We start from the raw sequence: 135280 nt of genomic DNA, 5'->3' as shown, positions 1-135280 counted from the left end.
AGGAATTCCAGCTCAGCCAGGGGATCAGGAGGTGCCGCCCTGCCGGCCCCAGTCCTGGGCGCTCCGCATGGACACGCTGCCCTCGGCTGGGCACGGCGGGAGCCCTTGGCTGCATTCCAGCAGCTCCCAGATCTCTGGGGAGCTGCTCCGGCCTTGTCTGCATCTCTGTGTTCATCCCCATTCCCTGTGCTCATCCCCATTCCCTGTGTTCATCCCATTCCCTGTGCTCATCCCATTCCCTGTGTCCATCCCCATTCCCTGTGTTCATCCCATTCCCTGCGTTCATCCCCATCCCTGTGCTCATCCCATTCCCTGTGTTCATCCCCATCCCTGTGCTCATCCCATTCCCTGTGTTCATCCCATTCCCTGTGTTCATCCCCATCCCTGTGCTCATCCCATTTCCTGTGCCCATGCCTGCATTCATCACATTCCATTCTCCTTCTTACCCCATTCCCTGTGCCCATCCCATTTCCTGTGCCTATCCCTCTGCTCATCCCCATTCCCTGTGCCCACCTCTGGAGCCTCCCCTGGCTCTCCATTCCCAAGGTTTTCCATGTTTTTTGGGTGGAATGAAGCCCATCACTCCTGGATTCCCACAGCGCTCGCCTTTGGCTGCCAGGAGGTGTTCGGCTGGGGGGAATGTGGGGGAATTCCTGGGGATCCAGAGGTTTGGAATATCCCGGATTGTGCGGGGCAGCCCCGAGGCCTCCACTCCTGTCTGATTTCTGGGCTGTTCCCGTGGAAGGAGAGGAAAACACTCCTCCAGAGGAGCCGAGCTGGGATTTTTTTAAATTTTTTTGGGAGCATCTGCCTGCCACGATGAGCTCCATCCTTGAAATTCCAGCGGGGAATTTCCCCCCTCCTGCCGCCCTCCACCTCCGCAGGGCCCGGCCGGGGCGGAGTGGCCGCCGCAGATGCGAGCGATCGGGGCATTAAATTTAAAGAGCTGATTAAGTGCCATGAAAACCGTGTCAGCTCCTTGTCGGCGAGGAGAATGCGCCAGGGCTGCGGATTAGAGGCTGAGTGACGGCCGGGGATGGCAGCATGGGGGATCAGAGGGAGGCATTCCCAGTCCTGGCATTCCCAATCCTGGCATTCCCAATCCTGGCATTCCCAATCCTGGCATTCCCGGCTGTTCCCTGGTCTCTGTCTCTCCACGGTGGTGCCGGGCTGAGCTGGGAGCACGGATGGAAAGAGGGAAGAGCCAGAGGCTCTCCAAAGTGTCATCCATGAGCCCAAAAATGCCCCAAAGAACCTTTGATGGGATTCACCTGCCCGTGTTCCCCCAGCCCCTGACCCACAGGGGACAAACGTGACAATGGGGACACGTGGTGACAACGGAGGCGAGGCGGATCCGCAGCATTCCCACCTCTCCAGCTGGGTGCTCCTTCCCCCACTGCCTCCAGCCCCAAATTTATCCCAGATTCCCTGGGAAGGCTCCAAGGACGCCCAGCTCGGGGTGACAGCAGACGAGCCGGGGTTTGGATTTGGTGGCAAACCCGCCGGGATCGGCCCACGCCGAGCTCTCCCCTCCAATCCAGGGGCTCATCCAGAGCCTGCGGCTGCTCCCGCTGGCGCCTGCAGCTCCTGGCAGCGCTCCTGGATCGTCACCGCTTCACACCCTCCCTGCCCGCCCCTGGAATTCTCAGCCGGGAAAACAGGGATGGGTGTGGGGTTCAGCACCGCCCTCCCTCCCTGCCAGCCACGGATCCAGCGTGGAAATGCAGATTCCCGGCGCCTCCTGCCTCATTCCCCACCTGGAACACCAGGTCGGGATGGCGGCTCCTGGATCTGCTCCTCGTGGCCGGAGCGAGCTGGGCCGGCAGCCCCCGGTGCTGACCTGCCTTGAATCGGGGTGTAAATAAACCTCGAAAACGCTCCCCTGCTCTTCTCCAGCCCTTTCCCCTTCTCTTTCCCTCGGTTAATTAATTTAATGGCTTTACGATTGCGGAGGGATTAGCTGGGAGCTATAGGATCTATATATAGAGGTATAGAGGGGGCTATAGATAGCGCAGGAAAGCGAGAACAGCCCCCACTCCCCTGGAACTGGGAAGTTTGGAAGCGGAGGGGAGGCCGTGGATGGAGCTCCCGGGGGAGGCCGGCTCACGGCAGAGCCCGGGAGAGGCTCGCTGGGGTTTGGGAGAGCCGGCAGGAAGGTGAGTGAGGGGATCCCGGGGGTCGCGGAGGAATCGGAGCTGGATGGAGCTGAGGGAGGGGACGGCGGCGTGTCCCGCCCTGAGGGGACGGGGACAGCGGGGTCACAGCGCCCTGGGGGTCACAGCGCCTTCTGCCCCCGCTTTGGGCTCCTCCGGCTGTGCCACGGAGCCTGCAGGGTCCTGGGAGAGCTGGAAAAGCTCTGGCTGCACCCCACCGGGGCTGTGGCAGCGCCGTCACCACCCCCACGTGTCCCCACTGTCACACCTGTCCCCTCATCTCTCACGGTCAGGGATCTGCCGGAACATGGGCGGGCACACCCCATAGAGGGATTTTGGGGCGTTTTTGGGCTCAGGGGGATCAGTGAGGAGCAGGGATGATGCTGAGCCCCTTTGGAAGACCCCTGGCTCTTCCGTCCGGTGCCACCGCAGCTGGCAGGGCTGTGACCGACGCCGTCCTCCCCCCGGCTGGCAGCCAGGGCCGGTCCCTCCGTGCCGGGGCTGTCACCGCTCCCTGGCAGCTCCCGTTGTGCGGGGAACAAAGCCAGGCTCCCGGGGAGCACGGGGCGACGGCAGGATCCACGGCTGTCACCCGGGGAACACCCGGAGCGGGCGCTGGCCCCTTCCCACGGTGACAGGGACGGGGACGAGGCGGGGCTGAGCCCCCCCAGCCGCTGACAGCAGCCTGGGCTGAGGCTGCAGCCTGGGCTGACGCTCCTGCGCTGGTGTTTGATCCCTTCGGAGCACCGTGGCTCCTCCCAGGGATGTCCCCAAGGGACACCTTTGTCCTGGTGTCACCCACAAGCCAGGGGCTCCTTCCTTTCTGCTTCCCAAGAACTGGGATCTCTGGGTGAAAAGAGATGGGGGCTGAGGGTGGAATTTGGGGCGATGATCCTGTGTTGGTGTTTGATCTCTTTGGAGCACTGTGGCTCATCCCAGGGATGTCCCCAAGGGGCACCTCTGTCCTGGTGTCACCCACAAGCCGGTGGCTCTTTCCTGCCTTTTTCCCAAGGATTTCCATCCCTGGGAATCAGGGAGATGTGAGCTGATGCTGGAATTGGAGGTGATGCTCCTGCGCTGGTGCTCAATCCCCTTGGAGCACCTCAGCTCGTCCCAGGGATGAGGGGACACAGTGACACCTTGTCCCGGTGTCACCCACAAGCCGGTGGCTCCTTCCTTCACCGGCTCCTTCCCTCCTGCCTCCCAAGAACTGGAATCTCAGGGTGGAGCGAAATGGGGGCTGACGCTGGAATCTGGGGTGATGCTGCTGCACTGGTGTTTGATCCCTTTGGAGCACCGTGGCTCATCCCAGCGACGAGGGGACACAGTGACACCTTGTCCTGGCGTCACCCACAAGCCGGTGGCTCTTTCCCCGCTGCTTCCCAAGATTTTCCAGCCCCGGGGGAAGGTTCCAGGGCCACCCCGGCTGTGCCCGCGGGGCTCCCTGGGCACCTCCCTGAGCTCAAGCTGAGCCAAGGCGGAGAACAAAGCGGAGAGCCCTCTGCCTGTTTATTTCTTACTTTTTATCCATTTGTGGGTCTGGCTGTGGATTGGCTTCTGGAGTTTTCACCCCTTAGCCTCAGTGGCCAGACCAGCCATCAGTTACAATTGTTTTCAGGTTAGAAACACGCAAACAAAGGACAGAGAATGAAAAACAAAGGATTTGTTTATGTTACATCTGTGGGAAAAAAGGTAGAAACTGCTCCTAATATTGTGCAGTAGCTAAGAGGTCTGACTCCATTTTTATGAACAATCAAAAGGCTTTAAAAAAACTCAGAAGAACCAGGGTGACAGGCCGACTTTGACAAACGCGGCCCAGAAGCTGCGTGGCCGCGGATGAGAAGGATGCAGCAGCTCCCGGGGAAAAGGCGCGGTGACAGCGCGTGCCGCGGGGAGGGAAGGGGCACGGACACCCTGTCACACCCTGCGCTGTCCCTCCCGGCACAAAGAGAGGTGGGGACAGGCCCGGGGGTCCCCAGAGGCGAGGCTGGGAGGTGACAAAAGGGGGTTTGGCCAAAGGATGGAGCGGCCGGGGCTGTGGGAGGCGACGGCAGATCCGTGGATGACGCGTGCGCTGAGCTCGTGTGGCAGGATGGGGGGAGGTCCAGAGCGTCCCAGTTCATCCCAGTTCATCCCAGCTCATCCCAGCTCATCCCAGCTCATCCAGGTCCATCCCAGGATTGCATTTTGCCCCACAGGGCTGGGCTGAGTGTGGGGTTGAGCTCAGGGCTGTTCCGGAATTGGCCGGGAGCTGATAACAGATAGAAGGATCTGGAAGGTGTCTCCAGGGGTCATTTTCCTGATCTGATTCCTGGGATCGTTTTCCTGATCTGATTCCCGGGATCACTTTCCCCAGCTGATTCACCCACCCAGCTGCTGGGTGGGTGGATCTGGCAGCAGAATCAGTTCCCAGCTGGGATTCAGTTCACACTCGGAACATAAATCACCCCTGGCCTGCAGCAGGACCCTCCCCAGGGGTGTCCCCAAGCGGGTGACATCGGGCTCGGACACATCAGCTTTTCCCGGGGCTGTCCTGTACCCCAAAATCCGCTGTTTCCACAAAGAAATTCAGGTTTTGAGGCCATCCCCTGCCCCATCCCCAGGCCGACACGCTTCGCCTGTCTCCCAGGGCCCCACAAAATCCGAAGCCCTGGCGAATTCCCGGGATCAAGCACGCGAACCCTGAGGAGGAGAACGGGGAGCTAACGACGAGGGGAGAAGCTGTTTCGAGCCAATCCCTCTCGGAGGTGGCATTTGAGCAGATGGAGGAGTGGAGAGGAGCTGTCTGAGGAGGATGTGATGGAAATGTGAATATGGAGAGGAGGCTCCGGCTGCCTGCTGGGAGCCGGGATCGCCGTGGAACAACATCCCGCTGCCCCCGCCAGCTCCGTGTGCCTGCCCTTTGGAACGGCAGGAGCTGGTTTTAGGGATCGTTGAACTCTCTGGGGGGGGGTTCCCTTCACTTTTTGGGGAGCCTTGGAATGGCTCTCGCTGTGTTTGCTCGGCTCTGGTGATCCCTGGGAGCAGGCAGGGAATGCGGCACGGGGATGGCGCCGATTCCGTGCCAGGAATCGCCGGGACAGCAGAGCCGCTGCGCCACGCTCGGGACGGGCTCCAGTGCCAAACCCTCCCAGCTCCAAGCTGGATCCTCAACCCTCAGGGTTTGGAATTAATATTTAACTATCAGTGGCTGCTAATTAGGCCTCTCAGCGATGCTCCTGCTCGGCGTTGGAGCAGAGAAAAGGCGGGTGATGCGCGAGAGGAGCCACGGGCTGGCTCGGGGATGTGCTTCGCCTCCAGATCAATACCAGGGCTCGGGTAAAATTTTCCATGATGTTTTTCCCAAGTTCTTCTTCTCCCGCCGCCGCCCCGGGGGTGGGGACACGTGGTGGGGGTTGGGATTTCCCCTTCCAGGTGTTTCCCTATGTTTCTGTGGCTCGGGGTCCCGGCGCTGTGGCGGGGCCAGGGATGAGGAGGGCAGGAGGGAGGATTCCTCTCGGATCCCTCTCCACGCTGCTTCCCATCTGCTGGATTATTTCAGCGTTTAATTATTTACCGCAGGCTGTGTGGGCAGCTGTACAGAGGCAGTTATTGCTTAATTGAGCTACTCGACTCCAGCGCTGCCAAAATAGGAACAGGAGTGGGGAAAAAAATAAAGGGATCCCCTCCCTGGTCGGGCAGCCCGGGAGGCAGGGACAGCACGATCCCCTGGGAAAGATCCGGCTTTCCAGGGGAAATCTGGGGGTGCTGCCACCTTCATCCCACATCAGCCCTTGCTCCCGACTCCGAAGCGGCCCTGAGGGAGAGGGAAGCCCCAGGGAGCGGTGGGAGCAGGGATTCTCCAGCCAGGTGACACGCGGTGACAATGCCCTGCCGAGGAGGTGCCAGCCTCCATCCACCAGCTATCCCGAGCCTGGAGCCGGGATGTCCCCAGGAATCTCTGCTCTTCCCAGAGCTCAGCTCCAGCTGAGGCTGCAAAGGAGTTTCGCAGCGTTTTCCCAGTTCCCGAAGGGAATCCAGCCCTGGGCCCTCCCTGCCCTTTTCCACCACGGTGACATCCCCATCTGTCCCCAAGGCCCGTGTCCCCAGGACCGTTCCGGCTGGCCCCCATCTGTCCCCAAGGCCCGTGTCCCCAGGACCGCTCCAGCTGGCGGCAAAGCGGCTCCATCCATCTCTATTTCCCAGGGAACACAGAGCTCCGTGGATGAAAGCTTGGGATAATTGATATTATTATGGAATCCAGCAGGATGCAGATTGGCACCGAGCAAACATCTGCCTGCTGCTCCTCAGGGAGCCCGGGGGAGACAGGAGGGAGAGGGGCCGATCCCGTTTTCCTCCGGAGCGCTGATGGGAAGGAGGATGAAGCAAGGAAAACCCGGGGCTGTGTTTTGGGATGCTCACGTGAGGGTGCGCAGCCCCTGGGGGACGGGATTTGGGATGGGCCGAGGGGGGCTGTCACATCCAGAGGCTCGGGGTGGGGTTTGGGATGGCCAAATCCAGTGCCCACCACCAATCCCGTGGGAATTGGGGGTTTATTGCCCTCCAAAAGCTGTGTGAGGCTGCAGGGAACGCTTTGGGGCGTGTAAGGGAGGGATGGGAGCCATGAATGTGCTCAGGGATGCTCCTGGCGCTGGCACAGGGACAAGGCCGGGAGCTTCGGCTTCCCTCAGCCCATGGATCACCGGATCCCGGCCCTGCAGCCTCCTGCTGGCGCTCCCGGGACGGGAACAGGGGGTGGAGGTGGCAGGGACAGCGGGGAGAGAAGGGACAGTGGGGACAGAGGGGACACTGGGGACATTGGGGACATTGAGAACAGTGGGGACAGTGAGGGTTGAGGGGACACTGGGGACATTGATGATAGAGGGGACAGTGAGAACAGCGGGGACAGTGGGGACAGCAGGGAGAGAGGGGACAGTGGGGAAAGAGGGGACAGTGATGGTAGAGGGGACAGTAAGAACAGCAGGGACAGTGGGGACAGTGACGATCGAGGGGAGAGTGACGATCGAGGGGACAGTGATGATAGCGGGGACAGTGATGGTCAAGGGGACAGTGAGAACAGTGGGGACAGCAGGGACAGAGGGGAGAGAGGGGACAGTGAGTGGGGGACAGGGACAGCTTGGGGTCACCCCTGGGCTCCCAAGAGGTCCCAGGAGCCCCGGGCACACACGTGGGCGGAGCACCGAGCTGTGAGCGCAGCGATAAATTAATTAAAGCCATCGAATAAAGCCCCACAACAGCCCCAGTGGGATCCTCGCTAATGCCGGCGCTGGTTGCGTTTAGGGATTAATGCCCTGCCGGGATGGGCTCTCATTCCCAGCCTTTAATCCCGGTTTTCTCCTCCCCGGCGCGGGTGCCCGCATCCCTCGGGAGCCGCGCTGTCAGCTCGCATCGCTCTCCGGGAGCATCCCGGCGGCATTCCCAGCCTGTCTCCGGCAGCCCCAGCTCCGCCGGGACCCCGGCGAGCCGGGATCAAACCGAATTAGCGTGAGGCTCTGGCGGGAAGATCCAAGGAAAGCCGAGCGATTCCCGCCCGATCCAGCGGCGCTGCTGGAACCCGCCAGAGCGCGGCGGGGGAAAGGGCTCGGCGAGTTGCGGGTTTTGGCAAATTGTTGGTAATCGTGGCGGCTCAAGGAGCTGAGGCAGGGAAAGGAGGAATCCCGAATCCCAGAGCTTCGGCGAGCGTTTTGTCGGGATTGGGGGTGGGAATGGCGGCATGGTGCTGCTGGAGGAGGTGCTGGGGCGAGGTCCAACGCGTCCAGAGCCATCCTCAATCCCGGTTTGTGTCCCAATCCATCCCCAAGCTTAAATCCGTCTCTGGAAAAGTGGATTTCCCAGGAAATCTGGGCTCCCTCTCGTCCGCCACCACCCTGGCACCATGTCACCGAGCCCGGCTGGCCCTGGATGGCATCCAGAGGAAGGACATGGACAATTTACCGGGATATTGCAGGCCTAACAACTCGCTCATTGGGAATTCAGGAATTAAGAGTGGAAAAACAAACAGGGGTTGGGCGTGAAGGGAGGGGTGGAGAGTGGGATTGGGTGAAGTTCAGAGGGAAGGGAAGGGAAGGGAAGGGAAGGGAAGGGAAGGGAAGGGAAGGGAAGGGAAGGGAAGGGAAGGGAAGGGAAGGGAAGGGAAGGGAAGGGAAGGGAAGGGAAGGGAAGGGAAGGGAAGGGAAGGGAAGGGAAGGGAAGGGAAGGGAAGGGAAGGGAAGGGAAGGGAAGGGAAGGGAAGGGAAGAGAAAAAGAAAGGGAAAGGAAGATCAAAAAAGGAAAGAAATGAAAGAGAATGGAAGGAATGGAGAAAAAAAGGAAGGGAAGGGGAAAAAAGGAAGAAGGGAAGGATGTGGTGGAGCAGTTCCAGCTCTGTTTTGGTGCCGGGAGAGCAGCTGGAATTTCCCAGCCCAAGGATCTCCAGAGCCCCATCGGGAGCAGCCATCCCGCCGGGAAGGAACAGGGAGTTTGTCTCGCTGCCAGCTCGTGCTTGTCGCTCCGCACGCCAGCTTGTGCTGCTAATTGTCTGTTAATTGTAATGGAGCTGTAGTCAGGGGTGCCTCAATTAGCGCTGTGCCTCATCCGGGGAGCGGCTCACCGGAGCTCCCGGGATCCGTGCGGGGCACGCGAGGCGCTCGGGGATGGAGACGGGATCATGTGGGGCGGAGCTGGCACTCCTCAGGGATGGAGAGTGCAAGGAATTCTCACGGGAAAGCCTTGGAATGAGCAAGGGGGAGAGAGGTTCTTCTGCTGGGTCTCGACTGTGGAGAGGGTTAATCCTGGGATTGCTGTGAGACGTTGATCCCATTCCCAAAATGATGGCAGCAGGGGAGGAACCCGAGGGGATCCCTTTGCTCTGCTCAGCTCCATGGAGCTGCCTGGCGGCTCGGAATTTATTGGGTTTTTATCCTGAATACCCTTGGAATTGCTGCTCTGCGCCGAGCCCATCCCGGCGTTTTCTCTCCATTTCCCACTTCCATGAAATGCCGTGTTTATAGATCAGGCTCCCACCCCTCCCATTCCTCTTTTCCCTCTCTTGCCACCCTCTGGGCTATTCCTGACTCGTGGGATATAGATTTATTATCAGTGGTGAGCCTTGGGAAAGCCAAAATCCTTCTGCCCTGGAGCGGGGTGATCCCAGCGGGCGGCGTTTTCCCTGGGATGCTCCAGCCATGACCTTGGGACCAAGGACATCCGTCAGTGTCAGAAGAGCCCAAAAGGCTCCTTCCCTCAAAATCCCACTTTCACCCTTTCTCCTCCACAATTTCCACCCCAAATAATGGGGATGGAGAGCTTGATCTTCTTCATCCAAAGTTTTTCCAGCCCAAAAGGCTCCTTCCCTCAAAATCCCACTTCGACCCTTTCTCCTTCTCAATTTCCACCCCAAGCAGTGGGAATGGGGAGGCTGATCCACCTTATCCAAAGTTTTTCCACCCCGAATGCCTTCTTTCCTGAAAATCGAGCTTTCACCCCTTTTCCTCCACAATTTCCACCCTAAATATTGGGAATGGAGGGGCTGAGCCTCTCCGTCCAAAGTTTTTCCAGCCCAAATATCAGGAATGGAGGGGCTGCTCCCCCTTTCTGGAAGTTTTTCCAGCCCAGATTCTTCTCTCAGTGTTTTTTTGGCCGCTCTCAGGGTGCTCTGAATGCCCCTCTCTCATCCAAGACCTCCCAATATTCCAGAACTGATGCCTCCACGGGATCTGGGAGCTTTGGCAGGAGCTGGGATGGCTGGATCCATGCAGGAGACCCTCTCCCAGCATCCCCAAAAAACAGTTGTCAGGGCTGCTTCGTGCTTCCTGGTATTTTCCCACCGATAAAACTCCCGCCGCAATTATCCCATTTTTTATCTTTACGGCCTTGGCCGCTGCGGGAGATGTTGGATCCATATCGGAGCGAAGGAGGACATGAAAAAAGCTCCTAAAAGCACAGAGGAGATCACTCACGCTGAAATACGGGCCTTTGATTAAGCGTCCGCAGGTAACCCAGACGGAATTTATGGCCCTTAAAATGTGTTTCACCCGGAGCCGGGAGCTGGATCCTTTGGAGAGCCCGGGATTGGCGTCATGGAGAGCGGGGACACCCCCGGGGATCCCTAAAAACCCCTCACAACCTCAGGATTGGGGTTCTGGGAGGGCGAGAAACGATTTGGTCGTGCTGGGATGGAAGGTGACAACGGAGAGCAAAGAGAGGCAGCGACAGAGGAGAATTCCAGGAGCTGGGATTTGATTCCTGGAAGTCCCACTGAGGGCAGGATCCGTGTCCTGTCACTGTGGGGGTGCTGTCACCCCCCTGAGCCCCACCTGGGCATGTTTTGGGGTGCCCAGGGTGGCTTTAGGGCTGCTGTCCAAGATTGCTGGAACCCTCAGCATCCCTTTTCCGAGGGGCCGTTTATCCCGGGGGTGTTTTATGCTCCTCATCCATCCCCCGTGCTGATCCAGGTGTTTGCCATCCTGCGGGAGAAGCCGCTGCGCCGGGGTTATGATGTGTATTAAAAATTAAAAAAAAAAAAAAAAAGTCAATAGGAAAGGGCCAGCGGGGATGGCAGCGCCCATCCATCACCCAGGATTATCCCGGGAAAAGGACCCTGGAGCGCCATCCTCCTGGGAAAGGGGGGGTTTGGTCACCCCCCGGCCGCCCTGGCCATTTGTCACCCGGCCGAGGGGGCGGCGGCAGGGCCGGGGGTGAGCAGACAGAGATTTATGGGAAGGACGGAGCGCGGCCTTGGGAGGGACGCGGGAGGGGAGGATGGAGATTTGGGATTGGCGGGAATGGCGCGGGACAGGCTCCCAGGCAGCTGCAGTCCTGCCGCTCGGGACGGGGCGTGCGGGGCGGGGCGGGGTGTGTGATTCCCGGGTATCGGTGGATATCGATGGATATCTATGGATATTGATGGATGTCGATGGATATCGATGGATGTTCATGGATATCAATGGATATCAATGGACGTTGATGGATGTCAATGGATATCAATGGATGTTGATGGATGTCGATGGATGTCAATGGATATTGATTGATATCGGTGGATATTGATGGATATCTATGGATATTGATAGATGTCGATGGATATCGATGGATGTTCATGGATATCAAAGGATATCGATGGATATTCGTGGATATCAATGGATATCAATGGACGCTGATGGATGTCAATGGCTGTCAATGGATATCAATGGACGTTGATGGATGTCAATGGATATCAATGGATGTTGATGGGTGTCGATGGATGTCAATGGATATTGATTGATATTGGTGGATATTGATGGATATCTATGGATATTGATGGATGTTGATGGATATCGACGGATGTTCATGGATATCAATGGATATCAATGGACGTTGATGGATGTCAATGGCTGTCAATGGATATCAATGGATGTTGATGGATGTCGATGAATGTCAATGAATATTGATTGATATTGGTGGATATTGATGGATATCGATGGACCTTGATGGATATCGATGGATGTTCATAGATATCGTTGGATATCAATGGATGTTCATGGATATGGATGGATATCGATGGATATCCATGGATATTGATGCATGTCAATGGATAATGATGGATATTGATGGATATCCATCGATATTGATGCATGTCAATGGATATTGATGGATATCGATGAGTATCAATGGATATCAATGGATGTCAATGGATATCAATGGATGCCAATGGATACTGATGGATATCAGTGGATATCAATGGATACTGATGGATACCTGTTACCCTGGTTTTTTTGAGTTTCTTTATTAGCCTTTTGATTTTCATAAATGGAGTCAGATCTTTTAGTTACTGTAGAATATCAGAGCAGTTTTTCTACCTTTCTTACAGAAGTGATATAAACAAATCTTTTGTTTTTCATTCTTTGTCCTTTGTTTGCATATTTCTAACCTGAAAACAATTGTAACTGACAATTGGTCTGGCCACTGAGGCTGAGGGGTGGAAACCCCAAAAAGCCAATCTTCTGCTGGACCCACAGATGTATAAAAAGTAAAAGAATAAACAAAGGGGTCTCTTCTCTCCGCTCTTTCAGTTGAGAGCTGGATCAGAGGAACCTCTGCGAAAATCTCTTGTCTGCGTGTGATTTCTTTGTGTGTCTCGGTGACAGATATCAATGGATATTGATGGATATCAATGGATGGAGGCCACTGGGAATCTGGGACAGGTGACCCCCAGGACCCCACCAGCCCCTGGGAGCTGAGGGTGGGGCGCTGCTGGCTCCGCTCCTGGGTGCCCAGGGAGGGGGATTCAGGGATTCCCCTGAATTATCCAGCAGAAAGGCGGCACTGCAAGAGCTCTGATGCCACTCGGGATGTCCCCCAGAGCTTGGTGGCTCCGACTTTGTCCCTCCCCTCCTGTTTTTGGGGAGTTCTGGGGCTCTTTGCTTCACCTGCGGTAGGGTGAGCAGGGAGGGAGGACGAGGAAAATCAGCTGGGAACGGTGCAGGGATTGTCCCCAAATCGGTGCCGGGATTGTCCCCAAGTCGCGCTGGCAGCCTGGCACCTCGGGTTTATCCCAAATCCCACCCCGGAGAGCCTGGGATGTGCATTCCTGGTGGGGAAAGAGCCACCCCTGCGGCGCTCCGGGGGTGGGGACTGTCATTAACAGCGCTTAATGAGCGCTTCCAGCGCTATGGAAATTCGCTCTTCACTCTTCACCCCCAGGAAAAGGAACAAGAGCGGGAGCCTTTATTTTTTTTTTTTGTTCCTTTTCCCTTTAATCTCGCCACGGATCTCTCTTTTCTTTTCTCCTCCCTGCTCCCTTTCATTTAGCAGCAAAGCAGGCGGGAGATCACAATTCCAGCGGGGATCTGCACATTCCAGAGGCAGGCACCACCTGGATACCTGAGACCCCCCCCCACGCCAGGCCTTTTCCTCGGTCCTGATCCCCTAAATCCCTCCCCAAACCCCTCAGCACCCGGGCACGAGCATCAGGAAACGCTGGAGAAGCTTCTGGACCCTCAGTATTGGCAGCTCCAGGAAAAATCCCGGATGTTCCATCCTTGGAAGTGCCCAAGGCCGGGTTGGATGGGGCTTGGAGCAATCTGGGATATCGGGAGCTGAAACCGGATGGGTTTTAAGGCTCCTCCCAGCCCAAAATTATCCCTGAAGAGCCCCCCAAAATCCCATCCTGTTGATCCGAGCACACACGTGCTGGATCATCCCCTTGGAAAAACACTTGGCTTCGCGCACACCCGCCTCCTGGAAGTACTTTTAGCTCCTTCCCTTTGTAATTATTCCCGGGATGAGCAGGCAGCTCGAAGACCTGGGAGGAAATGTGTCAGTCACACGATGATTTCCTTGTGATATTTCTTTTTTTTTCCCCCCCCTCTCTCCCCCTGGCCCCGCTTCGAATGAAAGTTGGCTAATGGCTCATCGCGAAAAAAAAATATATATAATTGCCACTGATTTCTCCAAATTGCAGAAAATGTATTAATGACGCTTTATTTTAATTTTTTTTTTTTTTTTTCTCCCGAGACAGAAATAACGCTATTTGCATTTAAATGCGCCCCATCTTTGCAAACTCCGCATGAAAATACGGAGCGGTTCCAGCCGCAGGTGCCGGGGGTGGGGACAGCGGGTGGCACTGCCAGCCCCGGGTGCCACCGGGAGTTGGAATTCCAGCAGGAATTCAGCTGGGAATCTCCGAACCCATTCCCTGCAAGGGAAGCCGCGCTGCTTCTCTTCATTAATAATTTTACCCTTTGTTTTATCGCTGCCTCGTTAGCCGGACCCCACAGGGAAGGGTAAAACCCATGGATTTATGGAGTGGGACAAGGATCCCCTGGGATGGGGAAGCTCTGGGAATGGTCCCATAATGAGGGGTGAGGATTTTGGGGCGTCCTCTGCTGCTTCCTGGTGTCTGTGGGTGAGCAGATGAGGGGGTTTGGGGTCACGGGGCCCCTCTCCTGCCTTTCTATCCCACTGGAATCCCAACGGAGGGATGATGTGGGAGCGCTGCAGGGATTTGGGATCATCCCCTGGCCCTGGACCCCCGTCCTCTCCTCCATGGCGGCTGCCGTGATTTAATTCCCGATCAGGCAGAAAATCGCTCGGTTTTAGGAGATCAGGAAGGGCTCAGAACTGTGGAAATTGGACTTTTCCCCGGATTTGGCAGAGCTGAGGAGCTGAGAGCGGAATTCCCTGCCGGTGGTTTCCGTGGGAAATGAAGAGGAGCAATGAGGATGAATCCTCGCTCTGATCTTCCTCTTCCTCAGGATCACTCCCAGCTCCTCGTGCCCAGCTGGGTGGGGAAACTGAGGCACGGGCCAGTGGGAAGGATTTGGGGCTTTGAGGGAATATTTCCCGGGGGTTCAGGCTCTCCCTGACCCCTTGGATTCCTCCCTTCCACCCCTCCTTGCGGGATAAGTGTTTCCATCGGGAGAAGGGAAATATCTGCTTTATCCATGGAACAGTAACCCGGTTTCTCCCATCCTGGGGCTCTCCCACAGCGGGCAGGGCCCTTCCCGAGGGCTGATTTCCTGGGAATTCACGGCTCTGCTGCAAAAAGGAAAACTGGGAAGGAGAAATTCCAGGAGGGATTTTCCCGGCTGGGAGTTTGTGAACCCCTTCCATCCAGGGGGGGTTTCCAGGGATCTGTCCCATCCCAGAAGGAGCAGTTTTGGGGTGCAGGATGCTGGGAAGTGCTGGGAATTCCGGCTGCATCCCCGGCACGGCTGCGCTCGGGGCTGTGGGGAGGTTTAATTTACCCGGTTGTGTTTTATGCGCGGCTCCCTCGGCTCCTCCGGCTCCATAAAAAGCAAACGGCTGCCCTAAAAGCTAAAAGGAGGAAAAGCATTCCTCGGTTTATTCCCTGCCCTCTCCTCCTGCCTGGATCTTTCCAACAGCTTTTTACAGCTTCTTCTCTTCTCTCTCCTCCTCCCGGGGTTGAAAAACCTACAGAGAGGTAAAAAAGAAGAAGAAAAATAAATTAAAAAATTATATATATAAGATCCCTCTTGGAGTTGGTTTTTGTGGGGTTTTTTGGGGATCATTCCTGAGGTTCCCAACATCCTGGGGTCAGGGCTCACCCCGGGTGTTCCCGTTCCTTGGGGACAGAGGAGGCACAGGATGCGCCAATCCGTGGTGTGTTCCCATGGTGCGCACGATATTCCCTGGAAAAGGGGAGGTCAGGATGCAATTCCAGGGGTTTCTTTGGAGCCCCAGTGCCCTCGGCGCGTCCCCAGCGAGGCCGTGGCAGGGGAGGGACATCTCCAGCCTCTCTCTCCTCCCCAGGTTCTCCCTCCCTTCTCTCCCCTTGTGTTTTCCTTGCAAACAGCCTCGCCTTTGAAATTCAAATGTTGCCGTGGCCCTTTCCTCACCCTCCGCAGGAATATCTCCCTTTTCATCTGAAAATAATTAACAAATGAACAAAACTCCTGTGTGAAATTAAAATTCATGCCCAGAGGTGACCTTTGAAACCCAGCGCTGCTGCTGGCTTGGGCTGGGTTTTTATGTTTTCCCTTCTCTCTCTCTCTCTCTCTCCTTTTTCTTCTCACGCTCTCCTCAGCTCCAGAGGGTTCCTTTCCACCTCCTTTCCCTCTCTCTCCTTTATTTTTTTTTTTAATTGCCATAAATTGCATTCCTCCAGGGATTCTCTGCCTCCCGCAGCCGTCGCCTTTCCAGTCCCGGATGTCCCCAGCCCCGAATCTGCCGCTGGAGAGGGAGCTGGGCCGGCTGCTCCACAGGGCTGGGATTTCTCCGGGATCAATGAGGTCATTAAATCCCCACCAGCCCGCGGGGGCCCGGCTCCATCTGCCCGCTCGGGGTCAGGGTCGGCTGCGGCGGGAGGATAATTGTTTGTGATTAATTACAGAGAGATTCGCCCGGCCCCGAGCGGGGAACTTCCCGTGGCATCCCCGTGGGGATGTCTCATCCCTGCGCCTTTGGTACTCACGGAGCTGATGGGATTCGCTCTGGGATCCTCGTGCCTGGCGGGATGGAGTTTTCCCGTGTCCCCCCCCCCTCATGGAGAATCCAGCCCCAAACGGGTTTCCTCTGGGAAGAGGGAGGAGATGTTGAGCTGGGAAGGGATCCAGGTGCAGGCAGCGCTGGCTGAGCCGGGGGAATCCCGGTTCCTTGTGAATCCTTGCTTTGAATTCCAGTTGGGATGGAGGGATGGAGGGATGGAGGGATGGAGGGATGGAGGGATGGAGGGATGGAGGGATGGATGGATGGATAGATGTATGTGGGATGGAGGGATGTGGGATGGAGGGATGGATGGATGTGGGATGAATGGATGGATGGATGTGGGATGGAGGGAAGGAGGGATGTGGGATGGAGGGATGGATGGATGGATGGATGTGGGATGGATGGATGGATGGATGGATGGATGGATGGATGGAGGGAGGGAAGGATGGATGTGGGATGAATGGATGGATGGATGTGGGATGGATGGATGGATGGATGGATGGATGGATGGATGGATAGATGGATGGATGGAGGGAAGGATGGATGTGGGATGAATGGATGGATGAATGCAGGAATGGGACACCCCAGTGCCGAGGGCAGGGTGTGAGGAGCAGCAAGGGCAGGAAATCTAGGGCATGAGGAGGAGGACAAGGGCAGGAAAGAGTCAGGACACGAGGTGGAAAAGGTCCTTCCCACCAAGGAACCAGCGCCGCTGGCTTTGTCCTGGCATCCAGGTGGATCCCAGCAGGGGCAGCATTCCAGGATTGCTCCATGAGGATGCTCCTTTGGGGCTGGGCAAGGACTCTCCTCCCACGGGAGTTTGTGGATTCCGCCTCCTGTCCTTTATCCCTGAGTCTGGGGACCAGGGAGGGATCAGGGAAGGAGCAGGGATGGAACAGGGATGGATTTAGGGATGGAGCAGAGGAGCAGAAAAGGAGTAGGGAGGGAGCAGGGGTGGGATCAGGCAGGGAGCAGGGATGGGATAAGGGATGGGATCAGGGATGGAGCACGGATGGCATCAGAGATGGAGCAGGGATGGGATCAGGAGGGAGCAGGGATGGGATCAGGGAGGGAGCACGGATGGCATCAGGGATGGAGCAGGAATGGGATCAGGAGGGAGCAGACCCCCGGCCCCCCCGCGGAGGCACAGCCGGCTCTGTAATTAAGCCAAGTGGGAAAGGTTGCCATGGCACCAACAGCAAAGCGAGGAAGCTGCACCTTTCCGGCTGCTCCCGAGCCCCCGGGCGCTCCCAGCCCCCTGCCCGTGGGGCACAGGGGACCGTGACAGCCCCTGGGCCCTGCCCCGTGTCCGTGGAGCCTCAGAAGCACTGGGATGCGGCGGCAGGGCCCCGGGGCCGTGCCTTGTCTGATCCACTGGGATCTGAGGTTGTCCCAGTGGGTTCCATCCCGTTTTTCCCGCTGTGCCTCGTGGCCGCATCCCTGCCCGTGCCCGCTGGCTGTGGGTGGCTCTGGGGGTTCTCCCATGGGCTCGAGATTTGCGGGAGCTCCCCCAGCACCACAAACTTGCCCCCTCATCCCAACATCCTGGAGCCAGCCTCCATCGCATCCCGTTGTCCTGGCAACGAGGGAGGATGCTGCGGAGCAGGGCCGGGCCTGTCCCCTCCAGCTCCGGGAATGTCCCCCCACCCCTGCTCCGGGATCTTTCCCGCTGCTTTTCCCAGCCGGGCAGCGAGGGGAAGCTGGGGTGCGGTGACGTGGTGACTGTCCCCTCCTCGCTCCCGCGCTGTACACGGGACCGGGGCGTTTGGTGGCATTTGTGTCCCTTTGTGCTGCCCAGCCTGAGGAGCAAACCAAGGCACAGAGGCTGTGACGAGCGGGACAGGTCTCAGCCGTTCCAGCTACGCCCAGGATTTATTTTCTCTCCCTCTGTCCCACATTCCGAGCCCCGTTCCTTGCCCTTTCTCTGGCCTTTCTCTCCTGGTGTGTTTCTGCCGCGACAAAAATAGCCCGAGAGGTGCTAAAATAGAATTAAGGATATGTAAATGCTGTTTGTGCTCGCCCTGTTGCCTCCTTCTTTTCAGCAGGAATGATGATTTTCCTGCCAACCCCAGCCCGGGGAGGCGTTCTGGGATCGGGGAACGCTGGGACACGCGGCTTCGCCGGGGGCTGAGGACGGATTTGTGAACTCCCCTTGGCACCCATGACCCTTTTCCCAGAAGCTCCTCTAAATCCTGGGGGTTTCCACCCAAATTTGGCCAAGCGCCGTCACCAGCTCCCGGCGGGGATCTCAGCGTCCCAGGCTGGGGGGAGGCTTTGCACTCAGCGTGTTCCCGGCAGGAATTTGGGGAGGATCAGGCAGGGGTTGGATTCTGGCGGAGGCAGAAGCTCCGCGTCTCCCTTGATCCCTCCTGACGCGGCGAGGGAGGGATAACGCGGGAGCGCTGCCATGAATCTCGGCTGCTCCCGCGGCTGCCGAGGGGAAGGAATTAAACACTTTGAGAAAGCTGGCAAAAATCCCTCTGGGAGCCCTGCGGCGGCTTCTTCAAACCCATCCCTTCCCTCCTTCCCCTCGGAAGTTACAGCGCGCTGCCAGCTCCCATCCCAGCTCCGCTCCTGCCCCGCATCCCCCGGCCCCATGGGGATTTATCCCATCCCTGCGCCCATCGGGGAGATCTGGGACACCCCTAAATTCCCGCTGACGCCTCTTGCCCCCCTTTCCCCGGCCTGGTTTGAGGCCGTGGGTCGTGCTGGGCAGGCTGGGAGCGCTCGGGGGCCGCGGGCTCTGCCAGCCGGCGCAGATGCTGGATTCGCTCACCCCGCAGCTCCGCTTCCCCTCTCCAGATTTTGCCCTGGAAAAGTAGGGCGCAGCCACGGCTGCCCACGTTCTCCTCACGCCCCTCCCCGTCCCTGGCATCTGCTGCTCCTCGTGCTGGGGACGGGGGCGCAGCCAAGGCCCACCGGAGGGATGGGATTAGGGGAGTTGGATTTGGGACCGGACCCAAGAGCGGCTCCGTTCCCGGGAAAACGCGGCGCTCCCTGGCACTGCCACCGCTCTGTGTCACCTCCCAGCTCTGGAAAGAGCAATCAGGGCGCCGCTGGGACCTCTCTGGCTGCCCCGGGGATGGGGTGGAGCAGCAGGATGAGGTCCCGGCACGGCCGCGAAGCCGCCCACGGGGCTCGGCACCAGGCAGGCGGTGCAGGGAGGCAGCGCAATCCGCATGTAAATGGGGATATTTAAAGCCGGAGCCGGGTGGGAAGTGAAGGAATCGATTTCCCAAGTGGGAGGGCGGGGTGTTATTTTTATATCGCGCTGGATACGCAGCTTAAATCTGGCCCTGGAAGATGGAGGGGGAACGGGGCGGGTGGGGAAGGAGAACCGGGTCCCTTCTGCATCTGGGCTCTGCAATCCCTGCATCCCGCAGCGCTGCCATCGCTGCCAGCCCCACGCCGCGTCCCTGCGCTGCCCGGGCCTGCATGAGGCGGCGGGAGGGGACAGGGAGCTGCTCCTGCTCCTCTTCGTGTCCCCACCGCCTCTGCGCCCTCGGCTCTGATCGTTCCCCGCTCTCCAGCTCTTTTCGCGTCGCTGCCGGGCACGGCCTGGATCCGTGGGCGTCCTCACGGAGCTGTGGCTGCTCTTCCAGCAGCGCCCGGCGGGTTCGGAGGTGGGCAGGGGCTCCTTTTGTGCGCGGCGTTAATTAAGAGGATCATTCAGAGCCACTCGTAGTGTAGTGTTGTTGTCTTCTAATAGTTGCGATTCTGTCCCTGTGCCAGCTTCCATTAGCAACAAAACCCACTTATCTTGTTCTTCCCCTATCTCTTCCCTTTATATTTTTATCCTCCCCTCTCCCTTCGAGTCTCTCTCTCTCTCTCTCTCTCTCCTCTTTTTTCCCCAGCCCCGGCACCGCAGTAATAATTCCGCCAGTCGTCATCTCGCTTGACAAAACACTGGTGATGTGACAGCTCCGAGCTATGAAATCTCCGTTACCGCTCGATAATTAATTTACTAATTGCGCGCGCCGCTTCGCCGCGCCGCTCTCCGGGCCAGCTCGGCGGCCGGCGGTGCCAAACCCCGGAAAAAAAAAAAAAGAGAAAATTCCCAAATCCTTCCCTGGGCAGGGATGGAGCCCTGGGTTGTTCCCTGAGGAGGCCGCGGCTCTCCTGGGAGTGGGGAATTGGGGTGGAGGGAAGGGGATGGGATGCAGGGGGTGGTGGGCGAGGCTGGGTGCCCCCAGCGCCACCCGTCTCTCCGCCAGCTGACCGAACGTGTCACCTCCATCCTCCGTCTCACCACAGAGGTTTCAAAGCTGGTCCGTCATTTTAGGGGGAAAAAAAAAAAACCCCAAACCAAAAAAACAACCTTTTTCTGCCTTTATCCCGGTGGATAAATGAGTTTTTCCTGGTGCCAGCGCGGGGTTTGCCGCTGCATTCCCGTGCCCCCAAACCCGCTCTGAACTGGATCCTCATCCCTCCTGCAGGCTGGGAATGTCGATGGAGGGAGGACAGAGGTTTTTCCCCTCCCTCCCCAAACCCATCCAGACCCCTCCCGTGTCCAGCTCATGGAAGGCAGAGCTCCCACGCCGGGATTTCGGCGGGATTTCTGCGGAATGTTTGGGTTTGCCCTGACGGCGGGAGTGGAAATGAACAGAAATCCTCCGGAGCCGCCGGGGCCGAGTGACATCCCTCATTCCGACACCGCCGCTCGCCGCGCTCCGGGAGGGAAATGTTGGCTTTTGCCTTGTTCTGCTGGTTTTCCTCGCCTTTGTTTTTGGTTTTGTTTTTGGTTTTTTTTCCCCCGCTTCGCCACCCTCTCAAACCCCAGCTGGTGTTTTGTCACCGGCAGGAAAACTTCAGGAGAAGTGCTTGGGCTTAAATCACTCTGTCAGGGGTTAGACCACCTCTACTTGGGGTTAAACCCCCCTGTTTGGGGTTAACCCAAGGGTTACACCCCTTATTTGGGGTTAAAATTTCCCTCTTTTGGGTAACCCAAGGGTTAAAGCCCATATTTGAGGTACAACCCGATATTTGGGATTAACCTAAGGGTAAACCCCCATATTTGGGGTTATCCCCTCTGTTTAGGGTTAAGCCTGGGGTTAAAAGTCCATATTTGGGTTAAACCTCCCCTAGCTGGGGGTAATCCAAGGGTTAGTCCCCCATTTTTGGGGTTATCCTCTCTTGTTTGGGGTCGAGTGAGGAGGACAGACCCCACTGCTGTCCCAAATCCATGGAAAAATCTCCCACGGGATGGCCTCAGGAATGGGTGGAACTTCTTTCCCCTTGAACTTCGCATCCAGGGAGGCGACACGAGCTGGGATCGTCGCGAGGAGAGGGAAACTGAGGCACGGGCAGCGGAATTTGATGTCCCTGCCCTCGGGCCCGGTGTCACCGTCACGGCCACTCGATGGAGGCGGCATTCAGCGCCCTGTCCCCAGTGCCAGCGGCATCCCGGGGCTGTCACCTCGTCGCCGGGTGAATGAATAACGCGTCGCCTCCGCCGCCGCGGGGCCGCCGGCGTCGGTAATTGCTTTTTTGGGAAACGCAATTACCGGGCAATGTTGTGGAACGCGTGGCGCCCGCGGGGCTGGAGCGCGCTCCCGCCGGGATCCGGCCCCGGCAGAGCCCGGTGACAACACTGACACCCCTGTGACACCCCTGTGACACCCCTGTGACACCCCGGTGACACCCCGGTGACACCCTATGACACCCTGTGACACCCCTGTGACACCCCTGTGACACCCCTGAGGGCGCCGGGCCGAGCTGAGCTGAGCTGGCTGTGTCACACCTTGTCACCCCCGAGGCCAAACCCAGCTTTTCCCATCCTCTCCCCGCATCCAGACCCCCCAAATCCTCAGTTTTGGGGAGGGGGTTTGGGGCAGGGGGTGGCACCATCCCGTGTCACCCCTTTGCCGTGGGGGTTCTCCCCGTGCTGATCCCGCTCACCAGGAGCCCTGGAAGAGCCGGATTTGGGATTTGGGATGGCACAGGAGGGCAGCAGAGGCTGTGGGGCTCTGTCAGGGATGGTTTGGGGGCACAGGCAGAGCCCCCAGGGCATGGGGGGACACGAGGAGGAGCCGCCCGTGTCCCAAATCACCCCTAAAAGAGCAGGAAAAGCAGAGGATTTATGGCACAGAGGGTTCGGGGGTTCCGGCTGCAGGGGAGGTGACACCACCCCGTGCCCCTCTGTGTCCCCAAACCATCCCTGACGGAGCCCCACGGCCTCGGCTGCCCCCCTGTGCCATCCCAAATTCGGGCAGGATTTGAAGTTTGGGGGTTCTGCTGCTGGAGGTGGCACCGCCCCGTGTCACCCCTTTGCCACGGGGGTCCTCCCCGCGCTGATCCCGCTCACCAGGAGCCCCGGAAAAGCTCGGGCAAACAGCAGAACCCCCGGCGGTTCGGTGCCGAAAAGGAACGGGAGCAAATCGGGGGGAAGCCGGTGACAAACGCGGCGCTTTTCTCGTCCTCACCCGGTGACAAACGCGGCGCTTTTCGCGTCCTCACCCGGTGACAAAAGGACGCTTTTCGCGTCCTCACCCGGTGACAAAAGGACGCTTTTCGCGTCCTCACAAAAGCCCCGCGTGCGAGCGGGACCGTGCATGAGTAATTCCGCGCAATTTTAACGGCGGGCCCTGGGGGAAAATCCATCACGGCGTCGAGTTTCCCTCATGCCCGGGAGCACAGAGAGATTTGGGTGGAGAAGGCAGAGCTCCAGAGGTTCCTTTTCCTCTCCCGAGCTCCCTTCCCCTTGGCAAAGCCCTGGAGGCCCTGGCTGGGTCCGGGAAGGTTTTTTGGGCTGTTTTTGGGGTGGTTTTGGGCACGGAAAGAAACGTGCTCAGCTCGGTGTTGTCCTCTCTGGAGTTGGGGCTGTGGCTCTTGATGGGATCACGCCTGGGATTCGCACTTCCCTGCGGGTTTTTGGGATCATCCAGCTCCTCAAGACTCATGGAGAATCCAGCTCAGCCAGGCAGAGGGAGAGACACAGGTCCTGCCGAGAATGGGGTTTTTTTGGGGGGTAGGGGGAAAATGCCTTTATTGTTATTCCAGACCATCCCAGCTCCATTCATCTCCCGTGGCAGGACACTTAACATGGATCAGCAGAGCTTCCCTACGGATGCAGCCCCCCTGGGTGCAGCAGGATGGCGGCACCTGGGGACCTGGGAAAACTGGGGAGCGCCTCACCCATCCCCTGCCACTCCCCGGGAGAGGTGGCAGGAGCCTGGGAAAGCCGCGGGAAGTGGGGATTTTTGGGATGGAGCTGCGTCCCTGCAGCAGCCAGGGGCTGTTGCGCTCCAGGGAGCCGCTCCAAGCCGTGCCGGGGATATGGAACACCTCATTTATCGGGATATTTCTTCTGCCGGAACGGGAGGAAGCAGCTGCTATCTGTACAAACAAAATTAGGCCAAAGGAGGAAAGTAATTTTGTCAAAGAAATAGGGAGATGCAGGGGGAGATGGAGAGGAGACAGATGAATAAACACAATCTACATAGGAACCGATAAAAATTCAATTTCTGCTCACACACGTCCCGGTCTCGCTCACACCCTTCCTCTCCTCCTCTCCACGCGCTCCCCGGCGTTGTCTGCAGCCCTCGTGCATCCATCTGGGATGTGGGAGGCAAACACAATGATCCTCTTCTGCCTTCGGCGTGCTGGAAAATTTTCCCTTTAATTACGGCGCTTTAATTCCCGTCGCTCCAGCGCTTCGGATTCCGCGCTTTTCCCTGGCGAGCGGAGGCAGCCTGGGAGAGCGGGATGGCCCCGGGGTGGGGGGGGTCCTGTGGGTTAAAACCCCTCCATTTGGGGTTAATCCAAGGGTTAAAACCCCATTTTGGGGGTTATCCTCTCCTGTTTGTGGTTAACCCAAGGGTTAAATCCTCATTTTTGGGGTTATCCCCTCCTGTTTGGGGCTAACCCAAGGGTTAAATCCTCATTTTTGGGGTTATCCCATCTTATTTGTGGTTAACCCAAGGGTTAAATCCTCATTTTTGGGGTTATCCCATCTTATTTGTGGTTAACCCAAGGGTTAAATCCCCATTTTGGGGGTTATGCCCTCCCATTTGGGGTTGAGTGAGGAGGACAGGCCGCACTGCTGTCCCCAGCCCATGGAAAGATCTCCCACGGGATGGCCTCAGGAATGGGTGGAACTTTTTTTTTCCCTTGGGCTTTGCATCCCGTTCCCCATCCCATTCCCAGGATGGAGTGCCTGGATGGAGATCTGGGATTGTAGCACGTGGATGAGAGAGTTGGAAGGAACTGGCGATTCCTGGGAGTTATCCCAATTCCCCCATGTGGACTCCTGGAGCTTTGGGAGCACAAAAACCTGGATTTATTTTATTTTATTTTATTTTATTTTATTTTATTTTATTTTATTTTATTTTATTTTATTTTATTTTATTTTATTTTATTTTATTTTTTTTAAAGGCATTTACAGAAAACCCCAACACTCTTGAAGTCTTCATGGTGTCACTTGTGTCTGCGAGCAGGAATGAGGTTCAGAGGGAAGGACCTTGGGTCCACCAGGGAAATCCTGGCAGGAAAACTCATCCCTGTCAGCTCCAGGCCTGAGCCCAGGCCGGCCTGGGAGCTGCTCTTGAGCCACTCCGGTGTCCCTGTGCCCATCCCGGTGTCCTGTCCCTGTGCCCATCCCGGTGTCCTGTCCCTGCCTCCTCCTCCTCCAGGCCCATGGGAGCCCAGCCTGGGCCCATGGAGACTTTTCCTGGCTGTTCCTCCGTCCTCTGGGCACAGAGGGAGATCTGGCTGCTGACAGGACCCTGAGGGGCAGAGTTTGGCCAGGCTGCCCTGACTGCTCGGTGCTGATGGCGGTGGCACCTCAGCCCTTCCCAAACCCAGGGCTGTGAGCTCACCCGAAGAGCAGGAGGCTTTTCCAGATGGGAATGGGGCTGTCCTGGAGCTGTGAGCTCACCTGGAGGGCAGGAGGCTTTTCCAGACAGGAATGGGGCTGTCCTGGGGCTGTGAGCTCACCCGAAGAGCAGGAGGCTTTTCCAGATGGGAATGGGGCTGTCCTGGGGCTGTGAGCTCACCCGAAGAGCAGGAGGCTTTTCCAGATGGGAATGGGGCTGTCCTGGGGCTGTGAGCTCACCCGAAGAGCAGGAGGCTTTTCCAGATGGGAATGGGGCTGTCCTGGAGCTGTGAGCTCCCGTGAAGAGCAGGAGGCTTTTCCAGATGGGAATGGGGCTGTCCTGGGGCTGTGAGCTCACCCGAAGAGCAGGAGGCTTTTCCAGATGGGAATGGGGCTGTTCCAGGGCTGTGAGCTCACCCGAAGAGCAGGAGGCTTTTCCAGATGGGAATGGGGCTGTCCTGGGGCTGTGAGCTCCCGTGAAGAGCAGGAGGCTTTTCCAGGTGGGAATGGGGCTGTTCCATGGCTGTGAGCTCCCGTGAAGAGCAGGAGGCTTTTCCAGACAGGAATGGGGCTGTCCTGGGGCTGTGAGCTCCCGTGAAGAGCAGGAGGCTTTTCCAGGTGGGAATGGGGCTGTCCTGGGGCTGTGAGCTCACCTGGAAGAGCAGGAGGCTTTTCCAGATGGGAATGGGGCTGCTCCAAGGCTGTGCAGGGCTGACCTTTCTCCCTTTTCCCCTGACCCCTACCCCGCGTTCCTCTCTTCCTGAGCCATCCTGAGCCCTCATCGCGGCGCTCGGAGGTGTTGCAGGTCCTGGCACTGGGGACGTGTCCCGGTGTCCCCTGCAGCTGGTGACACGGGACAGCGCCACCCGCGTCCCCAGGGAGCGAGCGCTGGCGCGGGGCCAGAGGGGACGGATCGATGGGAGCAAAGCGGAGGCACTTTCCCATCTGCTCCAAGGGAAATGGAGCATGGAAACGGCCGTGCCGGCGGGGCCAGCCCGGGCTCAGCCCCCTCCTCCCTCCCTCCGAGCCCCGGCAAGGCCGGGCCCGCTTCTGAGCACCCTTGGGTGACACCGGAGCGTCCCCAGGGACGCGGGACCCGGTCAGTCCCAGGGATCCCGGCTCAGGGCACAGCCAGGAGCGGGGACTCTGCTCCGGTCCCTTCCCGGGAGGTTTGGGATGCTCCGAGGAGAGCTGGGAGAAGGAGACAGAGGGTGCGGGGCGCCCACGTTTCCCCTGCACACCCACGTCCCTCCCTGCACACCCACGCGCGCGGAGGCTGAGCTGAGCTGCAGCTTGGTTTCCCTAGGAAACCGAGCGGAGCCCAAAATCCCGCCGGGAAGCGCTGGAGGGGCTCCAGGAGGCGGCTGGAGGAGCTCCGCGCCCGCGGCAGCCTCGCTGGCCCAGCCGTGCGCTCACCTCCTGGCGGCACTCCGGTGGCCGGGGAGGTGCTGGTGGCAGCTGCGGGGCGCAGAGGGGGGATTCGGGAGCGAAACATTCCTGGAGCTCCCAGGGGACCGAGCCGGGGTGCGGCGGGGCTGTGCGGGTGTCACCGGTGGGTGCTGGCGTGTCCCTGCCGTCACCGGCATCGCCCAGAGCACCCCCTCCTGAACCACGGGGATTTTGGGGGGGCTGCTCCTGCCGCGCCGAGCACGAAATCCTGCTGCCACGGGGGCGATTTCCTGGGAATACCCTTGGATGAGGGGGAGGAAGGAGTGCCTCGTTCCGGGAGTGATCCTTGGGGACCAGAGAGGGAAGAACTGGCAGGTGGCAGGGTCACATCCTCACCCCGTTCCTCCTCTTCCTCCTCCTCCTCCTCCTCCTTTTCCTCCTCCTCCTCCTCCCTGGGCCTTTCGCACGCTGCCAAGCAAAGATGCATTTCCCGGGCTGCGCCGCTCCCGAAGTCGCTCCGCTGCCCTCCAGGCAATTAAAGGGAAGCCATTTCTCCTCAATCAGGCGTATTTGAATATGGAAATGATTTTTAATTACTCAGAGTCAATATCATTTTATCACCGAAATGTGTTTGAATGAGCTTCGCCCGTGTTTGCCGGGCGTCTAATAAGCGGAATGCAAATCCACCCCGATCCGCGGGGTTTTTTTCCAGGGTAAGCGCGAGGAAGGCGCTGCCCTTTGGAGGTTTCATTCCCAGCCTCCTGACGGGGCAGGGAATCCCGCTTAACCCCTGCCCCGCCGGGAAAATCCCAGGGAAGGGGACACGGGGACAACAACTAGTGGCCGTCCCCGAACACGCCTGGGGTCAGCTCCGCGCGGAGCCGGTGACAGCTCGGCAGCCTCGGGTCCCCGGCTATTGCCTCCTGATTAATTTGCTAATTATGTTCTGCTTTAATCCGAGGGCCTGGCGGCGGTGTGGAAATGTCAGGCGCTTGTTTATGCCCCGGGTTGCTGGCGGAGTGACAAAGGCAGCGTCCCGCAGGTGCCACCGCTCGTCACCTTGGCCCCGCCGGCTCCGAGCCGCCGCCGCCTCCCTCCCGCAGGCCTGGCGCTGTTCCTTTGCCTCAGTTTGCCCCACAGGAGCTGGGAATACCTGGATCCACCCCCCTGCCAGCTGTCCCCGGCGCTGGGCACGTCGCTGTCCCCGCCGCCGTGGCTTTGTGCAGGGCTGGCACTGCTCGAGGAGCCACGGCGGGGTTTGGGGTTATTCCAGAGCCCCCATCCCGCTGCAGCCACACCCAAAGGGGACACTGGGACTGGCTGCTGTCCCCGTGCCTCCGTGGGGTTGTCACAGGCGGTGCAAAAGTGACCAGAGCAGCTTCCCCTGCCTCCCACTCTGTCCCAGTTTAGGTCTAACTGGGAAGCACCGGGGCTCCAGCCCCCTGGGGAGATCTCAGCCCGGCCAACAAGGGGACAAAGGACGCGGCTGAGCGCTTTCCCAACATCCAACCTCCGGGATTTCCTGCTGAGCAAAACCCGTCAGGTGTCGGGGTTGAGCTCCTTCCCGCAAGGCTGAGCAGGCGCTGACACCCCGCCGCCTGCCGCTGCAGCCGGGCTTTCTGCAGCCCTCATGTTTATTAATCGAGATGAATATTTATGCCAAGTTCCTCGCTTCTGGAGCGGCTGCTCGAGTGCAGGCGTGATCTGGCCACTGCTGCCGGGCTGGGCAGCGAGATGGCTCCGGGGGATGGAGCTGGAAAAGCGGCTGAGGGCGGGATTGCTCCTTGCCAGGCCGCTCTGGATCAGCGAGGATCTCCCAGGAAGCACCCGGAGGTGAAAATCCCGCGGTTGTCCCACTGGTGCCGTGCTCTTCCCTCAGTTCCACGGGCCCAGCACCTCACCCGGCAGAAATTCCTCCAGTTTTCCCCCAAAAGCTCTCCCCAGCGTGCCTGGCTTGGCACCTGTGGTCCTTCGTGCTGCCCTGCCCTCTGCCCTGGCACAGATGGACGAGGATCAGCCCCGACCCATCCCTGGCTGCACAGAGAGCCTGGCAATACCAAAACGGGGATGTTGGACTGAAATCCATCCTCCAGGACCGCATCCAGAGGCCCGGGAGCCTCTTGGGATGGGCTTTTGGCTGTGCCCTCAATCCAGAACAAACCGCAGAGTGAAATTTATTCCATGGCTCGCTCACGTCCCTCCTGCGCTTCCCTCACTCCTTTTATCCTGGGATTTCTCCCTGCCACCAGCGGGAGGAATCTCCACGTGGAGCTCCCTGGAAGGGAGCGGTGGTGGCCTCGGGCAGGGCAGATCCCTGGGATTTATCCTGGGATTTCTCCCTGCCACCAGCGGGAGGAATCTCCACGTGGAGGTCCCTGGGAGGGAGCGGTGGTGGCCTCGGGCAGGGCAGATCCCTGGGATTTATCCTGGGATTTCTCCCTGCCACCAGCGGGAGGAATCTCCACGTGGAGGTCCCTGGGAGGGAGCGGTGGTGGCCTCGGGCAGGGCAGATCCCTCCATCCCGGCGGAGGCTCTCCCATCAGAGCCGATTATCCCCAAACTCCCCTGTTTTCGGCCAGTTTTTGGCAATTCTCCGCCAAGTTTACAGCAAAGTGACTCAGACAAGCGGCTGCCGTCCCTTCTTCCAGCCGAGGTGCCCCTGAACAAACCTTCCTGAGAATCCTGCCCTGCTCGGCAGAGACGATCCCTGGGGCTGCGTGAGCATCCCCACACCGCCGGCCAGGAGCTGGACTCAACCCTTCCCCGAATCCTCGGTGGGCGCAGAGCAGCTGCCGCCTCGGTGACTCTGCCCGTGGCTGATTTCTGTGCCAGACCAAGGGGAAACCAGAGCTCCGCGCTGGGAGCGGCGGCGCCGGCTGCCCGGGGAGCCCTCGGCCGGCCCGCTGTGCCCGGTCCCCGCGGCGCTGGAGGCCGGTAACGACGGTGGTGGCACCGGGGACCCGGTGTCAGCCCGGCGGGTTGTTCCGGCCCTGATGGACGGCTCTCATTCCCAGCGAGGCCCCGGTGTCACCACCCCCGCGCGCTGCTCTAATTGCGCCCTGCGAGGAGCTCCGCTCCCGCCCAGCCCCCGAACCCCCGGCAGGCCCCGAGCGGTGTTCTCCCGTGAGGAGGAGGAGGATGGGGGCTCAGAGCCCTCGCCCGGGACAGCCGATGACACCCCGGGGGGGGGTCTCCGGTGCTTTTCCAAGCTGTGCCTAGGGGGGCTCGGGGGGATGAGCTCCCCCCCGGTTGAGGATTTGGCGGCAGCGGTGTCGGGGGAGGTTTGCAGGGATGCGGCAGCAGCAACAAGCGGCTCCGGAGAGCACCCAGTTGTCCTGGTAACAGTGGGTGCCTCCCGCTCCCACAGCTCAGCCCCCCCAGAGCCGGAGCCCCCCCAGCTCCTCCCTGCCCGCCTGGGGCAGCGGGGGCTCGGCAGGGAGGGGACGCGGAGGACGGGGGTGGCTCCCGGGATGGACGGGCAGCAGCAGGAGGATGGTGGCCTTGTGGGACACAGTGACAGGAGCCAGGATGTGCCACAGCTTCAGGGAAGAGCCTGCAGGAATCGCATCCCGCACTGCATCCCGCACCACAACGTGTGTTGCATCCCCTGTTGCATCCTGCATCCCACATCAATCCCACTTTGAATCCTGCATCAATCCCACTTTGCATCCTGCATCCCGCATCAATCCCACTTTGAATCCTGCATCAATCCCACTTTGCATCCTGCATCCCACATCAATCCCACTTTGCATCCTGCATCCCGCATCAATCCCACTTTGCATCCTGCATCCCGCATCAATCCCACATTGCATCCCGCATCAATCCCACTTTGCATCCTACATCAATCCCACATTGCATCCTGCATCCCACATCAATCCCATGCTGCATGCTGCATCAATCCCAGGTTGCATCCCGCATCAATCCCACATTGCATCCCACATCAATCCCACATTGCATCCTGCATCCCACATCAATCCCACGTTGCATCCTGCATCCCGCATCAATCCCACTTTGCATCCTGCATCCCGCATCAATCCCACTTTGCATCCTGCATCCCGCATCAATCCCACGTTGCATCCTGCATCAATTCCACTTTGCATCCCGCATCAATCCCACGTTGCATCCTGCATCCCACACCACATCCCACGTTCCTCGCAGGGCGGGAGCAGCCGGCGTGAGAGATCCCTCTGGAAATTCCCAACCCCCTCGACCTTGCCGGGCTGCTCGGCTGAAGGAGCAAACACCTCGTGGGAGGCCGGGAATGACCCAGGGAGCTGTGGTTGTTTTTGGGGTTGCTCATCCACGGAGCTGCTCTGAGCTGTATTTACAGAGCCGGGCTCGGGAATATCCTCCAGCTCCGGCGGAGCTAATGCTGCTTTTCTCCTCGGGATAAAGACCAGCCTGAAAAGCCGGTTTGCTTTCTCCCAGTCTTGACCCGCAGGGGATGAGTGTCTGTCTGGGGACGCCGGGTCAGGCAGGACTGCAGGGAAGCGCTGGGAAAAGGGAATGCCAGGAAGGGAAGGAGCTGAGCTGCGGGAAGGTCTGGGGTGGACGCGATCCTGCGCTTCCAGCGGCTGGATCAGAGCTGGTGCTGAGCCACAGATCCCCAGGGTGCGGAGCGCTTGTCCTAGAGCTGCCCCCTGCCCTCTCCATCCCTCGCATCCAGCCCGGATGGAGGGGACAAGGGACAGCCCTGAGCACCCCCCAGGCCCAGCGCAGCGCTGGGCAGGATGTGTCCGGCAGAGGTGGACGGGCAGCAGCGGGAACGTGCTGCATTTCCAGCTGCGCTGCTCCCGCAGCGTGGCAGCCAGGCCGTGCCGCATCCTGCTGAGCTCCTCCTGCACGCCCGGGGCTCGGTGGCCCTGACACCCCATCCCCTGCGAGCCAGGGCTCCCGGAGAGCAGCACGAGCCTCGGTGCCAGCGGCTCGGTGGCCCACGGACCGCCAGGATCCTGGAGTTTACCCTGTCTGTGCTTCCCCTCCCGGTGCGAAACCGCGGCTCTGCAGCCCCCCGAGGTGCTGGGGGGGTCCGGCAGGCTCCGTGTCCCCCCGACTCGTGCCGCGCCCGTGCGTGTGACACCCGCGTCCCTCAGCGCCCCCGCGCTCCTCTGCAGGACCCACCGAGGCCTGCACGCGCGTGGGGGCACACACGGGGCTCACACGCGTGTGCAAACCCGCACCGCCCCCCGCACCACATCCACCCTCCACACCCCCCCCCCGCAGCCGTGAACACGAACCCAAAACCCCCCTAAATCCCCGAAACGCCCCCCGTGCCCCTGCGCGCCCCACTCCACGCGTGTGACACGGGCGGGGAGCGGGGGTGGGGGACACATGCACACACCCCCACACACACCCCGGAGCGCGACCCCCCCCACCCCGTGTGCGTGTGCACCGCTCGCCCCCCGCCCCCCGCCGCCCCCCCAGCGCTGCAGCAGCGGCCCGGGGGTCACCTCCTCCCCGCACACACGGCGGGGGCGGGAGCGGAGGAGCGGGGAGAGGGGAGGAGGAGGAGGAGGAGGAGGAGGAGGAGTGTGCGTGTGTGTGTGTGTGTGTGTGGGGCGGGGGGGGTGTCCCCCCTCCGTGCCCGGTGCTGTCACACCGCCCCGTGCCCGGCGCTGTCACACCGCCCCGCTCCCGGCGCATGCAGCAAGTGCCCGAGCGGCGCGCGCCGCCGCCGCCCCCGCGCCCCCCGCTCCCCCAGCCCCCCCCTTCTCCCTTCCCTTCCCTTCCCCTCCCCACCGCATCCGCCGCCGCCGCCGCCACCGGGGCCCGGCGCGCTGCGCGCCCGCTCCCGGCCCCGCGCCCGCTCCCGGCCCCGAGCGCTGCCGCCGCCGCCGCTGCCGAGCTCCCCCGGGCGCGCCCGGGCACCGGCTGCCGCCGCCGCCGCCGCTCGGGGATGGCCAGCCCGCTGCTCGCCGCGCCGCGCCGGGGCTACACGCGCTGCTAACGGAGCGCAGGTAAGGGCGGCCGCGACCCCCTTGGCCCGCGGGCCGGTATCTCCCCGCTCCCCGGTGCACCGGCACTCCCCCGTTACCGGTGAACCCCCCCCCCCCAGCTCATTCCCGGTGCGGCGGCTCCGCTTCCCCCCCCCCGGGCGCGGCGCAGCGGGGGCGGCAGCTCGCCGCCGATGCGGGCTGCGGCGGCCGGTGCTGCCGGTTGGCAGAGCCCCGGTTCCACCGGGGAACCCTCCCCGCCAGCAGCACCGGCTCCCCCACCCCAACCGCGGCCAACTTTCCTGCTCCGGCGGCGGGGCTGCGGGAACGGGAGTTGCAGCCGCGCCGCGGCACCGCGGGCGCCCCGCTCCCGGTGCTCGGGGCCGGCAGCGGCGTCTCCGGGGCGGCCCCGGCCCTGCCGGGAAGTTGCGCGGGGCTGCGGCGGCGCGGAGAGCTCGGCTCCGGGGCTGGCTTGGAGCCGCGGCGTGCCCGGAGCTGCCGGTGCCCCCTCCCGCTCCTCCGGTGCTCCCTCCCCGCTGCTTTGCCGGTTCTTCCCCCCTCTGCCGGTTCCCCCGGGGGTCCCGGTCCCCCCTCACCCGCCGCTCCCTCCCGCGGGGCGCCGATCCCTCCCTCGAAAGCCGCGCCAGGCTCCGGCAGCCCCACGGCGGAGGGGCCGCACGCGTGTCGGCGGGCACACGCGTGTTCCCGGGCGCGCGTGTGGCACCGCGGTGCGCCGCGCAGCCAGGCCACGGGCGGGTGCGGGGCTCCCCGCTGCGGGCACACGCGTGGATCGCGCCAGCCCGGCCAGCGTGGGCTCGGTCACCGCGCGTTGTCACCTCGGGGGGTGACACCCTGGGGACTCTGGCACGCACCGGGGGCGGTGGCTTGTGCGGCGGGTGGGTTCGTGGGTGGCTTTGCCGCCCTCCCCTGCGTGCTGGGGCTTTGTTCGGTGCCGGCGCGGGGAGAGGGGGGGGGACCCTCCGTGCCACGGCACCCCGGGGCCCGTGGGCGTGCGGGAGGGCACACGTGGGCGCCCGGCGTGTGCCACCGCGGGCACGTGCGGCAGGCAGGTGGCAGCCGGGGCTCGGGGGGACCTGCAAGGGGGGGACCCCGCCAGCCTTGGGGTTGGTGGCACTGACGGTGCCAGCTGTGCCCCAGGCGTGCGGCCGCGCCGGTCACTTGTTGAGGATGGGGATGGTTTTTTTTTTTCCCCGCGGGCGGGGGCAGCGCGGGGGGCTCTCGGCGTGCGAACAACCCTTGGCTTTTCTAGGTCATGGCACTGCGAGCTGCGCTGGCTGGCGCCCGGGGCCGCCGGTGAGGCGGGGAGGTGGCCCCGGGGTGACAGAGCGCCTGGCCCGGGGTTCTGTCCGGGGCGCACGTGGCGCTGGGCTGGCTCTGGAGCTGCGGCACTGGGATTGTTCCCAGTGGTGGGGGACAGAACTGTCACTGCCTCCAAGGCCGTGGCTCAGCTCAGGGGGGTCGTGGGGAGGCACCCGGCTCCGTGGGCTCACGCGGGGAGGAGCGGGGTGGCGCAGCTGCTGTCACTGTCACCGTCACCGTCACCTGGCCGCCCTCGGCGGGGAGGGCGCGCTCCCCACTGCCGGCAGGGCTCCTCGGCCGTGGCGCGGTGGCGGTGGATGTGGAGCTGGCAGCGTGGCAGCGCCAGCCCCGCCGTGCCAGAGCTCAGGTCCTGGCAGCGGCTCCTCTCCCTGGCCTGCCCGGTGGCTTGTCAAGCCTTGTCACCGGCCCCTGCTTTGATCCAAGGAGCCAGGATCCCACAAATTCTGGCTGTGCTGGAGAGAAAATGGACACGGAGCCGGCACAGCGGGCGCTCGCGCTCCGACCGGGAGAACCAGCAGAACCAGCTGGCAGAACCAGCTCCCCTCTGGTTCTTCTCAACCCCTCCGAGGATCTTTGGCAATGGAATCTTCTGCCTGGAGTCTCTCCCTGCCGTGCTGGAGGTGGCACCGGGGGTGCCCGGCTCTTCCCGGGGCGCTCACGGCTGGTGGAGAGCTCTGCCCCGGTGCCAAGCTCCCGCTCGCCGCCGTGGGAATGGACGGGACTTCCACGGCCAGGGTGTCCCCATTGCTGCCAAACCCCACATCCCGTGCTTTCCAGATGGGATGGGGGCTGCAGGATGGATTCCCCACTTCCCGGTGCCTGGAGGAAGATGATGCTCCAGCCCCGCTCCAGCCCTGGGCTGCTGCGATGCCTCAAGGCTTCTCCATGGGAATTTGGACCGAGGCCCTGCAAGCTCATTTCCTACCACGGGCCCGTCCCCTAATGGGGACAGGGCTGGCTCGGGGCCACCTGGCTGGGCTGCCGAACGTCAGAAGCTCTGTAGCTCCTCGGCGCTCGCCAGGGCCATCGTGTCCCCCCTGCGCTGCTCCGGCCTGCTCCTTCTCGCTGTCTTCCAGGAGCAGGATGGAGCCGGGCCCCTGCTCCCCCCCGGAGCACCTCGGAGGCTGGGTCTGGATGCGACGGTGGGTACAAGAAAAAAGAAATCCCCTTTTGGGTTGAGCACAGATCCTGCTGCCGGCACCGGCACTCAGAACCCCCCTTTGGAGCCTTCCTGTGTTTCCCAGCCCTCCAGAACGGAGCTGACGGAAAAGAAGGACCCGCATCCCAAGGATGTGGATGGAATTCCTCGGAAGAGGCCGTGAGAGCGCCGTGGCTGCTGCAGCCCCTACAGCCCGAGTGGGGGGCTTTTCCCCCAGGGACCCCCGAGCCGTGCAGGGCCGGGGGGAGGCGGCACGCGCCGTTCCCTGGCGGAGCAAATCCCTAATCCCGGCCGAGGTTTTCTCTGCGCCGTCTCCCGGCCTTGCTTTTGGAGTGGAGTTTTACCAACAGCAGTTAAGTAAAATAAATAAAGAGGCCTGCGCTTGCCAGTGCTCGCGAGGCCGCGCCAGGGATTGGCAAAGCGGCACCATTAATTACAGCTCGGCACCGCTGCCAGCCTGCCGGCTCCAGGAGAGGCCGTGGCAGCACGCCGGGGAGCCAGAGGGAGAAGGGAGAGACGTGGAGTCACGGAAGGGAGGGAAAACGTGGTGCTGGACGCTGGGGGAATCGTGCCAGAGCGGGTGGGAGCCGCTCGGATTTCACCGTCCCCGCGTGTGCCCTGCGGGGATCCGCGTCCTCGGGCTGGAGGCTGGGATTGCGGGGAGTTTTTCCCAGGAGTGGCGCTGATCTGTCGGTGGAGGGGCTGGGAAGGGCTCAGGACGCCGCGGCTCAGTGCTGGGGGAACCCACGGGGGTGCTCTGGAGCCCCCGGGTGCCGCTGAAGAGCCGGGGAAGATCCTGGGGGTTGCAGGGTGGGAGGTTCTCGCAGGGACGGAGCCCCAGGGCTCTGCCTGTTCCTTTTGGCAGGGAAACGAGGCTGTTCCACCCAGGACGCCCCAGCCCTTCCTGACTTTTTATTCCTTTATCCTAAGCCGTGTTCATGTTAGGAATTTTCATGCATCAGTTGTTTTTTTTTTTTTTTTCCTCTACGGATTTCGTGTTTTCTACAGGCTGTTAAAAGAACAGTTGGGTTAAAACCCACATCCCTCCACCCCCAAATCTCCTTTGCTCTGCCGTTAATCGTTTCTCAGATTACTGATGCCGAGGGGTTTAGCGCTGCCCATTTATCGCTTCTTTTGGGGGGTTGGTTGGTTGTCCCCGGCTTTTCCTGGCTGGAGACGGTCGCGATCTGGGCTCCTGCCGTGCCGGGATGATGGAGCTGGAGCGGGATCCGGCCAAAATCCGGGCAAAACACCCTCAGGGAAACAACCTGTTTGTGCGTCGGGAGCAGTGCCGTGCCGCGGCCAGGGGGAGCCGAGCCCGGGCCGGATCCTGCTCTTCCCGGAGCGATATTCCAGCAGGGATGGGAGAGCGACGGCGCTCCGAGGACGGGGGAAACCCGGGCCGCCGCTTCCTCCCGCCCGGCCTCTTCCCGGCTCTGTGATGGCTCTTTAAAAGCTTTAATTAAAGCTTTAAACCCACCCCCTTCCCCGCTCCCGGGCGGGAACAAAGGCGGATGGAAGGGGCTGGAGCGGGCGCCAGGCTGTGCCCGCCGTGCCCCGGGTGACATCGCCGTCCCCGGGGAGCACCAGCCGCCCCCGCAGCGGGGTTCGGGGTCCCTGGGTGGTCTCCAGCTGCCCCCAGGGACCCGGCGGCGCTGCCGGGTGGTTCGGGAGGCGGCGGGGGCGATGCCAGCGCGGCCGTGCCCCGGCACCGAGGCCGGGCCGGGCTCCCCCGAGCCGGAGAACGCAAGCGGTGACGCTGCAGGGCTCCGGGTCCCCGCCGCGCTGCCGGGGGCGGGTGACGGTGACCCCCTCGTGGTGCCACCGCCGGGTGACGGGGTGGCCCAGATGTTAAATATCTCCTCGGCCCGGCTCGCGGCTCGGTGAAATATTTTCACTGCAGCAGCAGCGGCGGCGGCGGCGGCGGCGGCGGCGGCTGGAGCGCTGCGGGGAGCGGGGCTGGTGCCGGGGGAGCTCTGGCAGCTTCGGTTCAGCTCCGAGCAGCCGCAGCCCCGGCGGGTTTTGGGGCTGGGAGGAAGCTCCCCGTTTTATCCCAGAACACCTGGATCATGCGTGCCTGGAGAGGTGAGGCGTGGGCTGTGTCCAGCCCCGAGCCTTCCAGCGGCCGGCTGGGCAGCGGGTGGGATGGATGGATGGATGGATGGATGGATGGATGGATGGATGGGTGGATGGATGGATGGGTGGATGGACGGACGGACGGACTGATGGTGGTGCCGGAGCGTCCCTGCTCGCTGCTCCTGGGCGAGGGAAGCAAGCACCATCTTGTGTCCCTGCCAGGCTGCGGGAGCCCCAGGAGCTCGCTGCAGAGCAGCAGCGTGTCCCTGCCTGACCTCCTCCTCCTCTCCCTCCTCCTCCTCCTCTTCTCCCTCCTCCTCCGTCCCCCCAGCCCCGGCTCTCCCGGAGCAGCGGAGGGAGCTGCGACTCTCTGGGGGACCGCAGCTCCTTGGTGGCCGCTGGAGCAGCGCCCGTGCGGGGATGCCCGCGGTGCTCCCCGCTCCGGCTGCGCTTGGAATTCGGCGCTTTCGGGTCTCTCCTGTTGCGTTTCCCGGGGTCTCCGGCTGGACGGAGTTACTCCCGGGAATTGGGGGTTTCTTCTTCCCCAGACCCCCCTGCTTGCGCTGGGGAGCTCCAGCCCGGTCTGCTCCCTCTGGCTCCATCCCATCCCCTCTCCCCCGTGCCCTGGAGGGGGGCAACGCCAGCACCGAGCCCCCGCCCCGCGCTGCCCGGGCGGCGGGAGCCAGCGCCAGCCTGTTGCGTGAGAATCGGGATATTTTTAGCTCTCTAATGTCCCCGGAGCGGCTCCAGCTCAGGCTCGGCCGAGGCTCCGTGTCCCTCCCGATGAGCCGCGGGATGCCCCGGTGTCCCCAGCCGGGCCGGGGGTGGTTGGGGAGCAGGATTTGCTCTCTGGGGTTGGGGAGGAGCATCCCCGGCACACGGCTGGGCGGAGGCGAGCGGCGACCTCAGCGATTTCGGAATCCACCTCTGCCACGGCACCTGGCCCCGTGGCCACCTCCTGAATGTCCCCCGCTGTCCCCAGGGCTCTCCCCTTGCCGCCGCTGCCCCCGGGCACGGGCTGAGCGATGCTGACACGTGCGCGGTGGCCTCGGCCTCTGTAGAGCCGTGCTCCGGGCTCACTTAATAAGGCCACCGCGTGCATTATTTTATTAATGAGGTATTAAAAAGCTTTTCGCGGCCATGCTCTGCATTCCCGGAGAGGTATCCAAGAAATCTGTACCGAGCTGTGGCTGCTCACGCTGTGCCCGGCTCTTAGGACAGCTGTGGGGGCACCACGCTGCTGGGGCGTCACCGTGCACCCCCAGCACGTCACCCCCGAGCTGCCAGCCTGTCCCCACCAAGCTCCAGGGCACCAGGATCAGCTCCAAGGGGTTTTGGAGCCCTGTCTGATGTTGTGTGGTGGCTCCTTGCCCAGGCTGTGCTTGGGGCGGTGAGCCGAAGGTGAGTGGGGGGTCACTGCAGTGGGGACCTGTGGGGCTGGGTCTCTGTTGGGGTGGTTTTGGGGTGAAGTCCTCGCTCTGTGCTGCTCTGTCCCCAGCCTGGGGTCTCACTGGCGCAGCAGGGAGGGTCCTGTAGACCCCAAAAGGTGGCAGATGGGCACACGGACCAGGAGGGGACACGGACCGGGAGGGGACGTGGGGTAAACCGGGGTGCTGCTCCCACAGCAGCCGGGCTCAGGGCGGGGTGCCGACCCCCAGCCAGGCCTCTGTCCATGCGTCCGTCTGTCTGTCCGCAGGGCAAATGCCATAGGATGACCGCTGCTGGTCCCCTCTTACTGGCTGTGATTTCGTCTGTCCTGTGGCTCACGCGGGGCTTCGACCCGGCTCCCAGCGCCTGCTCCGCCCTGGCCTCCGGCGTCCTCTACGGCTCCTTCTCCCTCAAGGACCTGTTCCCCACCATCTCCTCCGGCTGCTCCTGGACCCTGGAGAACCCCGACCCCACCAAGTACTCGCTCTACCTCCGCTTCAACCGGGAGGAGCAGGTCTGCACGCACTTCTCGCCCATGGTGCTGCCGCTCGACCACTACCTGGCCAACTACACCTGCGACCCCCGGGGCGAGGCCAGCCCCGCGCCGCCCCGCCAGCGCCCGCAGCAGCAGCAGCAGCAGCAGGAGGAGGAGGAGGACGAGGAAGCCGAGCTGGAGCTGTGCGAGGACGCGGGGCCCTTCACCTTCCTGCACTTCGACAAGAACTTCGTGCAGCTGTGCCTGGCGGCCGAGCCCGAGGCGGCCCCGCGGCTGCTGGAGCCGCAGGCGCTGGAATTCCGCTTCGTGGAGGTGCTGCTCATCAACAACAACAACTCCAGCCAGTTCACCTGCAGCGTGCTGTGCCGCTGGCTGGAGGAGTGCCTGCAGGCTCCCGGCGCCCGCCGCTGCGGCTTCACCCACGCCGGCTGCAGCTGCCAGGCCGAGAGCCCTCCGGCCCCACGGCGCAACGGCACCCGGCCCCCGGCCCCCGCGCCCACCCCGGCGCCCGCCGAGCCCGGCTGCTGCCCCACCGAGCTGCATTCTGCGAGTGCCAACGGGCTGGACCTGCCCGAGGTGCCGCACGGTGAGCGGGGATGGAGCCCCGGGGGCCGCCCGTGGTGGTGGGGAGGGTGGGTTCTGCCTGCGTGTGGGGAGTGGGGGTGTTGGGAGTTGTGCGCGGGGTAGGGAATTGCGTAGGGGATGGGTTGTGGGGCTGGAGGGTGCGAATGGGGCACTGGGAATGGAGCAGGGAATTGTGCAGTGGATGGATCCTGGGGCAGGAGAGTGCCAATGGAGCACTGGGCACGGAGCAGGGAATTGTGCAATGGATGAGTCCCGGGGCTGGAGAGTGCCAATGGAGCACTGGGCATGGAGCAGGGAATTGTGCAGTGGATGAGTCCTGGGGCTGGAGAGTGCCAGTGGGGCACTGGGCATGGAGCAGGGAATGTGCAGCGGATGGATCCTGGGGCTGGAGAGTGACAAGGGAGCACTGGGCACGGAGCAGGGAATGTGCAGTGGATGGATCCTGGGGCTGGAGAGTGACAAGGGAGCACTGGGCACGGAGCAGGGAATGTGCAGTGGATGGATCCCAGGGCAGGAGAGTGCCAATGGGGCACTGGGAATGGAGCAGGGAATTGTGCAGTGGATAGATCCTGGGGCAGGAGAGTGCCAAGGGAGCACTGGGAATGGAGCAGGGAATGTGCAGTGGATGGATCCCGGGGCAGGAGAGTGCCAATGGAGCACTGGGCATGGAGCAGGGAATGTGCAGTGGATGGATCCCGGGGCAGGAGAGTGCCAATGGAACGCTGGGAATGGAGCAGGGAATTGTGCAATGGATGAGTCCCGGGGCAGGAGAGTGCCAATGGAGCACTGGGAATGGAGTAGGGAATGTGCAGTGGATGGATCCTGGGGCTGGAGAGTGCCAAGGGAGCACTGGGAATGGAGTAGGGAATGTGCAGTGGATGGATCCTGGGGCTGGAGAGTGCCAAGGGAGCACTGGGAATGGAGCAGGGAATGTGCAGTGGATGGATCCTGGGGCAGGAGAGCGCCAATGGAGCACTGGGAATGGAGCAGGGAATTGTGCAGTGGATGGATCCTGGGGCTGGAGAGTGCCAAGGGGGCACTGGGAATGGAGCAGGGAATTGTGCAGCAGATGGATCCTGGGGCTGGAGAGTGCCAAGGGGGTACTGGGAATGGAGCAGGGAATTGTGCAGTGGATGGAACCTGCTTGTGTAAGCTCTGTGGAACTGGAAAGTGCCAAATGGGAATTGTGCATGGAGCAGGACACTGAGAAATGGATGGATCCTGGGGCTGGAGGGTGTTAATAGAGCACTGGGCATGGAGCAGGGAATATGTGCCAAAAAAAATCTGATGGATCCTGTGTGCACTCCTGGGGTAGGATTGGTGCCAGCTGAGTGCTGGGCAGGGAGCAGAGACTCATGCCGTGGATGAATCCTTCCCAGCTCATTCCACAGGGCTGGAGGGCTCCACACTCCTGCTCTGCATGGAGCAGGATGGTGCTGTGCATGGAGCAGGGAATCCATGGGATGGGAGAATCCTGCCTGTGCTCACTCCTCAGGGCAGGATGGTGCCAACTGAGCACTGGGCATGGAGCAGGGAATCCATGGGATGGGTGAATCCTGCCTGAGCACGCTCCCTCAGGGCAGGATGGTGCCAACTGAGCACTGGGCATGGAGCAGGGAATCCATGGGATGAGTGAATCCTGCCTGAGCACGCTCCCTCAGGGCTGGAAGTTTCCGATGGGGCTCTGTGCATGGAGCAGGGAATCCATACAAAGTTCAAATCCGCGGAGCCGCAGCTCGGGCGGCTCAGCCGTGCCTGGGGATGCCAGAGTGACCCCACGGCTGCCAAGGGCCGAGTCCACGGCTGCTCTGGCACATCCCACGTGGCTCCCAGGCATGGAGCAGGAGCAGGAGCCGACGCGCTCTGCCTCGGCGGAGAGGCGGAAAACAATTTGCAGGTAAAATGACCCTTTCCCGTGGCAAATTACCCTTGACTGCTGCAGCCCCGGCGCTTGTTATTCCAGGCAGGATGTCACGGCACGGCGGCCGGGCTATTAACCAGGCGGAATGAGGCCATTTGCTCGTTCCGGGATTGTAGGAACGGCCGGGGATAAAAAGCAGCCGGCACCGGGATCGGGCTGCCGGCGGCGGGGCCGCCTCGCCCCGGTGCTGCCCGGCGAGGCGATACGGGGATTTTGGGATGCAGCTGGCCAGATGTTCCCGTCAGCAGCCTCGGGGTGATGCGCGGGCAGGAGCAATCCCCAGCTGGGCTGCGCGGGGTTTTTATCCGGCAGATTGGGTGGAGAGGCCGGGCCGGGGGTGTGGAGATAATTTCATTGGGCTTCGGCATTTATTTCAGGAGCTAAATGTCATTACGGGCAGATCCCCCACTAAATCCGCGGTCCGTTACGGCTCTAAATCGCCTCATCCCGAGGGGAGCTGCTGGAGCTGATTTCATCTCACGGGGGCTTTTTTCCCGGTTTTTTCCCCCCCTTTAAACCCCACTCCCCGGGGGTGATGAAGAGCCCAGCACCGGGGGCAGGCGCCAGCCCCAGGGTCCCCGAGGGGTGACACCTGCCATGGCCACGGGGACTCGGGGGGGAAACGGGATCCAGGATGGAGAAACGGGATCTGGGATGGGATGGAGAAACAGGATCCAGGATGGGATGGAAAACTGGGATACAGGATGGGATGGAAAACTGGGATACAGGATGGGATGGAAAACTGGGATACAGGATGGGATGGAAAACCGAGATATAGGATGGGATGGAGAAGCAGGATCCAGGATGGAATGGAGAAGGAGATCCAGGATGGGCTGGAGAAATGAGATCCAGGATGGGCTGGAGAAGGGAGATCCAGGATGGGATGGAGAAGGGAGATCTAGGATGGGCTGGAGAAGCAGGATCCAGGATGGGCTGGAGAAGGGAGATCCAGGATGGGATGGAGAAATGAGATCCAGGATGGGATGGAGGAGCAGGATCCAGGATGGGATGGAGAAGGGAGATCCAGGACGGGATGGAGAAATGAGATCCAGGATGGGATGGAGAAATGAGATCCAGGATGGGCTGGAGGAGCAGGATCCAGGATGGGATGGAGAAGCAGGATGCTCCTCCAGGGGATCCAGCACATCCCCAGGGGTGGCTCAGTGGGATTATTCCCCCCGAGCCCGGCACAGGGCGCTGGCCAGGGTGGTCCCTGCGGAGCTGGCCTGCGGGCTCCGCGCCACATTCCTCCCCTCGGGCTGCGACGGCCGCAGCGCAAACTCCGGCTCCTTCTCCAAATTACATTTGACATTCGATTAAAGGCCGGAGCGCCCGGAGGCTCGGCGTTACCGCGGCGCCGGAGCCACGGGGGGCTCTGCTCTGCCGCCGTCCCCCCCGGGTGTCGCCGCGCCGAGCCGCGGCACAGAGCGCCCTTCATGCGGCGAGGGGGGGGTCCCAGGCTCCCACCTGGCCTCCCCCCGGCCCCCCGGGGTGGAGAATGGCCCCCTTTCAGGGGGACGGCGGCGCGCGGGGCCGGGGGGCTGAATGGCGCCTGTGAGCCGAGGCTTGGCGGGCGCCCAGCGCTGATCTCAGCGGCTCCTCCGCCGCAGCGACGTGGGGCTGGCGCCCGCCCAGAGCCTCCCCACCGCGCTGACCCCGGGGTCCCCGGCGCCCGCGTCATCCCCGCCGCGGGAGGCTCTCCCGGGGGGACCCGCGGGCGCGCTGGGAGGCGCGTGGGAGCAGAGCGCGGCGGGGTTGGGGCTTTGCGGGGTGGCTTTGGGCGCGTTCAGCCCCTCTAAAGACCCCCCCCCCCCAAAGGGGTGACGCCCCTCTTTCCGACGGCCTCTGGGTGTGACCCCGCTGCGCCGAGGCCAAGCGGATCCAATTTTGGGTTTCCCTCGCCCCAAATCCATCCCTGTGAGGTGCTGCTTGGAAGAGGCCACCGCCAGCCTTGGGATCCCCAAAGGAACGCCCCTGGCGTCCCCAAAATCGCCTCCTGGCCTTGCACCCGCCGGCTGCGCCGTGCTGGGGTGCTGGGGGACCCCCGGGCGGGGCCGGGTGCGGTGCCGGGGTTGGCCGCAGCCTCCCGGCGGTGACAGCCGAGGATTTAGTGCTCTCCCAAAGAAATTGAATTTGGTGTCTCTGTCGAACACAGCCGGAGAGAACGCCCTCGTATATCCTCGGGATTTATGGCTCTCCCCGGGCTCTCGCCGTGCCGTGCGTAACTCTGCCGTGGCGCTCCCGGGGCGGGGGTGGCCCTGTGGGGAATTCAGCCCCACGGACCCCCTCCGGGGTGTCCCCGCAGTGTCCCCGGCTCCCCTCTGTGTCTCCCGTGCCACCGGGAATTCCGTGCCCCGGAGTGGGATGGATCTGAGGGTGCCAGCGGGGAGCTGTGAAGGGTTACCCTGACTTAAGGCAAAACTCGGGAGATTTGGGGCTTTTTGACAGCAGGGCCAGTGCCAGCGCAGGCTGTGCTCCCTGCCTGGGGCTGGGTGTCCCCAGTGGGAGCCGCCGTGTGCCCCAAGCACCCTGCCAGTGCCAGGTGTCCCCGTGCCACCTCCCCTCCATCCCTTGGGGACATGGCTGTGCCTGTGCCATCCCCGGCTGCTCTCCTGGCTGTCACAGCAGCGGCGACACCACGGCATTTTCGGGGGTGACACCCCCGGGGTGGCACCGATGGTGCCGTGTGTCCTCTAAGGCGCATCCGGCAGGGACAGCGGGGACGGATCCACGGGAACTCCGGGGCACAGATTTGGGGACGAGAGGACAGGGAGGTGGCGGAGGGAGGCGTCCCCCCGCGCCTGCGTCCCCCGCCGAGCCCCGCACGTGCCGGTTAATTTCACGCCAAGTGCTCTTGATGGATCACTTGTTATTTTTGGTGAGCCGAGCCATAAATTCGTGCCACCTCGCTGCGGCGAGCTGATAAGTGGGGACGGGAGAGCACCTCTGCCCGGCACACTGGGGACACCCCGGGCTGGGCTCCAGCTGCCACCCCTGTGATGCTTTTTGGGGGAGCTGTGACACCTTTGGGGGGGTGTGCTCAGTGATGCTCGACCGGGTCTTGCTCTCAGGGCTGCCGTGGGTGCTCAGCATGGGGCCAGACATCCCAGTATCCCCATGAAACGTCCTGGACTGGCCTGTCCCCATCGCTGTCCCCATCCCTGTCCCCTGCCCGCTCTCATTTGGGCATTTCTCTCTCCCAGGCAATGCGGTCGAGGAGAACCAGAAGGTGAAGACCCAGTGGCCACGGTCAGCGGATGAACCCGGGGTCTACATGGCCCAGACAGGTACCAGGAACGGGCAGGGGGACACTGGTGACACCGGGCTTGTGCACCTGAGCAGGGGTGACGGAGATGGAGCGGCTCCCTTCATCTTCCTGCTCGACGGACTGCCCTAATTTGCTCCATTTATATATTTTTTTTTCCCCTCTGCACTTTCCTCCGAGGGTTGTAAAGCAAAAAAAAAAAAAAAAAAAAAAGGAAAAAAAAAATCCATTAATTGTTTCGTTCAAATGTATTTATTTGGCAAATCCATCTGGGTAATTTGAGCGTGCTGTTCCCCCCCCTCTCCAGCCTCCCTGATTTATGGTCGGAGGGCTCGGAGGCGAGCGGGAGATGGATGGGCCCCGGCTCCGCTCCGTGTGCCTGGCGTGCAGAATTCCCGGCCACACTCGGCTGCTCACGGGGGTTCTGCCCCACTGGGAGCTCCTGGGTGACCCCAGGGGTGCCCCTGTCCTGTCTCGGGGTCCCTGCGTGACACAGAGCAACCCCAGCGCGTTGTCACCGCCGCAGGTGACACGGGGCCCGTGCCCTGCCTGTCTCCAGGACAAATGGTCCCCTTTGGAGCGCTCCCCCATATATCCCTGTTTAATTTAAACAGATGGGCTCTGCTGCTGGGCTGTCCAAGAGCCTCAGAGACATCATCAACCTTAATAAGAGCCGGTTGTTGTAAATGTCACAGTGTGACGGCGTGGGGAGAGGGAGCCGTGGGAGGGGCTGCCCGTGCTGCCCGTGCTGCCCGTGCTGCCCGTGATGCTCACCCTGCCCGTGCTGCTCACCCTGCCCGTGCTGCCTGTGCTGCCCACTGCCCACCCTGTCTGTGCTGCCCGTGCTGCTCACCCAGTCCGTGCTGCCTGTGCTGCTCACCCAGCTCGTGCTGCCCACTCTGTCCACTGTCCATCCTGCCCACCCTGTCCGTGCTGCCCACTGTCCACCCTGTCCCTGCTGCCCACTGTCCACCCTGTCCATGCTGCCTGTTCTGCCCACCCTGTCCGTGCTGACCACCCTGCCCAATGTCCACCCTGTCCACACTGTCCACGCTGCTCACTGCCCACCCTACTCACCCTGCCCACCCTGCCCACCCTGCCTGTGCTGCTCACCCTGCCCACCCTGTCCCTGCTGCCCGCTGTCCACCCTGTCCCTGCTGCCCACAGCCCACCCTGTCTGTGATGCCCACCCTGTCCACTGTCCATCCCGACTACACTGTCCATGCTGCTCATTGCCCACCCTGCTCACCCCACTCACCCTGGCCACCCTGCCTGTGCTTCCTGTGCTGCCCACCTTGCTCATCCTGCACACCCTGCCCGTGCTGCTCACCCTGCCCACCCTGCCTGTGCTGCCCACTGCCCACTCTGTCCGTGCTGCTCACCCTGTCCAGAGTCCATCCTGACCACACTGTCCACGCTGCTCACTGCCCACCCTACTCACCCCGCACACCCTGCCTGTGCTGCCCACTGCCAATACCGCTCACCCTGACCACCCTGTCCCTGCTGCCCGCTGTCCACCCTGTCCGTGATGCCCACCCTGTCCACTGTCCATCCCGACTACACTGTCCATGCTGTTCACTGTCTACCCTGCTCACCCTGCTCACCCTGGCCACCCTGCCTGTGCTGCCCGTGCTGCTCACCCAGCTCGTGCTGCCCGCTGTCCACCCTGTCCGTGCTGCCCACCCTGTCCACTGTCCATCCTGACCACACTGTCCATGCTGCTCACTGCCCACCCTGCTCACCCTACCCACCCTGCCCGTGCTGCCCGTGCTGCTCACCCAGCTCGTGCTGCCCGCTGTCCACCCTGTCCGTGCTGCCCGTGCTGCCCACTGCCAATCCTGCCCACCCTGTCCCTGCTGTTCACTGCCCACCCTACTCACCCCGCACACCCTGCCTGTGCTGCCCGTGCTGCCCGCCTTGCTCGTCTGCCCACCCTGCTCACCCAGCCCGTGCTGCTCACCCTACCCACCGTGTCTGTGCTGCTCACCCTGCCCGCGCTGCCAGCACCTCCCGGGATGGATCCTGTCCCTCACCCCAGCTGCCATCCCATGCCCCAATCCCTTCTCCATCTCCATCTGGTGCCCAGCCCAGTGAGGTCTCACCTCCCTGCCACCCTCCGTGCCTCCCCTGCCACCCACACCCCCTGATCCTCCCCGGTGTCACCCACCCCCCGCCCTGGTGGCTGTCCCCTGTCCCCCGCCGGCTCTCAGGCTCCGTGTCTCCCGCAGGGGACCCCGCGGCGGAGGAGTGGTCGCAGTGGAGCGTGTGCTCCCTGACGTGCGGCCAGGGCTCCCAGGTGCGGACGCGCTCCTGCGTCTCCTCTCCCTACGGGACGCTGTGCAGCGGGCTGCTCCGGGAGACCCGCGCCTGCAACAACACCGCCACCTGCCCAGGTACGGGGGACACCGGGGACACCGGGGACACCGGGGACACCGCGGGGCTGCGCTGCCGGCCCCCGCAGGGCTGAGCGGGAGCGGGGGGACGGAGGGAACGCGTTGCCGAGGCGTCTCTGGGGTCTCCTCGCGGTGCTGTGGTGGATGAGGAGGGTGTCTTGGTGTGGTTGTGGTGGTGCCCGCCCTGCACCGGGATGCTCCGGGTGCTGTTGGAATGCCTCCATCCTCTGGAGCCCATCTTGGAAAACCGCAGGGGAGGTGTTGGAACCCTGGGCGCCGAGAGGTTTAGACTTTGCTGAAGGGCACTGACCCCCAAGAAAACACTGCGTTTGACCCGAGGCCTTGGGAAAGGCTCCCGGAATTGAATGATAGCACTGGCATTGTGCGGGTGTGGGGTCCCAGGTGCCACAGGGGAGAGGTCTGGGATGGGTGCCCAGCACCCTGAGCCCCGTCATCTCTGCTGCTGCTGGGGATTTGCCTCGGGAGCTCCTTTCCATCCTCTCTTCTGGCAAACTGTGAGCTCCTCCTGGATGTCCCCGAGGTTTTGTGCTGGAGCCCGGGGGATTTGGAGCCTGGCATCCCCCTGGCCGAGCTGCTCAGAGCCTCGACAGGCAGGGTGATGAGGATCTGTCTGTCCGCGGTGGTGTCCATGCGTCTCATGTGGGACACGGGAGTCGGAGGGACCTCGGGGTGCCGCAGTGGCAGCCGCTCTGCCCTGTCCAAACCTGGGGCGTTTCGAGGGATTTCCACCTCCAGGGCAGGCAGCGTCCGCTCTCCTCCGTACCGGGGAGCGCAGCCCTGTCCTGGCACTCCGAGGACATCGGAGCTCAAGGAGGAGCATCCCTTGGGATGGTCCCTGACCCTCTCCTGGGAGCGCTGAGTTCCCGCGGATGCGAGGGGCGGATCGTGCTCCGTGTGCTGACGTGGATTGGGGTGACCCGCGTGTGGCTTTGGGGGGGACGTGCGCCGCCAGTGCCGGGACCCCAAAAGGAGAGGCTGGAGCAGCGCGGCGCCGGTGCCAGCTCAGGGATTTGGGGCGATCACAGGGCGGGCAGCGCTGAGAGCCGTGCCCGGCTGAGCCCTGGGCAGGGCACGAGGGGTCTGCCACGCCGGGACCCCTGGGTGCCAGGAGGAGGAGGAGGAGGAGGAGGAGGCAGCTGGAGCCCTGGGCTGTGCTGTGTTGCAGTTCCCGGCGCGTGGGAGGAGTGGTCCCCGTGGAGCCTGTGCTCGGTGACCTGCGGGCGAGGGGCCAGGACCAGGACGCGGCGCTGCGCGGCCTCGCGGCGCGGAGGGAAGGCCTGCGAGGGCCCCGAGCTGCAGGCCAAGCCCTGCAATATCGCGATCTGCCCGGGTCAGTACCTCCCTCTCCCCACGCTTCCTTCTTCCCGCCGGGAATGCCAGGAGAGCGCCAGGGCCACGCTCCTGGCGCTGCCAGGGACGGGTGGCACCTCAACGCAGGGGTGCTGCGGCGCTGGGTGCCCCATCCCGTCCCCGCTGGAAATCCGAGTGGAAAATCGGTGCTGCTGGGGGTCTCGAGACACCAGCACGGGCAGGGGTCCAGCCTGAGACCCTTCCCCACCCAACCGCTGTGTCTGGCACTGGGACATTGTGGGGTTCAGGGAGGGGACAAAGAAGGCCAGCTGCCAGGTCTGTCTGCGCAGAGGTGGCGGTGCCACCTCTGTCCCTTCCTCCTGCGTGCCAGGAGCGGCCGTGGCGGCGGCTGTGGGGTCTCTGTGGTGCAGAGGTGCCGTGTCTTGGACGGTGTCCCCACGGGGACCCCACGTGTGACGTGGGGCAGCTGGCAGCGAGGTCAGAGCAGGGGGGAGCGCGGGAGCTGCTCCTGGCAGGGACGTGGCACCCGTGGCACGCAGCTTTGGCCACGGCAGTCCCGTGGGGATGATGCCAGGGATGCCGGATTTGGTCGGAAATTATGTCAGGGATGCTGGGTTTGTCCAGAATTGATACCAGGGATTCTGGGTTTGATCGGAAGCAGTGCAGAGGTGCTGGGTTTGGTTGGAAGGATTCCAGGGATGCTGGATTTGGCAGGACCGATGCCAGGGATTCTGGATTTGGTCAAAAGCAATCCCAGGGATGCTGGTTTTGGACAGATTTGATACCAGGGATTCTAGGTTTGATTGGAAGCAATGCCAGAGATGCTGGGTTTGGTTGGAAGCGATGCTGGGGATGCTGGATTCGGTCAAAAGCAACGCCAGGCATGCTGGATTTGGCAGGACCGATGACAGGAATTCTTGATTTGATTGGAAGCAATGCCAGGAACACTGAATTTGGACAGAATTGATACCAAGGATGCTGGATTTGTTGGGAAGCGGTATCAGAGATGCTGGATTTGATTGGAAGCAATGCCAGGGATGCTGGATTTGGACAGAATTGATACCAGTGATTCCGGCTTTGGATGGAAGCCGTGCCAGGGATGCTGGATTTGATTGGAAGCAATGCCAGGGATGCTGGATTTGGCCAGAATTGATACCAGTGATTCCGGCTTTGGATGGAAGCCGTGCCAGAGATGCTGGATTTGTTGGGAAGCGGTATCAGTGATGCTGGATTTGATTGGAAGCGATGCCAGGGATGCTGGATTTGCCCAGAATTGATACCAGGGATGCTGGATTTGTTGGGAAGCAATGCCAGCGATGCCGGATTTGACTGGAAGCGATGCCAGGGAGGCCAGAAATGCTCGCTTTGGTGCCAGCACCACCCGGCTCCCCGCCCCGAGCGCATCCCTCGCGTCGCAGCCGGCGCGGCGGCCAGTCCCCACTCCCAGCGCTGCCCGTCCGGCCGGGCGCAGGACGAGCCGGCACACCCGTAGGTGGGACCCGTTGCCCAGCGAGCCCGGGCGGCCGCTGTCCGGCGGGAGCTGACGCCGCTCTCCTTGTCCCCGCAGTGGAAGGGCAGTGGCTGGAGTGGGGCGCCTGGAGCCGCTGCTCCGTCACCTGCGCCAACGGCACCCAGCAGCGGACGCGCAAGTGCAGCGTCTCGGCCCACGGCTGGGCCGAGTGCCGGGGGGGCCCACGCCGACGCCCGGGAGTGCTCCAACCCCGCCTGTCCCAGTAAGGCCCCGCGCGCTGAGGGGGGGAGCGGGGGGACGGCCGCGGTGTCACCGCCGGTGACGCCCGGAGCGCTGGCAGCCCCCTCCGCTGCGGGGCTCCCCGAGGGCGACGCCGGGGGTCACCGGGCGCGTCTCGGCCTGGAGGAGGCTGGCACTGTCCTTGCCGCCCTCGTCCCCGGGTCGCGCTGGGGACCCGTCGGTGCCAGGCGGCGGCGGGTCCCGCCGCGCTTTGGGCGCGAAAGCGCGAGGGAGCCGTCGCGTGCGCACGCGGGGCTGGGGGACGGCACTGGGCGTGGGGGGACGCCGGGCCGAGGATGGACCGCGGGGTCCTCATCCTGTCCCTCGAGCCGCGTGGGAGAGGCCGCGGCATCAGCGGCAGCCGCGGAGGGAGGCGGTGGCCGTGCCGTGGCGCCCGTGGATGGTGACAGGGAATGAGGGGCGTCTGCAGCAGGACGGGCGTCTGCAGCAGGACGGGCATCTGCAGCAGGATGCCCTAAAGAGATTTGAGTGACTGATCCGTGGATTTCACGCCCCGCGGGATTTCGGCTCACGGCGCGTGGGGCGGTGTCGATGGCGCCCCGGCCCTATCCCTGCTCCTGTCCCGGTCCCCGCGGGTGCCACTCTCCGTGAGGGGGGCCGGGCGTCCCACAGCGTCCCCATCCCCACAGCAGACAGCAAGTGGGGTCCTTGGAACCACTGGAGCCTCTGCTCCAAGACCTGCGACACCGGCTGGCAGCGGCGCTTCCGCATGTGCGAGGGCACGGGCATGCAGGGCTACCCCTGCGAGGGCACCGGCGAGGAGGTGAAGACCTGCAACGAGAAGAAGTGCCCAGGTACGGGGTACCCCTCACCCCGGAGCCCCCCACCCCACACCTGGGCAGTGCTGATCCCCCGCTTCCCCCCGCCAGCCTACCACGAGATGTGCAAGGACGAGTACGTGATGCTGATGACCTGGAAGAAGACGGCTGCCGGGGAGATCATCTACAACAAATGTCCCCCCAATGCCACAGGTGACCCCAGGGCTGGAGTAGGGCAGGGGGTGGTGGGGGGTATCGGGGTCCAGCACCCCCAAACCCCGGGAGCAGAGGGTGGCATTGGGGTTGAGCCACCAGGAGCAGGACAGGGGTGAGGGGTGACACCAGGGACAGGCACCCCCAAACCCCATGGGCAGGGGCGGCATTGGGGTCAAGCACCCCCAAACCCCATGGGCAGGGGCGGCATTGGGGTCAAGCACCCCCAAAGCCCCATGGGCAGGGGGTGGCATTGGGGTCAAGCACCCCTAAACTCCATGGGCAGGGGTGGCATTGGGGTCAAGCACCCCTAAACCCCATGGGCAGGGGGTGGCATTGGGGTCGAGCACCGCTAAACCCCATGGGCAGGGGGTGGCATTGGGGTCAAGCACCCCCAAACTCCATGGGCAGGGGTGGCATTGGGGTCGAGCACCCCTAAACCCCATGGGCAGGGGTGGCATTGGGGTCAAGTCAGCTGGAGCAGAACAGAGGGTGGTGGGTGATGTCGCACCCCTAAATCCCCTGGAGCTGCGCAGGGGGCTGTGGGTGGCATCGGGGTGCCAGGACGTCATTCCGGTGCCAGCCCCGATCCCAAATCTCCGTCACAGGGACTGCCAGCCGCCGGTGCCTGCTGAGCCCCCACGGGGTGGCCTATTGGGGTGTGCCCAGCTTCGCCCGCTGCGTCTCCCACGAGTACAGATACTTGCATCTCTCAGTAGGTGCCCGCTCTGGCACGGCCCCTTCTGTCCCCTCTCCCTGTCCCCGGGGCTCTGTCCCATCCCCGGCACCCCAAGAGTCACCTCAGCTCTCTGGAGTGGGGAAACTGAGGCAGGGCTCCCTGGGTGGGCTGGGAAAGGGGATCACATCCAGGCTGTGTCCATGAGAAATGGTTCTGGGGATGGGAAGGTTCCCTTGGACCGCCCCCGTGGGGTGGGAGTAGGGATCCCATCCCGGAGCTGGAGGCGGGTTCTGTTCCTATGTCCTTGGGAAAAGGCTGTTGGGATGGGGAGGATGGCCCCAGACCCCCCTGGATGTCCCCTGACCCCCCTGGATGGCCCCAGACCCCCCTGGATGGCCCCAGACCCCCCTGGATGTCCCCTGACCCCTGTGACCATCCACAGGCCTCTGTGGGCTTGGAATAATATCCCAATCCCAGAGCTGGAGTGCTTGGGTTGTGTTCCCATGTGGTTGGGAAAAGGCTGTTGGGATAGGGAGCTGACCCCCAGACCCCACGGATGTCCCCAAACCCCTGCAAATGCCCCCACACCACCCTGGCTGTCCCCAGACCCCTGTGGACACCCTCATCCTGCTCATCCTGCAGCTGCCTTAATTAACACAATTAACTCAGCAGCGTCCCCCGGGCTCCGGGGACGACAGGGGACACTCAGCACGGCCTGGGGGGTGGCGGCAGCAGGGTGACACCGCTGTCCCCCGCCTGTCCCAGCTGCGGGAGCACCTGGCGAAGGGCCAGCGGGTGCTGGCAGGCGAGGGCATGTCCCAGGTGGTGCGGAGCCTGCTGGAGCTCATGGCCCGCAAGACCTACTACAGCGGGGACCTGCTCTTCTCCGTGGACATCCTGCGCAACGTCACCGACACCTTCAAGAGGGCCACCTACATCCCGTCCTCCGAGGACGTGCAGGTAGCGGGCAGGGGGACAGCGAGGGTCCCCTCCCCGGGGGAGGCGGCGGCCGGCCGGTCGCTCCGTCCCCAGCCCCGCTGAGCCCCGTCCCCGCAGCGCTTCTTCCAGGTGGTGAGCTTCATGGTGGACGCGGAGAACCGCGACAAGTGGGAGGACGCGCAGCAGGTGAGCGGCTCGGGGCGGCCGGGACGTCCCCAGGCCGAGGGCGGTGTCCCCGCGGCGGGGACGCGTCCCCGGCGGTTCCGCAGCCGCTCCCGTCTCCCGCAGGTCTCTCCGGGCTCGGTGCACCTGATGAAGGTGGTGGAGGATTTCATCCACCTGGTGGGGAACGCGCTGAAGGCTTTCCAGAGCTCCCTCATTGTCACCGACAACCTGGGTGAGCGGCGGGGCGGGCGCGGTGTCCCGGTTTTGGGCGGGAAATTTGGGAGAAAACAAAACAGAGGGCCGGGGGTACCGGCCTGAAAAAGAGTCACCCCCGGGACGCTCATGAGGGGACAGAGGAGCGGGAGGTGACCCGCCGTGTCCCCTGACAGTGACCAGCATCCAGCGGGAGCCCGTGTCCGCCGTGTCCAGCGACATCAACTTCCCCATGAAGGGGCGGCGGGGGATGAAGGACTGGGCCCGCAGCTCCGAGGACAAGCTCTTCATCCCCAGGGAGGTGCTGAGCCTGGCCTCGGCAGGTGAGCAGGGGCGCCCAGCTGTGGGCACATCTGGAGGGGGCTGTGTGTGAACGCTCGAGTGTTCCCGCACATCTGGGATTGCATGCACGTGTGGGCCTGCACATCTGGAGGGGTGCATGCCGTGAGTGCGCACATCTGGGTGCGCTGCAGGTGCGCACGCAGGTGTGAGCACGCAGGTGTGAGCATGCAGGTGTGAGCATGCAGGCGCTCCTGCACATCTGGGGTGGTGCACAGGTGTGTAAGCCTGCACATCTGGAGGGGTGCATGCTGTGAGTGCGCACACCTGGGTGCGCTGCAGGTGTGAACACGCACGTGCTCCTGCACATCTGGGAGTGCACGCGTGTGTGAGCCTGCACATCTGGAAGGGTCCATGCCGTGAGTGCGCACACCTGGGCCCGTTGCAGGTGCGCACGCAGGTGTGAGCACACAGGTGTGAGCATGCAGGCGCTCCTGCACATCTGGGAGTGCACGCGTGTGTGAGCCTGCACATCTGGAGGGGTGCACGCCGTGAGTGCGCACACCTGGGCCCGCTGCAGGTGTGCACGCGGGTGTGAGCATGCAGGCGCTCCCGCACACCTGGATGTGCACGCACGTGCGAGCCTGGGCACGCGCGTTCGCGCACATCTGGGAGCGCGCAGGCACGAGCGCGCACATCCGGAGGCGCGCGTGCCCGCACACACGGGCGTGCACGTCTGCTGCAGATGTGGGCTCACATCTGGCTCCCGTTCACACGCGCACACACGTGAGCTGCGTCCCTGGGCGTGCTCTCCGGGGCCGTGCGGGCGTGCCAGCGCACATCTGGGCGCACATCTGGCAGCCCCCGCGCCGTCACCCAGCCCGTGGCTCTCTCTGCAGAAGCCGAGGAGTTGTCGCACTTCGTCATCGGGGCGGTGCTGTACCGCACGCTGGGGCTGATCCTGCCCCCGCCCAGGTGAGTGGCGCCGCCCGCGGTGTCCCCCGCTGTCCCCCGGCCCGTCACAGCCCGTGTCCCTTCCCGCAGGGGTCCCCTGGCCGTCACCTCCAAGGTGCTGACGGTGACGGTGCGCCCGCCGACCCGGCCCGCGGAGCCGCTCGTGCTGGTGGAGCTGTCCCACATCATCAACGTGAGTGTCCCCTCCCAGCGTGAGTGTCCCCTCCCAGCGTGAGTGTCCCCTCCCTGGACATCGGGAATGTCCCCACATCATCAACGTGAGTGTCCCCTCCCAGCGTGAGTGTCCCCTCCCAGTGTGAGTGTCCCCTCCCAGTGTGAGTGTCCCCTCCCAGCGTGAGTGTCCCTTCCCTGGGCATCAGGAATGTCCCCACATCAACGTGAGTGTCCCCTCCTTTGGCATCGGGAATGTCCCCATCTCACCAGTGTGAGTGTCCCCTCCCATGTCACCGTGGATGTCCCTTCCCACACCACCAGTGTGAGTGTCCCTCTCCCATGTCACCTGTGAGTGTCCCTCTCCCATGTCACCATGGATGTCCCTTCCCCTGTCACCAGTGTGAATGTCCCCTCCCATGTCACCATGGATGTCCCTTCTCACACCACCAGTGTGTCTCCTCCCATGACATCAACGTAAGTGTCCCCCTCCCATGTCACCTGTGAGTGTCCCCTCCCATGTCACCATGGATGTCCCTTCCCACACCACCAGTGTGTCTCCTCCCATGACATCAACATGTGTCCCCCTCCCATGTCACCAGTGTGTGTCCCCCTCCCCACGCCATCAGCCTGTGTCCTCCTTTCCACATCAACGCATTCGTGTCCCTCGTCATCACTGAGTGTCCCCTTCCCACGTCACTGCGAGTGTCCCCCTCTGTGTCATCCGCGCAAGTGTCCCTCGTCCCGCGTTGTCATCGTGAGTGTCCCCTCCCACGGCGCTGCCCTTCCTCATCATCAGCGCTCCTGTGCCATCACCGGGTTCCTTCACCGCCACCGTGAGTGTCCCCTTCCCCTCCCACGCCGTCCATGTGCCACCCTCCTGTCCCATCGCTGTGCCACCAGCCCCACGTGGGTCCCTGTCACCCGCAGGCACTGAGAGCCGGGCAGGGACCAGCGCTTCCCAATTTGTGGCACGGTCCCCGTGCCCAGGGTGGGGACATGCCAGCCCTGGGAATGTCCCCAGGGGCCACATGGGGTGGGGACAGGGCTGGGGGGAGCCCTAACCTGTCCCTCTGTCCCGCAGGGCACGTCCCACCCGCAGTGCGTCACCTGGGACTACTCGAGGACGTGAGTGAGGGGCAGGGGCATGGGGACACAGGGACACGCTGGGGACAGGGAGGGGCTGGCAGCGCTGGGAGGGAGGGGAGCAGGGATGGGAACAGGGATGGGAACAGGGATAAGGACAGGGATGAGAGCAGGGGTGGGAGCAGGGATAGGGACAGGGAACAGGGATGGGGGAACAGGGATGAGAGCAAGGGTGGGAAGAGGGGTGAGAACAGGGATGGGAAAAGGGACAGGGAACAGGAATGTGGGAACAAGGATGGGAGAAGGGATGGGAGCAGGGAACAGGGAACAGGGATGGGAACAGGGATGGGAACTGGGATGGGAACTGGGATGGGAGCAGGGGTGGGAACAGGAAACAGGGAACAGGGATAGGAACAGGGATGGGAACTGGGATGGGAACAGGGATGGGAACAGGGATTGGAACAGGGATTGGAGCAGGAATTGGGCCAGGGATGGGAGCCCAGATTGGAGCAGGGATGGGAGCAGGGATGGGGGAACAGGGATTGGAGCAGGCATGGGAACAGGTATGGGAGCAGAGATAGGAAAAGGGATGGGAGCAGAGATGGGAGAAGGGATGGGAGAGCAGGAATGGGAGCAGGGAAGGGGGAACAGGGATGGGAACAAGGGTGGGAGCAGGGACGGAGGAACAGGCATGGGAGAGCAGTGATGAGGACATGGGATGAGGAGCCAGGACCATCCCTTCCCGTATCCCAGCCCCACTGGTGCGGGTGAATCGAGCTCCCGCGGGATCGATGTGGCCCCGGAGCCGCGGGGCCGCCCGCGCCAGGCTGCCAGATGTGATTTGTTAGTGCTGGCAGGAATGAGGGAAAGTAGGGCAGGGAGGGGGGCGGGCAGCGCTGCGGGCCGGGGGAGGGCACTGCCAGCCCCCCTGCCCAGGTACCCGCAGCTCGGGGTCCCTGGTTCCGGCTCGTCCCCCAAAGCGGTGGGGAGGTGCTGGCTGTGATGAGCGTGGCAGGTCCCAGCCCGGCCCCAGGGACAGTCCCCAGCTGTCCCACAGACCCAGTTCCCGGTGTTCCTGACGTGCTGAGAGCTGTGGCTGCTCCCCCTGGGCATGGCGGTGTCACCCCGCTGCCTGCTCCCTCACTGGGGGGGTCCCCATGGCAGGAGGGGTGCCCATAAAAGGAGGGGTGCCTATAAAAGGAGGGGCTCCCATAAAAGGAGGGGTGCCCATAAAAGGAGGGGCTCCCATAAAAGGAGGGGTGACCATGGTGGAGAGATCCCTCTAACAGGAGAGGTCCCCACCACAGAAGGGTCCCCAAGGGTGGGACAGGTCCCCATGGCAGAGGAGTCCCTGTAGCAGCGGGGTCCCCATAATGGGGGATCCCCATGGAAGGAGCGATCCTCATGGACACAGGGAATCCTCACCCCTGGGGAGGGGGACACAGGTGCCGGGGGGCTCCTGGGGCTGCTCCTGGCACTGTCCCCGCTCCTCCCCGCGGTGTTTCTTGCCCCCCGCCCCAAACCCGGGTGGTTTGATTGAACCCGAAGCCTTTCCGCCGCACCGCTCCCGGCAGGATCCGCCCGGGGCAGGGATGGCTTCACCCCCGCCCCGAGCTCGGGGGGTCCCCCGGCAGTGCCCCCTCCGTGCCCCTCCTTGGGCAGGGCCAGGAACGGGTTAACTCTGGAGAGGCGCGAGGGGCTGCCCGTGTGCTCGATCGTTTCAAATTGCTCTCCCTCGCTCTCTTCCCATTAATCAGGGATGCTGGCTTGGGAAACTGGGACACGGAGAGCTGCCAAACCCTGGAGACCCTCCCGGCGCACACCAAATGCCAGTGCCGCCAGCTCGCCACCTTCGCCGTCCTCGCCCAGCTGCCCAAAGACCTGGTAGGGGACAGGGTGGGGACGGCCACCGGCCTGCCGGGGACACGGGGCGTGGGTGGGGGATGAAGCCCGGGCTGGGTGGAGAGGGGTCCTGAGGGAGGGTGGGGATGGGCACGGAGCATTTCCTGCTAGGACCAGGTGGGCGCAGGAGGGTGGGAGTGTCCCCCAGCAGCCAGGGGAAGGGTCCCAGCACCCCCAGCACCCCCCAGCACCCCCCAGCACCCCCAGCAGGGTGGGTTTGTGCGGGCAGGGACTGCCGTGGTCCCTAGAGCTGAAGGTGCTTTGGCTGTGCCACCACTGTCACCGACCCCCTCTGGAGGGCCCAGAGGGGGCAGGGGGCCGGCAGGGAGCAGTGTGAGGGTGGGGTGGGCTGAGCCGGTCCCCCCCCGGTGTCCCCCCCAGGCCATGGACCCCTCGGGGACGCCGTCGGTGCCGCTGATGATCGGCTGCGCCGTGTCCTGCATGGCCCTGCTGACCCTGCTGGTGATCTACGCGGCCTTCTGGAGGTGACCCGAGGGGACGCGGGGACACGGGGGACACCTGGGGCCTGGGGAGGGGGTGACAAAAGGGGGACACGGCACCGGGGAAGGCTCAGCATGGATGGGATCAATGGGAAGGGAAAAGCTGGCTGGGAGAAGATGCCTGGCACTGCCCATGCCCCAGGACAGCGCCCACCCTGTGGCAGTGGGGGACAAGGGACAGGGACATGGGACATGGGACATGGGACAGGGATATGGGACAGGGATATGGGACAGGGACAGGGACATGGGACATGGGAGAGGGACAGGGATATGGGACAGGGACACAGACAGGAGACAGGGGACAGGGACAGGGACAGGGACATGGGACAGGGACAGGGACAGGGACATGGGAAGGGGACAGGGGACAGGGACAGGGGACAGGGACATGGGACAGGGATATGGGACAGGGATATGGGACAGGGACACAGACAGGAGACAGGGGACAGGGACAGGGACAGGGACAGGGACATGGGACAGGGACATGGGACATGGGACAGGGACATGGGAAGGGGACAGGGGCAGGGACAGGGACAGGGATGGGGACAAGGGACATGGGACATGGGGCAAGGGACAGGGACAGGAACATGGGACAGGGACAGGGACATGGGACAGGGATATGGGACATGGGACAGGGACATGGGAAGGGGACAGGGGACAGGGGCAGGGACAGGGACAGGGATGAGGACAAGGGACATGGGGCAGGGGACAGGGACAGGGACACAGACAGGGGACAGGGGATAGGTGACAGGGGACAGGGACAGGGACAGGGACAGGGACAGGCTGGCCCCCCGGCCCCACGCCGCTCCTGCCGCAGGTTCATCAAGTCGGAGCGCTCCATCATCCTGCTCAACTTCTGCGTCTCCATCCTGGCTTCCAACATCCTCATCCTCGTGGGCCAGTCCCAGATGCTCAGCAAGGTGGGTGCCACCACCCTGCCACCGCCACCCTGCCACCGCCACCCTCGGCGGGGTCCCAGGCCGCTGGCCTCGTCCCCTGCTGGCTCCCAGCGGCAGATTGGATTTGGATTAACTCGATCCCGGGATTAAATCCCCCGCGCCGGTGGCTTTGACACAAACCTCGCCGGGCGTGGGGGTTTAACTGCTGCCGTGTCCCCCCTGATGTCCCCGCGTCCCCACCCCGCAGGGCGTGTGCACCATGACCGCCGCCTTCCTCCACTTCTTCTTCCTCTCGTCCTTCTGCTGGGTGCTGACCGAGGCCTGGCAGTCCTACCTGGCGGTGATCGGCCGGATCCGGACACGCCTGGTCAGGAAGCGCTTCCTGTGCTTGGGATGGGGTAAGATCCCGGCGTGGGCGGGAGGTGGGCACCCCTCGCCCGTCCCTGCTGCCCCCCCAGGCTCATCGCAGGGGAAACTGAGGCACGGCGGAGGAGAGCAAGGTGTCACGGGCCGTGGGGAGCCGTCAGAGGAGCCGCCCGTGTCCCCAGCCCTGGGAGTGGCGCGGCGGTGCGGGGACAACGCCGCCGTCCTGCGGCTCCTCCAGCCCGGTGTCCCCTCTCCAGGGTTGCCAGCCCTCGTGGTCGCCGTCTCCGTGGGCTTCACGCGGACCAAAGGCTACGGGACAGCGAGCTAGTACGTGGGGCCAGGGGGCACGGGGGCTGGCTGGGAGCAGGGCGGGGCCGCAGGGCTGTCCCCTGACACGCCACCCCACGGTCCCCTGCAGCTGCTGGCTCTCGCTGGAGGGCGGTTTGCTCTACGCCTTCGTGGGACCCGCTGCTGTCATCGTGCTGGTGAGAGAGCTTTGGAGCCCCACCCCCCCAAAAAACCCACCCGGGGTGGGGTGGGGAGGGCTGGTGGCAGCCGCGGGCAGCGGGGTCGGTGCCAGCCCTGAGCCCTCCCTCCCTCCCTCCCTCCCTCCCGCAGGTGAACATGCTGGTGGGCATCATCGTCTTCAACAAGCTCATGTCCCGCGACGGCATTTCAGATAAGTCCAAAAAGCAGCGAGCTGGGTAAGTGCCCTGCGCCCCGCGGGAGGGGAGAGGGGAGAGGGGGGGGGTCCCTGGGGCTGCCCCCCGCCCCTCTGCACCCTGCCGGGGGGCCGGGCGTGGGGGTGCTGAGGGTGGGGCAGGTTTCACCGCGTCGAGCGGGCGGCGGGGGCCGAGCCCGGGGTGAGCGCAGCCCCTTGTCGGGGGCTGCCGCAGGGGCAGAATTTGGGGGGCAGCCCCCCGCCCTGCCCCAGCTCCTTCCCTCGGGGAAGGGGAGCCCGCAGGCCGCAGCCCCCCCCTCCGTGCCCGCCCCCTCCCCTGCCGCTTGGCCACCCCCCCCCTCCATTAACAGCTGCCGCCCTCGACTAACCCGGCGCTCTCTTTCTCTCTCTCTCTCTCTCTCTCTCTTTCTTCTCCTCCTCCCATTCGCTTCTTGCCTGTGTCCGTCCATCCATCCCTCCATCCATCTGTCCATCCACCCGTCCATCCCACCTCCCCGCCGTCCCGCCTTGCTCCCCGTTCCCCCTCCCCTCCCCTTTTCCCCGCATCCCCCCCCACCCCGCGTGGCCCGGTCCTGGCCGCGGGGCGCCGGGGGGGTGGTGGGCCGCTAGCTCCGAGCCCCCCCCGTGCGGCAGCCTGCTGCTGAAATGCACCAAGTGCGGCGTGGTGTCCAGCGCGGCCATGACCTCCGCCACCGCCAGCAGTGCCATGTTAGTGCCCGTCCCGCGCCCCCCGCCCCGAGCACAGCGCGGGGAGGGGGCTCTGCGCATCTCCCCGAAGGGTTTTTTTGGGGGGGGGCCGGGTCCGGGGGGGTCCCCACGAGGGGAAGGAAAGGAAAGGAAAGGAAAGGGTGACGCTGTGTGCTCGGGGCGGGGTGCGCGCGTCCCATCGCACGTCTGCATGGCATGGCTTCCCATGGCCCGTCACCTCATCGCTGGGGTTTTTTTTGGGGGGGCTCTGCTGGCCCGGGGGTTGGGGGGCACGGGCTCGGGGCTGTTCCCGGGACCCTCTTCCCGGGCGCGTGAGCTCCAGAGGCGGCCGAAGCCTCCGCTCTCGGGGGTTTTAGTCGCAACAGAGGCGGCCCCAAAATTCGCCGCTAAAAAAAAAATGAGGGGAAAAAAACCCCAAAACAAACCCAAACCCCTGCCCTCTGCTCTGGTGGCCGTGGGAGGGTGGCGGTGGCCCCGCGTCCCCCCGGCACCCCGTGGCTGTGTGGGGACAGGGACACGCACGCCCGCGGGGCTGGAGCCCGCAGGTCCCCTCCGCCCTCAGCTCCCAGCCGGCGCTGGCTTGGGGACACCGAGGCGGAGGGGACAGCTGTGTCACACCGCCCCGGCCGTGCTTGTGGGGCGCGGGGCAGGGCTCGGGGGGGCTGCCGCGGGGCAGGGGGGCGATGCTCGGGTTGGGGGGCTCTCCCGGGGCAGCCGCGCCCCTCGGGCTCACCCCCGACCCCTCTCTCCCTGCGCCAGGGCATCGCTGTGGAGCTCCTGCGTGGTCCTGCCTCTGCTGGCGCTGACCTGGATGTCGGCCGTGCTCGCCATGACCGACCGGCGCTCCATCCTCTTCCAGGTCCTCTTCGCCGTCTTCAACTCCGTCCAGGGCTTCGTCATCATCACCGTGCACGGCTTCCTGCGCCGAGAGGTGGGGCGGCGCCGGAGGGGTGCCGGGGGACAGCCCTGGCCGCGGGGCCGTGACCGGCTCTGTCCCCGCAGGTCCAGGACGTGGTGAAGTGTCAGATGGGGGGGTGCAGGAGCGAGGAGAATGAAAACTCGCCCGACTCCTGCAAGAACGGGCAGGTGCAGATCCTGGTGAGTGGGTCCCCCGCCTCCGGAGACCCCGCCGCTGCCCGTGCCGGCCGTGGTGCTTCATTTCCCCGTCTCTCTCTCCCTCTCTTTCTCTCCTCTCTCTCTCGCTCTCTCCCCTCCTTCTGGATTTTTATAGACAGACTTTGAAAAGGACGTTGACCTGGCGTGTCAGACAGGTGAGCTCTCCTCCCTGCCGCGCCTGGGGAGGGACGGGCGGCGCGAGCCAGGGGGTCCCTCCTGCGTCCCCCTCCCTCCGCGGGACCCTCGGGGCTGGCCGTGACCCCGCTCCCTGCCCGCAGTGCTGTTCAAAGAGGTGAACACCTGCAACCCCGCCACCATCACCGGCACCTTGTCCCGCATCTCCCTGGACGGGGACGAAGACCCCAAGCTCAACACCACCTCGGAGGGCGGCCTGGGCTTCTCCAGCCTGCCCGGGAACATCCCCCCCGCCAGCATCCTGGTGCAGGTGCCCAAGATGACGCCCAACGTGGTGGCGGGTCTGACCGAGCTGGGCGAGCCGCCGGCGCAGCAGCTGGGCCTGGAGGCGCCGGGTCCCGTTTACCTGTGCACGGAGAGCAGCCTGCGGCCCCTGGAGTACGGCTGGATCCGGGCCCCCGAGCCCCCCCGAGAGAGCGATTACATGATGCTGCCCCGCCGCACCGGCAGCCTCAAACCCTTCCCCCGGGACGAGGGGACGCTCGGAGGCGGAGGCGCAGAGGAGGCGGCGTCCGGCGGGACGGGGCGCCCGGCGGCCGAGGGCGACGCCTACGCCGGTTTTGTGGCCGTGGATCACGTCAACGTGAGCCTGAACCAGCCCTACGCCACGGTGAAGGCTCCCTACGGCCTGCAGTTCAAGCAGCATCCCACGGTCAGGCAGATCCTGGCCTCGGAGCTGTCGGAGCGCAGCCGCACCATGCCCCGCACCGTGCCCGGCTCTGCCATGAAAGTGGGGTCTCTGGAGGTGAGCGGGGGGGCTGGAGCCCGCGTGGGGACGCGTGTGGGGAGGGACGAGCGCGCCGGGACGCGAGTTGCATGAATTCCCCCCGTGCTCCCCACCCCCGGCCATCCCACCCTCGGCGGGATGAGCTCCGTGTCCCCAGCCGGGCGTGGATTGGGGCCGGCATGAGCCCCTAAACCCTGCTCCCCCTGCTCCCGGATCTGCAAAGACCTTTCCCTTTTCTTCTCCATCTCCTCCCCCTGCTCCTGCCTGTCCCCCTGCCAGAGGAAGAGGTTGCGGTACTCTGACCTGGACTTCGAGGTAAGCCCTGCCCTGGAGGTGTCACCGGTGCCACCGTGGGGGTCCGACCCAGTTTGTCCCCGCTCCCTTTACGCCGCTGGCAGCCCCTGAGCTCTGAGGGGTTTAGCGCAGGCAGCAACGAGCGTTGGCTCTGGATTAAAACGCCGATGACGAGCGTGGAGCGGGCTCTGCCGCCAGTCTGGGGTGCCCCAGGAAGGCAGGGATGGGGACAGGGACGGGGACAGTGCCGAGGGACAGCGGGCAGCGCCCGCGGCCACAGGCCCTGCTCTGCCCCCCGCAGAAGGTGATGCACACACGGAAACGCCACTCCGAGCTCTACCACGAGCTCAACCAGAAATTCCACACGCTGGACCGGTACCGGGCTCCGTCCACCGGCTCCTCCAAGGTGAGGTCCTGGACGCCCCATCCTGCCCTGGTCTGCACCCTGCAACCCTCTACCCCCTCCTGCATGGACTGTGGCAGCCCGGGGGGGATTGGGGGCACCCAGGGGCGCTGCCGGGGCTGAGCTCTGGGGCTTTTCCGCAGCGAGAAAAACGGTGGAGCGTCTCGTCGGGCGGCGGGGACAAGAGCACGGGCAACGTAAGTCCTGAGCCCCTCCTGGGGGTTGTCCCGTCCTGGAGGGGGCTGGAGGCGGCTGTGCCCCGGGGCCGTGGGACAGAGCCAGGCCTCGCCGGCCACAGCCGCCCCTCAACCCCGCAGGACGTGACCAGCCCCGAGGAGCAGCGGCCGAAGGCTCCGGCCGCGCCGCCCAAGCCGTGGAGCACGTTCAAGGCGATGACGCTGGGCTCGCTGCCCAGCGCCCAGCGGGACCGGCTGGAGCTGTGCCGGGCAGACTGGGACAGCCCCTGCGCCGGCCTGGACGGGGCCGACGGCGACTTCCAGACGGAGGTGTGAGCCCCGGGCCCACGGCCGCCGCCTCCGCCCCGTGCGCGGCCCCGCGGCCGACACGCCGGGGTTGCTCTGCGCTCCGGGGCAGCCGGGGGGGGTCCCTGCCCGGCCGGAGCCGTTTTCCCCCCGTCCTGGGAGAGCAGCCTCCCGAGCTCGTCCTCACGCGGTTCCTCCTCCTGCCAAACCCCTCTCCAGGACGCGGGTGTGGAGGGGACCCGCGCCCTCGCCCCCCACCCCAAAATGCTCGCCCACGCTCACGCCTGCGCCCTCCCCCCGGGGCAGGACCGGCCGTCGAGGCCCCTCAGACCTTCGTTCTTTTCTACCGGGATGTTTCTTCACGCCGTGCACCGTGTGCACGCGAGCGGCCGCCCCCCGGGACTTCCCCCCCCCCGCCCAAAACCCCGGGACCCCCGCGGCCGCCCCCCCCCCCCCCTCCCAGCCCTCCCCACCGTCCCCACCCCACGGGGCAGGTGCTGTCGTTGTTGGAAATAAAAGTTCACTCTCTGTGGTGCCGTGGGGCCGCGGCCGCCGCCTCGTGCTTCGCCGGGGGGTGGATGTCGCTGTCACCCGGTGGGGACCCCCCCCCCCATGCTCTGTCTGCCCAAAAAAATCCCCCCTGCAACGAGCGGGGCTGATCCTGCAAATGAGCATCCGATCACGGGAGCCGGGAGCGGTAATTATACAGTAATTAATCTGTGGGGAAGTTAGGGACTTTGGAGGCCATTGCCCCGTGACACCGCTCCGGGAGCATCCCAGCATCTGGAGGTGGAGCTGGGGCAGCAGGACCAGCAGCTGTGGGTGGGAACGCTCGGAGCAGGAGCTGTGTCGGGATGTCCCTGCTCGGTGGCTCTCAGCACGCCCGGGATGAGAGATTTTGGCACCAAAACCCTCCCGCCACGAGGGTGTGCCATGGAGGGAGCAGATCCTGCTCACGGCTGTGCCTTCCCTCTGGGAAAAGCTTCCCGAGCTTCCTGAGGGCTTCCCTTGGACAGGACAGGCTTGGAAAGGGCAAAGGGCAGTGCCCAGCTCGGGTCGGTGGCCACTGCCCGGTTTGGGACAGGGATGGGACAGGAGATGCTGCTCCCAGCCCCACTGTGCCTGTGCTGGGGACACTGGGACAGGATGTCACCCTTGGAGTGCTGGAGCCTCTCCCCCTCCCCACCGTGGCACTTCCACTGAGGATGGAAGCACCAATTTCACAACCCAGTTCATCCCGGTTCGGCTTTGGGGCACGGGAAGGAGCCACGTGGGGGTTCCAAGGTGGCGATGGGAGCCAAGAGGAGCGGGTGGAAGGAGCCAAATTATTCCACTGCCACCTCCTAAGGGGGATCCGGCTGTGCGGGGACGAGCCACGAGGACTTTGGCTGGGGTACCACAGCCAGGGGCTGCCGTGGGGCTCGGCCGTGGCTCCCAGCCCCATGGAGGCTCAGGGGCACCGTCCCCTCGTTGCGGTGTCCCCGTGCTGGTCCCTAATTCTGCTGGTAGAGGCAGCCACATCCTCCGGCTCTGATTTCTGGGAGCCGCCACGCACTGGGATCCCCCTGCCTCCAGTTTTGGGGGATCCGGGGCCTGCTCCAGCTCCCCTCCTCTCCTTCCCAGCCAAACACAGCCGTGAGAGGCAGCGTCAGGGTTTCCTGGGGCATCTGTTGGCAATTAGCAGCTCTTATTACTCACGGAGACGCCAGATGGGGCGAGGGAACGGAGCCCGGGCGAGAGGCACAGGCTCGTGGTGCGTCCCAGCATCAGGGGACACAAGGGACAGCCGCCAGTCCTGCGGGACGCTACAGCGGGGTCACAGCACATCCCAGAGCTCTGGAGCCATCTTTCCATCTGCAGCCCCCACCGCAGCCAGGCCGTGTCCCCCCAGTGCCAAAAATGTGCAGTTTTGGGGGGGCGGAAACGATGGAGAAACGTCTCTGAGGCTGCGCAGCCGCGGGAGCTCCGGGGAAAGAAATTTCACCAAAAAGAGGCAAAAGTGCTGTTCTAGCACCGCGGATACAAACGGCGCAGCGAGGCTGGAAAGAATTCCTGCAGGCGCTCTCCTTCCTGGATGGAATTAGGCGGGGTGAGAGGGAGGGGGGGTAGAATTTATGCCTGGATTGGTGCAGAAATTAATGCTGAACCGCTGAAATCCTCGCCGCAGGAATTCCCTCCTGCGCCTCGATCCAGGCCGGCAGCTGCCTCTGAGCCAGCGTGGTCCGGACGGCGTCATCCCAACCCTCGCTCCCTGGATTTGGGGAGCCTTTGAGGGGGGGAGCCTGGGCTCGGTGTGAGAAGCGGGGAGCCCCAGGGTGACGCAGCCGCCGCGGCGACGCTCCGGGCCCCGAGGAAAAATTGTCTCCAGCCCGAAAATTGCGGGGCTCTGCTCCGGCTCGTGTTTCTTGGCAGGCGGCGCGGCAGTTTCTTGGAAGCGCGGCGTGCCTCTGCTTTTTCCATGCTGGGATGGCGGGCAGGGGCTCCAGGATCCTGCTTTCCATCCCCCAGCTGGGCTCCGCTCCAAGCGAGAGTTCTGGGGAGGCGGGATCCGGCTTCTTCTTCCCTCTGGAGACGCCGATCCCGTGCGCTGGAACGGCGACGGGAAGCAGGGGCTGCACGGAGCCGAGTTTTCCGCGCCGCTGCCACCCCTGGGGCTGTCGGGGTCGCTTTGTGCCACTGGGCTGGGGACAACCAGCCCTGGGAAAGTGAGGGAAACTGAGGCACGGGGAAGGGCGCCTCGATCGTGATCCCTCCAAAGCGCTTGTGCAGATGGATGGAGGATCCTGGGAGCTGGAGGGGATGGGATGAGGCCTCCCTTCATCCCTGCTCGGCTGTGGGGTTGGGATGGGATGTGGGGCCGGTTTTGGGGCTGTGCCCCGCACCCACAGGGCGCACAAACCCCCAAACCCACACCCACTGCGGGCTCATCGCTGCTGGGTGACCCCAAAGAGCAGCTCGGGGTGAACAATCACCCCGAACGCAGCAACGAGGGAAATTTCGCTGTGTCTGCGTTCCCATTTGCTTTAATTACCATTAATTACCTCAGCGGGCACCTCGCGGGAGCGTTGTCACCGCGTCGCCGGGACTGGCAGAGCCGAGCCGCTGGGGTTGCCCACGACAGCTTATATTTACTGCCTCTGCCTAACCAGCAGTTGTTAATTAGCGACTTTATGGAGATCCACACGTCCCTAAAGCTGCAGCCCGAGCAGATCCATCGCAATTTGGGAGAAAAGGCAGCTGAGGGTCCTGTGCCACCATCCCCAGCCAGAGGATGCTTTGCACCCCTCAGACCCTAACTCCCATGAGCCGGGCTCCTTCCCTGCCTGTGTTTTTGGGGGGATCAGGGCGGCCTGGCAGGCCTGGGAATGGGAGGATGGAGCAGAGCCGGGCAGCGTTCCAGGCTGGCACGTCCCGGGGCTGGACGCTGCTGTGCGGGAGCGCTGGGAGCCGGGATGGGCGCCGGATCCCTCCAGGGCTTGGCAGGGCTCTGGGAAATCAGCGGCGCTGCTGCCGCTGCGGGGGACACGGGGGCAGCGGCGGCGGCAGCTGCAGGGTTGGTGCCAGCTGCAGGGATGGTGCCAGCGGCAGGGATGGTGGCAGCGGCAGGGTTGGTGCCAGCGGCAGGGTTGGTGGCAGTGGCAGGGTTGGTGGCAGCGGCAGGGATGGTGGCAGCGGCAGGGTTGGTGGGAGTGGCAGGGTTGGTGGCAGCGGCAGGGATGGTGGCAGCGGCAGGGTTGGTGGCAGTGGCAGGGTTGGTGGCAGCGGCAGGGATGGTGCCAGCGGCAGGGTTGGTGGCAGCAGCAGAGATGGTGGCAGTGGCAGGGTTGGTGGCAGTGGCAGGGATGGTGGCAGCAGCAGAGATGGTGGCAGTGGCAGGGTTGGTGGCAGCGGTCCCGTCCCAGCGCTCTGACCCCGGGCACCTCGCCCCGAGCCAGGCTGTCCCCAAGCCACCCCGAGGCGCAGCCAGGGGACAGCGGCTCCGTGTCACACAGCGCTCTGGCTGCCCCCGCGCCTCGGGCTCGGCCCGGAGCTGCTCCTGGGGTCGTGCCAGCGCAGGAGCATCCCTGTGGGACACGCTCCTTCCCTGGGGACACACATCCTGGCCGACAGTGCCACCACCCGTGGCGCCCCGCGGGGAGGGAGAGCCGCTCCACAGGGAATGGAGCCAGGGAATGGGCTACGCCCCAGCCCCGGGATTGGGGTTCCCCTCTTCCGGGCCGGGATCCAGCGCCCGGAGGGGGGGAAGGAGGGTGGGGAGGGAGGAGAGGCGCTGCCGGGGGAGGCGCCCGGGGGTGGAGGAGGAGGAGGAGGAGGAAGAGAAGGGCGGGGATGCGAAAGCGGACGGCGGCCCGGGCCCCCCCGGGCTGGGGGGGATGGTGCGGAGGGCGGGCAGCTCTTGGGGGGCGGCTCGGGCCCCCCCCGGAGGGAGGCGGGGAAGGCGGCGGGGGCGGCGCGGCGGCTCCCGGTGTCCCGCGGCGGAGTCGCCGGTGTCCCGCAGCCCCGACCCCGCCGAGCCCCGCGCAGGTGAGCCCCGGGCAGCCCCGCACCGGAGCCCGGCCCTGCGGAGGGACGGGACGGGACGGGACCAGACGAGACTAGGGGGGAATTCCCCGTTAATCACCGGAGCTAATCACACCCCGGGGCCGCGGGGACCCGCCGGTGCGGAGGGTGCGGCGCGGGGAAGGCGGGGAGCGGGCGGGGGGAGCTGGGGAGCGGAGTGGCGGCGCGGAGGGTGGAGGGTGGAGGGTGGGAGCAGGGCTGGCCGCAGGCAGTGCCGGGCCGGGTGGAGGCGCAGGGGACAAGCGGTGAAGGGGTTGCGGCTCGGGACAGGAAGGCTGGGAGCCGGGGAAGAGCTGGAGGGGCGAGAGAGCCCCGAGCGGGCAGGGCAGACCCCGCTGCCGCCGGGGGCTGTGCGTGGGATGGAGAACAGGGATGCACGTCCCGCTCTGGCAGCAGCCCCTGGAGCCGAGCGTGTCCGGTCTGTCCCGGCTGCCTGCAGCCCGAGCTTGCCTCGTGGCAGGAAGCAGGGGGGGGAGGTCGGGGTGACCTGCAGGGACACCCCGGGATCCACACGGGGCCGGGAGATAAAGCGGGAGGCGCCCAGGCCTTCCTGGGTGCCAGCAGGAGGTGCCCGGTTCGGCTCCGCTCAGCCATCGCCTTTCCGAACGCTCGGAGTGAATCCGGGATTGGCACGCAGGGATGCTGGGACGCATGGGGGGGGCCACGCTTGGACCCCCAAAACATCACCGTGCCACGGCCCAGGGCGGGTCACGCTGGTGGATTTCCTGGTGTGGGCAACCTGGTGGCCACCAGGCGCCCGTCCCTCCGCTGCCCGGGGTCTCTCTCTTGCAGGCAGCCCCCAGCCTCTGCCACGGGCACCATGAGGGGTCTCTGGGCCCTGGCGCTCGCCGGGCTCCTCAGCGCCTGCCAGGGGAAGGAGCCGCTGCCAGCGGAAGGTGAGGAGCACCGGGAGCCAGGGCTTGGGAGCCACCTCCCGGGAGGGAACGGCTGGGTCAGCCCCAGGGGTGGCAGGGTAGAGGTGCCCGGACACGCCGTGAGCTGTGCCAGGTCCCCACGTGCCAGGACCGAGCGCCGGGGCTTTGCTCAGCATCCCGTGCGGGCAGGGGGCCAGGGAGAGCCGAGCCGAGCGAGCCCGGCTGCGGGGAGCCAGCCGGGGACACCCCGACAGCCCTGGGAGCGATGGGGTTGGGCCGCTCTCCGGCCAGGGGACGCTCGGTGCCCGCTGGCAGCGCGGGTGGAGCCGGGCCCGGGCCGGGCAGGTGAGCCAGGAGCGCTCCGGGCAGGGCGAGGATGCTCAGGGCTCCCGAGGGAGGTTTGGCCTCCGTCTGCGGGTCAGGAGGAGATTTTTCCATGATCCAGACGATGGTGGAGGGTGTCCACGTGCAGCTGGGGACAGGGGAGGGTGGCTGCGCCCAGCTCCGCCGGTGTTCCCGGCCGGCGTGAGGGGTGGGATCCGGGGGAGGAGCCGCTGGAAGCGACGCCGTGGTTGCATCAGGCTCGGTGGGGGTGGAGCGGCGGCTCTGCCCGGGGGGGCCCGGGTTTGTCCGGGGGGGGACGCGGTCACTGTCACCGTCACTGTCACCGTCACTGTCACCGTCACTGTCACCCGCTCCTGCTGCCCGGCACGGCGCGGTCTCCCGTGTCCCGGCCTCCCCTGAGAGACAGGGGCTTGGACAGGCGAGATTCTCCCTCGGGATCAGCAGCAGGGCTGCGAGAGGCTTCAAAGGGGTCGCGCTGCGGTGATTTCTGTGCCGCCGGCTGTGACATTCACACCTCCCGCTGCTGAGCCTGTGTCTGGCGTCCCCGGGGCCACCGCATGTCCCCACACCGCTGCTGGCCCTGGGTGGTGCCAGGCTCTTGGACAGGGGTGGGCAGGGGCTGGGGGGGGCGGTCAGGGACCCCCCAGGAGCACGCAAGGAAGAGGTGGGAGAATCCTTGGTGCCCATCCCACTCCAGGGCCGGTTTGCGTGGAGACAAAACAAATCCCTCTCTCCGCCTCTCCCCCTTTTGTTGACTCCTTTATCTCGCACCTCCCAACATCTGGCGCATCTGGAGGTGGGCCGGTGCTGCCGTGATTTATCCCTGCAGGCAGCAGCGGCACCCCCTGACACGGCATTTCCTGCGCCTCAGCCTCCGGCTGGACCCTCACTCCCTGAGCTGTCCCCGGCGCGGGGCAGGACAGCTCCCGATGGCACTGTGGGTGTCCCTGGCACCCGTCCGAGCCTCCCGGCGCTGATTCCAGCCGCGGGGCTGTCTGGAGGCAGAGCACGCCAGCGCTGGGGGAAGCATTTCACCCGTGGGAGGCAGCAGGGCCAGCTCTGTCCCCTTCCAGCTGCTCCTGGAGCGCTCCAGCTTCGCTCCTGCCGGATCCCGGGAGCCGGCGCTGCCGTGGGAGCGGGGTTTGCTTGGGCTGTGCAGCCTCGGGGGGCTGGGGCCAGCTCCTGGCAGCACCCCCAGACTCTCCTGGGCTCGGGGAGCTCTGCGTGGCCGCAGCCTGCTCGTCCCACCGGGGACAGCGCGGTGACAGCCATGTGCTGCTTTGCCTCACAGGGGAGCTGTGCCCGCGGCTCTGGGACGAGGATCTGGCTGGGGACAAGTATGAGAATGTCACGGGTAAGGAGAGACCCTCTCAGGGGTCCCCTGACACTCCCGGGGTGGGCTCTGTGACCTGCCCGGGGACTGTCACCTGTCCCAGGCCTCACGCCCGCCCGGCTCTGTCCTGCAGGTTTTAACCTGATTAAAAGGTTCGACCTGCTGAAGATCTCGTCCGTCAAGAAGATCCACAGCGCCCGGGGGCCGGCGGTGCTGCGCCTGGGCAGCGTGCCCCTGGTCCAGCCCACGCAGTGAGTGACCTCGGGGGCCCCGTGGGGTGGCCTCGGGTGACCCGTGGGGTGGCCCTCAGTGACCCTCAGGTGACCCAAAACTCCTCCAGGCCGCATCCCCGGGTGTTGTGAGGTTGGGGTCTGGGTGAGGCTGGGTCTGCGTGAAGTTTTGCCCTCAGCCCATGCCAGGGACGCCAGGCAGCTCCGTGTCACCCCTGGGGACACCGAGGGGACCTCAGGGCTGCCCCAGCATCTTCCTCCTCCTCGAAAGCAAACCCGGGGCTGCCACGGTCCCGCTGGCTGCTGGCCAAGCCTTGCGCAAGCAGGGCTCTGTGGCTGCTCCTGGCAGAGCCCGCGGGCTCCGGACGAGCTCCAGAGGCTGCCGGGGGGGCACAGGGGGACTGGCCCTTGTCCCCTCCATCTCTGGTGCCCACAGTGCCAGGGCTGGCAGGGACGCTGCAGCGTGGCAGGGTGGGAGCGGATCCACGTCCTTTGGAGCTGTTCCTGCTGCGGTTTGTCCCCACCTCGCCCCGGGGCTGGCACGGAGCTGTGCCGGGCACGGGGCTCTCCGGAGGGCCGGGAAATCCAGCCCGGGCAGCCAAATCCTCGGATGGCTTCGGGGTGGAGGGTGGATGCTCCAGGCTGCTGTTGCTCTTGGCTGGGGGCTCCTGGAATCTCAGATCCGGACTTGGGGAGTCCGGACGTGGGGACAGCGCCTGTGAAATGCTGTGGGTGCCCACCCACCTCAGTGCCCCATCAGGGTGTCCCCGTGGCCCATGGAGAGCAGAGGGCACCGCTGGCCTTGTCCCAGTCCCCGTCCCTTGGCCCAGCTCCAGAGCGGTGGCTTGGAAAGTCGGGGGTGTGGAGCCAAGGCCGGGAGCGGAGCAGAGCCTGGAGCAAATATTTCCAGTGCTTTAATGGGCCGTGGGCGAGCTGGGGAAAGGCTGCCACAGCTGCCTTGGGGATCTGGATGCATTTCCCGGCTTCCCAGGGACGAATCTCTGGGATGAGAGCACGGCCCTGGGTGCTGCAGCTGCTCCATCAGGAGCGTCTTTGGGGTGCACAGTGCGGGGCAGAACCCACTGTGGTGGCGTCTGGGGTGCCACCAGTGGGGGACAGACCCCGGCAGGACCCGCGGGGGGTTCTTGGGACCTGGGAGTGCCACCACCCCCAGAGCACCCCGACGCCTGTCCCCGCAGGCGAGTGTTCCCCCGGGGGCTGCCCCCCGCCTTCACGCTGGTCCTCACCTTGCTGCTGAAGAAGAACAGCACCGGGGAGCACTGGTACCTGCTCCAGGTCACCGACCGGCAGGGATACCCCCAGGTACAGCCCGGCAGCGCGGCGGGGCGCACCGGGGAGCGGCCGGGAGCCGTTCCCTGAGCGCCGCGCTCTCCCCTGCCCGCCCAGCTCTCCCTGTCCGTGCACGGCCCCGAGAAAAGCCTGGAGTTCCAGGCCAGGGCCCCGGGATCCGCCTTCGTCGGCGCCGTCTTCGCGGGCAAGGCCGTGGCGACGCTGTTCGACGGGCGGTGGCACAAGGTGGTGGTGGCCGTGCAGGACCACGCCGTGTCCGTGCACCTGGACTGCGCCTCCATCTCCTCCAAGCCGCTGGCGCCGCGGCGGGCGCTGGCCCCCGAGGGCAACGCCTTGCTGGGGCTGGACGCCGCGCGCGGCACCCCGGTGCGGGTGAGTGCCCGCCGGGTCGGGGCGGCCGCGGCCGCGGTGTCCGGGACGGCCCTGACCTGCCGCCCGCCTCCCGCCGCAGTTTGACCTCCAGCAAGCTCAGATCTACTGCGACGCCGAGCTGGCCAGGCAGGAGGGGTGCTGCGAGATCTCGGCCAGAGGGGTGAGCGCCCCTGGGTGCCCCTGGGTGCCTCTGCATGTCCCTGAGTGTCCCTGAGTGTCCTTGAGAGCCCTTGGGAGACCCTGGGTGCCTCTGCGTGTCCCTGAGTGTCCCTGAGTGTCCTTGAGAGCCCTTGGGAGATCCTGGGTGCCCCTGGGTGTCCCTGAGAGCCCTTGGATGTCCCTGAGTGTCCCTGAGAGCCCTTGGGTGTCCCTGGGTGCTCTTGGGTGCCCCTGGGTGTCCCAGGGTGTCCCTGGGTGTCCCTGCATGTCCCTGGGTGCCCCTGAGTGTCCCTGAGAGCCCTTGGGTACCTCTGGGTGTCCCTGGGTGTCCCTGAGAGTCCCTGAGAGCCCTTGGGTGTCCCTGAGAGCCCTCAAGAATCCTTGGGTGTCCCTGAGCACCCCTGGGTGCCCCTGAGCCCCCACCCCAATCCCAGCCGGACCCTGGAACTGCCCAATGCACGCTCAGGGTTTTCCCCACAGGGAAAACCGAGGCACGGGTCCGTCCCCCTTGTGTCACCACCCCGTGCCGCCTGTCCCCACGGCTGTCCCCCGGCAGCCTCCCCGTGACCGCGCCGTGTCCCTGCAGTGCCAGACGGAAGCGCCCAAGACTCGCCGGCAAGCGGAGCTGATGCAGAGCAGCAACCTCATCGAGATGGTGCCGCAGCCCGAGGGCCGGGTGTTCACCCGCTGCTTCTGCCTGGAGGAGCCGCTGGGCACTGTGAGCTCCGGCAGCGCCGCCCCGGCCCCGGCCCTGGCTCTGACCCCGTCCTGGTCCCATCCCAGTCTTCAACCCCATAACCATCCCTGGTCCCATCCTGGACCCCATCCCTGGCTCTGACCTCATCCTGGTCTCCATCCCCATCCTCACTCCGGGCCCATCCTGGACCCTGTCCCCATCTCCATCCCCATCCTGGGTTCCCATTCTGTCCCTGTCCCCAACCTCATCCCCGTCCCCATCCCTGTCCCGATCCCTGTTCCCATCTCCATCCCTGTCCCCATCCCTGTCCCCATCCCTGTTCCCATCCCTGTTCCCATCCCTGTCCCTGTTCCCATCCCTGTCCTGATCCCTGTCCCCATCCCTGTTCCCATCCCTGTCCCTGTTCCCATCCCTGTCCCCATCCCTGTCCCCATCCCTGTCCCCATCCCTGTCCCCATCCCTGTTCCCATCCCTGTTCCCATCCCTGTCCCCATCCCTGTCCCCTGTTCCCATCCCTGTTCCCATCCCTGTTCCCATCCCTGTTCCCATCCCTGTCCCTGTTCCCATCCCTGTCCCTGTTCCCATCCCTGTCCCTGTTCCCATCCCTGTTCCCATCCCTGTCCCTGTTCCCATCCCTGTCCCTGTTCCCATCCCTGTCCCCATCCCTGTCCCCATCCCTGTCCCCATCCCTGTCCCCATCCCTGTTCCCATCCCTGTTCCCATCCCTGTTCCCATCCCTGTCCCCATCCCTGTCCCTGTTCCCATCCCTGTTCCCATCCCTGTCCCCATCCCTGTCCCCATCCCTGTCCCTGTTCCCATCCCTGTTCCCATCCCTGTTCCCATCCCTGTCCTGATCCCTGTCCCCATCCCTGTTCCCATCCCTGTTCCCATCCCTGTCCCCATCCCTGTCCCCATCCCTGTCCCTGTTCCCATCCCTGTTCCCATCCCTGTTCCCATCCCTGTCCTGATCCCTGTCCCCATCCCTGTTCCCATCCCTGTCCCCATCCCTGTCCCCATCCCTGTCCCCATCCCTGTTCCCATCCCTGTTCCCATCCCTGTCCCCATCCCTGTCCCTGTTCCCATCCCTGTTCCCATCCCTGTCCCCATCCCTGTCCCCATCCCTGTCCCTGTTCCCATCCCTGTTCCCATCCCTGTTCCCATCCCTGTCCTGATCCCTGTCCCCATCCCTGTTCCCATCCCTGTTCCCATCCCTGTCCTGATCCCTGTCCCCATCCCTGTTCCCATCCCTGTTCCCATCCCTGTCCCTGTTCCCATCCCTGTTCCCATCCCTGTTCCCATCCCTGTTCCCATCCCTGTTCCCATCCCATGCCTGCCCCGGTACATCCACGTCGATCCAGCCCCCGGAAAATCCCTGCCTGACTTTTTCCACCCGCTGGAGGCTCGGGAGGGAGGTGTGGGTGCCCGGAGGGAAGGGAAAGCTCCCGTGGTCCCACCCAGCGGGATAACCCGGGATTCACGGAGAGGGAGCACCCGGGGGTGGCACAATCCAGGCAGGTGCCACCCCGTGCTCTTCCCTCCCAACAGGAGCCGGGGAGACCCTCGGGAAGGACCAGCCTGAGGGATGATCCCAAGGAAAAGGTGGGTGCGTCCCAGCCCGGCTGTGCCATCCTGGCACGGCCAGCTCTGCTCCAGTGCCATCCCAGGGTGTCACCAACTGTCCCATCTGCTCCAGTGCCATCCCAGAGTGTCACCCATTGTCCCATCTGCTCCAGTGCCATCCCAAAGTGTCACCCATTGTCCCATCTGCTCCAGTGCCATCCCAGAGTGTCACCCACTGTCCCATCTGCTCCAGTGCCATCCCAGGGTGTCACCCACTGTCCCACCTGGGCACACCCAGCTCTGCTCCAGTGCCATCCCAGAGTGTCACCCACTGTCCCACCTGGGCACACCCAGCTCTGCTCCAGTGCCATCCCAGGGTGTCACCAACTGTCCCAGTACACCCAGCTCTGCTCCAGTGCCATCCCAGAGTGTCACCCACTGTCCCACCTGGGCACACCCAGCTCTGCTCCAGTGCCATCCCAGGGTGTCACCCACTGTCCCAGCCCCGGGCTGGCTCTGTCCCTGCCACATTTGGGGACTCCTGGCTGCTGCCAGCGCTGCAGGGACGCCGGGAAGAGCGGCTGCTCCTCTCCCCCGAGCAGGAATCGAGGCCCCTCTCGCTCCGTGCCGCTGCTGGAGCCATCCCAGCTACGGCCAAGGGCCTCTTTGTTCCCTCCGAGCGCCTCCGGAGCGCTGCCAGAGCTGGGGAACGTCTCCAGCGCTCCCGTTCCTCATCCCTGAACGTCTCTGGGATCCCATTGTAGTGTCCCAAGGGTGGGATCCCATTGCGGGGTCCCAGGGATGGGATCCCATTGCAGGGTCCCAGGGGTGAGATCCCACTGTAGTGTCCCAGGGGTGGGATCCCACTGTAGTGTCCCAGGGGTGGAATCCCACTGCAGGGTCCCAGGGGTGGGATCCCATTGTAGTGTCCCAAGGGTGGGATCCCATTGCAGGGTCCCAGGGGTGGGATCCCATTGCAGGGTCCCAGGGGTGGGATCCCATTGCAAGGTCCCAGGGGTGGGATCCCATTGCAGGGTCCCAAGGGTGGGATCCCATTGCGGGGTCCCAGGGGTGGGATCCCACTGTAGTGTCCCAGGGGTTGGATCCCACTGCAGGGTCCCAGGGGTGGGATCCCATTGCAGGGTCCCAGGGGTGGGATCCCATTGCAAGGTCCCAGGGGTGGGATCCCATTGCAGTGTCCCAGGGGTGGGATCCCATTGCAGGGTCCCAGGGGTGGGATCCCATTGCAAGGTCCCAGGGGTGGGATCCCATTGCAGGGTCCCAGGGGTGGGATCCCATTGCAAGGTCCCAGGGGTTGGATCCCACTGTAGTGTCCCAGGGGTTGGATCCCACTGTAGTGTCCCAGGGGTTGGATCCCACTGTAGTGTCCCAAGGGTGGGATCCCATTGCGGGGTCCCAGGGGTGGGATCCTGCCGGGAATGCGGATCAGGGCTGGGGACCGTGGGGACACCGCCGTGTCCTGCCCGTCCCCGGTGCCGCGGGGCAGAGCCGCGGTCAGGGGGAGCCGGGCCAGCGCCCGTCACCGCCCCAGGGAGGAAAGCAGCGGCTGTTCCCTTCTCCAGCTGGGAATTCCCCGTGCCCAGGGAGCCCCGGGGCTCGGGAGAGGCTGCTGGGGGATCCCCACGGCTGTGGGCACCCCCCAGGGGAGCGGGGCAGCGGCTGTGGGGTTTGGAGTGCTGTGGGGTTTGGAGAGTTTTGGGTTTTGGGGCGCTGTGGGGTCTGCAGTGCTGCAGGGTTTTGGGTGCTGTGAGTTTTGGGGTGCTGTGGGGTTGGGGGTACTGTGAGTTTTGGGTGCTGTGGATTTTTGGGTGCTGCAGGGTTTGGAGAGCTGTGAGTTTTGGGGTGCAATGGGTTTGGGGTGCTATGGGTTTTGAGTGCTGTAGATTTTGGGGTGCTGTGGGGTCTGCAGTGCTGTAGGGTTTTGGGTGATACGGGGTTTGGGTGCTGTGGATTTTGGGGTGCTAGGGGTTTTGGGTGCTGTAGATTCTGGGGGTGCTGTGGGTTTGGGGTTCTATGGGGTTTGGGTGGTGTGGATTTTGGGGTGCTGTGGGTTTGGGGTTCTATGGGGTTTGGGTGCTGTGGATTTTGGGGCGCTGTGGGTTTGGGGTTCTATGGGGTTTGGGTGGTGTGGATTTTGGGGCGCTGTGGGTTTGGGGTTCTATGGGGTTTGGGTGCTGTGGATTTTGGGGTGCTGTGGTATTGGGGTGCCACAGGCTGCTCCAAGCTTCCACCCCTGTCTGTTCCAGTGCCCTCCGTGCTCGCCCCAGACGGCATCAGGAAATGTGAGTGTGGCGCTGGCCGCGGGCACCCCGAGCTGCCCAGGCTGGGCTGTGAGCTGGGGGTGACAAAAGCCACCAGGGCGCTGTCACCAGCCCCCCACGACCCCACAGCTCCTCCTGGCCCGGGGCCCTGCGACATCTGGAAGGTTCCTGATCCTTTCCAGATGTGGCCCCATTCCTACAGCCGCCGCTGGCGGGGGTGTGGGGGGATGGCACGGGGGTGGCAGCTGTTTGGGACCCCTCGTGCCCCGTGGTGGCGCTTGGGGACAGTTTTGGGAGGATGGGGACCGTGGGGGGCTCAGGGCTCTGCTGCTGTCATTCGAAGCCCCTGTGCCCTCGGGGACACCTCTGTGCTGTCTCCACAGGTCACCGTCGGTCCCCCAGGCCCAAAGGTAGGATTGTCACCCCCTGGGACACCCGGGGCGGGAATGTGGGAATGTGCTGGAGCATCCCGGGCTGGAGCTGGGGGCGCACATGGGGACGTGGGGACACCCTGTGCCCGTTTGTCACCTTCCATTGTGCCCGTTTGTCACCCTCCCTGTGCCCATGTGTCACCTTCCCTTGTGCCCGTTTGTCACCCACCCTGTACCCGTTTGTCACCCGCCCTTTTGCCTCTTTGTCACCCACCCTGTGCCCATTTGTCACCCGAACTTTTGTCTGTTTGTCACCCTCACTGGTGTCCATTTGTCACCCAACTTTGTGCCCGTTTGTCACCCTTCCTGTGCCCATTTGTCACCTTCACTTGTGCCCGTTTGTCATCCAACTTTGTGCCCTTTTGTCACCCTCCCTGCACCCATTTGTCACCCTCCCTGTGCCCTTTTGTCACCCACCCTGTGCCCCTTTGTCACCCTCCCTGCACCCGTTTGTCACCCTCCCTGTGCCCTTTTGTCACCCACCCTGTGCCCTTTTGTCACCCTCCCTGTGCCCTTTTGTCACCCTCGCTCCCTCTCTTGCAGGGCACCAAGGGCGAGCGGGGCCTCCCTGGCACGGCCGGTGGCAAAGGGGAGAAGGGTGACCGTGTGAGTGTCCCAGTCCCTGCTGTCCCTGTCCCCTCCTGCTGGGGGGCCGCTCCCTGCGGGGTCCCCAGCACACGCTTTGGGGGGGTTTCCGCTGCCCTGGGGGTGCTCCTGTCCCCCCCAAACCCCCCAACATTCATCCCCCCTCCGCAGGGCATGGACTGTGTGCGCACCCACCCCGGCGGCCCCGTGCAGGTGAGACCCCCCCCAAACCCTCCCCAAACCCTCCCCAAACCCCCCTAAACCCCCCCAAACTCCTCATCCCATCTCTGCCTCCCCCCTCACCTCCTCCTCCTCCTCCTCCTCCTCCTCGCAGTGTGCCGAGGGGCCGCGGGGTGAGAAGGGGCAGCGAGGGCAGGTGGTAAGTGACACTCAGCTGTGGGGACACTGCGGGGGTCCCCCTGCGCCGGGCTGGGCTGGGGAGGGGGGCCCAGCCCCTTGTGGGCATGAAAGGAGCGGGATGTGCCCACCTGGGCGCTGCAGGAGCCCCCTGGGCACCCACTGTGTCCCGTTTTTGCCGTGCAGGGGCTCCCGGGGCCGGCTGGCGCTGAGGGGCAGAAGGTGAGTCCGGCCCACAGGGACACCCGGGATGGTGGCAGAGGTGCCAGGACCTGCCAGTACCGACCTGGGTGGCTTGGGTGACACCACGGGTGACACCACGGGTGACATCTGTCTGTCCTGCAGGGCCAGAAGGGTGACAAGGGTGACGGGGGACTGCAGGGCAAGCCGGGGCGCCCCGGGCGTGATGTGAGTAGTGCTGGGCGGTACCTGGGCACCCCCTGGGCACCCCCTGGGCACCCCCAGGCAGGGGGGTCCGGCCCCTGGAGCCTTCACCTCTCGCTCCCCTCCCGGCAGGGCCGGCCTGGAGAGATCTGCGTGGTGGGGCCCAAGGGCCAGAAGGTACCTGGGCGGGTTTGGGGGTGGCGGGTGGGAGACGGGGCACCCGGTGGCACTGCCAGCGCTGGCACCCCTCTGCTGTCCTCCAGGGTGACCCCGGCCTCGTGGGACCTGAGGGGCTGGCCGGTGAACCAGGACCCCCGGGCAAGCCAGGCTCTCCAGGGATCGGCCTGCCGGGGAAGCCGGTGAGGAGCCCCGTGCCATGGGGGCGTCCCCACGGCGGGCACGGCCGTGGGAGCGCCCAGGTGACACCCCAGCAGGGCTAACGCCCCCCCTTTGTCCCTCTCAGGGTGACCCCGGTGGCCCCCCAGGTCCGAAGGGAGAGAAGGTGAGTGGAGGGAAGGGGGTCCCAGCTGTCCCCATGCCAGACCCACCCAGAGCCGGAGCCACCAGGCTGAGCTGGAGCCATCAGCTGCTCAAGCTCCCTCTGGGTGTCCCAAGGACCCGGCCTGGGGGGCAGGAACCCCCCCGGGGGGACAGGGGTGACACGGGGGGCCCAGGGCTGAGGAGTTTTCCCTTGCTGAGCTCGGGTTTTCCCATCTCTGGCTCCAGGGCAGCCCGGGAGCTCCTGGACCCGGAGGATCGCCTGGGACTCCCGTGAGTAGCGGGAGCCTGCAGCCAAAACCCGGGGTCAGGGCCGGGTTTCTTGGCTCGGGGCTGTTTGGCCGGAGAGGGGACGGGATCCGAGCCTGGGAGCCGAGAGGGCTTTGGGAAAAGCCACTCCCAGGGCCAGGAGCGTCCCGTGACGCGGCCGGTGGCCAGCTGAGGGGTGGCACCGATGGGACACCCATCAGCAGCCCCGTCCCCGCTTTTCTCCCGCAGGGGCTCCCCGGAGTGCTGGGGCCGAAAGGAGACAAGGTGGGTGCGGGGACAGGGACAGGGTGCGGGGACAGGGTGGCCTGGGGTGGCCACGGGCACAGCCGCCGGCCTTGGGGCCGCCTGGGGCTCCCCGCCCAGCCTGTCTCGCCGTTCCCACCGGGCAGGGCGAGCCGTGCGAGGCGTGTCCCACTGTCCCCGAGGGGACGCTCGGCGCCCTCGGAATTCCCGGCAAGCCAGGACCGCGGGGAGAGCCCGGAGCGCCCGGCAGGGACGGGGCCTCGGTGAGTCCGAACCGCGGGCATTCGTGGGCAGAGCGGTGTCACCTCCGCACCCCTGATGTTCCCTCTGTTTCCTCCTCCTCAGGACACCCCCGGCCCCGCGGGACCCAAAGGGGACAGGGTAGGTGACACGCGGCGGGCTGGGTTGTCCCCGGCTGGAGCCGGGGGTCACCGAGCACCGTTCAGCTCCTGCTTTTCCTTCCCAGGGAGATCCGGGCATCCAGGGGATGAAAGGGGAGAAGGTGAGTGCGTGACCCTCCCTGCCACCCCCCAGCTCGGCCACTGCAGCCCCTGAGCCGTCCCCAGTGGATGAATCCTCGAGTGATCGCTCTGATGTCCCCTCCTGTCACCCCAGGGGGACTCGTGCCAGCCCTGCGATCTCCGGCTGCTCGCTGCGCTGCGTCGCGGCCCCGCCGAGGGGCTCGAGGGGGAGCCGGGGCTGCCGGTGAGTGCCGGGGGGTGAGCCCCTCTCCCCCGTGCCGGGGTGACACCCGGGGTGCTGTGACCGTGTGCGTGTCCAGCAGGGTGAAACGGGGCTGTCCGGGCTGGCTGGGGTCAAGGGCGAGAAGGTGAGTGACCCCTCCCCGCATGCTTTTCACGTCCCTGGAAAGAGCAGGAATGGCTGGATCATCCTGTGGGGTCGGGGCAGGCTTGGATGATCCTGTCCCTGATCGTGATCGTGATCGTGATCCTGATCCCGTTCCTGCCCCTGATCCTGTCCCTGCCCCTGTCCCTGTCCCTGTCCCTGATCCTGATCCTGATCCTGATCCTGCCCCTGATCCTGCCCCTGTCCCTGTCCCTGATCCTGTCACTGTCCTTGTCCCTGTCCCTGATCCTGTCCCTATCCCTGTCCCTGTCCCTGTCCCTGCCCCTGTCCCTGTCCCTGCCCCTGTCCCTGTCCCTGTCCCTGTCCCTGCCCCTGTCCCTGTCCCTGTCCCTGTCCCTGTCCCTGTCCCTGTCCCTGCCCCTGTCCCTGTCCCTGTCCCTGATCCTGTCCCTGTCCCTGTCCCTGTCCCTGTCCCTGTCCCTGTCCCTGATCCTGGTCCTGATCCTGATCCTGTCCCTGCCCCTGTCCCTGCCCCTGTCCCCGCTCCGTTTCAGGGGGACAGCGGCCACGCGGGACCCACGGGCAGGCCGGTGAGTGGGGACACTGCGGGGAGCCAGGGTGGGGAGCCCAGGGGTGCAGGAGGGCTCCAGGGGCTCAGCCGAGTGTTGGGGACCGCGGTGTCACCTCTGCTGTGGGTTCTCGGCGCAGGGAATCCCGGGAGAGAAGGGAGATCCAGGCGTGAGGGGGCTCAAGGGAGAGAAGGTGAGGCCAGCACTGGGGACACCCCTGTCCCTGCCCTGTCCCTGCCACCTGGCCGTGGGACAGCGCCCAGGTGGGGAGGGCAGGGGGCCGTGTGTCCCCCCTGGCTCCCGCCGTGTCACGGTCCCCAAAGCCACCTCCCAGCCGCGCTGTCCCTCCGCAGGGCGAGCAGTGCGGGCAGTGCCCTCCCACCCCGCAATCCCTCCAAGGGACAGCCACAGTGGTGGCACTGCCGGGGCCACCGGGAGAAAGGGGTCCTGGTGGCCCCCCGGGCAGAGCGGTGAGTGCCCCCCGTGCCCCCCGTGCCCGTTTTTTGGGGGGGATGCCCCGCCCTGACCCATTCCTGCCTTCCCCCAGGGCAGACCCGGCGACGCTGGCGAGAAGGGGCAGAAGGTGAGAGGGGCTGGGGGTGGCTCCCGGTGGGGCCGGCGGGGGCAGAGGGAGCTGTGACCCCCGTGCGCCGTGTCCCCGTGCCAGCCTTGTCCCCTCTCTTGGCCAGGGCGACGCCGGCAGCCCCGGGGACCCGGGCACCCCGGGCACGGCCGGCGTCCCAGGGCTGTCGGGTGAGCCCGGCATCAGGGGACCAGCCGGCCCTAAAGGCGACAAGGTGAGGCCCCAACATTTCGGGGAGCTGTCGCCCCGTCACCCCGCGGTGGCACCCACGCCTCTCGTGTCCCCTCCCCGCAGGGAGACGCGTGCCAGCCCGGCCCCGCCGTGCCCGGGGACCTCTCGGACGTGGTGGGCATCCCGGGAAAACCCGGGGACAAAGGGGACCAGGGCCCGCCGGGCATCGGCCAGCCGGGCAGACCCGTGAGTGTCCCCTCCCCACGGCCACAGCGCCTGCTGGCATCGTGTCCTCGGGGTGACCCTGCTGTGTTTTAGGGGAAGCCGGGGCTGCCGGGGGTGCGGGGCCCCGCCGGGCCCAAGGGGCTGCAGGTGAGTGGGGTGCAGGGTGTGGGGTCCTGGGGACACCTCGGTGTCTGTAGTGGGGTGCAGGGTGTGGGTTTGGGGTCCTGGGGACACCTCGGTGTCATTGCTGGGGTTTGGGGTCCTGGGGACAGCTCACTGTCCATAGTGGGGTGCAGGGTTTGGGGTCCTGGGGACACCTCTGTGTTGATACTGGAGTTTGGGGTTCTGGGGACAGCTCACTGTCCATAGTGGGGTGCAGGGTGTGGGTTTGGGGTCCTGGGGACACCCACTGCCCCTCTGTGTCTACAGTGGGGTTTGGGGTCCCAGGGACACCCCTCTGCCCCTCTGTGTCCATAGTGAGGTGCAGGGTGTGGGTTTGGGGTCCTGGGGACACCTCTGTGTCTGTAGTGGGGTGCAGGATGTGGATTTGGGGTCCCAGGGACACCTCTGTGTCCATAGTGGGGTGCAGGGTGTGGCTCTGGGGTCCCGGGGACACCTCTGTGTCCATACTGGGGTTTGGGGTCCTGGGGACAGCTCACTGTCCATAGTGGGGTGCAGGGTTTGGGGTCCTGGGGACACCTCGGTGTCATTGCTGGGGTTTGGGGTCCTGGGGACAGCTCACTGTCCATAGTGGGGTTTGGGGTCCTGGGGATACCCCTCTGCCCCTCTGTGTCCATAGTGAGGTGCAGGGTGTGGGTTTGGGGTCCCAGGGATACCCCTCTGCCCCTCTGTGTCCATAGTGAGGTGCAGGGTGTGGGTTTGGGGTCCTGGGGACACCTCTGTGTCCATAGTGGGGTGCAGGATGTGGATTTGGGGTCCCGGGGACACCCCACTGTCCCTCTGTGTCCCCAGGGTGAGCCAGGACCGCGAGGGATCGGCCAGCCGGGACCGCAGGTGGGTTTTGGGGTGCCTGTGTTGTCCCCTGCTGCCCCATGCCGCCTGGCTCCGGTGGCTTTCACACACTCTGCTTTTCCCAGGGTGACCCCGGGAGCACCGGACCCCCCGGACCCCCTGTGAGTTTTGGGGTGGGGTATTTGGGGCGCCCACCCCTGGGTGAGGGGGCAGCCACCCCTGCCAGCCCCCCGTGCGGGTGGTGGCGGCTCTGGGGACAGTGTTGTCCCCTCACTGAGGGCAACCACCGCCCTGTCCTGCCCCCAGGGCCCCCCCGGACCTCAGGGACCCCCGGGGACGGCGGCAGAGAAAGGTGCCAAGGTAAGGGAGCGTCCCCCAGCCCCGGGCGTGCCCCGCGCTCCCCATTCCCGCCGTCCTTCTTCCGCAGGGAGCTCCGGGTCCCAAAGGTGCCACGGGACCCCCTGGACCACCGGGGAGCAGCGTGGCGGGACCACCGGTACGTCCTGGCCTCCGGCACGGGCGGTGCCACCCCGCCGGCACCTTGATCCCGGTCAAACCTCACCCTCCTCTTCCTCGCAGGGCCCCGAGGGGCAGCGGGGGCTCCCCGGCTCCAGCGGGCAGCCGGTAGGTGTTGGGGGGTGCCCGGGGCAGGGGGGGCTGCGCCGGGGTCGTGGCGGGTGGGGGGCACCGGGGGCCGCCCTAACGCCCGTCTCCGTTCGTCCTCTGGCAGGGGCAGAAGGGAGCCCAGGGAGAGAAGGTGAGTGGGGGTCCGGGTGGAGCCGTGCCCCCCACCCCCCCGTGCAGCCCCCTGCCCGCCCTGCCCTCACCCCCCCCTGCCCACAGGGAGACCCCGGCGAGTGCTCCTGCCCCTCCAGCCCCCGCCAGGACCCCAGCTACAGCGGCATGCCGGTGAGTGTCACCCCCTGCCCGGCTCTGTGCCACCCTCCCGGCCCCTGTTTCACCCTCCCCAATTCTCCTCCCCTCCTCTCGCCCCCAGGGAGCCCCAGGACTGTGGACAGGGATGTCCTGGCAGCCCCAGCCCGGCCCGCAGGTCGGTGCCAACCCCTCCGTGCCCTCCTCACCCACACCCCCCGTCACCCCTGGCCTCTCTCTGATTGTTTTTTTGGGGTCCTGCAGGGCCCCCCCGGAGCTCCCGGCCCCCCCCGGCCCACCCGGTGCCCCCGGCCGCCAGGTGAGCCGTGGGAGAGAGAGCGGGGCCGATCCTCATCCTTTAGGGCAGGCTTTGAGGATTTCCCCGTCGGATTTTAGGGAATGCCGGGACACAACGGCTTGCCCGGACTGCCCGGACCGGCTGGAGACCTGGTGGGTGGTGACAACTCCCGATGTCGCCCGTCCTGCTCCCCCGCGGCGGGGACAATCCCTCCCTCCGCTCCATCCCTCCATCCCTCCCTCTTCTCCAGGGACCTCTGGCCGTCGTGGCCGAGAGGAACATCGAGGTGCTGAAGGTGAGAGGGTGTCCTTGGGGTCACCCTCCTGTCCCGGGGGACCCCCCGGGGCTCCCCTGACTCCCCTTTTCCCCCTGCCCAGACTCTCTGCGGGGACTGTGCCCAGCTGCAGGCAGCCCTGGAAGCTCCCGAGGGACCGGAGAAGGAGGACGGGGCCATGCCAGGTGTCCCCGGCAGCGAGAGCTGTGCCCGGGTGAGCATCCCCACGGAATTCCTCTGCCCGGCCTCCCCCGGCGCGGCGGGGGTGAGGTGGGAGAGGCGCTGCCGGGTCCCGGGGGGTTGGATTTTGTGGGATTTGGGGGAAGCTCCGCGCTCTGGCGGCTCTGGGAGTGCGGGCACGGCCCCAGCGGGGATGCCCACGGGGCACGGGCTCGTCCTCTGTGGCAGCCCGGTGACTCCGGGGCTCTCTTCCAGTGCTTTGCTCAGTTCCCGCGGGCGGAGGAGGCTCGGGTGAGTGACCGCGGTGTCCCCCGGTCCCCAGCCGGGCACCCAGGAGTGTCCCCCAGTTGTGGGGGGCTTTGGGGAGGCTCTGCGGTGGGCTGTGCCACCCCTGACGTGTCCCCACGCCCCGCAGGGTGACAGCCCCGACTGCGCGGGTCACCCGGGCCTGCCGGGCGCGCCTGGAATCCCAGGAGAGAGAGGAGAGCAGGTGGGGGAGCTCCGACCCATCCCGGGACCCTCTCCCGCCATCCCGGCCCTTCCCGGGGGCTGCGGCACGTCCCGCGGCGCCCCTCGGGGCTGTCCCCACCTCCCTGGTCACACCCGGCACCCCCAATCCCTCCGCAGGGCTCGCCGGGACTGCGCGGACCTCCAGGACCGCCCGGGCCCATCGTAAGTACCCCAGCCCGGGGTGGGGGGGTCGCGGGGGGCTCGGAGCCCCGAGGAGCAGGTCGCCAAAGGGGCCTGGCACGCTGCCCTGAGGCCGTGGCGAGGGCGCAGGTGTGACGCGGCACGGCGAGGATGTCCCCACGGAGGCTGGAGGAGGAGGAGGAGGTGAAGGCGCTGCCAGCCCGGAGGTGGAGCGGGAGCTCGGTGGCACGCCCAGGGCTCAGCCCAGGATCCCCACAGCCTTTTATTTTTTATTTTTTATTTTTTTTTTTTTTCCCGGCTGTGACCTCCCTGTTTCTCCCCTCAGGGCCCCCCAGGCTTTCCCGGAACGCCGGGCGCACCCGGACTGCCCGTAAGAACCCCGCTGTGTGCCCCGTGTCGCTGCCGCTTGGTTTGGCTGTGTCCCGTGTCCCTGTCCCCGCCGGGAGCAGCCGCAGCACAGCTGCCCCCGCCCTTCCGCTCCATCTCCATCCCGCCATTCCCACTCCTCCCTTCCCGAAGCAGGGGGTCCCGGCGGACCCGGGGTTTGCGGATGATCGTCCTCAGCTCAGGGGACGTGGTGCCGGCAGCTGCCTCGGCACCGCGCGGCTCCAGGCGTGCCAGGGACCTGCCAGCTCGGGTGACATGTCACAGCTCCCTGACGGGGCACCAGGGGCACCTGAGGATCCCGTGTGTGGCCAGTGGCTCATCATCATCCTCCTCCTCCTCCTCCTCCGGTCACTCCTCTGTGGTCGCTCAGCCTCCACCACCGCGTCCATCTTCATCTCCATCCTCATCCTCATCTCCGCCTCCATCTCCATCCTGCTGCTCCCGCCCTGCTGGCTCCCCGCAGGAGCGGGCGGTGGGGCTGCGCCGGTGCCTCTCGGAGGATCCCGCGCTCCTGCTCGCGTCCCCCGGGCCGCTAATGTCACCGTCACCCCGCGGCCCCTCCGGGGCTCTCCGGGGCTCTCTGTGGGCCGTGCTCTGCGGTGTGCCAGCGCGTCCTGTCGTTCTCTGTCACCTCGGCACCGCCTCACCCCACTAACCCACCCCGCAGGGATGTCCCCGTGCCGCTCCCGGCCGTCCCCGTGCCGCCCTGGCAGGACAGGGGGCACCGGGCTGGAGCTGAGGGCTGGAGCCGGATCTGGGCACCCCACGCAGCCCACCCAGGGCTGAGCCGGGGTCACAGCGCCGGGGTTTGAGCGTCCCCAAAACGCCTGGGCGCCGATCCTGGTCCCAGCAGGGCCCCAGCAGGGTCCCAGCAGGGTCCCAGCAGGCTGGCAGGGGTCACAGAGCCCAGGGGCTGTGCCCAGGTCCCGCTGCCAGGTGGGCACAGCCCCCGGGAGAGGCTGTAGGAGACCCCCCTGCATCTCCTCTCTTCTCCCCACAAAGGGTCTCCAAGGGGAACGCGGCCCCGCCGGGCTCGCCGGAGCCAAAGGGGAGCCGGTGAGTGCTGTGGCACCGCGGGGACACTGGTGGCCCGGGGGGGGTGGCACCTGGCCGGGGCACCGCGGGTGGCTCAGTGTCACCGTCCTCACACACAGGGACCTCCAGGACAACCCGGCTACCCCGGGGCCACGGGGCCCCCCGGCCTTCCCGTGAGTACTGGGGGGACCAGGCAGCCCCTGCCGCCCCCCTGTCCCCTCGGGGGTCCCCATGTCCCTCCTGGGGCTCACTGAGACCCCCCCGTGTGGGGGACCCTGGTGGGCACAGAGTGCTGTGTTCCTGCAGGGCTCATCCCTGTCCTGTGCATCCCATCATCCCATCCCATCCCATCCCACCCCATCCCATCCCATCCCATCCCATCCCATCCCATCCCATCCCATCCCATCCCATCCCATCCCATCCCATCCCATCCCACACATTCCCAGTGCCCTGCTCATCCATGCCACTGCCATCTGCACCCTGACTGTGTTCTGTGTCTCCGTGTCTCTTTTCTCTGCCCCAAATCACATCCATGCCCCAAATAACATCTGTGCCCCAAATCACATCCATGCCCCAAATCCCATCCATGCCCCAAATCACATCCATGCCCCAAATCCCATCCATGCCCCAAGTCACATCCCTGCCCCAAATCCCATCCCTGTGCCGTGTCCTATCCAATCCCATCCCTGCCCCAAATCCCATCCCTGCCCCAAACCCCATCCCTGCCCCAAACCCCATCCCTGCCCCATGTCCCACCTCGTCCCCTCCCTTCCCCAGGGCATCAAAGGCGAGCGAGGTTACGTGGGTCCCCCCGGAGAGAAAGGGGAGCTGGTGAGTCCCCCCCTGCAGGGGCCGTGGGGCCGGGGGCTGCCCCCTCTCCGTGGGGCTGGGGTCCCTCCAGCCACATCCCTCTGATCCTATTCCCGTCCTTCCCAGGGACCCCCAGGCGTGGATGGGCTGCCCGGGCCTGTGGGGCCAGTGGTAGGTGCCCACCCTGGGGGCTGGGGGCTGCTGTGGGTGCTATGGGTGCTGTGGGTGCTATGGGTGCTATGGGGTGCTATGGGTGCTGTGGGGTGCTGTGGGGTGCTATGGGGTGTTATGGGGTGCTATGGGGTGCTGTGGGGTGCTGTGGAGTGCTATGGGTGTTATGGGGTGCTGTGGGTGCTGCGGGGTGCTATGGGGTGCTATGGAGTGCTGTGAGTGCTATGGGTGCTATGGGTGCTATGGGGTGCTGTGGGGTGCTGTGGAGTGCTATGGGTGTTATGGGGTGTTGTGGGGAGCTGTGGGTGCTATGGAGTTCTGTGGGTGCTGTGGGGTGCTATGGGGTGCTGTGGGTGCTATGGGGTGTTGTGGGTGTTATGGGGTGCTATGGGATGTTATGGGGTGCTGTGGGTGCTATGGGGTGCTGTGGGTGCTGTGGGGTGTTATGGGGTGCTATGGGTGCTATGGGGTGCTGTGGGGTGTTATGGGGTGCTATGGGTGCTATGGAGTGCTGTGGGTGCTATGGGGTGCTGTGGGTGCTGTGGGGTGCTGTGGGTGCTGTGGGGTGTCCCCCCACCTCATCCCGTCTCTCCGCAGGGTCCCAGGGGCGAGCGCGGGCTCCCGGGAAGCGCCGGGGAGAAGGGGGAGCAGGTGAGTGACCCCAAAGAAAGGGGGCAGGAGCCCCCAGGGACCCCGCGGGGCCGGGGGCGGCTCTGGGCTCCCGCTCAGCTCCTGCCTCTCCACAGGGCTTCCAGGGCCAGCCTGGCTTCCCGGGACCTCCGGTGAGTGAATCCCGACGGGAATCGTGAGTGAATCCCACCGGGAGTTTTGAGTAAATCCCACTGGGAATTTTGAGTGAATCCCACCGGGAGTTTTGAGTGAATCCCGCTGGGAATCTTGAGTGAATCCCACTGGGAGTTTTGAGTGAATCCCACCGGGAGTTTTGAGTGAATCCCACCGGGAATTTTGAGTGAATCCCACCGGGAGTTTTGAGTGAATCCCACCGGGAGTTTTGAGTGAATCCCACTGGAATTTTGAGTAAATACCGCCGGGAGTTTTGAGTGAATCCCACTAGGAATTTTGAGTGAATCCCACTGAGAATTTTGAGTGAATCCCACCGAGAATTTTGAGTGAATACCACCAGGAATTTTGAGTGAATCCCGTCTGGATTTTTGAGTAAATACCACTGGGAATTTTGAGTGAATCCCAGTGGGAATTCCAGCACCTGGGAGATGGTGCCCATGCCTGGCTGTGTGTCCCCGTGTCCCCACAGTGCCAGGGATGGGGACAGGGGGTTCTGCAAGGGGGACACAAGTGGGATGAGCTGCAGGCAGCAGCCCCAGATCCATCCCATTAAAATAAGCCGGGAAAGAGCGGGATTTATGGGATTTGTGGGATTTGTGGGATCCCCTCCCTTCACTCGACACCCCTCTTCCCTTTAGGGTCCCCCTGGTTTCCCGGGAAAGGTTGGTCCAGCCGGGCCGCCAGGGCCCGTGGCCGAGAAGGTGAGTGCCAGGGACGGGTGCCACCGGCAATGGCTCTGCGGTGTCACCCTTGTCCCTCGGGCTGTGCCCGTCCCTGCTGCGCCCATCACCTCCTGTGGCTCCCGCAGGGCAGCGAGGGCGCACGAGGCCCCACGGGCATGCCCGGACCCCCCGGGCCCCCCGGACCCCCGGGAATACAGGTGAGACCCCCCTAAGTGTCACCCTTGGGTGCTCCTGGGAGCACCACTGGCTGTTCCTATCCCCAGGGATCTGTTCCCATCCCCAGGATCCGTTCCCATTCCCAGGATCCGTTCCCATCCCCGAGGATCTGTTCCCATTCCCAAGGATCTGTTCCATCCCCAGGGTTCTGTTCCCATCCCCAGGGTTCTTTTCCCATCCCCAGGGTTCTGTTCCCATCCCCATGGATCTGTTCCCATCCCCAGGGTTCTTTTCCCATCCCCATGGATCTGTTCCCATTCCCAAGGATCTGTTCCATCCCCAGGGTTCTGTTCCCATCCCCATGGATCTGTTCCCATCCCCGAGGATCTGTTCCCATCCCCATGGATCTGTTCCCATCCCCATGGATCTGTTCCCATCCCCGAGGATCTGTTCCCATCCCCATGGATCTGTTCCCATTCCCAGGGTTCTTTTCCCATTCCCAGGGTTCTGTTCCCATCCCCAGGGTTCTTTTCCCATCCCCATGGATCTGTTCCCATCCCCATGGATCTGTTCCCATCCCTGAGGATCTGTTCCCATCCCCATGGATCTGTTCCCACTCCCAGGGGTGCCCAGATCAAGCCCCTCAGGGCCCCCCCAGTGCAGACCTCCCCGTGACACCGTCCCTTGTCCCCGCAGGGCCCGGCTGGCTTGGAAGGACTGGACGGCAAGGATGGGAAGCCGGGGCTGAGGGTGAGGCTCCGGAGCTCTCCGGGTTTGGGTGGGGGAGCAGCCACCCCACAACCCCCCCCCGGGACACCCCAAACCCATTTCTCTTTCTCCCCAGGGTGACCCTGGTCCCCCCGGGCCACCAGGGATGATGGGTCCTCCGGTGAGTGACAGCGTCACCCCTCCCCAGTGCCCCGTGCCTGGCACCGGGGTCCCCTGAGCCGGGACTGTCCCCACATGCGTCCCTGGGGACGCTGAGCTGGGGGTGGTGGCCCTGGACCGACCCTGCAGGGTCAGGGTCACCTGCTGCGCTCTGCTGGCAGCACCCTGGGACCCCCACCCGGCTCTTTTCTCTCTCCAGGGCTTCAAGGGCAAGACAGGACACCCAGGGCTCCCGGGACCGAAGGTGAGCACTGGTGACACTGGGCGGTGACATCCCCAAGGAGCTCGGGAATCACCCACTGCTCTTCCTTTTAGGGTGACTGCGGCAAACCCGGCCCCCCGGGGAGCACGGGCCGGCCGGGAGCGGAGGTGAGCGAGGGGTGGGTGACCCCCGGGTGGGCTGGCCACTGCGCAGCCCCTCGTCACCACCCTGCCTTCCTCGTCACCTCCTCCTCCTCCTCGCCTTGCCTTCCTCAGGGTGACCCCGGACCCATGGGACCCCAAGGCCGGCAGGGACCCCCAGGGCTCATCGTGAGTTGGGTCACAGCGGGGACTCCCGCTGCCGCAGGGAGCGGGGACACGGCTGTCACCCCCGCGCTGACCCCCCCATCTGTCCCCAGGGTCCCCCGGGCAGCCCGGGCCAGCCGGGTCCCGCCGGCCTGGCCGGAGTGGTGAGTAAGGGCTGGAGCCCTCCCTCTGCGATTTGGGGTGCGGGTGAGCAGCTTTGGGGTCCCCGTTCTCACCCCGCGCCCATCCCGGCACTCCCTCCTCCTCCTGGCAGGGGCTGAAGGGCGAGCGCGGCTCCGCGGGGGAGCGGGGTCTGCCGGGCATGCCAGGACAGCCGGGACCCCCGGGACACCCGGGACCACCGGTGAGTGCAGCGGGGCGCGCACCCCGCAGCGGCGGCGACACTGGCGGCGTCCCCGTGGTGTCACCACCTCACGCCGCCCCTCCTTGGCCTCGCAGGGAGAGCAGGGACCGGACGGACCGGTCGGGAAGGAGGTAGGAGCGGCGTTCCCTGGAGCTTTCCTGCCCCGCTGGACGCGGGGAGGGGATGGTGGCATCCCCAGCTTGGGGACATCCCCGTCACCGCTGCTCCCGTTTTCCAGGGACCCCCGGGAAAACCGGGAATCGCGGGACCGGCCGGACAGAAGGTGAGGGGAGCCCGGCCGTGCCCCCCCCAGAGCCACCGCGGTGTCCCCGAGCTGTGCCGGCAGCCCTGAGCCGAGCCTTTCCCGTCCGCAGGGTGACGCTGGATCCCCCGGAGAGCGGGGCTACCCCGGGGAGAAGGGCAGAGCCGGAATGCCGGGGGGGCCGGGGAAAAGCGGCTCCATGGGGCTCGTGGGGCCCCGGGGACCCGCGGGAGAGAGGGGACCCCCGGGCTCTCCGGGCCCCGCGGGCAGCCCCGGCCTGCCGGGACCCCCGGGGATGATGGTAAGGACGGGGGGGGGGGTCCGTGCGGAGGGACAGCACCCTGTAGCCCCGTGGCGGGGCGCGGTGGCCGCGGCCCCTCTCGCGTGTCCCCTCGTGTCCCCGCAGGGAGACGTGGTGAACTACGACGAGGTCAAGAGGTTCATCCGGCAGGAGCTGAACAAGATGTTCGACGGTAAACCGGGCTGGGCGGGGACCGGCCCCGGGGGTCGCGCCGGTGTGCCCCCCGCCGGCGCTGAGCTCCGTCCCTGTCCCCGCAGAGCGGATGGCCTATTACACCTCTCGCCTGCACTTCCCGGTGGAGATGGTGGCGTCCCCGGGCAGGCCCGGTCCCCCCGGGAAGGACGGGCTGCCCGGCCGGCCGGGACCCCCCGGCTCCCCGGGGATGCCGGGGCAGATCGGCAGAGAGGGGCGGCAGGGCGTGCCGGGCATGAGGGGTACGTGCTGCTCCCCGGGGCGTTCCCGGTGTCCCCGGGGCGTTCCCGGGGTTCCGGAAGCGTTCCCCGTGTCCTGGGGGTGTTCCCAGAGCGTTCCCGGTGTCCCGAGGGCATTCGCGGTGTCCCTGGGGTATTCCCAATGCCCCCAGGACATTCCCAGTATCACCAGGACATTCCCGGTATCCCTGGGGTGTCCCCGGTGTCCCTGAGATGTTCCAAGTATCCCCGGGATGTTCCAGGTATGCCCAGGACATTCCCGGTGTCCTCAAGACATTCTCAGTGTCCCCAGGAGATTCCCGGTGTCCCTGGGGCATTCCCACTGTCCCCAGGACATTGCCGGTGTCCCCGGGATGTTTCCAGTGTCCCCAGGACATCCCCAGTGTCCCCGGGACATTCCCGGTGTCCCCGGGGCATTCCCGGTGTCCTCAAGACATTCTCAGTGTCCCCAGGACATTCCCGGTGTCCCTGGGACATTCCCGGTGTCCCCGGGGCATTCCCGGTGTCCTCAAGACATTCTCAGTGTCCCCAGGACATTCCCGGTGTCCCTGGGGCATTCCCACTGTGCCTGGGATATTCCCGGTGTTCCCAGGACACTCCCGGTGTCCCTGGGGCATTCCCACTGTGCCTGGGATATTCCTGGTGTTCCCAGGACATTCCCGGTGTCCCCGGGGCATTCCCGGTGTCCTCAAGACATTCTCAGTGTCCCCAGGACATTCCCGGTGTCCCCGGGGCATTCTCGGTGTCCCCAGGACGTTCCCTGTGTCCCCAGGACATTCCCGGTGTCCCTGGGACATTCCCACTGTCCCCAGGGCATTCTCAGTGTCCCCAGGACTTTCCCGGTGTCCTCAGGACATTCCCGGTGTCCCCAGGACATTCCCGGTGTCCCCGGGACATTCCCGGTGCCCCCGGCTGTGCCGGGATCTCACCGCTCTCCATCCACCTCTCTCCCAGGTGAGCCGGGTGCCAAAGGGGAGAAAGGCGAGAAAGGCGTGGGGCTGATGGGGGACAGCGGCCCGCCGGGACCCCCAGGTGAGCCCCATCCCTCCTCCCGGCCCCACGCTGGGCTTCGCTGCCACCCCCTCACCCTGTCACCCCGTCACCCCACCCTCCCTCTTCCTCCCCATCTCTTGCAGGTCCCCAAGGGCCACCAGGCTACGGAAAGATGGGTCCCCCGGGCCCCGTGGGGCAGCAGGGGATCCCCGGCGTCCCGGGCCCCCCCGGTGCCACGGGGCAGCCGGGCAAGACGGGGCACTGCAGCCCCGCCGAGTGCCTGGGGGCCGTGCCCGTGGAGCAGCCGCTCTTCCAGCCCAAGAACGTCAAGGGTCCCTTCGGCTGAGGGGCCCCCGCGCCCCCCGCGCCCCCCCCCAGTTTGCTGTTAATATCGTTATTATTGTTTCCCCGCTGTGCCGGGGCCGCGGGGGGCTCGGGGGTTGTACAGCTGCGTGCCAATCGCGGGGGGCGGGTGGATCCTGCCCCCCCCCCCAAAAAAAATACACCTGTGCTGGTGGCCCCGAGCGTCCCGGCTCCGTGACTGGGCACGGGGGGGTCGCTGCCTGCCCCCCCAGACCTGTCGCTGTCACCGAGGGATGCGGCTCGGGCCGGTGATGAGGACACTCCGCTTGGGGACACGGGGACCCCGAGCTGCCGGGGGGCCTGGGGATGATGGGGAACCGCAGTCCTGATGCCAGGGGATGCTGGCTCTGTCTCAGGGGCAATCCCAGCCGTGGTTTGGGGATATCCCAGCCCCATTCCCGGGGAGATCCCGCTCTCATCCCAGCCCTGCTCCCAGGGATCCCAGGGATCCCAGCCCTGCCTCTGGAGGAATCCCACGCTAATCCCCAGCTCTCAGCTTGTGGAGATTCTCGGCCTCCTGACCCCAGCCCTGCTCTTGGGCTGAGCCTGATCACGCCTGGAATTCCTGGGAATCCCAGACCGCCATGGCAGCCCTGCTCCTGCAGGGATCTCGCTCCTGCAGCCAGCCGAGCCCCAGCCCTCATTTTGTGGGGTCGCCAGCCCCACTCCCAGGCTGACGCAGGCCGCACTCTCGGGCTGATCCCGGATGAGCTCTCGGGGAATTCCAGCCCCGCTCCCGGGGAATTCCAGCGCCGCTCCCGGCAGCTCCCGGCGCTATCCCCTCTCTGTGGGCCCCACCTCTCCCAGGCGCCGTTGCCGCTTTAAGGCCCCCCCCTCGGGCGCGCGCTTCAGGCGCGTCACCGCTCTGCCTCCGCCCTGCTCAAGGGGGCGCGGTCTCAGTCCAGCGCAGCCAATGGAAACGCGTGGTTTATGTGACGTCATCAGGGCGTGGCCGGGGCGGAAAAGCCGCTATGGCGTATCCGGGGCAGGTGCGGGAATGGGACCGGGAATGGGACCGGGACAGGGACCGGGATCGGGATCGGGACAGGGACCGGGAATGGGACCGGGACAGGGACCGGGATCGGGATCGGGACAGGGACAGGAACAGGGCAGGATAAGGGACCGGGACCGGGACCGGGACCGGGATCGGGACCGGGATCGGGATCGGGAATGGGACAGGGACAGGGACAGGGACAGGGACAGGGACAGGGACCGGGACAGGGACAGGGACAGGGACAGGGACAGGGACCGGGACAGGGATCGGGATCGGGATCGGGACCGGAGGAGTGGGAGCCGCGGCGGGGAGCCCGACCGGAGCCGAGGGGCGGAGACTGGGGACCGAGGAACGGGACCGGGACCGGGACCGGAGAGACAGCGAGGAGCGGGACCGGAACCTGGAGCGGCGCCGGGGGCCAGGGACCGGGATCGGGACTGTGACCGGGACCGGAATCGGGACTATGACCGGGACCGTGACCGGGATCGGGACTGTGACCGGGACCGGGATCGGGACTATGACCGGGACCGTGACCGGGATCAGGATCGGGACTATGACCGGGACCGGGACTATGACCGGGGGCTGGTCTGGGGGTGGGGGCCGGGGGACGCGCGCAGGGGGTCCCAGGTGAGTGACACGAGGTCCGTCCCCGTGCCCATCTCCGTGCCCGGTGTCCGGTGCCCGCCTCACACCGGCCCTGTCCCCTCCCCAGGGCTTCCCCGGCGCAGGACAGCCCCCCCCGGTCGGCCCTTACCCCGGGGGTCCCTACGGCGGGGGGCCACCCCCGGGACCCTACGGGCAGCCCCCACCCGGGGGTCCCTACGGAGCCCCCTACGGCGGCCCCCAGCCCGGGCCCTACGGCGGGGCAGCCCCGGGAGGTGAGTCCGGGGTACCCGGGGCAGAGGGGGAGCGATGGGGTCCCCAGCCCGCTGCGGGGTCCCCAGCCCGGTGCCCGGGGGGGAGGTGGGGGTTGAGGGGGTCCCCAGCTCAGCAGGAGCCACCGCGAGAATGAAATCGAATGTCCCAGTTTATAATTTTGAAATCCTGGAGGAGGAGGAGAAGGAGAAGGAAGAGGAGGAGGGAGAGGAGAAAGAGGAGGAGGAAGAGGAAGTGCCAGGCGGCCGTAAAACTTTACACCCGGCATCCGTCTCCCGGTGCTGCCGGGTCTGTGGGGCAGCGCCGTGCCTCCCTCTCCATCCCAGAGCTCCTGATTCCCAGCCCGTTCCCAGCTCCAGCCGCTCCATCCCAGCCCTTCCTGCCCCGTTTTCCCGGGATTTTCCCGGGCTGTAAAGGAGGAGAAGCTCTGCCCGGCCCTGGGAGCCAGCCCAAGCCCGTGGCCTGTCCCAGGGGAAGGTGACAGCTCCCATGGCCTCTCCCCGCGCAGGGAATGTCCCCCCAGGGGTGGATCCCGAGGCGTTTTCCTGGTTCCAGACGGTGGATACGGATCACAGCGGGTTCATCTCCGTCAAGGAGCTGAAGCAGGCGCTGGTCAACAACAACTGGTCCTCGTTCAACGATGAGACCTGTCTGCTCATGATCAGTGAGTTTGGCGTCTCCCTCCCCTGCTGCTGGTGTTAACCTGGTTTCTTTGGGTTTGGGGTGAAGCCCATCCCGGCAGAATTCCCTCTTTTCCCTGGGCGTCGCTCCCGGCTGGAGCCGGAGCTGGGCAAACCGAGCGGCTCCCAGGAGTGAAGCGCCCGAAATCCTGCTTGGGAGAGGAAATCCCAGCTCTGCACAAACCCCAGAGCGCAGAAAGACGGGGAGGGAAGGGAGGGAAAGCCCAGAAAACGCCGAGACTGCCCCAGAGCTTGCCCCAACCTCAGCTTTTGGTGCCGTCTCTTACCAGCCTTGGGGGCTGATTGGTGCCAGTCGATGGCCGTCCCGGCGAGGGGGGATTTTTTTGGGGATCAGAGCAGGATTCCAGGGAGCCGCGGATTCCCGAGCTCCCTGGAAGTTTCTGCAGCTTTTCCGCTCCTCCCCGCCCAGACATGTTCGACAGGACGCGGTCGGGGCGCATCGACGTCCACGGCTTCTCCGCCCTGCTGCGCTTCATCCAGCAGTGGAGGAGCCTCTTCCAGCAGTACGACCGGGATCAGTCCGGCTCCATCAGCTTCGGCGAGCTCCAGCAAGGTGCGTGAGGCGCCGGCCTGGCCTGGCCTGACCCACAGCCGCTGCCTGGCTCCGTTCCCAGCTGGAAACTGGGATTTCCTCCCTGCAGCCGGGCTCTGGGATCCTTTGGGATGCTTCCAAAGCAGCTTGGGGATTGTCCACTGGGTAAAGCAGGCTGGCACGGAGCTTCCCAGGGGACAGGAGGTGTTGAGCTGCAGCAGGGTTGGGGCACAGACTTCCTTCAGGAAGCCCAGGATTCCACCTCAGGGATGCTGGGGGATTTTTTTTTTGGGGGGGGGGGGGAGGAGCTTTGGGGTGTGTGTAAAAGGAAAAATGCCTGGAATTTGTGGTTTGATTCCTCTGGAGAGCCCTGCCCCGTGCACACCCTGAGTGGGAAATGTGGGAGCGGGAGCGTGGGACACGGGGGAGGAGGACACAGCCACTTCCCCCTCCCTTCGGGAAGGTTCAATCCCGGTTTTTCCTTGCTCCCAGCTTTCTCCCAGATGGGCTACAACCTGAGCCCCCAGTTCAGCCAGCTGCTGCTGGCCCGGTACTCCCAGCGTTCCCCCAGTCCCAGCATCCAGCTGGACCGGTTCATCCACATCTGCATGCAGCTGCAGAGCCTGACCGACGCCTTCCGCGAGAAGGACACGGCGCTGCTGGGAAACGTCCGGCTCAGCTACGAGGATTTCCTCACCATGGTGGTGACCCGCATGCTGTGACAGACCCCAAAGGATGGGAATTCTGGAGCTCTCCGGGAGCTTCAGCCGTCCTCATCTTCCCTCTGGGATGTGGCTGAGCACCCCACCACATCTCCCAGAGTTTCCCCGGCTCGGGGCTGAATTTCCAGCTCGATCCACCCCGAATCCTGCTGGGGTTTTCCTGGCTTGGATTCCTCGCGTCCGTTCTGTGGGGGTCGGGATGAACCCCGCGCCAAACTGGGGCAGCCAAACCAGCTTAGAGCCCGTGCCAGCCCCGAATTCCAGCCTCATCCCGAGGTGCCTGCAGCAGGACATCCCCGTTTCGGGGAGGAAAATGCTGAGATTTGGGTTTGGAAGCAGCAGGGAAGGGGAAAAGTGAGGGCAAAGCTCCTTGCTTCCCTCTCTGAGTGTCCTGGGATCGCATCCCTGCGTTCCTGGGGGTCTCAGCCCCGTTTTCCGGGGGCTGCTGGAGTGGGATGTGCTGCTGCAGCCCCACGGGATCGTCCCCTCGCTGTTGCCAATCCTGAAGCCAAATCCAGACCAAGTTTAGAGCTCAGTTTTTCCAGCTATGGAATAAAAGGCGTCGTGCTCCAGCTGCTCTGCGCTCTCTGTGTCCGGGGGGGCTCCAGGGGACCTCAGGTGCCTCCTGTCCCCCTCGGTGGCACCAGGGGACACGTCCTGTGCCTCTCTGCCTGCTCCCAGGGCTGGGCACCATTCCCTAAAATCGATCCCGAGGAATTTTGTGTCGAAATACGGAAAATGAAGGATTGGGGGGCTCCCGAGGCACAGAAGGATCCGACCAATGCCGAAGTTTCCTTCCCGAGTGACGTCCAGGGGCTGAACCTGGAATTTGCCTTGAGGAATCTGCAGGAGATTTGAAGGGATTCTTCGGGAATAAAAGGTTAAAAGGTCTGAGATGAGAGGGAAGAGCCCAACCTCGGTGTTTGCTGTGACCTCGGTGTTTTCCAGCCCCGGGCAGGACTGGCTGTTCCCAACCAGCCCCGAGCATTCCGAGGATATTTCTCCCCTGAGCATTTCCAATATTTCTGTTGAGTCAGAGCTCAGCGCTGCTTGGGCTTGAGGCAGAGGGGTTGGGGGCTGTAAATACATCTATAAATATATAGAAATGTACTTTATAGGTGTATTTGAGATAGTTTATACATGCATATATATAATATATTTTTATATATATTATATATATATAAACATATATAAAATACATATCTGTAAAACATCTAAAATCCATATATACAAAAATACACACACACATATATATACACACACACAGGTATGTTTATATATATACACGTGCATAAATATAAAACTGTGTTTCCATGTATATACACACATGTAAATATATATAAAGGTGTGTGTTTATATATATGATTACATGTAAATACATAATATGCATTATATAATATATAATATTTATAATATATATTATATATTATATTTTATATAATATAAAATATATGAGTACATGCAAATATATACGCATGTTATAGATAATATATATCATACAATGCATATAACACACATATAATATATATAACATTTTTATATGATAGGTATTATTTTATATATTATATATGTTATATATAATATGTATTAAATGGGCATGGTTGCATGTACATCTATACACATATAAAAATACAGGGTGTTTTTTGCATATATATCAATATACAGGTATATATATACACAGAGAGAGATGTGTATATATATATTGATATATATATATAAAAAGATTTTATATATATATATTAGGTGGAGTGTTCATGTCTGAACACAGGCACCTGTGTGTGTGTGTGTATATATATATAAAAAATTTATATAATTATATATATAAAACCCCAATTATATATATAAAATTATATACACACACACACCTATACACACCTATATCTCCATCTATACATATAAACACATTTAAAAAACAACAACAATAAAAAAAAATATATATATACACACAGATCCCTGCAGTTGCAGGACGCCGCCACCAGGTGGCATCGCCCCCCGCACTGCCCGTGTCGCCGCGGGGGTCCCGGGGGTGACCCCAGGGAGGGGACACGGGAAGGGACACGGGAAGGGACACGGGAAGGGACACGGGAAGGGACACGGGAAGGGACACGGCCCGCCAGGAAAAGGCGACAGCAGCCCCAGCGCCACCCCGGGCGCGCCACGGGGTGCCCGCGGGGACACGGGGGCTGTTGGTGACACGCCTGGGTGTGGTGGCGCGTCTCGCTGGGGTGGCGCTTGCAGCGGCGCGGCCGGGCCGCGGTGGCACACCCAGCGGGCACGGCGGCTGCGGTGGCAACGCCCGGCTGCGGTGGCACAGCTGGCCGTGGTGGCACGGCCGGCCCGCGGGTGACATCCCTGGCCGCGGTGGTGGCCCTGGTGGCCCGAGTGGCTGCGCGTGCCCGCGGCGTGTCCAGCGCTGGCCGCGGTGACCGGAGCGGCGGGGCCGGAAGGTGAACAATGAGCGGGACCTTATCTCACCCCCCCAGCCCTTCCCGAGGCCACGCTGGGCCCCCCCGGATGGGGGTGACAGGGGCCACGTGTCCCCCTCGGAGCACTGAGTCCACCCCCTGGCCTCTGAGCCTTCCATAACTTTATTTACAAACAATAAAAAGCAAAATAAATACAAAAAAAAAAAAAAAAAAAAAAAAAAGTCTTAAAAGTACAGCCCTTGGGTTGGGGGGCGGGGGTGGGCGGGGGGGAGGTCCCGGGCTGTGCTGGCTGCGTGGACCCCACCCGTGGCCCCCCCCAGGACGGGGACACCACGGGGCTGAGCCCTCCCTTGTCCCTGCTGTCCCCAGGGGGGGGTGGCAGGGCCATAGCACCATAGGGACGGGCTGGGGGGGGGGACGGTGGGGACCCCATCCTGGCCACACCCAGCCCTGGGGGCTCAGGGGACCCCCCCCCCCCGGTTTATTTCACACCCCCAGCTCCAGCGCTGCCCTGCTGGGGGGGGGCCAGGACGGGCAGGAATATGAGGGGGGGGTCCCTTCCCAACCCCATCCACTAGGAAAACCCAGGGGGAATCCCAAGGGGATTTGGCGGGGGGGGGATGCAGCTGCCTTTGAAGAGCCCCCCGGGGCCACCGCAGCGCCCAGCCGAGCCCGGGGCATGGCGGGGATTAGCGGGTAAATCCCACGGGAGACGGGAGCAGCCCCCGGAGCATCCCCCCAGGCACGCCCCACCGCACCCAGCCGCTGCGTCAGCACAGCGGGGACACGCGGCCCCCGCCCGGGGGGACACCGGCGACAGCGCCGGCCGGCTCCGGAGGGGCCGCGGAGGGGACAGGGACATCACTTGTGGGTCATGTCCTCCGTGCTGACGCGGCCCCAAACGCCCACCACGAAAGTCTCCACCTCGCACTCGTTGACGCCGCGGGCGATGCGAAAGTGGCCGCCCTCGCCCCACGCCGTGCCCCACGAGTTGGCCGCCGTCTGCAGAGGGGACAGGGGACACTCTCAGTGCGGTGACATCTCCACCCCCTCCCCCAAAGTCAAGCTGGACCCCGCGTGGGCGCAGGGGAGAGGCAGCACCCCGTGGGTGGGCAGCCCCAAACTCACCCCGAGCACTCACCCAGTATTTTTGGGTCCAAACTCACCCTGAGCACTCACCCAATATTTTTGCGTCCAATCTCACCCTGAGCACTCACACTCACCCAGTATTTTTGGATTCCAAACTGACCCCAAGCACTCACCCAGTATTTTTGGATCCAAACTCACCCCAAACACTCACACTCACCCGGTATTTTTGGGTCCAATCTCACCCCAAACACTCACACTCACCCAGTATTTTTGGATCCAAACTCACCCCGAGCACTCACACTCACCCGGTATTTTTGGGTCCAAACTCACCCCGAGCACTCAGACTCACCCAGTATTTTTGGGTCTGGCCATCAGGCAGCTGCTCCTCTCCCCACCTGCAGCGGGACAGACAGTGAGGGGCACCGCCAGGCTGTGGGATCCCCCCGCCCAGCCCCTTGGTGGGATTGCGGGATGCTGACCCTGCTCGTTTCCTGCCCCCGGCACCCCCCCCCCAGGGCCAGGCCGAGGTTTTGACATCCGCTCCCGGAACAGGGGCAGGAATATTTAGCCAGGGCGGGAGGAAGGAAACCCCGGCACTCACCCTGCTGCCCTCCCCGGGGCCCGAGGGAACGCTTCTCCCACCCAGACCGACCCTCTCTGCACCCCCCGGAGCCCCCCCGGGCCAGCCCCGCACCTACCCGGTGATTTTGACCGAGTGCGTCCCGTGTCTCTGGTGCTTGGGCCCCTTCCCCTCGGCCACCGGCGTGTGCCGATAGATCCCGCTCTTGTACATGAAGAAATCCTCGTGCACCTCCAGGATGGCTGCGGGGAGCGGGACGGGGGTTGGGGACATCGCCACCGCCCCCGAGGAAGGGGACGCGGGCGCGGGGGCACGGCGGGAGGGAAGGCGGCAGCCGGGTCCTCCCCGCGGCCGTGCAACAACGCTCGGAGGAGGTTTCAAAGAAGGTTAAACAAACGCAGCTGCCAAGAGGGTGATTAAATCTCAGGAGTTAATGAGCAACCCGGTGCCCGCTGGGGTGGGCAGCGTGACGGGCACTGGGGCAGCGATGCCCGGGCACGCAGAGGGAGCAGCCGAGGGGGGTTCTGGCTCCCACCGCAGCCCGGACACAGCGGGTTTTTCCCCTCCACCTTGCTCCCACAGCTTTTTGGGGTGCCTCCGCGCCAGCTCCTTACCTTGCACGGGGCCGTTCTCCAGCAGCTCCTTCATGATCTCCTTCTCCTGCAAGCGCAGAACCGGGTGGCAGCGGGGGGCAGCGGGGCCGGGACCCCCGGCACTGCCCTCCCCACCCGCAGGGAAGCAGCGGAGCTGCTCCGGCACCCGCGGGCGGCTGCTGCGGAGATGCCGGGCGGAGGAGCTGCTCCCCCAGGGCTCCGCACTGGGGTTTTCCCAGCCGCATTCCCGAACTCGGTTTTCCCAGGTAAGGCAGCCCGAGCCAAGCTCTTTCCCTCTCCCCGCTCCCCGCTCCGCCCCCGGGCCCGGCGCTCACGCTGGAGGAGAGGCGGTAGGCGGGGGTGGACTGGTAGATCTCGTTGGAATGGGTCTGGGGGTTGGGGCACCGCGCTGTCGCCTGTCGCTTGCCCCGGCCCGTGGAGCGGCTGTGCATCATGCAGGGCGGGGCCGCCGGCTGGCTCTGCTGGCTCGTGAACGGGTAGCACTCGTCTGTCACCACCCTGAGCACGGGGACGGCGGTGAAGGAGGGGAAGGACCGCCCGGCTCCAGCCCCATCCCAAACCCCAATCCTATCTCCATCCCAAGCCAAACTTCCAGCCCCATCCCAAACCCCAATCCTATCCCCACACTGGAGCTGCTCTCCACCCCCACACCAAATCCCTCTTCCATCCCCATCCAAAACCCCACTGTCAACCCCATCACAAAACCCACTTCCATCTTCTCCCCAAACCCCACTACCATCTACACTCTGACCCCCACTCCCATCCCAATCCCAAACCCCACTCCCATTCCAATCCCAAACCCCACTGTCCATCCCAGACCCCACTGTCCATCCCAGACCCAAACCCCACTCCCATTCCAATCCCAAATCCCACTGTCCATCCCAGACCCAGACCCCACTCCCATCCCGATCCCAAACCCCACTGTCCATCCCAAACTCAAACCCCACTCCCATCCCAATCCCAAACCCCACTCCCATCTCAATCCCAAACCCCACTCCCCATCCTGCCCTGACAGCCTTCAGTGCTCACTTGTCCAAGGAGCAGGATGAGCACAGGGATCTCTTGGGCTCTCCCCAGGTGACCAAAAGCTCAACCCTCCTTTATTCCACCCCATCCCATTATCCCATTATCCCGTTATCCCGTTATCCCACCCCGCTCACCCTCTCCTCCGCAGGTACCACCAGGCTCCGTCCAGGCGCCCGCCGCTGCAGCCGCGCTGGTTGCGGGTGTCACAGGACAGGAGGTTTTGGGGGGACAGGGCGGGGGTCATGTGTCCCATGGAGTGGATGGAGATGCGGTCCGAGGCCACGGCTGGGCAGGGGCGGGAGGTCAGGGGGAGGGATTTGCTCTCTGTCCCCGCTGTCCCTGCCCCGTCCCCGCTGTCCCCGCTGTCCCCGCTGTCCCTGCCCCGTCCCCGCTGTCCCCGCTGTCCCTGCCCCGTCCCTGCCCCGTCCCCGCTCACCGGCCGTGGAGAAGGCCCAGGAGCCGGCGCAGTTCCCCTGGTCCAGGGGCTCGTGGATCATCCCGGGCCACTTGGCAGCGGCATCGAAGTGTCGCGGCAGCACCTCGTTGGAGTCCATGTTCATCTGCGGGGCAGAGCCGGGGGGGCTGAGCCCACAGGAACACCCCCAGCTCCTCCTGCCACCCCAGCCGTCCTCTCAGATTGTCCCCAGACAGCTTCAGTGTCCCTCAGACCCCATGTCCTCTTCCTGCCACGCCAGCCGTCCTCTGAGCAGCATCCCCAGCCACTTTTAATGTCCCCCAGCCCCACTACATGACCCCATGTCCTCCTCCTGCCACCCCAGCTGTCCTCTCAGATGGTCCCCAGATAGCTTTAGTGTCCCCCAGCCCCACTACATGACCCCATGTCCTCCTCCTGCCACCCCAGCCGTCCTCTGAGATGGTCCCCAGCCAGGTTTTGTGTCCCCCAACCTCACTACGAGACCCCTCAGGACAGGGACGTCACCACGTGCACCAAAGGTTTGGGTTCAGGACAGGGACATCACCACAAGTGACAAAGGTTTGGGTTCAATACAGGGATGTCACCAGGAGCGACAAAGATTTGAGTTCCCCCTTTATCCCAGAAAGGCCACACGCCTCAATTTTCCCAAAATTTGGGCTCCACCGCCCCAGCAGCTCCTTAGAGAACGTGAGCACCGAGCGCCCTCGCCCCGGCCTTCCTGGGGGAGGACACGGCCACATCTCCCCGCTTTCTCCCAGCGCAGGAAGAGCATCTAAAAATTAAACCTCAGGCTCCGGAGCGCGGGGCCGGGCGTGCACCAAGCTCTGCCAGCACCCCAGGGACCCCCGGGTTTGGGTGCCCGGCCCGGGTTTGGGTGCGGGCAGAGGCGAAGCACTGGAGCAGGCGGCTCTGCTGAGTCAGCAGCGTTCCGATGGGAAACGAACGCGGAGGAGAGGGGGAAAAAACAACACTGGCAGCCCGGGGATTGTCCGGGGGAATTTGCTGAGCTGCTGTCTCCAAACACAAGGGCTGCCCGCTGCAGTCCTTTCCCTGCCTCCCCCCCGCCCCTGCCCATGGAAGCCCCTTCCCAGCGACGGGGAATCGCAGGGACAACCGCTGGCGTGCCTCAGTTTCCCTGCCCCGGGGTGGGGGACTCACGTGCATCTCGTTCATGTTCATGACGGTGGGAGAGGGTCGGAAGGTGCCCAGGCGGTGCCGGATGCCGTCCTCCAGGGTCATCCCCCAGAACTGGCTGTAGTTGGCGGCCCTCCAGCTGCGCGGGAAGAGGGGACGCGGGGCAGGGGTCACCCCAAAAATCACCCCCCCGCCCCATCCCCGCCGTGCCCGGTCCTTACCCGTAACTGCCTCTGTTGACGGCGTCGATCAGCTCGCCGTCCATCAGGCAGGCGTGCTCCTCGCACTGCCACTGCCCGCCGGGGCCGCAGGTGCTGCACAGGGGACAGAGAAATGATGTCCCCGAGGTGACCGGGGGGACCCTGAGTGGGCGCTGCCCCTCCCCAACCGGGCAGGAGCCAGGGGCTGGGGGCTGCTCCTGCCAGGGGTCACCAGGGCTCGGCACCTCGGAACGGTGGGCAGCCCTCTGGGTGACCCCAAGCGGCCTTTGGGTGACCCCGAGTGGCTTTTGGGTGACCCCGAGGGGCCTCTGGGTGTCCCTGGGAACTGTCCCCCCCCCACGTCCCAGCCCCCAGAGGGGCAGAAAGGCCATGAGACAGAAGATCAGCTGGAAATCTGCCAGGGCTGCAGACATCACGGAGGGGTTTGGACACCAGCCCGGGGCCGGGGGTCGGGGCTGGGTGTCCCCATGAGTCACCCACGGTCACCAGGTCACTCCTCCAGGGGACAGCCGGGCCGGGGGGGGGGGGGTGTGGGGGTGTGGCGGGTCCCCTGGGGAGCCCCGGGCTGTGCTCCCCCCGTGCAGTGAGCAATGCTTGGCATGCTCCCTCCTGCCCAGATCCCGGCACATTTCCCTTTTATGGAGCTGAGCGAGGCCGCAGCCGCGGCCCGCCGGACGCCCTCGTGCCAATCCCGCCCGGCAGCACCTGGATTCCAGCGTTCCCCCATCCATCCCCGAGCGCTCCCGGCGCTCTGGGTGACACCTGGGCGCACCTCGGGGTGCCGCCAGCTGGGTGCCAGCACTCCGTGTCACCCCGCCAAGGTTTTTGGCCCCCTGTCACCCCCTCCAACCACCGCGGGACCCCGGCAGGGGCAGGGGCGGGGACGATGCGCTGCGGAAATTCCTGTTCTCCGGGCGCCAAGCGCGGGGGAGGAGGGTTTGGAAGAGAAGATTTTCCCTCTCCCCAGCGCTGGTGGGAGCAGCAGAGACATCCACCTGCCTGGGGACATCGACACTCCCCGGGCATGGGGACACCCTCCGCCGCTGAGCGCTCCGCGCCACCACCCCGCAGAAACTCCCCAGCGCCGTGGGGAGGCTCGGGCCGGCTTTTCACCCGCACGCACACACATGTTCATGTTCACACACGTGCCCCTGCCCTCGCACACGCCCCAGACGCTGCCTTTGATTCCCGTTTATCTGCCGCATCGCCCCGCAGGGTTTAATCCTCGTCTCCGGCAGCTCCGCGCCGGCGGGTTCCCCTATCCCCCACCTCCGGATGCCAGCAATACCAGCATTCCCAGATAACCTCCAACTGCGAGCTCCGGGCGCTGCAGGCTCTGCGGCCGCTGGCACGGAACCGCCGCGGCTGCCCGAGCGTCCCGTCAGGCTTGGGCAAGCTGGGCTGGGACCAGCGTGGCCACGAAACCCCTCTGGGCCAGCGCGGGGTCCCGCCGGGGCGAGCGGCTCCCACGCAGGCATGCGTCGAAACTTGGGAGCGGCTCCAGGCCCTTGGCTCCGAATTTGTTGGAGCAAAGGCGTTTTGGCAGCGGCTCCCACCACCCAGCTCGGGCCCCGCTCTCCGCCGGGCCCCGGGGTTCACAGAGGAGCCCGCGACACCTTCCTCTGGCGACATGCTGGTGACATGCCCCAGGTGCCCACATGGCGTTCACTCACCACAGGTTGCAGTTCTCCCGGTACGTGGCTCCGGTGGGAAAATTGCGTCCGGCACGGGCACAGCCTGGGTGGGGATGGGAGAGCCCCTGGTGAGCGCTCGGGGGGTCCCACCGGCACCCCCAGTTTCCCGGGGGTGCAAACCAGAGGGAAAATCAACGCGGCTCTTCAATCCAGGCAGGAGCCCGGCTGCACTTTGGCACCCCCAAAGTTACGCTGGGGGTCACTGGGTGCCCCACGGGGCACTGGGGGGGGGAGCGGGGCTGGCTCCGGCTCGGCGCCGGGAGGGTTAAACGCGCTCAGCCTGGCGGGACAGGGATAAAGGGGCCGGTTGTGCCCGGGAGCTGGCCCTGCTCCGAAGGGACTTCTGAGAGAGCCTTGTGCTGCCAGCTGGGGGCTGCCCGTGCCCCCTCCTCGCCCCCGGCCGCCCCAGCTGCCGGCAGGGTTAAACCAGGGCCAGCATCTGCCTGCCCCAGACGTGACCGGGAGAGCCGGGGTGGAATCCCCGCCCGTCCCCGCACATCCCCGCATATCCCCGCACGTCCCCTCCCGTCCCCCGCCCGACCCCGCACATCCCCGCCCGTCCCCCGCCCGTCCCCGCCCGTCCCCCGCACGACTCCGCACGTCCCCGCCCGTCCCCGCTCTGCCCACAGGCGCTGCTGGAGCTGAACGGGCTCTGCGGTCACGGGCTGCTCCCACACCTCTTTTTCTGGGGGTCCATCCCCATTCCCGGGACACCCTGCAGGACTTCCCACAGCTTTGAGGGGTCCCACAGCTCTGCGGCGAGGGCAGGAGCGTGGGGTGCCACCACCCCAGGGAGCGCCAGCACCCGCGGCACCCTCACCTGAGGCTTTGGGGAAGGGCGCCGGGATGCCCAGGCAGTATTCCCAGAAGTCGGGGCAGCAGTCGGAGACGGTGCGGTTGCAGAAGAGGTCGCAGTAGCAGAGGGTGTCGTGGTAGGGCACGGTGCAGCCGTCGTCGCGGCCGTGGCAGCACACGTCCCCCCGCTGGCAGTAGGAGCCCCCGGCGTCGTAGACCCCGTGCTGGTACAACCCGGGGCCCAGCTCCCGGCGGGTGCGGACCCGGGAGGACGCGGCCACCGGGGCCACCTGGGCCACCAGCCAGAGGCACAGCAGGGCCCGCATGTCCCCGGCCATGTCCGCACAGCTGCAGAGGCAGGGCGGTGAGGTCGCGGGCTCTCCGCAAGCCCCGCGGCGCTGCGGGCGCTGCTCCCACCCTGCCCTCCCCAGGCTCCTCCGAGCGTTCCGGTTTTGTAACTCCCCTTGTGACCGCGCAGCTCAACCTCCAAAACACTCCTCGGCATCTCAGCGGCCCGGTGCCCGCCCACCCCTCGTACACCGGCTCCCAACACCACCCTGCCTCGGGAAGGGGCTCCCCGGGACGCTCGGGGGGGGGCTGCCCGGGTGCCGTTCCCATCGCCGCCCCCAGTCCCCGTCGCAGCGAGGAGCTGCCAGGTCTCAGCCCGCGGGGCCGAGGGGGGTGATGGGGACTCTGGAAAGGCTCCTGGGGACAATCCGGGGGGCACACGGGGCAGGACCCCCTCCTGCCGGGTCCCTCCCTCGGCCGTACCCACCCCACCTGCAGCGTGGGGACTCCCGGGATCCCGGTAAAGCGGGGAGAGGCTGAACCCACGGGGATCCCACGGGGTGGGACCCCCTCCCCATTCCCGGCCGTACCTGCCGCGCCCGCCGCGCAGAGACCCCGGGAGAGGAGCGGGGGGTCCGGCGCTGAGCTCCCTGACGGAACTCATGGGGCGGGACCCCCTCTCTAATCCCCCCTGGCACCCTCCCAGCCCCACCGCGAGCCGGTCCCGTACCTGCTGCCGCCGCTCCGCCGCCCCGCGCCCTCCGCCGGCCCCGCCGCTCCTTATAGCCGCGCCCCGGCCGGGGGGGAGCGGGGAGGCGCCGGGGCAGCCGCCACCGGCCCGGGGCGGAGCGCAGCGGGGCGGGGGTCGGGCCTGGGGCTGTGGAGAGGAGCCCCGAACTGGTGGCCTGGTGGTCCCGCAGTCCCCCGCGACACCTCTGTCCCCGCGGGGCCGGGGGTGTCCCCGGCTCCCGATCCCCCCCCCGGCACTGCCCTCGCCAAATGGGGGGTCCCGGCTGTGGTGCAGGGGGGAGCCGTTCTGGGGGGGGTTTCCCATTCCCCGGGTGTGTGGAGAGAAGGGGAAGAGGGGCTGGGGAGGGGGCGGCATTCCTCCCCCTCCCAGGGGTGTGGGCAGCTGGGTACGGCTGAGACTGGGACAGCCCAGGGCATGGAGCTGGTGTCACTGGGATCCAGTCCCAGCCCAGGGCATGGAGCTGGTGTCACTGGGATCCAGTCCCAGCCCAGGGCATGGAGCTGGTGTCACTGGGATCCAGCCCCAGCCCAGGGCATGGAGCTGGTGTCACTGGGATCCAGCCCCAGCCCAGGGCATGGAGCTGGTGTCACTGGGATCCAGCCCCAGGCACTCGCTCAGGGAGCAGGGCCGGGGGGGTTCTTGGCCACCCCGCAGGCTCCAGCGGCTCCAGCACCTGCTGCGGGACCTCATCCGCCCACTCGGGGCTCCTGCTGTCCCTGCCTCGCCGGGAGCATCTGCCGGCGCTGCCAGAGGATTCCTCGAGGGTGCCTCACGGCCGCCAGCACGGGAGCACCGCGGAGTTCCCCGGACGGCCGCGGGCCAGGGGCTCCTGGCCGAGCCCACGCGGGGATGCCTCTGCCAGGGTGGGCTTCACTCGGGGAGAGTGAGTGGAACCCCGCCGGGCACGGGGGCTGCCCGCTCCCCGGGACCCCGGGGTGCTCTGGGCGCCTGAAGCAGGGTGCTGTGCAGCCCCATCCGCACCGAGCCCCACTTTCGAGAGCTCTTGGAAGGGCCTTTTCCTGTGAGCGCGTCCTTGGGCAGCGCAGAGCTGGAGGCTGGAGCGCCGCAGGAAGGAACTGAGTCCAGCCCAGAGTCCGACTGTCTCCAGCATGACTGGACTCGTAGGAATCCACAGTGAGTCACGAATTCCCCCAAGACCCCCGGAGAACAAAGCAAAGCCACTGGCACAAAGGACATCCCCGGCCACTGCTCTGCGTCCTTGCCAGCTCCCTGACGGCACAGAGGACGCCGTGGGGTGCTGCGGGGACAGCTGGCCCTTCCCGTAACTGCGCTGTCCCCCTGCCAGCTGATAAGAGCCGCGGCGCGGAGGCGGCGGCGGCCGCAGCCCCGAGTGTTGGGAGCATCCCCTCACCCCGTTCCTGCGGCTGGGCTCCCCCGGGATGCGGCCAGCCGGCCCCGCGAGGTCACAGCTCCCTCGGCGTCACCCCGGCTCTGTCCCCCCTGCGCGGGGAGCGGCAGCCTGGGCACACGTGGGGCAGCCCGGGCGGAGGGGGACAAAGTCCTGCCGGGGCACCTTGGGCGCATGTGACGGCGGCAGGCAGAGCGGAGGGCTGGCACACACCGCCTGTGCCACCACCCCGCCCGGCCTGGGGGAGGGACGAGGTGACAGCACCCGGTCCCCGCCGCTCGGGACCCCGGGATGACCCCACACCCGGCTGGGCTGGCCCCGGGTGCCCCATGAACGCGCACGGGCTGTGCGCGGCGGGGTGCAGGGTGAGGGTCCCGCTGCTGCGGGGGGTGAATCCTCCAAACCCACCCGGGAGCGCCGGGAGAGGCCGGTACAGCGCCCCGATTGTTTTTGGGGTGCTGCTGCAGCGTCCCGGATGCCCCTCGAAGCCAAACCCTCACCTCCGGGGGATCGCACCCCACACATGCGGCACTGGGGGGCCCCGGGGTGCTGCAGCCCCCACCAGAGCCCATCCCCGGGCCGGGGCAGCTCCGGGAGCAGCGGGGCGGGGGGAGCCCGCAGCGCTCGGCTCCGAGGCGATCCTGGAGCGAGTTTCTTGGCAGGAGGCGGCCAGGAAAGGCAGGGACCGACCCGCGGCTTCCTCCGCGGCCAGCGGCACGGGAAGGGGCCGCACCAGCCCCCGACGTCGCAGGCTGGAGGACGAGTTGTCCCCGGGGGATGCCGGCTCACAGCCATGGGGTGAAGCTTTGCTGGCCCCAGAGGGGTCGGGGGGGCTTCTGGGGAAGGGGGCTCCACCCTCACCTCCCTGGGGTGGCCTTGGGGACATCGCAGCCTGGTCGCCGTTTGAGGGGGGGGGACACACCGAAGGGGCCGGGGGGGCACAGCCCTTCCCGGTAAGGTGCCAAAAAAGCAGCGACATCAACCCTGCACCCCCCGACACACGGGGTGGAGCTGGGATCTCAATCCCATCTCGGTGTGTTTCTGCAGCTTAAGGGGTCAGGGAGGCTTCCGGACATTTGTGCCCCTTGACCGGACATTTGTGTCCCCTGACCGGACATTTGTGTCCCCTGACGGGACGTTTGTGTCCCCTGAGGGGACGTTTGTGTCCCCTGGCCGCGGCTGGGCAGGGCTGCAGTGCCACCTCCCGGGAGCGCCGGCGGACAGACGGCAGCAGGCGGGCAGCCTCTACTCCAAATTTTAATGAAACAAATAAGTTAATCGAGTGAGGTAACTACAGCTGGCTCGGACGAGGCCGGGGGAGGGCTGCGGGGACCAGCCAGCCCCGGCAGAGGGGTCCTAAGGGTTAATTCCATGCTCTCACGGGGCGAGGGAACGAGCAGGGTCGGGGGGTCCCCAGTGCCCGGGGCAGAGGCACGGGAAAAGGAGTTGCAAAGCCCGGAGAGGAGCGGCGCTGGCAGCGAGGGGAGCGGTGGGAGAGGCTCAGGACAGATCCCGGCACTGTGGGGTCACTGCCGAGCCCCCCCCGGAGCCTCGGCTGCAGCCCCAGCCCCAGCCCGGGGCTTTGGCACAAGCCCGGTGTTGCGGGGCTGGGAAGCAGCGCTGGGACTGGGAGCAGGGGCAGCGCAGCGCGGGAGCTGGCGTGGTGGCTCTGCTGCAGGTGACATGCAAGGACACCGCCCTGTCCCCACCAGGCTGGCCCCCTCCAGGCCCGGCCCGTGCTCCCCGGGACCACAGAGGGGACAGGGACGCGGGCAGGGACAAACGGAGCGCAGCGGGATCCAGCCGGGACGGAATCCTCTGAGCAGGAGCAGGGGCCGGCACACAGCGGGAGGGGACGCTCCTTGGGGACAGCGCCTGTGCCTGCACCCCACTGCCCCAAAGCCACAGCCCCTGCTCAGCCCCCTGGCTCCAGGGCCACCCTCGGGTGGAGATTTTCCCCCTCAGGGCCTCCAGGGCCCTCCCGGGCAGCACAGCCCAGCGCTGGGAGATGGCGGGGGGTTGCTTATTGCCTGTGTCCCCTGGGGTTGCTCTTCCCAGGGGTGTTGCATATTAAGACATTATTGCATAAATATATCTATCTATCTATATGTCTCCTATATATATTGCCCTGGGAGCATGCACGGGCAGGCAGAAGGCTCTGCTGTGCTTCTGGAGAGGTGCAGCCCGGTGAGGGGGGACGGTCCCCTGCTCCCCCAGGCTGGGGACCCCGAGTGAGGCGGGTAAAACCACGCTGGGTCATGTCCCCACGCCCCTGCACTGGCAGCAAGAGGGAGGTGGGGCCTTGCATAGCTGGTGGTGGCCCCGGCTCAGCCCTGGGGGACCAGGCAGGACCTGTCCTGAGGGCTGGGGTTCAAACCAAACCCCGGGAGATGGGGCTGGCCCGGAGCAGCTCCACCACAGCTGGGGAGCACCCAGGACCCCAGAGATGGGCGGTGTCATCCTGCAGGAAGCCAGGAACATCTCAGGAGTGTCCCAGGAACATCCCAGGGCATCCCAGGAACATCCCAGGAACATCCGAGGACATCCCAGGAACATCTCAGGAACCTCCCAGGACATCCCAGGAATACCTAAGGAGCACCCCAGGAACATCCCAGGAACATTTAAAGAACACCCCAGGAACATCCCACGAGCATCCCAGGAACCTCCCAGGACATCCCAGGAACATCCCAGGAACACTTAAAGAATACCCCAGGACGTCCCAGGAACACCCCATGAACATCCCAGGACATCCCAGAAGCACCCCAGGACATCCCAGGACATCCCAGGAGCGTGGGCTGGCCGTGCCACAGGCGCCCCGCTGCAGCCGTGTCCCCTCCAAGGAAGGGCCTGGTTCAAGTAACACGGCGAGGGACAGCGAGGGACAGCGAGGGGACAATGCCACGCCGCTGGCGGTGGCCCACCCCGGCCGGGCAGGGTCCGTCCCGCTGCCTTGCGCTCAGTCCATGTTGGCGCTGGCCGACCTGGAGATGTTGAGGGTCTGTGCGGACACGGAGATGTCCTCGTGCTCCACGGGGCTGTGGTAGTCGGAGGTGATGTCGGGCTCTCCGGGCGGCGCCCGCACCGCGGCCAGGCCGAAGGAGTTCGTGGAGCCCTTGCGGAGGCACTGCGAGTAGAGGCCGAGCAGCAGGTCCAGCTTGTGCTCGATGGACTGCACCTGCCGGGGGCGCAGGGCCGGGGTGAGCCGGGCCCGGGGAGGGCTCGGCCCTCCCGGGAAAAGGGCCGGTGCCGGTGCCCGGTGTCCCCTCCCGACCTGCCGCTCCACTTTGACCACGCGCCCCATCATGCTGAGCTCGTCCACCAGCTCCGCTTCCAGCGCCGGCTTCTCCCCCTTCTCCCGAACCTTCTTGTCCGCGGGGAGCGCCCGATCCCTGCCCACGATCTGGTCCACGCTGGCAGGGAGGGAAGGGGCAGAGCCCACCCGTCATTCCCAAAGGCTCCGGAGCCCACCGGGGATGGAGCTCTGGGAATGTGGGAGAAGGCCCAGGGTCGCCTGCGGGGCACCTCACCGCGTCTGCAGGCTCTTGATCCTGCCCAGCATGTCCAGGTGTCCGGCCGAGTACTGCTCGATGACATCCTTGACGTCGTAGGGACGCAAGGTCTCCTTGAACTTCCTCTTGGCCACCAGGAACTTCAGGATCCTGCAGGGACGGCCGGGCTGGAGGCAGGAACGGGGGGTGCCCGGGGGCTCTGTGCACGCCGGGGGACACGGGAGGGGACAGTCTCACCTGACGGCCCGGATGAGGGTCTTCACTGCGGGCATGATGTCCTCAAAGGTCAGGTCGCACGGGGAGCTCCTCTCCTCGCCGCTGTCCTCCGGCGGGCAGTCGGCTGCGGGTGTCCAGAGCGCGTGGATTGCAGACCCCCGAGGAACATCCCCAACCCCGCGGCCCCTCAGCGTCCCCCAGACCCCTCCCCGCCCTGGGCCTCACCTTCGGTCGGGGTCCGCGGCTTGAGCCTCAGGGACGCTCGGAACCGCGTGCGGTCGTTGAAGCTCCAGCTTTTCTGCACCTTGGTGGGGCTGGAGGCCTCGGCCACGTCCTCGGTGCTGGGCGAGCGGTGCAGCGGCGGCCCCAGGTGCTGCTGCCGGCCGCGGCTGCCCTGGCGCTGGGAGCTGCCCAGCCGGATCCGCTCCTTGATGCCCATCTTGTTGCTGCGTGGGGACAGCGGGAGGGAGGTGTCAGCGCCGTGGGGACGGGGACGGGGTGGTCCCTGGGTGAAGTGGGGGGTGCTGAGCTCACAGAGAGCCCCAGACAGGTGATGGGCACCAACCAGGCCAGGAGCAGGCGGCTCCTGCAGGGGCGGCTCTGGGGTTGCTCCTTTAAAACGTTTTTTGCGGTCCCGAGAGCAGAGAAAGGAGGTGACAGACAGGGACAGAGGGGACAGACAGGCGTGGCGGCAGGGGACACACGGCAGAGACACTTCTGAGTTGGCCAGAGCTCTGCTCCTGCTCCATCCCTGCTGGCACGGGGCGTCCAAACCCGGCCAAGCTGCTTCATCCTCCTCCTCCAGGCTGCACCTCCCAATCCAGGCTCCGCTCCTGCCCTAACGCGAGTTCTGCTCCCAACCCCAGCTGCGATTTGGGGTTGGGGGGAAACACCGGGCATTGTTTATGCAGGACCTACACAAACCCCACCTTGTTCTGGGTGATGAGAGACCCCAAACACAGCTCGGGGGACACACAGGGAGAGACCCCAAAGCCGGGGAGGACACGGAGTGAATCCCTGTCTTGGGCCACAGTGTGAAATGTAAACAAAAGTGTGTGTTGTATTGTATTGTCATCTGTTACAACTGCTTGGGGAGGTGTTTTTCTCTTCTGTGACCCATTCCTGGTGACTCCGGGGGGAAGGGGCCGGTGTCTCCTGTTCATGGACAGCTGCCAAAGCAGGTGTGGCAGCGCTCCTCACCCACCCTCCCTGCGGGGGATATCTGCTGTTCATGGGCCACCCAGGCTCACCGAGACAATTCCATCATCCACTGGGAGATGCTGCACCCAGGGGAGGAGCCCGGCATTCCCAACGGGATCAAACCTGGCATTCGGAGCACCAGCACAGCCTGTGTGCCCGGGATTGCCAGAGGGACACCGGAGCCATCTCAGCACCGCTGGAGCCTTCTGCAGGATCATCTCTGCTCCACCAGAACCACACCTGGCACTGCAGGAGGGCTGCATCGGGCTGTGACCAGCGCCCTGAGCAACAGGGGTCAGGTCCTGCTCTGACTCTGGCAGGGTTTTCTTTTTTTGTTTGATTTTTTGTACTACCGCATTTTTATTTTTAATTTCCCTAGTAAAGAGCTGTTATTCCTACTCCCACATCTTTGCCTGAGAGCCCCTCAATTTCAAAACCGTAACAGTTCGGAAGGAGGGGGTTTACGTTCTCCATCCCAAGGGAAGCTCCGGCTTTCCCCTGGCAGACACCTGTCCTTCCAAACCAGGACAATCCCACACCTGCTGCAGGACAGGCTCCATGAAAACCAGGCATTTGGGGACATTCCTGAATTTCCTCAGCAAGGGCAAGGCAGGGATCCAGGCAGGGGGATCCAGGCAGGGGGATCCAGGCAGGGGGATCCAGGCAGGGAGGTCCAGGCAGGGAGATCCAGGCAGGGGGATCCAGGCAGGGGGATCCAGGCAGGGGGATCCAGGCAGGGGGATCCAGGCAGGGAGGTCCAGGCAGGGAGATCCAGGCAGGGGGATCCAGGCAGGGGGATCCAGGCAGGGGGATCCAGGCAGGGAGATCCAGGCAGGGGGATCCAGGCAGGGGGATCCAGGCAGGGGGATCCAGGCAGGGATCTAAGTAGGGATCCAGGCAGGGTCCAGGCAGGATCCAGGCAGGGCACAGGGCTCCCAGCCCTCCCTCGTGCTGGCAGAGGGGCTGTCCCACATCCAGGGGGTGAGAAGGGCTGTATCCCGGGAATCAGGCTGCAGCACACAGGTGGGATGGGATTTATGGGATTTACCCAGGCGCCGGAGATTGTCACCAGCAGCCCGTGCTCATCCGCGTTGCAGTGGGGAAACTGAGGCAGCAAGGGGCAGTGGGGAGAGCCAGCTCAGCCCAGGCCATGCACAGGGACCCGCAGCTCAGCCCCCAGCCGTGTCCGTGCTGCAGGCGCCCAGGCAGGGAGCGCATCCGTGCATCCCGAGGTTCCCGGCGCCGCTGTCCGGCAGCACGGGCAGGACACGGTACCTCCGTCTCCACGTGCCCCAGGTCTGCAAGAGCCTCCTCTTACCACTACAGATGGGGCTGGAGGGGCAGGGCAGAGACACAGGAGAAAAGAGAATCAGCCGGGGCCGGCAGGGAGCCCAGCGTCCCGGGCCGGCGCCTTCCTGTCCCCGGCAGTGCCAGCGGGCAGCGCGACAGCCCCGGTGTTTGTGTAGGTCCTGCATCAACACCTGCGCGCTTCCTCGGCTCTGCCACAAGGGTTTTCGGGGACGGCCCCCGAGCAGAGGGAGCGTGGTGGCCCCGCAAACCCCGCCGGGCTCTGGTGGGGGGCTCCCCGCGGCCGGGGGGAGAGCGTTACCTGAGGCGTAAACACTTGTGGGGCTGCGCGTCCTCCTCATTCCAGCTTGGGGGGAGCGGGGGGCACGGCGGGGTTCAGGGGAGGGTGGAGGGATGGAGAGGAGGAGGAGGGTGAGCGGGAGAGGGGAGGAGAGAGAGAAGATGAGATGTTATGAGAGGCGATGCTCGCGGGGAGATGGGCGGGCTCGGCTCCCCCCCCTGCCCCGAGGGGGGTTCGGTTCTTCCCCTGCTGGTTCCTGGCTGGTCACCGAGGCCAGGGAGGAGCCCCCCAGGCCCCGAACTCACCTGGGGGAGCAGGTGCCGCTCAGCCCCATGCCTGCAGCCTCAGCCCTGCCGACGCGGCATCCCGGGGGAAACTGAGGCACGAGGCCTCTCCCCACCTAACCCTGGCGCTGGGCACGTGTCCCGGCGGGGTGGCCAGCGCTGGTGGCACGCTGGGATCTCCTCCTCAGGCAGAGGGGACAAGGGACACGGCGCGGAGCAGCCGCCCCCAGCAGCAGGGCAGCCTCAACCCCTCTCTCCTCTCCTCGCGGGCACCGGGAGCCATTCCCAGCCCCAGGCTCTGGGATTTGCTCTTTCCCGAGCTCTGGAGCGCGGCCCCACGGCTCCATCCCGCCGGGACGGCACCGCTGCCCCGGCCAAGGGATTTCCTGCCACGCTCGGTCACCCCGTGCCACACCCCCGGGGTCACGGCCACATGAAACGGGCAGCGAGGTGACCTGACACAAGAGCCCAGAGCGTCCCTCGGGATCAAATCCGGCCCCTCTGGAGCTGGAACAGGGCTGGGAGCAGCAGGAGCAGGAGGGATGCCCAGCACGAGAGGGAGCAGGGCCAGTTTGGGGTGGTGGCACCTCGGGGCCTGGCCTGGCAGTGACAGTGACAGCGACAGCTCAGGAGGGCACAGAGGAGCGGAGACAGAGCAGAGAGGAGGGAGAACTCGGGGGCTGCCCCCTCCTACCTTTCCCCTGCACACACGGCCAGGCTGAAGCTTTTCTGGGCAGGGGTGAAGGAGTGATAGGGCGGTGGGGCTCTGTCAGGCCATTTTTTCACCTCTGAATTCCTAAATCCTCCGTTGCGCACCCGGTGCAAATGCTCAAACATAAGGACCAGCTCTCTGAGGTCGGGGCGAAATAAAAAACGGGGAGAAATTTAAAATTTCCGAAGCAAACGAGACCAGCGAAGCGAGGCTGAGCAGCGCTGGGTCCTCCTGGGCGTGAACCAAAGCAAAACCGGAGCAAAACAAAACAAAACAAAACAAAACAAAACTCAGCATTTCTGTTCAAAAGACGGCTTCTTAACTGGGGGTGATGGGGCTGGGGAAGGGTCCTGGGACAGGATTCCACAGAAGGAAGGGTTGGACGTGCTGAGAGGGGTGGATCAGGCGAGGACAAACCTGGGGCGGGGTGGGGACACGGGGACCTGTCACCATCAGATCCTGCTGGAGCAGCCGGAAGGGGAAAGCTCAGATCCAGCAGAGATCGAATCTGCCTCTGTGTGAATTCCACTGCAGGGAAAAACGGCTCCTGGCACAGCAGAAAGGGCAGCAGAGCCCCCAGGGATTCCCGGGATCCTCGGGAAATTGGGACTCGGGGCTGGGGCTGTTGAAAGCCCTGCCTTTGGAAAAATTAAGGATGGGACAGAAGGATGAGTTTGCCACAGGGCCAGAGCAGAGCAGGATGCTCAGGCAGGGCAGGGATGCTCCAGGGCAAACCCTCGGGATCCGGAAGAGAGGTCTGGAAAACTTCTGGGGAGCCTTTGATCCACCCACAGAGGCAAAATCCCAGGGATGAGGGGAGGGACACGCTGCAGGAACGGGATGTGGGGCTCCCACTGGATCCCCCCGTGTCCAGCTGGGTCCACACCTGGAACCAGCTCCTGTCGGGCTGCAGCTCCAGCGCCGCGGCCGTGGGGTTCCTGAGGCATCATCCCGCTCCCCGTGGTGCAGGAGGAACGCATGGATGGGGTGAGAGGGGGTGGGATGGGTGCTGGGCGCTGTGAGGATGATGAGGATGAAGGAGGGGGTCCTTCGGCAGACTCCCACGCTGGGAAGGTGTTGGCGCTGCTCGACCCCACCGAGCTCCCGGGGGGTTCCACGAGGTTCCTCCTGGTTTTCCAGGCTGTTCATCCCCCCCGGGACCCCCGGGACCCCCCAGCCCTCAGCCCCTCCCGCCTACCTGAAGGCGGGCAGCAGGCTGTCGTAGTAACACCACGTGGCCGTCAGGTACGCCCGGCTGACATCCGTGGAGTACAGGCGCCAGGCAGCCTGCAGGGCAGCGAGATTCCCGGGAATCGGGATCAATCGGGATGGGGGAACCCTCCCCGGACCCCTCCATCCATCTGAGCAACCCAAAGGATCACGGTGCTGGGTGTGGGGCCGGGTGTTGGGGTGGTTTTGCAGATGTAAGGACAGCAGAGCGTTCCCGGGAAGGGAAGGGAAGGGAAGGGAAGGGAAGGGAAGGGAAGGGAAGGGAAGGGAAGGGAAGGGAAGGGAAGGGAAGGGAAGGGAAGGGAAGGGAAGGGAAGGGAAGGGAAGGGAAGGGAGCAGGCCAGGCCAGCCCCACCTAACCTGGATCAGGTTGGCCGCCGGGGTCCTCCTCTTCTCAAAGTGCTTCTGCCGATGCTGCTCCTGCACTTTGAGGGCGAAGCCAGAGCCCAGGATCCCCTGGGGACGGGAGGGGACGGGGCCGTGGGTGCCGGCACGCACCGGGCCCCACACAGAGGCGGCTCTGCCCCTTCCCTCGCCGATTTTTGCCTGGGGGGGGGAATCCTCTCCCGGCCCTACTCACGGCGGGCAGGGCGAAGAAGGAGATGCCGAGCAGGGCGAATCCGGCCGCCAGCATCCTGCCCAGCCACGTCTGCGGCGCCTTGTCCCCGTAGCCGATGGTGGTCAGGGTCACCTGCCCGGGGACACAGCAGCGAGGAGCCTGGAGGGCGCTCCCCCCGCCACGGCCCCGTCCCGCCCTCCTGCTCCCCTCCCGGGGCCGGGGGGCCGCGGGGGGCCCGGCTTACCGTGCCCCACCAGAGGGAATCGGCGTAGGTGGCGAACTGGACGTTGGCGTCCTTCTCGGCCAGGTACACGAGGAAGGAGGCGAAGATGAGCACCAGGAAGCCGATGTACCAGGCGGTGATGAGCTCCTGCGGGGCACGGCGGCTGGGACGCGCTCGGGGACGCGCCGGGGTGGGGTGTGTGTGTGAGGGGTGGGGTGGGGACGCGCCTGGGTGGGTGCCTCCTCTCACCTTGCTGTGGGCGTAGACGACGGAGCCCAGCAGCTTCCAGGTGCCGCCGCGGCGGTCCATGCGCACCATGCGCAGGATCTGCAGGAAGCGCATGCTGCGCAGCGCCGACGTGGCGAAGATGTTGCCCTGCGTGCCCGCGGCGATGACGGCCACCGAGGCCACGAAGACGATGAAATCTGAGGGCGCAGCGGAGCTCAGGGCCGGGGTGGGGGAGCGCGTGGGTGATCCCAAATGCCCCGGATCCCACGGCCGTACCTATCACGCAGAAGGGTTTCCTGGCGAAGCGGAAGCGGCCGCGCCAGCCGCGGTAGCGGCAGCAGCAGCCGGCGGCCCAGACGCGGATGATGTACTCCATGCCGAACACCACGATCATCACGAATTCCTGCCCGGGGCGGGGGGGGGAAAAGGGGGTGAGAGGGGCAGGGAGAGCGGAGGGGCTCAGATTGGAGGGGGACAGCGAGCTCTCCAAATGAATTGGGCTTCAAAACGGATTGTCCCCAAAAGCCACCAGAGCCGCGCCGGGGGATCGGGGCGGTGAGACGGGAGCCGCAGCCGTCGGGGCTGCCTGAGAATGGCTGCTCTCCTCCTCGCCCCGAGCTGGGTCCTTTTCCTCCGCCGTCAGCATTGTCCTCCTACCTCCCGCGCAAACAAGCCCCCGTTCTGCTTACTCGCGGGAAAGTCACAAGGACCTTCCCGATTTAGTCTCTGTCACTCGGGAGAAGTCCCTGCGTCAGCTCTTCCTGACAGTTTGGGGGAAAGTTGCCTTTTTTAGCCCCTCGTGCCCTGCCTCTTCCAGCGGTGGATGCGCGCAGGGACAATGGTGGGACGGGCCACCCCGAGCCGCGGTGACACCCACGGCCAGGCCGCCCCCGGCGGGGTCACCAGCCACATCCCGGCCGCGGATGGGGTCACGGGGGCTCTGTCCGTGATCCCGCACGATTCTTTTAGGATATAAAGCCTGGGAGAGGGAACTCGAGCAGCAGCCCTGCTCCCACGGCACTCACCAGGATGAAGAGGCACTGGTTGGCCAATTTCTGGTGCTCCTGGATGGTGGAGAAGACCGACAGCACCAGGCAGCTGAAGACGAGGAGGAATCTGGAGGGACAAAAGTGTCAGTGCACAGCCCGGGGACCCCAGCCCGCAGTGTTACCCCCCACTCGCAGCCTGAGCCCCCCAAAGTCCTCCGCAGGTGGTGGCGGAGACGCTGGGGACAGGTTTTGCCCCTAGGTGGTGGCATGGAGCCTCCGGGGGCTCGGTGCCAGCTCTGCCGCAGCGCTGCAGCTCCTTAATTAAAGGCAGGGAGGGAGGCGGCGGGTGGTCCTGCGCTGTGGAGGGTTCTGGCGCTGCAGGAAGGGGACCAGAGCTCCTCCGGACTGTCCCCAGCATCGCTGCCACCGCGGGGACCTGCCAGCGACAGGAGTTGGGAACTGTCCCCAGCAACCTGGGGAAGTGCCAATCCAGGGGAAAAGTCCCCAGGAGCCGCTCTGGAGCTACTCCTCCGCCAGAGCAGGGCCCAGGCATGAGGGGCTTTGGCCCATTTAAAATAAAGAGGGGAATTAAAAAAAAGAAAAAAAGAAGAAAAGAAAAAAAGAAAAAAAAAAGAAAAAAAAAGTCGACTCTGAAGCTGAAGCAAATGAAACCTCCAAAAATACATTTTTTTCCCCTGATCCAGCGATTCTAAAAAAGGAAAGCGGAGGGCTTGTGCCACCGGCCCGCGTGACGGCGAGCCAAGGGCCACTCGCTGCTCCGTCACCGCGGCTCCGCGGCGGCACCGGGGGCTCTGGCCGCGCCGCGCTGGGTGGCACCGGCACGGCCTGGCTGAGCTCTGGCGGCCCTGGCACCCTGCCCTCGAGCTGGTGGCACCCTGTCCTCGAGCTGGTGGCACCCTGCCCTCGAGCTGGTGGCACCCATCTCACCCCCAGCGCTGTGTCCTCGTGGTGACAATGCCCAGGGGCCGTCAGGGGTGATCCAGGGGGTTCAGCGCCCTCGGGAGCACATTCCCATCTCTTTCTGTTGTTGAGGTGGAATTTTGGGGCAGGACCAGCTGCCTGGGCCATCCCAGCCGTCCCAAACTGTCGCAGTGCCGCTGGGGAGGCTCCAGGGGACGCAGCAGAGAGGGGACAACGCTCTGTCCCTCAGTGGCACCATCCAGGGCCCCTCCCCACTGCCCCCACTGCCCCACACGGGGCCAGGGGCTCTCAAACCCGGCCGTGGCACGAGGGGGACAGGTGGGTCCCCTAAAGGGGACAGGTGGGTCCTCTTCCCCCCAAAATGCTGCTGCAGGTGGGACCCACAACAATAAAATCCCAGGGAATGGGAGAAGGGCTGGATGCAGAGCAGGGAGGAGGGAGAGCTGGAGCCAGGGGTGTCACAGCCGTGTCACCGCCCTGGACAGCCACAGAGGACGGCGCTGCCCTCCCGGGCACTCCCCACCCGCGAGGCAGAAGGTTGGAGCCGGCTCCTCGTCCCTCTGAATTATTAATCGGAGTTGTTTTTTTCCCCTCCGGCGCAGCAGTTCTGGAATTAACCCCGCCGGGAACGGCGGCGCCCGGGGCGGGGAGCGCCGGGGTCCAGCAGCAAAACGCGGCCCGGGGCCGAGCTTCGCGCATCATCAGCAAGAAAAGATTATCCAAGCAGGATTTAGCAGGCAATTACACGGGCAGCGGAGCACAAAGCGGAGGAGAAGGCAGAAATGTCCCGGTCTGAAAAGATTCGAGCCCCTCGCCTCACCCAGAGGGCGAGGAGGGAATTCCCGGAGCCTGGGCGCACGCAGGACCCGCTCTGGGTGGCCCTGGCTCCCCAAAACTCACCCACCGTGAGGGAAACCTCCCAGCGGGCATCCCATAGGATCCGGGGAAGGATACGGGCGGGAGAGGTGCCAGGGGGCTGGCTGGGAAAGGAACTTTCTGGGAACGCATCACCTGCTAGGAATTAACTTGCAAAGCCTGGGCAAACGCCCCGGCCCGGCCGGCGGCAGCGCTTAAGCGGCTTAGGGAAGGGTCAGATGCCTGAAGGCAGCGAGGGGAGGCAGGAACCAGCATCCCCCCATCCCTCCCGGGCAGGAATTCTGCTCGCAGCCGCTCGGCCAAGCACCCAGAGGGGTTCCCAGCCTCTGCCCTCCACGGAACGCCCCTGGGGACCGGCGGTGCCAGGCTCCCGTCCCAATCCTCCGCTCTTCCCTCTCAGCAGGAGGAGCGGAAAAGCAGAGGAATTCTGGCAGGGAAATGGGGAAGGGGCAGAGAGAGCGGGACAGGAGCTCCAGTGCCCTGCTCCAGGATCCCGGGGGATGGAGGGAGCAGAGGCTGAGCCGGTGCTTTCCCCTCTCCCGAATAAAATTCCCATCTCCATCCCTCCTGCTGCTTTTCCAGCACGTGTCCCTGCACGGACGCGGGGACAGGACCCAGCAGGAGCAGAGCCCTGTCCTGGCGGTAATGAAACCTCCCCAAAACAGTAATGAAAACCCGGCGGGGAAGGCGAAACCTCCTCAATTAATCTTCATTAGGGTGGGCTTTGCCATCTGCTGCCGCCCGAGGAACAGGTGAGCCGGGAAAGCTGCTGAGCTCAGGGGAAGCAGGGCCAAGGCAGCTCCCAGTGCCCCCACAAACACCCCCGGGAAAAGCGGCTGCACCCCAAAACAGCCGGGGGAACGGGATCCTCGGAGCTCATGGGGCGGGATGGGGATGGAACAGCACAGCCCTGCCAGGATCTGTCCCTTGAGATTGGCACGGGGGTGGCAGGGTTCTTCTGGCCCTGCTTTGATGAACCCCTGGGACTGGCACAGGGTGACACTGGCAGGGCTGTCCTGGCCCTGCTTTGCCCGAATTCCCGGGATTGGCACAGGGATGACACTGGCAGGGCTGTCCTGGCTGTTCTTTGCCTGAATTCCTGGGATTGGCACAGGGATGACACTGGCAGGGCTGTCCTGGCTGTTCTTTGCCTGAATTCCTGGGATTGGCACAGGGATGACACTGGCAGGGCTGTCCTGGCCCTGCTATTCCCGAATTCCCAGGATTGGCACAGAGGTGACACTGACAGGGCTGTCCTGGTCTCGCTATTCCCGAATTCCCAGGATTGGCACAGGGGTGACACTGGCAGGGCTGTACCATCCCTGCTATTCCCGAATTCCCAGGATTGGCACAGGGGTGACACTGGCAGTCACTCCCGGTCCCGCTTTTCCCGAACCCCGTGGGGATGCCCCTGGCCGGGTCACAGGCGGTGCCGGGGCAGCGATAACTCAGCAGAAGTAAAACACCTCCCGCCTCAGGATAAACAGCTCACAGCTCTGGGAAGGCACGGATCCCTTCCCTGGTGGCACCACAGCGCCTCGGCCCTACCCTCCAGCTGTGCCACGGCTGGAAATTTGGGATTCGGACCAAAACTTCCCAGCGGCGATGGGGACGGCGCTTCACCCTCCGGGATTCACCGTGCCGCGAGGTTCGGCTCCGTGCGCAGCTGTATAAACAGCGCGTCCCATAAATCCCCGTCCCTCGGCCCCGCAGCCCTTCAGGAGAGGTGGAGCAGGAGGCCGGGGGATATAAATAACCGGGCTGTAGCGGCCCTGTTTGCGCCCGTAACCATGGCACGGAGCGTCCCACGCCGCCCAGAAGAGAAGCAGAAAAGCTCCGAGCGTTTTCCCCCGCGGGCAGCGAAAGCTGGGGCCGGAGCTCGGCAGAGGCACCGCGGAGCCCGGCGCACGCTCAGAGCCCGGCCCTGGCCCGGTTCTCGGCGCTGCGGGGGTCGGGGTGCAGCCCCCAGAGCGCTCCGGCTCTGCGGCAGGACGGGATGTTCCCAGCTCCCCGAGGAAAGCTGGAAGCGGGGCCGGGATGCGGAGCCTCTCCCGGGGTGAATTCCCACGGAACACGCGAGCCGCTGGCCCCAAAACCTTCGCGCTTTTGGGGGGGCGAATCTCGCTGGTGGCACCCAGCGGGCGCCGTGCCCGCGGGGAGCACGGTCACAAGGCTCCCGCGGCCCGTGCCAAGAGGCTCACACGGAGCAGCCGGGATAGTTTTGCTCTTGGATCATCTGGCAAGGAACGGGCTGGAGCGGGGGGAGGAACAGGAGTGGTTTTCCGAGGCACCCCAGCAGAGGGATGGGCGCTGTCAGCCTCCTCCAGCACCCAGGGGGACATTCGGGGCACAGCAGCTCTGAGGAGTCACCCCAAAGCTGGGACCCTCAAAGAGCGGAGGGGAGGTTTGGGATGGCTGCGGGAGGGAGGCAAAGAACCGAAAAACTCCCTGCATCCCACCAGGGCACCTGGGGGTCCGGCGGGAGCGGGAAGAGGAAAAAAAGGGGAAAAAAAAAAAAAAAAACCAAAAAAAAAAACCAGAAGGAAAAATCAATGCACCGGTTCATGTTGCGCCGAAGTCGCTTAATTTTATGCCCCGGTGACACCACATGGGGCTGGGGAAAGTGCTGTGCCGGCTTCTCCTCCCGCTGGCATTGCCCCCGGAGCAGCTCCCGTTTCAGCCCCGGGGGCACGGCCCCGCTGGAAGGGCACAGCCCCAGTGCCTCTGGCTGTGGCCATGCCACCACCCCAGCCGGGGGACACAGCGGTGGCAGCGAGTTAAAGCCATCAACGAGCGAAATTCAAAGAGGTGGAAGAGTTGAGAGTTAAACTGAAGAGTTTAAGAGAGGTTTAAGGGTTAAATTCAAGAGATTTTTTTTTCCAAGCACTGAGCAGGGATTCTCCTGCAACCCATCGGGGCTCCAGGCCTGGGAATTGCACTGACCAGGGTGGCACCGCCAGCATGGCAGGGAAGTGTTTTCCTGCTTTCCAAGCGGTGCTGGAGGGAGGTGACAAGGTCGGGGAGTGGCAGGGGTGACAAAGATCCTGCCCTGCACACCTTCTGGAACAGGGATGCTCCGGGGGGGATGAGATGCCACCGCCCCGGTGCCTGCCGGAGGGGGACACATCCCACTGCCACTGTTCCCACGGAGGGAGAGCTGTGCCTGGCACCCCTCACACAGTGCCCTGGGAGCTGCCAGCCCTCTGTCCCCACAAGGGACACCCAGCAGGGACAAAGCTCCTGTCCCCTCTCCCAGACAAACCCCACCAGCAGCGGGCACGGAGCCGGGCCTGGCACGGGGGACGCTGCTCCAGGCGGGGGATTGCGGCTGCTCCTGGTGCTGCTGGCTCAGTCTTCCCTAATTTGCTCCAGGTTAAACGGTTCTGGATGGAAATGTTCCTCCAGGCCTGGGAAAAGTGCTGAGCTGAGCTGCCGCTGCACCCAGCGGCCGTTTCATAACCACCAGCACCAGACCCCGCCGGGAGCGCGGGGGGCCGGGCAGCGGTGGGCAGCGGGAATAGCTGGAATTGGAGGCCTGGAAAAGCCCCCGGGGCAGCTCCAGGCTGCGGGAGCCCCCCCGGCAGGGCAGCCCCTGCCCCCGGGACACGCAGCAGTGCCCGTGCCAAGCCCGCAGCAGCTCTGCCGGGAGCAGGGAAGAGCCCTTCCCGCCGGCTAACGAGGAGGAGATTGCGAAAAGGAAGTTCTCATTTCGCCTCCTGGCTCTAAAGCCTCTGGCTTAATGCTCTGGGCTCCCTCCCGGATTTGCTCCGTAAGCTCCGGGGCTGGGAATTCTCATTCCGAGCGCTTCTCTTCATGGTCGGAGTGGGGCTGGAGGGGCTGGGGGAGATCTCGGAGCCTCAGAGTTCCACCTGCACGGGCTCCCGTGTCCTCACCATCCCCTCCCCGGAGCACGGCAGTGTTTGGGGACATCCATCGGACCCCCAAAGCGGCTCCAAGCCCTCCCAGCCAGGAATGATGCAGCCACCAAAGCACCGAGCCCGGAGCGGGAGCTGGGATAAGATTTGGGATCAATTCGCAGACAGAAGGAGGCCGAAGCCGGTCAATAACGGCGGTGGGCTAGGCCCGGCTCCGGGAGGGAAGCGCGTCACTTCTCAGCGGGTGTTTCTGCAGTTTTCGGCCCCGTCTGGGAGCTCAGCCTGCCCGAGGGGAGGCAGCGCAGCCGGGGCTCGGGGCACCGGCCCCCGCCGCCAGCGCTCGGGCCGGGGGCTCCGTCCCCTCCCACGCCTCGAGGGGGGGAAAGGGGAGTGGGTAACACCTTCCTCCTCCTTCGTTAAAACCCAGGGATTGCGGCACACAAATCATCCCCGACAACTCCACAGCTTTCGCAGCTCCCATCTGCTGCGAGAGAGAGAGGAAAAAAAAAAAACCCAAAAAAAAAAAACCCAACAAAAAACTTGGAAGGAGCCAGAAATGAGCAACGTTACGGGAGAGGCTTCGCAGAACAGATGTCCGCACCTTGCACCCACTGCGGCGTCTTCCCACAGGATTCGGGGGGTCCCTGGCAGGACTCTGCCCTGCAGCTGCCTCAGCCCTAAAATTAAGCGAGCAAATGAACAAAAATCCTCCCCAGCAAAGGCTGGAGACGTTTGGCTCCTGCTGCCGGCGGCTGCACATCTCGTGGAACAAAGCCCAGCACCCAGGAGCCGCGGGCCAGGCGCGCTGGGGTGGCAGGGGAGGGACTGGGGGGGCCCGGGGGGCTCTGCAGATGGGGCCGCTCGCCCCACGTGGTTGTTTTTGGGGTAAAAAGGGCTCGAACTGGGAGGAGGAGCTGGTGGAGGGCGCTCAGGGGTGGCCATCCCAGCCGGGAGATGAGCAGGGGCACATCCCTGCCACACGCCATGGGTGTCTACGCCATAAATCCCGGTTGCCTCCCCCGGCAGGGGGTTTTGGCTGCCTTTCCCTGCAGGAGAAACTCTTCCCAGGGTGGGATTTTCCACGCAGGGATTCTGGCTGTGGAGGTGCGCTCACAAATGGGCCCCGGGCTCCGTGTCCCGGCTCCCTGGGGAGCTCAGGTGCCCTTTCATCCAGTGACAAATTCCCGCTGCCAGCTGGATGTGCTAACTTAGGCGAGACCCATTTTCCTGCCTCTCTTAACGAGCTCCGGCTCCCGCACCCCAGAAACGACGCAGCCCCTCGGCACCGCTCCAGGCCGGAGGGAAGGAGGCAAAATTTTGGCTCATGCCCCCGTGGAAGGTCTGTGCCCACGCCTGGCACACGCCAGGCAAAGAGGGGAAACGCCTCCTGCCCCACGGCTGCCGCTGTGATGTCCCAGCCGTGTCCCCAGCAGTGCCACCGGGCCCTGGCTTGGCACAGCCCCACAGCACGGAGTCCCTCTGTGTCCCTGCGGCCTCCAGGAGTGTTGGGGACCCCCCAGCTCCCTGTCACAGCCCCCCCCGGGGCAACAACCCCGAGGGGGTGAAGCCGTGCTGAGCCCTGAGCTGAGCCCGCATGCCAAGAGCCGCGGGATGCTCAGATCCAGCCAGGGAAGCCGGAGCAGCGCCTCGGAGCTTGGGAAAACACAGGGAGCAGGGGAAGGAGCAGGTGCGCTCCCGGGAGAGTCCCTGTGGCCCTGGAGAGGGATTTCCAGCGCCGGGGATCGATGGGGAGCCGGGGACGGGCGCAGCTCTCGGGGTCCGGCAGGGACAGGATCACCCCCGCTGTCCCCATCGCAGCCGGACACTGCTCTGGGGTGGCACCTCCGCCTTGTCCCGGCGCCGCTGCAGCTCCACGACAGCAGAGGGTCCCCGGTCCCACCCAGACCTGTCACCCCTCGCGGCTCCCCTGCCTTTGGGGGTCCTCCCGCGCTCAGAGACCCCGGCCGGGGCCGGCGGCAGAGCGGGACGGTGACGCGGCTCCCTGCGGTGCCACCGGGAAGGGGCTCGGGGCCGCCCCCAGACCGAGTCCCATCCCCGGGGACGCGCTCAGCTCCTCTCACCGGAGCCTCCGCCGCGGGACTCGCTCCCCCCCGGGGGGCGAATCCGGCACCGGGACCGGCTCCGGCGGCAGGAGCGGCACCGCGCGCGTCCCCCCCGCCGAAGGCAGCGGAGAAACTTCCCTGCGGAGCCCCGCGGCGCTCCCGGTACCCCCGGTGCTCCTTCACCGGCGGCGCCCGCTCCCCGCCGCTCCGGAGCCCACGGGGCAGCCCCGGGGGGGGCTCGGGTGGCCGCGGCCCCCGCGGCGCCCGCTACTCACATGAAGACGTGGTAGATGAAAGCCCAGCCGCGGGGCCGCTCCAGCACGTTGTACAGGCAGTTCTGGAGGCGGCGGCGGCAGCAGCGCGGGGCCCCGGCGGGGCGGGGAGCGGCCCCGGGGCGCGGCCCCGCCAGCAGCCCCCGGCGGCGGGGAGGGGGCGGCGGAGGAGGAGGAGGAGGCGGGGGGGTCCCGCTGCCGGGGGTCCCCGAGCCCTCGGTCCGCACCGCCGTCAGCGCCGCCCGCCGCTCCCCGCCCGCCGCCGCCGCCCCGGCCATGGCCGCCCCGCTCAGGCCGCCGCCCGCCGCATGGCCCCGGCCGCCGCGGGACCCCCCGAGCCAGCCCGGGGCCGCTCCCGGGGCCACCTGCCTTTAGCTGCCCGCCGCCGCCGCCCGGCCCTCCCCCGCCGCCGCCCCGCCGGCCCGGCCCGCCCCGCCGTACCTGGCCCCCGCCCCCGGGGCTCCGCCGGACGGGGCGGGCGGGGAAAGCGCCGAGGGTGGAGGGGACGGGGAGGTGGGTGAGCTGCTGTGAGCCACGGTGTGGGTGCGGGACCGTGCTGGGGACGGGGAGAGTCCGGGGGCGTCCCGCGGGGGAGGATCCCGCACGGCATCCCGGCTGCGTCCCGATCCGCATCCCGCACCGCGTTCCGATTGCGTCCCGCATCTCATCCCAAACAGCGCCCTACACCGCGTCCCGAACAGAATCACATCCCAAAACACATCCCACCTTCATCCCAAAACACATCCCGCATCTCATCCCAAACAGCACCCTACACCGCGTCCCGAACCGAATCACATCCCAAAACACGACCCAACTTCATCCCAAACCATATCCCACCTTCATCCCACATCTCATCCCAAACAGCGCCCCACACCACACCCCAAATCGAATCGCATCCCAAACCACCCCACTGCCTCCTAAACTGCATCCCAAATTGCATCCCAAATTGCATCCCAAACTGGATCCCACACCTCAAACAGAGGGTGTGGAGCATCCCTGGAGTGAGAGTGACTACCCCCAATCCCCACGGGATGGAGCACCCCTGGAGGGGATGGAACATTCCTGGAGAGGATGGAGCACACCTGGATGGGATGGAGCATCCCTGGAGGGGATGGAGCATCCCTGGAGGAGATGAAGCATTCCTGGAGGAGATGGATCAGCCTTGGAGAGTATGGAGCATCCCTGGAGGGGATGGAGCATCCCTGGAGGAGATGGAGGATCCCACTCCCACCCTTCCTCCAGCCGGGCTCCAGGTGTTTCCCAACCAACACTCACAGCCTTTTTCTCTTCCACCTCTCAACCTCCCACCAACACAGCAGGGAAACTGAGGCAGGGGACTGGGAATTCCCTTTCCAAGCTGGATCCGTGCACCCTCGCACCTTTGGAGAATCCGAATGCCGCCCCCCAACCCCTCCAGGTTCTCCCGGAGCAGAGATGAAGTTCAGGGCTTTGGGCAGTGAATTATTTAGTGGCAGTCAGAGATCCTGGCACAGCGCAGGCCCTCGTGAGCACTGCGGGATTTTGGAGGTCTCGGGAAGCTCACACAATAAATAGTTTTATTTCCTCGGAGGAAATGATGCTGTTAAACCCACAATTCCCCTCCAAGGACTCCACAAAACCCCCAGGCAGACGGGATAAGAGCCGTGGAGGCTGAAATCCTGCAAATCCAAACGAAATTCTCCCCCCGTCCATCCCTAACTCCTTCATCTCCCCAAAAAGTGCTTCCTGGAGCATCCCCCGGCCCTTCTGGCCCCTGTCCCAGCAGAAGCTCCAGCGGGAGCGCCCTGACCTTCATCCCGCTGCCTTTGGAGCAGCACATTCCCCTCGCTGGAGGTTTCGGTTTCACCTGGGATTGATTAAAACCTCGGGGCTGCGGAGGGAGCAGGGTTGAAGTGACCTGGGAAGGACTTGGGTGTTCAGGGGGAGGGTGGGAATTGGGTTATTCCCGGGGCTGGGGGTCGCCACTCGCAGCGGGCAGGTCCCGTTCGCACCTTGCCACCTGCCCAGACCCCGGGAATCTCCATCGAGCTGGGAGCTGGGAGGTTTTGGGATGGAGCCAGGCAGTCTGAATCAACATGGCACCAACCCAGCCGGCAGGAGCGGTGGAAGTTTTGGGAAGGCATCCCAGGATTTGCTGGCTTTGGCCCGCACCTGCCCGGCTTTGGGGGTCCCACTGAGCCGCTCGTGCCCCCCCCCACCCCGATGAGAGTTGAAAGAGGATTCCAGAGGCCGGGAATGGCGAGGGGGAGGCCTCTGTGCTTGGAGCCTGCTGCCCTCTCGGGATTGCAGCTCAAGTTCCTGGCACGGACCGGCGGCCAGGATTTGCATCCACAGGATTTCCAGTAAGTTTTGCAGGCTTGGAATGCGGCTGCGGGGCTGCGGGGCTTGGGGACAGGGGCTGCGGCACCAGGGACAGCCGGGACCCCTCACCGGCACACAGGGAGCGGGACAAAGCCCCGGGTTGGCTCCTCTCATGGGGGGTGTTTTGGGGGGCAGGGCGGAGGATTCATCCAAGCCCTGTGAGCGGGGAGAGCCTGACCGGAGCGATGGGATGGGCACAGCTGGGCACGGCGGCCTCGGGGGTCCCGGGGGTGGCATTGTCGCGGTGGGGCCAGCGCTGGTGACAGCGGTGACAGCGCCGCGGGGAGCGGGGAGGGCTGCGCGGCACCTGCTCCAGCCGGAGGCTTGGCTTCGTCCCAGGGCAATTAACTCCTGGCACCGCTCGCTGGGACAAAGCAGAGCCTGGGACTGCTCGGGCTCCTGCGGGATGGGGAGCACCCGCGCAGGGGGCTGGGGGCTGCTCTGCCCCAAAGCCGCCCCACAGCCCGGTCCGGAGCTGTCCCCGAGCTGGGAGTGACTCCAGCGGCACCGCCCGGAGCTCGGGCACCGCGGGAGGAACGGGGAGCGGGGCGGGGAAGGGGCTCGGCTCCTCTTCCCGGCTCCGGAGGCGGGGCAGGAAGGATGGATGAGGACGCCGAGAGCTCCCGGGCTCGCCAGCGCTGGGACAGTTCCCAGCCCCTCCAGTTGTGCCAGGTCCTGCGGAGATGGAGCGGAGTGGGGAAGAGCCAGAGCTGATCCCCAGGGGAACGGGACTTTGGCGGCAGGTGGTGACTCCAGAGCCTTCACCAGGAGCGGCTTTCCCTGCTCCAGCGTCCCCCTGGGATCCTGCACCCGCAGCGGCAGCGACACCTTCACCGCAGTGAGTTCGCCTTGGGAAAGGGCGGCCGGAGGTGGCAGCGCTGGAGGGGGACAGCAGCGCTGGAGGGGGGGACAGCAGCCCGGGGAAGGGACAGCAGCCCTGGTGGGGACAGGAGCCCGGGGAAGGGACAGCAGCCCTGGTGGGGACAGCAGCTCGGGGAAGGGACAGCAGCCCTGGTGGGGACAGCAGCCCGGGGAAGGGACAGCAGCCCTGCAAGAGACAGCTGCCAGCAGCCAAGCCCGCAGCAAACCGAGCGTGGCACTGCCCGAGTGCCAGCGGCCGGTGCTGAGCTCATCACCCCGAGGAGAAACTGGATCTCGAACCGCTCCTTGGCAGGGGAGCGCTGCCTCCTCCTCCTCCTCCTCTTCCTTCTCCTCCTCCTCCTCCTCAGCTTCATCCCGAGTCCCCGGCGCTGTGGCCAGCTCTGCTCCTGTCGCCGCTTGTGGAGCGGTGGCACTCGCACACAGAGGGCCGATGTCCCTGCCGCGGGTGCCACCGCTGGTCCGGCCCCTGGAGGGACGCGTGTTTGCCTCTGTGCCATCCCACGACACCCAATTTGTCACCGCGGTCCCCTCGGCAGATCAAAGGAAGCCCTTGCAGGGAAGGTCTGGCTCCTGTCAGAGCCCCTGTGACAAACGATGCTGGCTGTCCCCAAAGCACCCATCCTGTCCCGGTCTCCTCTGCGAGGGCAGGCAAAGATACACGCTCTCGCATCCATGATTATTCCTCGGCTCTCTGCCCGGATCCGTGTCCGAGAAGAGGATTCCGTTCTGAAGCTGGTTCTGTGCCTTCAATAAACCCCATTTTTGTGCATCTGATCGAGAAGGAGTTCATTGGGACCACACCTCTCGTGCCCAATTCGACACAATCAGGAATTAAAATAATCAGCCCGGCCACCCTCTGCCCCTCGGGGCTCAAACAGGGCTTTATTTCCAGCCGAATTCCATTCGCTTCATGCAACAGCTGGGAACTCCCTTCGGGAGCAGCATCTCCCTCCCGTTCTCTGTCCTTCAGGCGATTTATCCCCATTCAAATTTAAACTATTTCCCAGCAAACCCGTCTGCTCCGCGTAAAGAGCTTTTCCTCGGCAGAGCCTCGGGGGCTGATAAAGGCGAGCAGCGCCCGCTCCGCTCTCCAGCTCTTCCCTCCAGGGCACTCTCCATCCCCGCCACCGCATTCCCAGCTCTCCAAACCCCAGGGATGTTTTTCCAGAGGTGTTTGGGGGGCACCGGGGATCACTCGTCTCCTCTGGCTGCGGGGAGGGCGGTGGGGCAGCCCCCGCCGCCTGGGATCGGCTGCTGGGATCGGAGATCCAAACTCCCATCCCGGCTGTCCCGGCCCGCTCCAGCGGCAGCGCCGACAGGGACAGGGACGCGGCTGCCGGGACAAGGGACCTCCGAGCTCTCAAATCCAGGGAAAGGGACTTCCAAACTCCCAACTCCAGGGAAAGGGACCTCCGAGCCCCAGATTCCAGGAAAAGAGACCTCCAAACTCCCATCCCGGCTGTCCCAGCCCGCTCCAGCCCTTCCCGCAGAGACACGGGCGCGGCTGCCGGGAGAAGGGGCCTCCGAGCTCCCAAATCCAGGGAAAGGATCTCGGAGCTCCCGAATCCTGAGAAAGGGACTTCCCAGCTCACAATTCCAGGGAAAGGGACTTCCGCGACCGCAAATTCCTGGGAAAAGGATCTCCGAGCTTCCATCCCGGCTGTCCCAGCCCGCTCCAGCCCTTCCCGCGGCAGCTCGGAGCAGAGACAGGGATGCGGCTGCCGGGACAAGGGACCTCCGAGCCCCAAATTCCAGGAAAGGGACCACCAAGCCCCAATTCCTAGGAAACGAGGGACCTCTGAGCGCCCAGTTGCAGAGGAGGCACCTCCGAGCCCACAGCTCCAGGGAAAAGACCCCCGAGACCCCATCCCGGCTGTCCCATCCCGGTTTTCCCATCCCGCCTGTCCCATCCCGGTTTTCCCATCCCGCTCCAGCGCTTCCCACGGGAGCCCTCTCGTGGCCGATCCCACGCTCGGAGCTTTCCCGAAAAATTCCTTTTCCCCCCCTCAATTCCATCTTTTCCCAGCCCAGGAGAGGCTGCTCGGGCTCTGCGATGCTCCGGGAGCTGCAGCTCTCCTTCCCTCCCGCTGCTCCCAGGAATCGCGGGATCGGGGAAACTTCGGGGATCAGGAAAACTTCGGGGATCAGGAAAACTTCGGGGATCAGGAACAGGGACATTTCCAAAGCCCAGGAGGTGCCGGGAATTCTGCCGGGCTGGAACAGCGAGGGCCAGATCCCGCAGCAGCCAAAGGCTGAGGCAGAGCTTTGCTTCCCTTCGCGCTGGGACTGGCAAGGGGACACCCGGGATAAGGGGGACACCCGGGATAAGGGGGACACCTGTGATGGGATAAGGGGGACACCCGGGATAAGGGGGACACCTGTGATGGGATAAGGGGGACACCCGGGATAAGGGGGACACCTGTGATGGGATAAGGGGGACACCCGGGATAAGGGGGACACCTGTGATGGGATAAGGGGGACACCCGGGATAAGGGGGACATCCGGGATAAGGGGGACACCTGGGATAAGGGGGACACCCGGGATAAGGGGGACATCCGGGATAAGGGGGACACCTGGGATAAGGGGGACACCCGGGATAAGGGGGACACCCAGGATAAGGGGGACACCTGGGATGGGATAAGGGGGACACCTGGGATAAGGGGGACACCCGGGATAAGGGGGACACCTGGGATAAGGGGGACACCCGGGATAAGGGGGACACCTGGGATAAGGGGGACACCTGTGATGGGATAAAGGGGACACTTGGGATGGGATAAGGGGGACACCTGGGATAAGGGGGACACTTGGGATGGGATAAGGGGGACACCTGGGATAAGGGGGACACTTGGGATGGGATAAAGGGGACACTTGGGATGGGATGGGATAAGGGGGACACCTGAGCCAGGTAAAGAGGGACAACGGTGGCACAAGGCGGCATCTGAGCCATGAAAAGGGGGACAACTGTGCCAGGAAAATGGTGTCACTTGTGCCAGGGACACCTGTGCCAGGTAAATGGAGGCACCTCTGCCCAGGCAAGGGGGACACCTGTGCCAGGATAAAGGGGGCACCTGTGACGGGACACCTGTGCC

General features: G+C 64.8%; 5 protein-coding genes across 5 annotated transcripts; 3 read left to right on the top strand and 2 right to left on the bottom strand.

The window, feature by feature from the left end:
* Positions 1–32153: 32153 nt before the first annotated feature.
* On the top strand, positions 32154–63714 carry ADGRB2 (adhesion G protein-coupled receptor B2). Its single transcript, XM_058423557.1, is given in 32 exon segments — positions 32154–32213; positions 38462–39275; positions 44399–44482; positions 46689–46853; positions 49753–49871; positions 49873–49918; positions 50586–50750; positions 50826–50927; positions 51536–51642; positions 52372–52566; positions 52663–52731; positions 52834–52942; positions 53100–53246; positions 54102–54177; positions 54247–54349; positions 55412–55455; positions 57171–57297; positions 57697–57800; positions 58630–58732; positions 58959–59109; positions 59335–59404; positions 59496–59562; positions 59696–59781; positions 60369–60467; positions 61227–61398; positions 61470–61565; positions 61699–61738; positions 61862–62523; positions 62785–62820; positions 63101–63205; positions 63346–63399; positions 63520–63714. Coding segments are annotated over 31 exon segments (4497 nt in total). The 5' UTR covers positions 32154–32213; positions 38462–38476.
* A 4445-nt stretch (positions 63715–68159) lies between these two features.
* COL16A1 (collagen type XVI alpha 1 chain) lies at positions 68160–94032 on the top strand. Its single transcript, XM_040086302.1, is given in 72 exon segments — positions 68160–68208; positions 69037–69140; positions 70756–70818; positions 70931–71048; positions 72227–72350; positions 72435–72710; positions 72790–72870; positions 73456–73587; positions 75112–75165; positions 77394–77429; positions 77792–77818; positions 78383–78445; positions 78596–78637; positions 78759–78803; positions 78968–79003; positions 79127–79189; positions 79298–79342; positions 79429–79524; positions 79629–79667; positions 79892–79936; positions 80162–80197; positions 80323–80439; positions 80522–80557; positions 80643–80678; positions 80792–80881; positions 80958–81005; positions 81538–81573; positions 81692–81745; positions 81906–82022; positions 82100–82135; positions 82242–82349; positions 82430–82552; positions 82625–82678; positions 83504–83545; positions 83629–83664; positions 83810–83863; positions 83931–83999; positions 84083–84127; positions 84234–84260; positions 84347–84412; positions 84501–84554; positions 84641–84661; positions 84663–84695; positions 84773–84826; positions 84925–84969; positions 85052–85162; positions 85384–85419; positions 85544–85618; positions 85756–85800; positions 86105–86149; positions 87169–87222; positions 87321–87374; positions 87979–88032; positions 88138–88182; positions 88780–88833; positions 88929–88964; positions 89625–89687; positions 89795–89866; positions 90522–90575; positions 90670–90714; positions 90913–90957; positions 91029–91082; positions 91191–91244; positions 91334–91384; positions 91495–91584; positions 91680–91715; positions 91823–91867; positions 91959–92147; positions 92253–92319; positions 92405–92581; positions 93533–93610; positions 93715–94032. Coding segments are annotated over 71 exon segments (4830 nt in total). The 5' UTR covers positions 68160–68208; positions 69037–69064; the 3' UTR covers positions 93918–94032.
* An 838-nt stretch (positions 94033–94870) lies between these two features.
* Positions 94871–98331, top strand: PEF1 (penta-EF-hand domain containing 1). The gene is made up of 5 exons (XM_040086303.1): positions 94871–94923; positions 95641–95806; positions 96313–96468; positions 96915–97058; positions 97530–98331. Exons 1-5 carry the CDS (start codon positions 94906–94908, stop codon positions 97757–97759), a joined length of 714 nt encoding a protein of 237 aa, XP_039942237.1. The 5' UTR covers positions 94871–94905; the 3' UTR covers positions 97760–98331.
* A 2135-nt stretch (positions 98332–100466) lies between these two features.
* On the bottom strand, positions 100467–108803 carry TINAGL1 (tubulointerstitial nephritis antigen like 1). The gene is made up of 12 exons (XM_040086422.2): positions 108793–108803; positions 107800–108122; positions 106959–107022; positions 105286–105378; positions 105089–105203; positions 103931–104054; positions 103629–103779; positions 102783–102966; positions 102469–102514; positions 101973–102096; positions 101624–101669; positions 100467–101187 (listed from the first exon to the last, which is right to left on the bottom strand). Exons 2-12 carry the CDS (start codon positions 108110–108112, stop codon positions 101047–101049), a joined length of 1401 nt encoding a protein of 466 aa, XP_039942356.1. The 5' UTR covers positions 108113–108122; positions 108793–108803; the 3' UTR covers positions 100467–101046.
* A 2622-nt stretch (positions 108804–111425) lies between these two features.
* On the bottom strand, positions 111426–129226 carry KCNQ4 (potassium voltage-gated channel subfamily Q member 4). The gene is made up of 16 exons (XM_058423537.1): positions 129148–129226; positions 128952–129039; positions 120957–121047; positions 120208–120334; positions 119953–120128; positions 119725–119850; positions 119502–119612; positions 119282–119377; positions 118890–118978; positions 117674–117829; positions 116717–116761; positions 114133–114353; positions 113929–114031; positions 113710–113841; positions 113454–113592; positions 111426–113357 (listed from the first exon to the last, which is right to left on the bottom strand). Exons 1-16 carry the CDS (start codon positions 129224–129226, stop codon positions 113139–113141), a joined length of 1998 nt encoding a protein of 665 aa, XP_058279520.1. The 3' UTR covers positions 111426–113138.
* Positions 129227–135280: the final 6054 nt, after the last annotated feature.

This window comes from Hirundo rustica, chromosome 25 (assembly GCF_015227805.2).
Source record: "Hirundo rustica isolate bHirRus1 chromosome 25, bHirRus1.pri.v3, whole genome shotgun sequence".
NCBI lineage: Eukaryota > Metazoa > Chordata > Aves > Passeriformes > Hirundinidae > Hirundo > Hirundo rustica.
Note: the sequence above shows the minus strand (reverse complement) of the source record. Positions and strands in the feature narration are given on the sequence as shown.

Bases quoted from the DNA above. Each gene is read 5' to 3' on its own strand.
- PEF1 (XM_040086303.1), top strand. The intron at 95,807-96,312 runs GTGAGTCCGGGG...CTCCCCGCGCAG, and splicing joins CGGCGGGGCAGCCCCGGGAG to GGAATGTCCCCCCAGGGGTG. The intron at 97,059-97,529 runs GTGCGTGAGGCG...CCTTGCTCCCAG, and splicing joins CTTCGGCGAGCTCCAGCAAG to CTTTCTCCCAGATGGGCTAC.
- TINAGL1 (XM_040086422.2), bottom strand. From the start codon at position 108,112: ATGGCCGGGGACATGCGGGCCCTGCTGTGCCTCTGGCTGGTGGCCCAG. The intron at 107,023-107,799 runs GTGAGGGTGCCG...ATCCCCACCCAG, and splicing joins GCCCTTCCCCAAAGCCTCAG to GCTGTGCCCGTGCCGGACGC. The intron at 101,188-101,623 runs GTGAGTCTGAGT...TCCCCTCTGCAG, and splicing joins GCCAGACCCAAAAATACTGG to ACGGCGGCCAACTCGTGGGG.
- KCNQ4 (XM_058423537.1), bottom strand. From the start codon at position 129,226: ATGGCCGGGGCGGCGGCGGCGGGCGGGGAGCGGCGGGCGGCGCTGACG. The intron at 120,335-120,956 runs GTGAGTGCCGTG...CGCCCCGGGCAG, and splicing joins ACCAGTGCCTCTTCATCCTG to GAATTCGTGATGATCGTGGT. The intron at 117,830-118,889 runs GTAGGCGGGAGG...CCCCGACCTCAG, and splicing joins AGCCTGCTGCCCGCCTTCAG to AGAGCTGGTCCTTATGTTTG.